General features: G+C 43.5%; 1 protein-coding gene across 1 annotated transcript; it reads left to right on the top strand.

Annotated features, from left to right (window-relative positions):
* Positions 1–31,826: 31,826 nt before the first annotated feature.
* On the top strand, positions 31,827–140,520 carry LOC309552295 (long-chain fatty acid transport protein 2-like). Its single transcript, XM_082253190.1, has 10 exons — positions 31,827–32,634; positions 38,516–38,725; positions 57,733–57,891; positions 65,524–65,648; positions 68,085–68,279; positions 80,417–80,507; positions 80,885–81,083; positions 129,235–129,332; positions 135,569–135,699; positions 140,153–140,520. The coding sequence occupies exons 1-10, from the start codon at positions 32,127–32,129 to the stop codon at positions 140,327–140,329; spliced, it is 1,893 nt and encodes a 630-aa protein (XP_082109316.1). The 5' UTR covers positions 31,827–32,126; the 3' UTR covers positions 140,330–140,520.
* Positions 140,521–144,179: the final 3,659 nt, after the last annotated feature.

The raw sequence follows: 144,179 nt of genomic DNA, 5'->3' as shown, positions 1-144,179 counted from the left end.
GATGCGCTGGGGAAGCCATGGGGCTCAGGAAATCTTGGCTCCTGTGGCGGTTGGATGATTCGTTGTTAGGTGATGATGCTCTGGGACGTCTGATTTGGAAGTCATCCCTCTCTGGGACTGCATCCATTGAAGTTGATCTTCGTAGCCTTTGGGTGTTGAGAGGTCTGTACCAATCAGGCAGGTCGATGTGCGGTATGCTCAGTGTGTTGCAAAAATGAACGAGTTCTTCTGGAGCCCTCAGGTTGGCGGTGCGACCGTTTGCCGAAGCGGATAGGCAGAACGGGAATTTCCAGCGGTACTGGGTATTTCTGGATCTTAGAGAGTCCAGTAAAGGCCGCAGGTCTCTTCTAAGCTGCAGGGTTATCGGAGAAAGATCCTGGAAGATTTTCATTTCCGTGCCATGGTATAGGAGGGAACGTCGATCTCTTGTCCTCCTCAGGACATCTTCATTCAGTCTAAAATTGACTACGCAGCAGATGATGTCCCTTGGGGGGTCTGTGTCCCTTGGTTTGGGTCTCAGGGCTCTGTGAAGACGTTCGAATTCGATAGGGGTTTCGAGAGGTCTTCCTAGGGCATCATTAAAGTGTAGTAGCTCTCGTGATTTGTGTTTGATCTACCGATTCGGGCAGGCCCCTTACCCTTAAGTTATGGCGCCGACCTCTGTTGTCAAGATTCTCAAGTTGTCTTTGCATGTCTCTAAATTGGGCATCATGAGAATGCATCGTGTCAGTCAGGGATTGAATGGAGTCTTCTTGCGCCGTAACTTTCTCTTCGACCTCTGTTACTCTCAGGTTGATAGAGGATATTTCTCCTTTCAATTCTATCACTGCCATGGCTAGTGAGGCCTTCAGCTCATCCGCAATGGAGCGAAGGTCCGGGAGGGTGACAGGCAGTGGTGGAGGAGGGGTATTCGCCGGTGCCAGGGTGTCCATGGCTGAGGGAAAGTTGCCTTGGGGTGCTGGAGCCGTGTGTTCTCTTGTATTGGAGAGAATGTGGGTTCCTCGGGCCGCGTCCGCGTAGGCCCGATTTGAAGCCGGGGCCTCGCGTAGTTGTTGCGGCTGGCGGAATAGGTCCGGTATGCTGCGGGTGCGACCGGGCGTCAGATCTCTCGGAGAGCGGGATCGGGAGGGAGAGGAGTTGGTGATGGATCTACTCATTCTTCCTGGGAGTGCAACAGGGGAAAGATCGCTCTTCTTATGGCTGATATTTCTCGAGCTGGCCGGGAGCTAGGAGATCAGGCGGCCATCCACGATCAGCGCCAAGCCACGCCCCGTCTCTGTCTAGTCTCTGGCTGGTCTCTGGCTGGTCACTGCCTGGTCTCTAGCTAGTCTCTGCCTGGTCTCTGCATGGTCTCTTGCTGGTCTCTGGCTGGTCTCTGGCTTGTCTGTGCCTGGTCTCTGCCTGGTCTCTGGCTGTCACTGCCTGGTCTCTGGCTGGTCTCTGGCTGGTCACTGCCTGGTCTCTGGCTGGTCTCTGCTTGGTCTCTGCCTGGTCTCTGGATGGTCTCTGCCTGGTCTCTGGCTGGTCTCTGCTTGGTCTCTGTCTGGTCTTTGGCTGGTCTCTGCCTGGTCTCTGCCTGGTCTCCGCCTGGTCTCTGCCTGGTCTCTGGCTGGTCTCCGTCTGGTCCCTGCCTGGTATCTGGCTCCTGTCCAACAGGGTTTGTGTGAATCGAGTTGCAGTCACACAGAGATCCTCTATCTGGAGCTGCTGTGGCAGTAGGGGCGGGTTCAGTATCGCTGGAGGGGGCGGGGCATGATATTAACTGGAGCCCGGGATAAAGGAAATCTGCCATGCTGCTCTGGCTGATGAGATGTGTGGGTTCTGTGAATTGGGGGGAGAGAGAGGACTGTGCAGATGTGACCATGACAGACTGATATGAAGTGGGCACAGCATAACCTCGGGGGGATAATAGTGGGCACAGCATAACCTGGGGGGAGAGGAATTATAGTGGGCATGGCATAACCTGGGGGGAGAGGAATTATAGTGGGCATGGCATAACCTGGGGGAAGGAATTATAGTGGGCACAGCATAACCTGGGGGGAGGAATTATAGTGGGCATGGCATAACCTGGGGGGAGAGGAATAATAGTGGGCACGGCATAACCTGGGGGGGGGGGGATTATAGTGTGCACAGCATAACCTGGGAGGGAATTATAGTGGGAACAGCTTAACCTGGGGGAGGGGGGGGGGATTGCAGTGGGCACGGCATAACCTGTAGGGGTGGGAGTGGAGGTGGAATTATAGTGGGCACGGCATAACCTGGGGGGGGGAGGAATTATAGTGGGCACAGCATAACCTGGAGGGAGAGAAATTATAGTGGGTACGGCATAACCTGGAGGGAGGAATTATAGTGTGCACAGCATAACCTGGGAGGGAATTATAGTGGGAACAGCTTAACCTGGGGGAGGGGGGATTGCAGTGGGCACAGCATAACTTGTAGGCATGGGAGTGGGGGAGGAATTATAGTGGGCACAGCATGACCTGGGAGGGGGAGGAATTATAGTGGGTACAGCCTAAACTGGGGGGGAATTATAGTGGGCACAGCATAACCTGGGGGGGGGGGGGGGTTGGGGGAGGAATTATAGTGGGTACAGCATAACCTGAGGGAGGAGGAAATATAGTGTGCACAGCGTAACCTGGGGGGGGGGGGGTTTATAGTGGGAACAGCGTAACCCAAAGGGGGGGATTGCAGTGGGCACGGCGTAACCTGTGGGGTTGGGGAGGAATTATAGTGGGAACAGCATAACCTGGGGGGGGGAATTATAGTAGGCACAGCTTAACCTGGGGGGGGGGGAATTACAGTGGGCACAGCATAACCTGGGGGGGGGTGAATTATAGTGGGCAAAGCATAACCTGGGTGGGTGGAATTATTGTAGGCACAGCATAACCTGGGGGGGGGGTGGAAGTGGGGGAGGAATTATAGTGGGCACAGCATAACCTGGGGGGAGGAATTAGAGTGGGAACAGCATAACCTGGGGGGGGAATTATAGTGGGCACAGCATAACCTGTAGGGGTGGGAGTGTCGGAGGAATTATAGTGGGCACAGCATGACCCGGTGGGGAGGAATTATAGTGGACACAGCATAACCTGGGGGGAGGAATTATAGTGGCCGCAGCATAACCTGGGGGGGGGGAGGAATTATAGTGGGCACAGCATAACCTGTAGGGGTGGGAGTGTCGGAGGAATTATAGTGGGCACAGCATGACCCGGGGGGAGGAATTATAGTGGACACAGCATAACCTGGGGGGAGGAATTATAGTGGCACAGCATAACCTGGGGGGGAGGAATCATAGTAGGCACAGCATTACCTGGGGGGGAGGAGTAGGGGAGGAACTATAATGGGCACATCATAACCGGGGGGGGGGGTTATATTGGTCTAAATTGATGAAGAAATTTGATTGTTTACATTTTTTTTGTGGATGTGTTTTATAGCAGAAAGTAAAAAAATATTGTTTTTTTTTCACATTTTCGCTCTTTTTTTTGTTTATAGCGCAAAAAATTAATACCGCAGAGGTTATCGAGTACCGCCAAAAGAAAGCTCTATTGGTGAGAAAAAAAGGACATCATTTTTATTTGGGTACAGCGTTGCACAACTGCGTAACTGTCAGTTAAAGTAATGCAGTGCCGGGTCGCATAAAACGCCCTCTTCATTAAGGGGGTAAAACCTTCGGGGGGTGTGAGAGTGGGCGTACTACTGGCAGGGGTGGAAAGGAACACTGAAACAGTGCTGAAGCAGCGGAGATGATGCAGTAGCGATGCTGGCTGTAGGAGCGGGAGCGATGCTGACAGGAGTCAGGAGGAAAACTGAGGTAGCTCTAGAATACTGGGCAGTGGAGAGGGAATCTTGCTGGCTGGTGGATGGGAAGACAATGGTGTTGGAGGCTGTTGGAGGGGCACATTGGAAGGTGAGAATACGTACCAGACAGAAGGATGTCTAAGTGTCGGCTATACTAGCTGAGGCAGCATTGAGAAGAAAATTGGCGCCACTCGGTTTAAACTTGACACGTGGATATTACCAAAGAGGTTGACAGATGTGGTGCGGGCTAAGTACCTGCTTGGAAGATATGGCAAGGATAATAGAGATATGTAAAAGAGGTATGTGACCTGATGGGGGAAGAGTTTAAACCGTATTGCAAGAGGAATTTTTTTTTTGGGGGGGGGGGGGGTGGGGGATGCAAGTAGCTGGTCTTTCCTAGGGCACAAAGTAGTCTGGCACCGGCCCTGATGTCTAGATCAGCATAAAAAGTAGGCAGGCCACCTCATGTGAAGCAGTGAGCAGTAGTAAAGTTTAATCTACCGAGTCCTGGAACCGTACTATCAGAGGGCATTTATGGTGGCGATGCAAGTCCTGGACCAACTGGGTATGCACTGTCCAAAAGGAAATGAGGATGGTATGGTAGGGGGGGGGGGGGGGTAGGGGAATAAAGGAGGGTTGCAGAATAATTATTATGGGAAGGGCAGTCCTTTGAAATGTTATTCTGCTGGCTATCATTGGGACCCCATAACAGTGTCTTTGCACCCAACAACAGTCCCAGTTAACCTGTATGCAGTATAGGTACAGTAAAGATTAGTCTTAGTCTCGGCACAGGTGCAAGGTAGATGTGGTTCAGATGCATTAAAGGTTTGGTAAATTGTGGTAAAGTGTTGCTATAGGTGCAGCCTAGGTTTGGAATTAGTGTGGTATAGAGTGCATGATGGGCACGGTGTGGATTTTTCTCTTTTTGGCTCAGTCTCTGCTAGCAGTATCAACAATGGGCGAACGTTCTTTCACCAGTGCCTGGGATGCAGAAGTGACCTCTCGATGTTGAAGGCGGGCCTCAGTTTTTCCCTGAACAGTTGTGGGAAGCAGAGGGTGAATGAGCACTCCAGCCTTCCTACTGCGGTGGTGCAGGAGCTGTGATGTGGCCAGTGTTGCACTGGCCTCAGATGTCCTCACTCCTAATCTTAGGATCAGATCTCAGCTGGTATGGTCTCCAGCTGGCAGACCACTATCCAGATTGTTGCAGAGAATCCTCCATACATTCTGGGAAAGCCTGTGCTGAAGAGCTAACTGGAGTGACTAATCAGAACTAGAAAGGTCCAGCATGAATCTACCAACAGCTGTTGATCAAAGAAAATATAACAAATCCTAGAACAGCAGTGCTAGAAAAAGTGTCCATTCACCTAGGACACTAAGTTAAAACTGAAGTACGCTGGATGTGGAAGGGGTTATATAGGCTATAGGTGGCTTGCAATTTTTTTTGCCTATTGTCCAGTTAGCCTGAGGGTTACATAACATACCAATGGCTACTGAAACAGAGTCCCTCAACAGACGATAGAGAAAAACAGTTTCTCTCTAAAGGAACAAAGTGGATGGAGAAAAAAAAGGAGGCTTGGGGGTAAATGCGGGTAATGCCTGGACATTCATTTTAAAATCACCATTTTGCCTTGCATACAAGTACTCAAACCTCTCTCTCCTTATAACCTCTAACCCTGTTAGGTACCCTGTGCTTGGCTGCATACCTCCCTCATGTCATAGTTGCATAGCTGGTAAGGTTGAATTAAAAACACCAGTCCATCCCGTTCAACCTTTGTGGCTGCGGGTGTATGTGCGCGTATGGATAGATGTATTTATGTCTCTAATATTTCTGAAATTAGGAGCTGGGGGAGCACCTTTGCTCTTTAACCCATTCATTTCCTGACTAGTCTGCTATTACCCAGTCTGCTGGGATACTCTAGCATGGGGCCAAGAAACTTCACAGCTTTCATGGCCTACCACAGGACACTCAGAGTGGCACCCAATCTGGCCTAATTAGCACCCCTGTGGCTGTACAGTACTGGACATTGAGCCCCAAAGCAGCCCACCGTGCGCCAGTCTATTTTAAGGAGACTTGCCTTCCTGTGCTAGTCATTAGCGATGGCCTTGCGGTTCGCGGCGAACTTTGCTTGTTCGCAGTCCGCCGATTTTGCGAACATATGGCGTTGTTCACGGCGGCCATATTAGTTTACATTGGGGAGAACTTTGACCCATGACACAGCCATCAGGTGGAACAGGACACCAAATTGAGACATTTCAGCACATGAACATACCCCCTACCTTATAAATAGACCTGACCTGGCGGCCATTTCACATTGTGCTTTTTGTCAGTGTAGGGAGAGGTTGGCTGTGTGCATCAGGGACAGATTGTCAGTGACACAAATCGCTCTGTTAAGGTCCACAAAAGTCCTTTTAAGGGCTGGTATTTGGTATAGGTGTACTATTCTTTGGTGTGCAGTGCACTATATAGGGGTGTAATACACTTATAATATACTTTCTAATATAGAAAGCATATTATAGTGGATTTGTATTGTGCACTGTGCAGCATTGTGACTGGTGTGGTGAGCGTTTTTGCAGCAAACTGGTGTGATAAACCAGTGGCCCCCCTAAACAACAGATTGAAGTGGGGTGTTATCTGAGTATACTTTTATAAGTGGATTTGTCTCCTGCATAAATATTGCATCTTTTGCTGCGTTAACTCTGCTACACACGGTGCCAAACTTACTGGCCAATTTTTTGTACAACTGGTGTGATAAACCAGTGGCCCCATAATACCACAGATTGAAGTGGGGTGTTATCTGAGTATACTTTTATAAGTGTATTTGTGTCCTGCAAAAATATTGCCTCTTTTGCTGCGTTAAATCTGCTACACACAGTGCCAAACTTACTGGCCAATTTTTTGTACAACTGGTGTGATAAACCAGTGGCCCCATAAAACCACAGATTGAAGTGGGGTGTTATCTGAGTATACTTTTATAAGTGTATTTGTGTCCTGCAAAAATATTGCCTCTTTTGCTGCGTTAAATCTGCTACACACAGTGCCAAACTTACTGGCCAATTTTTTATACAACTGGTGTGATAAACCAGTGGCCCCCCAATACCACAGATTGAAGTGGGGTGTTATCTGAGTATGCTTTTATAAGTGAATTTGCGTCCTGCAACAATATTGCCTCTTTTGCTGCGTTAACCACTTAAGCCCCGGAGGATTTGGCTGCTAAACGACCAGGGGGTATTTTGCGATTCGGCACTGCGTGACTTTAATGGACAATTGCGCGGTCGTGCGACGCTGTACCTAAACGAATTTGACGTCCTTTTTTTCCCACAAACAGAGCTTTCTTTTGGTGGTATTTGATCACCTGTGCACTTTTTACTTTTTGCGCTATAAACAAAAAAAGAGCGTAAATTTTGCAAAAATAACAATATTTTTCACATTTTTTTATATGAAATTCCCCCCAAAAAAATGTAAAAATCAAAATTTTTTAACATTTTCCGCCAATTTGTTTTATCCTACCTATGTTTGGTAAAAAAAATTGCAAAAAGCGTATTTTTATTGGTTTGCGCAAAAGTTATCGCGTTTACTAACAAAGGGAAAGATTTTTGTCATTTTTGTTGTTTTTTTTTTTTAATGCGTAATGGCGGCGATCTGCGATTTTTTTGCGGTACTGCGACATTGCGGCGGACAGATCGGACCTTTGACTGACATTTTTGACACTTTTGGGGTTACCAGTGACATTTCTACAGTAATCAGTGCTATACATATGCACTGTTACTGTAAAAATACACTGGTAGTGAAGGGGTTAACTTTATTTGGGAGGGAGGGGCTGTGTGTGTCCCTAGGGGCGTGATTCTAACTGTGATTGGCTGTGGCTTGAGCTGTAAGAACACTGATCAACGGTTCTACATAGTAGATCCGTCTGATCAGTGTTTTTACAGACGAGGAGAATGACAGGTGGCTTGTATACACAAGCCGCCTGACTTTCTCCCTCTCCCCCGACGATCGCCGAGTGACCGGCGGACATCGGGTCCGCCAGTCACATGCGTGGGGGGGTCCGTGACCGCGCGGGAGCGGGAGCGCGCCTCCGCGGGCGCGCGCTCGCTCCCCAGACCCTCCCAGGCTAGTGACGTTAATTAACGTCACTCTGCCTGGCCGGGGCTGACCGCCGCAGTAAATCTACTTGCGGCGGTCGGCAAGCGGATAACTCTGCTACACACAGTGCCAAACTTACTGGCCAATTTTTTTACAACTGGTGTGATAAACCAGTGGCCCCCTAATACCACAGATTGAAGTGGGGTGTTATCTGAGTATACTTTTATAAGTGTATTTGTGTCTTGCAACAATATTGTCTCTTTTGCTGCGTTAACTCTGCTACACACAGTGCCAAACTTACTGGCCAATTTTTTGTAACACTGGTGTGATAGACCAGTGGCCCCCCAATACCACAGATTGAAGTGGGGTGTTATCTGAGTATACTTTTATAAGTGTGCTTGTGTCCTGCAACAATATTGCCTCTTTTGCTGCGTTAACTCTGCTACACACAGTGCCAAGTTTACTGGCCAATTTTTTGTACAACTGGTGTGATAAACCAGTGGCCCCCTAATACCACAGATTGAAGTGGGGTGTTATCTGAGTATACTTTTATAAGTGTATTTGTGTCTTGCAACAATATTGCCTCTTTTGCTGCACTAACTCTGCTACACACAGTGCCAAACTTACTGGCCAATTTTTTGTACAACTGGTGTGATAGACCAGTGGCCCCCCAATACCACAGATTGAAGTGGGGTGTTATCTGAGTATACTTTTATAAGTGTATTTGCGTCCTGCAACAATATTGCCTCTTTTGCTGTGTTAACTCTGCTGCACACAGTGCCAAGCTTACTGGCCAATTTTTTGTACAACTGGTGTGATAAACCAGTGGCCCCCTAATACCACAGATTGCAGTGGGGTGTTATCTGAGTATACTTTTATAAGTGAATTTGTGTCTTGCAACAATATTGCCTCTTTTGCTGCGTTAACTCTGCTACACACAGTGCCAAACTTACTGGCCAATTTTTTGTACAACTGGTGTGATAGACCAGTGGCCCCCCAATACCACAGATTGAAGTGGGGTGTTATCTGAGTATACTTTTATAAGTGAATTTGTGTCTTGCAACAATATTGCCTCTTTTGCTGCGTTAACTCTGCTACACACAGTGCCAAACTTACTGGCCAATTTTTTGTACAACTGGTGTGATAGACCAGTGGCCCCCCAATACCACAGATTGAAGTGGGGTGTTATCTGAGTATACTTTTATAAGTGTATTTGCGTCCTGCAACAATATTGCCTCTTTTGCTGCGTTAACTCTGCTACACACAGTGCCAAACTTACTGGCCAATTTTTTATACAACTGGTGTGATAGACCAGTGGCCCTCCAATACCACAGATTGAAGTGGGATGTTATCTGAGTATACTTTTATAAGTGTATTTGTGTCCTGCAACAATATTGCCTCTTTTGCTGCATTAACTCTGCTATACACAGTGCCAAACTTACTGGCCAATTTTTTGTACAACTGGTGTGATAAACCAGTGGCCCCCTAATACCACAGATTGAAATGGGGTGTTATCTGAGTATACTTTTATAAGTGTGTTTGTGTCCTGCAACAATATTGCTTCTTTTGCTGCATTAACTCTGCTACACACAGTGCCAAACTTACTGGTCAATTTTTTGTACAACTGGTGTGATAAACCAGTAGCCCCATAATACCACAGATTGAAGTGGGGTGTTATCTGAGTATACATTTATAAGTGTATTTGTGTCCTGCAACAATATTGCCTCTTTTGCTGCATTAACTCTGCTACACACAGTGACAAACTTACTGGCCAATTTTTTGTACAACTGGTGTGATAGACCAGTGGCCCCCCAATACCACAGATTGAAGTGGGGTGTTATCTGAGTATACTTTTATAAGTGTATTTGTGTCCTGCAAAAATACTGCCTCTTTTGCTGTGTTAACTCTGCTGCACACAGTGCCAAGCTTACTGGCCAATTTTTTGTACAACTGGTGTGATAAACCAGTGGCCCCCTAATACCACAGATTGCAGTGGGGTGTTATCTGAGTATACTTTTATAAGTGAATTTGTGTCTTGCAACAATATTGCCTCTTTTGCTGCGTTAACTCTGCTACACACAGTGCCAAACTTACTGGCCAATTTTTTGTACAACTGGTGTGATAGACCAGTGGCCCCCCAATACCACAGATTGAAGTGGGGTGTTATCTGAGTATACTTTTATAAGTGAATTTGTGTCTTGCAACAATATTGCCTCTTTTGCTGCGTTAACTCTGCTACACACAGTGCCAAACTTACTGGCCAATTTTTTGTACAACTGGTGTGATAGACCAGTGGCCCCCCAATACCACAGATTGAAGTGGGGTGTTATCTGAGTATACTTTTATAAGTGTATTTGCGTCCTGCAACAATATTGCCTCTTTTGCTGCGTTAACTCTGCTACACACAGTGCCAAACTTACTGGCCAATTTTTTATACAACTGGTGTGATAGACCAGTGGCCCTCCAATACCACAGATTGAAGTGGGATGTTATCTGAGTATACTTTTATAAGTGTATTTGTGTCCTGCAACAATATTGCCTCTTTTGCTGCATTAACTCTGCTATACACAGTGCCAAACTTACTGGCCAATTTTTTGTACAACTGGTGTGATAAACCAGTGGCCCCCTAATACCACAGATTGAAATGGGGTGTTATCTGAGTATACTTTTATAAGTGTGTTTGTGTCCTGCAACAATATTGCTTCTTTTGCTGCATTAACTCTGCTACACACAGTGCCAAACTTACTGGTCATTTTTTTGTACAACTGGTGTGATAAACCAGTAGCCCCATAATACCACAGATTGAAGTGGGGTGTTATCTGAGTATACATTTATAAGTGTATTTGTGTCCTGCAAAAATATTGCCTCTTTTGCTGCATTAACTCTGCTACACACAGTGACAAACTTACTGGCCAATTTTTTGTACAACTGGTGTGATAGACCAGTGGCCCCCCAATACCACAGATTGAAGTGGGGTGTTATCTGAGTATACTTTTATAAGTGTATTTGTGTCCTGCAAAAATACTGCCTCTTTTGCTGCGTTAACTCTGCTACACACAGTGCCAAACTTACTGGCCAATTCTTTGTACAACTGGTGTGATAGACCAGTAGCCCCCCAATACCACAGATTGAAGTGGGGTGTTATCTGAGTATACTTTTATAAGTGTACTTGCGTCCTGCAACAATATTGCCTCTTTTGCTGCGTTAACTCTGCTACACACAGTGCCAAACTTACTGGCCAATTTTTTATACAACTGGTGTGATAGACCAGTGGCCCTCCAATACCACAGATTGAAGTGGGGTGTTATCTGAGTATACTTTTATAAGTGTATTTGTGTCCTGCAACAATATTGCCTCTTTTGCTGCGTTAACTCTGCTACACACAGTGCCAAACTTACTGGCCAATTTTTTGTACAACTGGTGTGATAAACCAGTGGCCCCCTAATACCACAGATTGAAATGGGGTGTTATCTGAGTATACTTTTATAAGTGTGTTTGTGTCCTGCAACAATATTGCTTCTTTTGCTGCATTAACTCTGCTACACACAGTGCCGAACTTACTGGTCAATTTTTTGTACAACTGGTGTGATAAACCAGTGGCCCCATAATACCACAGATTGAAGTGGGGTGTTATCTGAGTATACTTTTATAAGTGTATTTGTGTCCTGCAAAAATATTGCCTCTTTTGCTGCATTAACTCTGCTACACACAGTGACAAACTTACTGGCCAATTTTTTGTACAACTGGTGTGATAGACCAGTGGCCCCCAATACCACAGATTGAAGTGGGGTGTTATCTGAGTATACTTTTATAAGTGGATTTGCGTCCTGCAACAATATTGCCTCTTTTTCTGCGTTAACTCTACTACACACAGTGCCAAACTTACTGGCCAATTTTTTGTACAACTAGTGTGATAGACCAGTGGCCCCCCAATACCACAGATTGAAGTGGGGTGTAATCTGAGTATACTTTTATAAGTGTATTTGTGTCCTGCAACAATATTGCCTCTTTTGCTGTGTTAACTCTGCTACACACAGTGACAAACTTACTGGACAATTTTTTGTACAACTGGTGTGATAAACCAGTGGCCCACCAATGTCACAGATTGAAGTGGGGTGTTATGTGAGTATACTTTTATGAGTGTATTTGTGTCCTGCAACAATATTGCCTCTTTTGCTGCGTTAACTCTGCTACACAAACTTACTGGCCAATTTTTTGTACAACTGGTGTGATAGACCAGTGGCCCCCCAATACCACAGATTGAAGCGGCGTGTTATATACCTTGTTCCACATATACTGCGCTTCTCTAGAGACTTTTGTCACAGGGTAATTAAAAAAATGACAGGCAGAGGAAGAGGCAGGCCCTTACGCAGGGGTGGTAGGGGTAGGCAGGAGCAGTAGGCCGGAGACAAATTGTGAAGTTTCAGAAGGTGCATTCGATTACGTCAAAGGACGCACCAGACTTGGTTGAATGGCTCACTCAGCCTTCCTCTCCTGCACCCTTCTCATCCTCTCTATCTGCACCCTCTTCACTCTCTGCTGTGTGCACCCCCAAAGACCCCAACACCACCACTATATACCCTGAGTCACTGGAATTTTTTTTCCGATCTATCACAAGACATTTACGATGCGCAGCCATTCTTGGCAGCGGATCAGGAAGAGGAGGTAGCAACAGCCGCCACTCAGCAGTCTTACGACAGTACCCAGATCAGGCCAAGGAGGTTGGTCCCCGCTGTTGCTGCCTACTCCGAGATCTCTAATGTTAGTGGTGGGGAAGGTGACGTCGATGATGACGTGTCTGTGGACATCACGTGGATGGCCACAAGAGAGGAAGAGGAGGGGAGATCAGAGGGAGAGACGGACCAGCAGATAGGGAGGAGAAGCAGGCGGAAGTTAAATTGCACAGGAGGGACAAAGCAGACTGCTAATGTATCAGGAGCGAGCCATCAACCATGTACGGTCACATCTGGACGCCGGCACATGGCTCCGCAGTGTGGGCTTTCTTTAATGTGTCCGCTGCTGACAGTAGTGTTGCCATCTGCAGCCTTTGCAGTCAACGCATAAGTCGCGGTAAGCCCAACACTCACCTAGGGATGACCGCCTTAAGAAGGCACCTGGACTCCCATCACCGAGCCCAGTGGGAGCAATGCCGTCAGAACCCACAAAGCCACACTCCAGACTCTCACTGTCCAGCCTCTTCTCCTTCTCCTCTCTCCTCACAATTGTCCTCCACTCCACCTCCCATCATGCCGTCCTCACGTTGTTCTGGAAAAAGGCAGGCTTCCGTTGCCCAAATGTTGGAGCATAAAAAAATGATGACGCGGGATAACCCTCTTGCCCAACGGTTGACTGCTGGCTTGTCGGAACTGATAGCCCGCCAACTACTGCCATATCAACTGGTGGACTCGGAGGCCTATTGGAAATTTGTGGCCATTGGAACACCACAATGGAAGGTCCCAGGCAGGAAATATTTCTCGCAGAAGGGCATTCCAGAGCTGTATGGCCATGTTCATTTGCAAGTAAATGTTTCTCTGGCACACAGTGTCGGTGCCAAGATACATCTGACCACAGACACATGGTCTAGCAAACACGGGCAGGGAAGGTATATAACTTTTACTGCCCACTGGGTGAACCTTCTGACGGCGGTCAAGCATGTAACCCGTGGCACCCATGTAGATTTGGTTTTACCACCACGGATTGCATGCAGGCCTGCCTCTTCTTCTCCTCCTCCTACTCCATCCTCCCTCTCCTCCGCGGCTGACTCCTCCTTTTCCGCTGCTACTGTCTCTTCTGCTGTGCCGCATAAGATCCTCAGAACCTATTCCACATACCAGGTGAGACGTTGCAATGCTGTGCTGCGTCTGTTGTGCCTGGAAGCCAAGAGCCACACTGGTCCTGCACTCCTTTCAGCTTTGCGTTCACAGGCAGATCAGTGGCTGACACCGCTCAATTTGGCAGTTGGTAAAGTGGTGTGCGACAACGGTGCCAATCTGCTGGGCGCACTGAAACAGGGCAAAATTACACACGTACCATGCATGGCACACGTCCTGAACTTGGTCATGCAGCGATTCGTTGCCAAATACCCTGGGTTCCAGGACGTCTTGCGGCAGGCCAGGAAAATCTCGGGCCATTTCAGAAGATGTTACGCAGCCATGGCTAGCCTTGCTGACATTCATGGCGACACAACCTGCCTGTCAGGCATCTTATTTGTGACTGCCCGACACGATGGAACTCAACCTTGTATATGCTTGATAGGCTGCTCCAGTAGAAACGTGCAGTTAACGACTACCTGTACAAACTCTGCGGCAGGACAGGTTCTATGGAGCTTGGGTTTTTTTCACCTCGCCAGTGGTTGCTCATGCGCGATGCATGCAGACTTCTGTGGCCATTTGATGAGATCACCAAACTGGTCAGTCACAGCCAGGTCGCCATCAGTGACATCGTACCTTACGCCTTCTTTCTGGAGCGTGCATTGCGTCGTGTCATTGATCAAGCCATCGAGGAGCAGGAGCAGGAAGATGAGGAAGTCGCAATGTTGGATGAATTCCAAGGGGGTGCTACTCCTTCTGAGACAAGTCAACAACAGGAGTCTGAAGAGGAGTCAGAGGAGGATGGTGCCGGGGAGGATGAGGAGGAGCAAGAAGAGCATGCTTTAAACCTGTCTGGGATCCCTGGTGTTGTCCGTGGATGGGGGAGGAGAACGAGGACGACATTATCCTGGATGATGAGCTGGAGCCAGGCCACTACACCGCTTCCAGTTTAGTGCGAATGGGGGCCTTCATGCTCCAGTGTTTTAAGGGGGACCCCCGTATAAAAAGCATATAGGGCAAGGACCAGTACTGGGTGGCAACGTACTTAGATCCCCGGTACAAACAAAAAATGGCGGAAATGTTACCACCATCACAGAGGGCGGTCAGAATGCAGCACTTCCAGGCCTTGCTTAGATAAATGCTGCATTCTGATTTTGCGTGCACTGGCAGAGGAATTTCCACTCACAGAGAAGCAGTTGCGGGTAGCAATCCAACAGCGTCTGCAAGAAGAGGACGGTTTGAAGATGTGTTGGTCACTTCAGATATGAAATCATTCTTTCAGCCGACCCATCGACAGCTGTACTTCGGATCCAGCATCAGGGAATGCCTAGACCGACAGGTGTCCGACTATATCAGGTTAACGGCCGATGTGGACGATCTGAGGAGTGATGAACCCCTAGACTATTGGGTGGGCAGGCTTGACCGCTGGCCAGAGGTTGCACAATTTTAAATGGAATTGTTGGCTTGCCCCCCGTCCAGTGTCCTGTCCGAAAGGACATTCAGCACAGCAGGGGGGATTGTGACCGATAAGCACACTCGCCTAGCTCATGACAGTGTTGACTACCTCACATTTATAAAAATGAATGAGGCATGGATCTCTGAGGAATTCAACATATGTGAACAGTAGACCATGTTTGATTACAATTCCTCATGGCAAGCCACAAATATCCGCCAGACCGCCATCCACCCACAACAATTCATGGTCCTTGTCTTTGGTAAATACAGCAGCATAAAAGGCATTTCATGTCCATTGAATGCCTAATTTTTGGGGCCTTTCATGGCCGACAATTTTTTCTGTCAATGCCTAATGTACCTCCAGCCACAGAATACAACGTTCTTAGCTGTCAGGTAAACCCATGTGGACTAATTTTTGGGGCCTGTATTGGCCGACACTTACTTCTGTATCCGTATAGTAAGTCGCGCCAATTGAAAAATTGCAAAATCAAGTCCATAAAGTCCATAGATGGGATCACAATATTCAAACAGGCTCCCTATGGATGTACGCTTACCAGAGCTGATAAGACAAAAGGCAGGTTCTTTAAATTAATCACGTCCCCTTGATAGCAGACCGGAACTGGTATTCTCCCGTAGATTCGGCAGTGTTGGATAGAAAAATAAAAAACGCAATAGCGTAAAACCCAACACAAATAGAGCTGTTACACCACAGTGCGTGATAACTGATAGTGAATATGTGCAATATTGACAAAATAGTGGGATTAAAGTGAGATGAATTTCAGTGAATGGGACACCTACAGGTACCCCTTGCCAAATATTAGTGATAGTAGGTGCAGATCAAATAACTGAAGTATGATCCTCAGCCAGCAGGTGTCGCCTCTTACCAGAATGAAAAAGTGGAAACGCCAAAGTGAGTACAGAATCCTATATAGATATCCTGGTGTGTGTGAAACCTCCACCAATGATGGCTCGTCTCTTACCAGAAGATATTGAGATCAAGCCAAATAGCTGAAACCAAGGACACCAAACAAAGTGGCATGCCAGCCTTCACCGGAGAGATTGGCCTCTTACCCAAAGGGAGTACACAGATCGCCTGTAGCAATAATGGACCTCAAGGGAACTGTGGTGGAAACTTGTCCAGTAACTCCAGCCAGGCCAAAGGGATCACCATCAAATAAAAAAAGAGGCTAACATAGTGTAAAACCGCTTGATTTATTAAAACAGAAAGGAGTAAAACTTACAGTAACAACGGGAATGTGGAGCATGGATTGTAAGCCGCCGGCCGGACGGTCACCGCTCGTCCGCACTCCCAGGTCGCGATCAGATGACGTCAGGACACGGCGTACTGACGTCATCTGATCGCCACCTGGGAGTGCGGACGAGCGGTGACCGTCCGGCCGGCGGCTTACAATCCATGCTCCACATTCCCGTTGTTACTGTAAGTTTTACTCCTTTCTGTTTTAATAAATCAAGCGGGTTTTACACTATGTTAGCCTCTTTTTTTATTTGATGGTGATCCCTTTGGCCTGGCTGGAGTTACTGGACAAGTTTCCACCACAGTTCCCTTGAGGTCCATTATTGCTACAGGCGATCTGTGTACTCCCTTTGGGTAAGAGGCCAATCTCTCCGGTGAAGGCTGGCATGCCACTTTGTTTGGTGTCCTTGGTTTCAGCTATTTGTCTTGATCTCAATATCTTCTGGTAAGAGGCGAACCATCATTGGTGGAGGTTTCACACACACCAGGATATCTATATAGGATTCTGTACTCACTTTGGCGTTTCCACTTTTTCATTCTGGTAAGAGGCGACACCTGCTGGCTGAGGATCATACTTCAGTTATTTGATCTGCACCTACTATCACTAATATTTGGTAAGGGGTACCTATAGGTGTCCCATTCACTGAAATTCATCTCACTTTAATCCCACTATTTTGTCAATATTGCACATATTCACTATCAGTTATCACGCACCGTGGTGTAACAGCTCTATTTGTGTTGGGTTTTACGCTATTGCGTTTTTTATTTTTCTATCCAACACTGCCGAATCTACGGGAGAATACCAGTTCCGGTCTGCTATCAAGGGGACGTGATTAATTTAAAGAACCTGCCTTTTGTCTTATCAGCTCTGGTAAGCGTACATCCATAGGGAGCCTGTTTAAATATTGTGATCCCATCTATGGACTTTATGGACTTGATTTTCCAATTTTTCAATTAGCGCGACTTACTATACGGATTCTTTTGGGGGTGTGGTCACACTTGAAGTCGCTGCTTTGTGCTTCTTTCCATTAGCGCGGTTATTCACTTTTTTTAACTTACTTCTGTATCCTGTGAATGCCTAATGTACCTTCAGCCACAGACTACAACGTTCTTAGCTGTCAGGTAAACGCATGTGGGCTAATTTTTGGGGCGTGTACTGGCCGACACTTACTTCTGTATCCTGTGAATGCCTAATGTACCTTCAGCCACAGACTACAACGTTCTTAGCTGTCAGGTAAACGCATGTGGGCTAATTTTTGGGGCCTGTACTGGCCGACACTTACTTCTTTATCCTGTGAATGCCTAATTTTTCAGACTGGAATTGAAAATCAATGGGTCTGTAAACGTTCCGCTAAATTGTGGAAGGGATGCGGACCCATTTTACAGACATGTGAATGGACCCTATATGTATTTCACATGTATTTACCGGCTGCTGTCAGTTCTGACTGATTTAGGAAAAAAAATACATTTTTTTGCTGTAAAAACTTTTCCAATAGCAATACTTCTGTTATGACAGTGTCCATGTGGTGGGACTATTTGTGCACAGCCAGTAAGTATTTTGTGACTGCAAATATGACCTAAAGGTTTTTAAAGTTCGCCTCCCATTAAAGTCAAAGGGGCCCGCCGCTAACTTGTGGTTCGCAAACATTTGAGAAAGTTTGCGGCTAACGTTCGGGAACCGCCCCGGCCGATGTTCGTCCATTACTACTAGCCATATCTGAGAATCCAAATTCTCCTTCTGAGTAAGCTAGGTTATTACCTATGGCTGAAGCATTAATCCAGGGAACAGCAATAAAAGCACCAAAAATGCACAAGGGTGCTCCTTCTTGGGTGTGATAATTTGTGATCTTCCCACCCTGTCCCACAGCTATCAGCATCTGTTTCATCTCTATGAACAGAGCAGCACAGGTGGCAGTGAATATTTTATGTAGCTAGTTTTTGTCATTCCCTGCAGGATTTCAGTTCATGACAGAGACATGTGGAGGGCGCCGACCACTATCAGTTAGTCAGTTTTTTTTTTTTTTAATAATAAATATATTATACTTACCTACTCTGCGTAGTGGTTATGCACAGAGCTGCTCTAAACTTCTTATTTTTGGGTCCCCCGCTGGTGCGCCTGGCTCCTCCCCCTCGAGCAGTGCCCCAGAGAAAGCTGCTTGCCCCCAGGGGCACCGCTGCATGATTGCTCCTGAGCTGCAGCTCTATGCATCCATAAGACACACAGAGCCGTGGCTGCCCCCTTCCCCACTGCTCCCTCTGCACTTTCTCGCTGGCTGTGAATGACAGCAGTGGGAGCCAATGGGCTCCTGCTGCTGTCTCCGCCAATGAGGAGGGAGAGTTCCAGGACATCCGAGACTATCATGAACATTGCTGGATCTGAGGGAGCTCAGGTAAACAATGGGGGGGGGCGCTGCACACAGGTTTTTTTTTTTATCTTCCTGTATGAATGCATGGAGATAAAAAAAGCTTCAGTCTTTAGAACCACTTTAAGTCAGTTAATAAAACTTACAACAACTTTGAACTGAAGTTGCAGGGAAAAGTCAGATCAGATGTCGCGCGACTTTCATGTCGGAGCAGTTTGAACCTCGGCTAAGTTGAATCAAAGTTGAACGGAAGTTGCAGGGTGAAGTCGAATCGGAAGTCACACTACTTTCGTGTCGGAGCAGTGGGAATACAGCCTAAGAGTGTCTCAGAAGTGAATATGGGCAAAGGTTCGCCAATCTGTGAAAAGGTGCATCTATAAATTTCCAAACAATTTCAGAATAATGTCCCTCAAAGTAGAATTACAAAGACTTTAACGTGATATTAAGCTCACACTGTTTAATTTACAGTATCCCTATACTCCCAGATTTCCCATTACATAAGCTCCCTCAAGCGCAGCTGTGACATTACCACCTCCACCCATATGGAGTACTGATGGCGCACGATTGATATAAAAAAGGGCTATATATCCATGATCTATAACATATTACATGAAGATAAGACTAAACTTCCTTATATGTTGCGCTGGGAGGAGGATTTGGGTGAGGAACTAGACTGAACAGAATGGAACTCTCTAGCTCAGTTTAAACCCATACTTAATACGTCTTTAATAGAAGCTAGCTACAAAGTGTTTTTGCGGTGGCACATGGTCCCGGTCAGATTGGGGGCTGCGGTTCGGGACGCATCTCCCAACTGCTTCAGGGGATGTGAACAAGTGGGCACTGCCTTCCACACATGGTGGACCTGTGCAAAAGTCAGACGGTTCTGGATCCGCACATACAATTTTATATTTTCTCTAACACATATCAATCAGGTGAAATCTCCCCAACAGGCACTTCTGGGCAAACCCGTTGAGGGGATACCAAAACGCGCTAAACGCCTTATAGCCTTTATATTTACGGCTGCCAAAATTGCGATAACCCGCTCTTGGCGGACTCTGGTGGTGCCGATTGAGCTGCTAAATGCCAAGCTCACCTGGCTCATGATAAATGAGAGGATGGTGGCGATGCTTCATGAAAGAATGCACCTCTTTGAGAAAACTTGGGACCCTTGGGTGCGATATCTAGCTGGTCCTCCTTGAACAGAGGGGGAGCAGCTATCTACTGAAACCACATAACTTGCGAGTGAACCCCGATTCCGGGGACATGGGCCCGGACACTGACCCTTTCCCACCGCTACTATTCCCTTTCTACTATCTACTTCCTACTGTTCTTTCCGCATTTTCCATCCTCTCCCATGGCCATGGCCTGATTGCACTTTCGTACTATTGTGCTCTTTTCGTAAAACTCAATAAAAATATTGAAATCTAATTTACAGTATCCCTTCTCTTTCTGTATATGGATGATGACACTTTAATATTTTAATGAAAAGAAAAAAAGTAATTTTTTTTCTAATCAATATACAGTATATATAGCTGTCACGTGACCCAGCTCTCTCCCAGTCTGTCTGCTGGGAAACAGTGGCAGGAAGTGCTTCTAGTCCTCTGCTGTATGTCTTTTTGCTGATGATACAGAGGTGTGTAATAGCGTTAATATCCCTGGAAGTGTCTATAACATAGAACATGATTTGGCATTGCTGGAAGATTGGTCAAAGCAGTGCAATGTTTCTAAATGTAAAATATGGCACCTAGGGAAAAAGAATCCCCTGAGAGAGTACAACATTGGGGGTACAGTGTTAGCCAGCACTAAATAGGAAAAGTATTTTGGGCTTTGTCAGATGATTGTAAATGAGCAAACTGTGTGGCCAGGCAGCGGGAAAAGGGAATAGAATTCTAGGATCTATCACTAGAGGGGTCACCAGCAGGAGGAAGGAGGTCATGATTCCTCTATAGATCTTTAGAATACCTCATTTAGAATACTGTGTCCAGTTCTGGAGACCTCATTTACAAAAAAACATTGATAAATTAGAATGAGTCCTGAGATGGGTAACAAAAATAGTGAAAGCTTTGGGGGATAAAACATACCGAGAGTGACTTCAGGAACTTACTATATACAGTCTGGAGGAATGAAGGAAAAGGGGAAACATGAATTAAACATTTATCAAATGGATGAAAATGGTTCTAGAGGGCAGTTTTTTCAATATGAAACCAAAATCAAGAACACAGGGACACAACCTCAAACTAATTGGAGGAAAGTTCAAAACTAATCTTAGAAAGTATTATTTTCCCGCAAGAGTATTTGATGCTTGGAATAAACTTCCAGCAGAGGTTGTGAGCTAGTCAACAGTAAATGGCTTCAAACATGCTTGGGACAAACATATGTAGCACTACTCCCTTGGGAGCTGCTGGTTACGGGTTCCCCTGGGTTACCATTAGCAACAATATGACAGTTTGACATTTTCCTAAGTGTGTTAGCTCAGTCAGGAAACAGTCCAGTAGCTTTGGTTTTTGTATTTTTATTTGGAACTTGGATAGGAAAAGGGAATAAGTGGGATACTACAACATTTTACAACTATGCACAATTGGCTGGGACAACTTAAAAATGCTGAGTAATGCTAGTCACGGCTTGGCCGCTGCTTCAGTTTGCCCTTTGCTGTGAAGTATATGTGAATGAGCTTTCTGAAGTAATCTGTACTATACTGCTGAACAACTTCAGGGCCCTTCCTGGAACCCCCTTTGTTCCTAATCTTCAGGGTCAACTAGATGGCACCCCCTTTACTGATACACTTCATGTGTGAGCTAGCTCCTTGATCCCCTGACTTCTCTGGAGTGGTCCTCTCTCTCAGGCAGACCCCTAGGCAAATCCTCTGGTACTCACGAGACTGTTTTTCCCACAAGACTCTGCCAGCAGCTCCACTTGTGAGGACTCTGGATCCTCTGCAGCTCAGCTCCACCACCGGTTCACTAGATCAACCGCCTGAACCACCTTCCTCACACCTGCAGGAGGAGAGACAGCCGTCCACCTCCTCCTGGGACTTTGCTCCCGCCTAAAGTCGCCCTGTCACATGCTCCCTCCGGATTTATTGCCAATCCCAGGATGCATTGCAGCAATGCCCACCCACTGAGACAGCCATAAACCCTGATGTGCTACTGGTTAGATTTCCTCCACTGTCCAACAAGCTCCCTCATTGGACACAGTGGGGAAACTCCCCCAGACCCAGTAAATCCCACCTGGAAACATGTAACAGGCAAAACTAACAAATCTGGCTCCCCTGATAAGCAGAAGGAACCACTTTATGCTTTTTTCCTAGCACCTACTGAGGAGGGTGCTACACATAGATCTATACTCAAAAAAGACAAAAAAAGTTGACAAAAAAAAAAGTAGTCGAAAAACTACTCAGTCTTATTTTTTTGCTGTCACTTTTCTATGTTTCTCTTCTGCTGGTAACATGTTCATAAAAAATAAATAAATATTATCAATAAACTGTTTTAAATTGTTATACAAATAAATATTTAAAATCAAATCTTTATTATTTTGGCAATAGCCCAATGCAAGTTTATTTCTGCCAATCACAGGCTGTTTTACATCCCTCCAGCTTGTGTCTATGGTGTGTATGTGCTTATAATAAGAGGAAGGTGAAGCCCCCATCAATCGTGATGTAATAACCCGCCCTCATAGTGTAGAGCTGTTTAGTGGCCATGGTAGAGGAAGGAGGGAGTGGGCTGTAATTTTCCACTGTGTATACACCCACATGTCTGACTCTATAGTCACATGGGCTGCTTAGATGTAATCAAGGAGGTAGAAACACACTGCAAACTGAGCATGTGCACTAGCTGCCAACAGCTGCTCTGCAGAATCCCCAGCTGCAGTGGGGACATGGACAGAAGGAGGGGGGAAGAGAACAGCAGCATCAACTAGGTTTGTTGCAAAATACAGTGAGTATGGACAGCATGTAAAATAGCATTTATTGATTTGGTGATGGTGGGTTTAATGACACTTTAAATATTTTACCATCTACAGTACATAATATCATCAAAAGATTCAGAGACTCTGGAAAAATCTGTGTGCACAAGGGACAAGGCCAAAACGCAATTATGGATGCCCATGATCTTTGGGTCCCCAGATGGCATTGCATTAAAAACAGGCCTCTGTGCTGGACATCACTGCATGGGCTCAGAAATAATTCCAAAAATCACTGTCTGTGAGCAGTTTGCCGTGCCATCCAAAAATGCAAGGTAAAGCTCTATCATGCAAAGCCATATCTGAAAACAATTACGTGAGGTCAAAAGGGATGGTGCCACCAGGTGACCAAGCTGGGTGGCCCCGTCCCCTTGCCTATATAAGAACAGTCAAAGCTCAGAGCGGGCAGAGGGCGGGAGGCTTTCCAAGAGGCGAAGGCATTTTACATTTTATTTTATTTTTCAGGTCTGGCAGGCGTCGTGATTGACGATGGATTTACATCGAGGGACACTATTTTTTTATTTTTTAAAAAGGACTTGTAAAAAACAGTTTCTTGTAGTTATTACTTTTTGACACTTTTTTGGTGACTGGGTAGGGGTACGATGTACCCAATACACAATCACATGGGGGGGCGGGATCTGGGGGCCCCCTTGTTAAAAGCCCAGGGTTATCGGGAAGAGGCCCTTGTCCCCATCAACATGGGGACAATGTGCTTTGAAATGGGGGGCCTGACCCAAAGCACCCACTCTCCCATGTTGAGGGCATGTGACCTGGTATGGTTCAGGAGGGGGGTGCTGGCTTGTCCCCTCCTCTTTCCTGATCTGCAGGGCTGCATGCTCTGGTAAGAGTCTGGTATGGGTTTTGGGGTGGACCCCACGCAAGTTTTTTTAAATTTTGGCGTGGGGTTCCCCTTAAAATCCATACCAGACCCAAAGGACCTGGTATAGACTGGGAGAGACCCCATACCGTTTTTTTCTTTATTTTTTTTACCGCCACTTTTTTTTTTCAGCTGTCAGCCCATTGACAGCAAGTGACTTATTGGTTGTTAAGGACATCGCGGCCTGCCTACACTGCGCCCTGATTGGGCAAAGTTTTGTCCAATCAGGGCACAGAATACTGCGCTCAGTCCATTGCCGGGTTTTCATCGGGTCAAACAACTGGAAAACATCTGCACATTTGAATGTTCGGCGAACGGCTGAACAGGCAAATGTTTGGCCCAAACTCATGTTCGGCCCAAACTCATGTTCGGCCCAAACCATTTCCCCATCTCTAAAAGGAACCATCAATGCTGAAAGATATATCCAGGTTTTAGAGCACCATATGTTCCCATCCAGATGATATTTACTTCAGGGAATGCCTTGCTAAACCGCATACTTCATACTACTTTTTTTATATACAATAGTGTGTTTTAATTCGATAAATATTTTATTATTAAACACGAGGATATTATTTGGTGCACAACTAGTGGGTATGTGTGTACAAATTGGAACAAGTGGGTGTTTTTTTTTTTTTTTGTTTTTTTTTTCACAGAGGAATTGTTAGGTGATATAGGTATTTGGTATATGTGTATATATACCCTTAAATAAAATAAACTTAGTAGATAGAACACTCCCCCCCCCTTTTTTTTGGGGGGGGGGGGGAGAGAAAAAGGGGAAAGGAAAAGAAGGGTAAAACATAAGCTGAAGAAACCAAAAAATATATTTTTAAAGTTTTGTGTAAACCAATATCTTTCCATATTGTTATACTGTAATCTCTTTGTATTTTTAATGTATATTTGTTATATATGTGACGAAATGTAATAAAAAATATTTAAATAAAAATAAAATAAACTGCATACTTAATCTATGAGAACAGCATGGCTTCATAGTAGAAAAGTCTGGGTAATAAACCTTCCTGCAGTCCAGACCTTTCACCAATTAAAAATTAAGGGCATGTTAAAACAAAAAATACGACAAAGAATACTCAGGACTGTTGAGCAGTTAAAATCCTATATCAGGCAATAAAGGGGACAACATTCCACTCCCAAAACTCCAGTAACTGGTTAAAGGGGATGCTACACCTTGGAAAACATGGCCCTGTCCCCATTTTTTAGAGGCGTGACACTTCCATCAATTTCAAAATGACCTTATTCTTTTCTTAAAGTGATACATTTTCTCAGTTTAAACATTTGCAGATCATCTACAGATATCACAAAAATCTTCTCCTCCACTCCTCCCAAGTCATCTTGCTCTCTAGCTTCCTTGTTACCTTCTCCCATGCTCGTCAACAAGTCTTTTCCAGAACATCTCCCATCCTCTAGAACTCCCTACCCCAGTATGTCCAGTAAGCACCTATGGGCCTTTAGGCGATCTTTGAAAACTAATTTATTAAGGGAAGCCTACCCCTCCTCCACATAAAAACTGTACTTGAGTCATCTCCATCAGATCATCACCTCTGGCTATTACCTTTTCTACCACCTCCCCTCCCTTTAGATTGTAAGCTCCGTGAACAGGGTCCTCCTATTTCTCCAGTATTGAACTGCATTGTAATTGTACTGCACCCTTTTATATTGTAAAGCACTGCACTGTTGGCACTATATAAATCCTGTATAGTATTAATAATAACATGTAATATGTTTTCTATTGTGAATAAAATATGGGTATGAGATTTGCAAAACATTGTTTCTCTGTCGCTCATTGACAGACGCAGTCCTCTTGATTAATATCAAATTGGGTTATACTGCCCTCTACAGGAGTAGGACACTAGGCAGAAGAAAACGTTCTGACCACACCTTAGGGGCAGTCCCAGAGGGTATATCCTCTCTCTCTCTACTACAGGATGTCAGTTTTTTTCTGTCTAGTCAGGAGTAAGGACCTAAGTTCCTTGCTGGGATCTTTTGGTCCTGGCAAGATTTTTTTAGATAGATTCTTTTTAAGTTAGCTTTTTTTTTCTCCAGTTGTTCCTGTGAGATCTTCAAGCAATTATGCCGGATCTGGGCGACGGGCTGGATGTTGAGGTCCAGTGGTCACCCCAGCCGGCCTACAAGCGCGTGCAGATTCCAGCTCCGCGCTGGATCGGCCGCGACACATTTAAACAATTTTGCTGGAGCTGGGCGACGGGCTGGATGTTAAGATCCAGTGGTCACCCCAGTCAGCCTACGAGCGCGTGCAGGCCCTAGCTCCGCGCTGGGTCGGCCGCGACATAGTCCCACTGGACGGGGACTGGGCCCGCGAGTTAAACGTCTCGCCGGGACGCCGACGACCAGTCGGAAACTGAGTCGCGGTGTCCGTATTGGTCGACAGCCCCCCCACTTTGGTGGAGAGGGGTTCTGTTAGGAGTGGGTGCCCGTCGGTTCCGGTATGGTGAGTAGTATGTTCCCCCTCTCCCCTGTCAGGTTTTGGGAATGGACACGGGCCCCTCTATGGATGGTTGGACCCTCTTGATCCTGGGTCCCCCCTCGATCCTATGACATGTTTCACAGATCTCCCTCTTGAGTGTGATTTGGTGAATAAGAACCAGGAGGCTTGGTTTGGGAGCTGACTATCTAATAGTCACTGTAAAGAGTTGGCACTGTAAAAGGACCATGACGGAGGTCAGGGATGGAGACAGGGGCTGGCGCTACTATTTAAAATGGTCATGTAAGAGGGTGATATGATCATACCTTATGCATAGTAATGCAGTTACATGGACTACCGCCATCCGCCGCCGCCATCCTCCTGCAGGCCGCACGCCTCCCGCAGGCGCACGCCTCCCGTAGGCCGCACGGATCTTGCAGGCCGCTGCCATCCTCCCGCATAGCAGGCCGCCGCCATCTTTCCACAGGCCGCAGACCGCCGCCATCCTCCCGCAGGTCGCGCGGGGCCGCCATTTTGGCGTAGCCCGGTGTCTCCTGCATGGGGGCAGCCATTTTTGATATGCCCAGCTACCTCGAGGAGTAGCAGGGGCAGCCCCAGAAGGCGTGTAAAGGGGCAGAGCCGCCTCCTTTACCCGGGAAAACGATCCACAAGACTTCCTGTCTGTAAGGACAGCGCTGAGAGCAGTTGGAGAGAAGCTTCTGTGCATCAGGTGGTGAGCCCTTGGGGTCTCTCTCTCTCTCTCTCTCTGTGGGGGTCCGAAGCAGGTAACACTGAGGGGCGCTGTTGCGCTGGGGGATTACACACTAAAAAAAAAAAAAAGTTTTTTTTCTTTTGCAATTCTTGTTTGCTGGCAAGTGTTCTTGGATTAGTCATGGACCCTGCCACACATGTATCCCCACCTGATCCCCTCGAGGTGGCCGCAGGACCCTCCAGTTCCCCACTTACTATTGATGCATTGTCAGCGGTTTTGGAGTCTTTTGTATCCCGGGTGGAGGTGGCCTGTCAGGGACGGGGGGCAAGAAAGCGACCCCCGCCTACCCCGATTTCATCTGACACTTCAGAGACAGATTCTGAGCCTGTCACTGCAGCTGCAGGTCCCTCTTCTGGGGCTTGTGTCTCGGGTACGGTCTCCTCAGACAGTAAGGAGGACGTTTCTGCCTCCGCCATAGCACAAGAGGAAGCGTTGGTGGATGCACTAGTTGTGTCTGTCCGGGAAACCTTAAGTCTTGAGGTTACACCGGCAGAGGTAGCTGATACTGAAATTCCTTTTGGTACTAGCAAGCCTACCAAAATGGCGAAGGTGTTTCCCTTGCCCAAGTGTTTTGGTAATCTAATTAAAGAGGAATGGGGTCGTCCAAAACTAACCCCTGGTATTTCCAAACGCATTGCTAGGCGCTATCCGTTTGAGGAATCCCTCCTTAAAAAATGGACGGTACCACCATTGGTGGATTCACCGATTTCCCTGATAGGGTCAGCCTGTAGACCAGTGGTTGCCATTGGTTTAGTTTCACAAACATTGACAGAATGGACCAAGTTGTTACCCCGTGACCTAGAGGGGAGAAGTATCCCCCCGGCAGTATCGGATTTGCTGGAGCAGATGATACAAGGGCTACAGTTTGTCTGTGACGCCGCTCTGGACGCCACTCCATTGTTGGGGCGTGTATCAATTTCAGCAGTGGTCCTCAGGCGTGTATTGTGGTTAAGGTGCTGGTCGGCGGATCAAGGTTCCAAAAGAGCCTTGGCTAATCTTCCCTTTCAAGGGAATCGCCTGTTTGGGGCCACCTTGGATGAGATTATTAAGGATCTCACTGGGGGCAAGAGCACTTTTTTGCCACAGACTGCTAAGGGTAAAGGACCTCGTCACAGACGGGAACCTTCCTTTTCCGCTCATAAAAAGTTTTTTTGTTCCGCTGGGGCGGGCGATAAGGCGAAGCCCTCCAAAGCCCCTCCAGGGGGTTTCAAAGGGCGCTGGTCGGGTAAACAAAAGTCCAGCTCTCCCAGAGCTGAAGATAAAACCACTAAAGCCTGAAGGTGCGCCCCCACCATTCTCTGGGGTGGGGTGACGTCTTCACCGGTTCCCGGATCCATGGCTTTCTAGAATCCCGGACAAATGGGTTCGCGAGGTCATACGGTCGGGATACAAGATCGAGTTTCGATCACTTCCACCGGTGCGATTCTTCCCTTCCAATATTCGACTATCCCCGGATCACTTAAAAGCTTTGCAGGGAGCAGTGATGGACTTGATGCAACAAGGAGTGGTAGTCCCAGTTCCTTGGACAGAACGTTTTCAGGGGTTCTATTCGAACCTATTCACAATACCCAGAAAAGAGGACAAGGTGCGTCCAATTCTGGACTTAAGAGCACTCAATCATTTTGTCCGGGCACAAAAATTCAAGATGGAGTCCATGCGCACAGTAGTGGCCTCCCTACGGCAGGGGGATTTTCTGGCGTCCATAGACATCAAGGATGCCTATCTTCATATTCCCATCTTTGCAGGACATCAGCGTTTTCTTCGCTTTTCCATAGGAGAGAACCATTATCAGTTTGCGGCGTTACCCTTTGGTCTCGCCACTGCTCCTCGGGTCTTCACAAAGGTGTTGGCCCCAGTTTTGGCGCTGTTGCGACAGCGGGGCATATCGATTCTAGGTTACCTAGACGATCTTCTTCTTCATGCGGAATCTCCGCAGGCTCTGTTGCTAGATTTGGAGATCACTATGATCTCTTTGCAAGAGTTCGGGTGGCTGGTGAACCTGCAGAAGTCATCTCTGGTTCCCACCAGGAGGCTGGAATATCTGGGTCTAATTTTAGACACATCCCTAGCAAAAGTGTTTCTCCCTGCAGAGAAACTCCAGAAGATTCAGTCAACGATTCAGATGTTGCTGTCCGTCAATTGGCCTTCCCTTCGGACTTGCATGAGGGTCCTGGGACTGATGGTGGCCTCCTTCGAGGCAGTACCGTTTGCCCAGTCTCATACCCGAATCCTTCAAAAGGAGATTCTTCTCAAATGGAATCGGAATCCCAATTCCCTGGACAATCGGATCCGGCCGAGCGAGCGGACCAGGGAGTCTCTGGTCTGGTGGCTTCGGTCTCCGATGCTCAGCCAGGGGAAGTCATTTCTTCCGATATACTGGACGATTGTCACCACGGATGCCAGTCTATCCGGATGGGGAGGAATTCTCGGCAGATTATCTGCTCAGGGACTTTGGTCCCTGGAAGAATCCAGGTTACCGATAAATGTGTTGGAACTGAGAGCGATCAGACTTTGTCTGATTCACTGGACTGAGCAGCTCCGGGGCAGCCTGGTTCGGATCCAGTCGGACAATGCCACGGCCGTGGCTTACGTCAATCACCAAGGGGGCACCAAGAGTGCTCTGGCGGCCATAGAAGTGGCCAGCATTCTTCGTTGGGCGGAACGGTTTGCTCCAGCTCTCTCCGCGGTATTCATTCCGGGGGTGGAAAATTGGCAGGCAGATTATCTGAGCCGTCAGATTCTGGATCAAGGGGAATGGTCTCTTCATCCAGAGGTATTTCACCAACTGTGCCTTTGTTGGGGCACCCCGGATGTGGATCTGTTGGCATCTCGGCTCAACAGGAAGGTGCAGAGGTTTGTAGCTCGCTCCCGTGATCCTCTAGCAGACGCTGCAGACGCGCTGGTCGCCCCGTGGGGGCAGTATCAGCTACTGTATGCCTTCCCTCCTCTCAAGTTGCTGCCGAAACTTCTTCGCAGGATAGAGGTGGAGGGAATTCCAGTCATCCTGGTGGCTCAGGATTGGCCCCGTCGGGCCTGGTATGCCGACCTGGTCAGACTGATCGCGGACGTCCCTTGGCGACTTCCTCTCAGGGAGGATCTGCTGTCTCAGGGACCGATTTTCCATCCTGCTTTACGATCGCTGGCTTTAACGGCCTGGCTGTTGAGACCCAGGTGCTGAAGGACAAGGGTTTGTCAGCTTCAGTTATTCCTACTCTAATTAAAGCAAGGAAAGCGACTTCTAGAAAAGTCTATCATCGCACATGGAAGTCTTATATTGCGTGGTGTGAATCCCTTGGATTTCCTCCACGTGCCTATTCGGTGACCCGAATCTTGGCTTTTCTGCAACAGGGGGTTGAGCAGAAGCTGGCCTTGAGTACTATCAAGGGTCAGGTTTCAGCGTTAGCAATCTTCTTTCAGAAGCCTTTAGCTACTCATTCCTTGGTGCGGAATTTCATCCAGGGGGTGCGGCACCTGGCTCCGCCGGTGCACACACCCTTGCCGCCCTGGGATCTTAATTTGGTGTTGTCGGTTCTTCAGAAACCTCCCTTTGAAAATATTAGGGAGATTCCCTTGCTTACGTTATCCCAGAAGGTGGCCTTCTTGGTGGCCATCACTTCTGCACGCAGGGTGTCAGAACTGGCCGCATTATCTTGTCGTTCCCCATATCTGGTGGTTCATAGGGATAAGGTGGTTATTCGTCCGAATCCTTCCTTCCTAAAGTGGTTTCAGAGTTCCATCTGAATGAAGATATTGTGTTACCTTCCCTGTGTCCTAAGCCCAGTCATCCTCGGGAGTTTGCCTTACATTCCTTGGATGTGGTTCGGGCAATCAGGGTATATTTGAAAACTACGGACTCGTTTCGTAAGACGGATTCACTTTTTGTGATCACGGATGGCCCCAAAAAGGGGTTGCCTGCATCTGCCGCGACTATCTCCAGATGGATCAGACAGACGGTGGTACAGGCTTATTCTATTAAGGGTCGGGATCCTCCGTTCCCTGTTAAGGCGCACTCCACTCGGGCGCTTAGTGCTTCCTGGGCCTTCCGCCATCAGGCGTCAGTGGTTCAGGTTTGCAAGGCGGCTACCTGGTCGTCGGTTCATACCTTTACAAAAATGTATAAGGTTGATGTGATGGCATCGGCGGATTCCTCTTTTGGCCGCAAGGTTCTGCAGGCCGCAATTTGAGGAGACCGTTGGTCTACCTCGAGGGTTTTTTTCTGTTGGGTTTTCAGTTGAGTCTCATCTTTTTGTCTGATGAGCCTTTAAGACTTCTAGTCGGCACCGGTTGGGCCTTCTGGATTTGAATTTTGATTTCTGTTATCCCACCCCTCATTTGTGGCACTGCTTTGGGACGTCCCAATTTGATATTAATCAAGAGGACTGCGTCTGTCAATGAGCGACAGAGAAAAATGGCTTTTTGTAAGATCTTACCGTAAAATCCTTTTCTCTTAAGCTCATTGACAGACGCAGTACCCGCCCCTCTATCTTGAGTTGGGTTGGGTTAAATTCTCTGACACTGCTTTGTGACATAACTGACATCCTGTAGCAGAGAGAGAGAGAGGATATACCCTCTGGGTCTGCCCCTAAGGTGTGGTCAGAACGTTTTCTTCTGCCTAGTGTCCTACTCCTGTAGAGGGCAGTATAACCCAATTTGATATTAATCAAGAGGACTGCGTCTGTCAATGAGCTTAAGAGAAAAGGATTTTACGGTAAGATCTTACAAAAATCCATTTTTTCTTTTTTTTCATTTCGATTTTACCCAGCGTCACAACTTTTTTAGAATTGAGGTTGTATATTGTGTGTCTACTTTTTCATAAAAAAAAGCCCAATATTGTAACTGATTATTTTTAAATGAATAAATAAATATACTTTTATTGCACAATATTTAATTTGTTGCATGCTGTCGAAATATAATCTGCTGAGTTGTATAGAAAGAGTAGCATTTCTTTTTTTTTTTTAATGTATTATAAATACCATTGTTTGCTGTTCTAGTGACAATATATCTTAGCATTTTACAAACCAGAGAGAGATCTGAGGCATATTATTTGTGGCAACAAATTTATCAATGCGGATAAACTTTTATCCTGTCTTGCTATGGTGGCGCTCTTTACTAAGCCTTCCCCCAATACTGTGATAGCACCCTTACCGTGACCGTCTACACAAATTCACAACATTCCTTAGGGGGACAAAGTTACCAAGGCAGTTAAAAAGTGAAAGGTATGAAACTCGATCTTCTCACAGTTCATAGTACAGGTTGTCCTCGTTCAGCAGCATGCACACACCTTTGCGTACTTCATTGTTTGTAATCCATTGATCAACATGCAGGTGCAGTCAACGCTACTCTTCAGAAGGATGTCTGTTCCAAAGGCGCTGTTACTTGCCGTCCCTGTGCTATGGATGCTGAAGCGAATATTCCTGCCTTACCTGTGGCAAGACCTTAAGTTTTTCTACAGAGCTGCCAGCTATGCGAAGATGATAGATAAGGCACTCAAAAAATGCCCCTCCTTTGGCATGCTGGATATGTTTCAGAAACAAATTGCCACCAGACCTGATCAGCCATTCATTTTATACCAAGACCAGTCCTATACCTACAAGGAGATAGACCTTAAAAGCAATCAGGCAGCATGGGCTCTGAGGGAGCATGCAAAGCTGAAAACAGGAGACTGTGTTGCTCTCTTTCTTGGTAATGAACCTGCTTATATCTGGATTTGGCTAGCACTGGCCAAATTAGGCTGCCCCATGGCATGTTTAAACTACAATATACGGTCTAAGTCCTTCCTTCATTGCTTCAAGTGCAGCGGAGCTAAAGTGATCATCGCTGCCCCAGGTAAGAGATTAGTGTGCTTCTTTTAGCTTAACCACTTGAGCTCTTGAAGATTTTACCTCCTGAATGACCAAAGCATGTTTTACTATCCAACACTGCACTACTTTAACTGGCAATTGTTTGATCATGCATATGTAATTGACATCATTTTTTTCAAACAAATAGAGCTTTTTTTGGTGGTATTTGATTACCACTGGCCTGGGTTTTTTTATTATAAAATTAAAAAAAGACCGACAATTTTGAAAAAAACAAAACAATATTTTCTACTTTCTGTTAAACAAAATATCCAATAAAATCAAATTTTGCCATAAATTTAGGCCAAAATGTATTCTGCTACATGTCTTCGGTAAAAAAAATCTCAATAAGTGCATACTTACCCCTAGGCGCCAACGGAATGCAAATATGCAGCCTCTCAGCGGGTGGGCTTTGGCGCAGAGAGGCCACATATTTGCATACCAATTTGCAAACACAGCTGTCCATACCAATTTGCAGAAACAGCTGTTACCAGCGGCTAACGGAAATCTCCTGTTCACTTCTTGCGATCGGGGGCTTTTCGATTGTGTAACCGCAGTGACAGTCAATCACAGTCACAGTCACACCCTACCCTGCCTCTTGCCATCTGAAATCTCTTAAAGGGCTGGGAGGTGCCTGCGCAAAGGGGTTAATTGGTGTATAAGTTTACAAACTATGGTATAAATACGGGAATTTACGCAGCATTTACTTTTTGACTATCACATTTCTTGAGATGCTAAAATGGCAGGACAGTACAACCCCCCCCCTCCCCCAAATTACCCTTTTTTTGGAAAGTAGACACCCCAATGTATTTGCGAAGAGGCATGTTGAGCCCATGGAAGATTTTATTTTTTGCCAGTTTTTTTTTTTTTTTTTACACAAAGTTGTCAGTTTATTTAGATATTTCTCACACATGCCAAGGGTGTATGTGGAATTACACCCCAAAACACATTCTACTGCTTCTCCTGAGTATGGGGATACCACATGTGTGAGACTTTTTGGGAGCATATTGGGGCCCAAAACCAATGACCACCTTCGAGCCTTCAAAGAGTGTGATTTCCTTGTTTCACTTCCTGACATCTTATCATAGTTTTGGAGGCCCTGAAATGCCAGAATATTTACCCCTTTTCAGAAAGTAGACACCCCGATCTATTTGCTGAAAGGCATGTTAAATCCATGGAAGATTTTGGAAAAAGAAAAATAAGTTGTCACTTTAATGAGCTATTTCTCACACATGCCATGGTGATATGTGAAATTACACACCAAAACACATTCTGCTACTTCTCCTGAGTATGGAGTTACCACGTGAGAGACTTTTTGGCAGCCTAGCCATGTACAGGCCCCCAAACTTCGAAGACCACCTTCATGTTTTCAAAAGGCGTATTTCCTTATGTCGCTTCCTATCACAGTTTCGGAGCCCCTGAAATGCCATGATGGACATCCCAAGGATTTTGATAAGAGGCATGTGAGTATTTTGCAGATCTCATTGTTTGGCACGGTTTTGGCAAGGTTTTAAAAAATGAAGAAAGAAAAAAAAATACATACAGATCTGGAAAATGCCTCTCGGGGCAGGGAAATTTAAATGTAAGTGTGTAAGATTCCGGTACCTCCGGTACCCTTAATCACCACTTTCCTCTGTAATGCGTCCCACCTTTCTCTTCAGGTGGTACGCATATACCTTTAAGAACGACGATGTCACTGCTGAGCGCCGCAGAGCGGCTATTTCAACCGCCGGCGGTCTCACTCACACTGTTCGTTCAACCTGCCTTGATATCCACATGCTTTCAAGCCTGTCTCCCGATCGGAACATCCAGCTATTCCCTTTACCTGGAGCAGACCGGAACCTCGCTACTGATCCCTGTAACTCGCTACCGGACCATTCCTCATCTACTGGACCTCTCTAAACTACTAACATTACAAGTGATAAGTACCCCGCAGGGGAACCCTACATAACCTTATTGCACTATCTACCTATGCACATTAAGGACTGTTACTACCTATCCATACTATCCTATCATCTGCACTGTTACATAGATTGCTAGCTCTTGAGCCTACTACCATCTATCATCTGCACTGCTGCATAGATTGCTAGCTCTCCTGTCTACTACTATCTATCCTTGCACTGGGTTACTCTATCCTGTATTTGTCATCTGCTGTCCTCACCACCTATTAGCATACTCGATACTAACCTATCTGCATTCCTAAATACCATCTTGAACTCTCCTATACAAACCTATCAAGTGATTACCATCCTTGTCACTGTTCACACCTGTCCCTTCAGCACATCACCTTCATACTATCATATACATCCTATCACTCCAGGAACATCTCATTGAGTGTGTATATATCTGTATGTTGAAGCTGAAAGGCCCACGGTGATGAGTCCTGGAGAGTTGGATCTGGTATTCAACACATCTCTACATGACTACTGAGTGGAGATTTTGCAGCTGCAAATCCAGCCTATACTAAAAACGTAGGAGCGTTACAAAGTGCTGGCAGGTGTCGGGACTGGTCCTGCTACCGCAGCATTTTTGGGACACTATACTAAAGGGGACACTAGTATAGTTCTGTTGATGATCAATATATTAAGCCATACAGACACTAAACTAGCAATGGTGGTGATCAGCGACCTCTAGTGTGATTATGATAGCATGTGGGCAACCTAACACTAACTGACCCTGGCTGGAAGGGACACTAACTGATCCTGATGTTATCTGATGTCACAAGTGACACTAATACAGTGATCAGTGATAACATCTGTACATTGACACTGTACTAATGGCACTTGTTAAATGACAGGGGTGATTAAAGGGTTAACTGAGAGCGATCAAAGAGTTAAATGTGCCTAACTAAGGTGTGTAGGTGTACATTGGCCTCTTTTACTCACAGTGGTGTGTCTCTGGTGTGCGCACATGTGCATGCAGACCAAGTAGGAGTAGTGTACAGATACGTTGCTGTGCCTGTAGGAGCCTCATGTCCCAAGTACTTTACAGGCGGGCCGTCCTGAAGTGGTTAAAAAAGCTTTGAAGATGTCATTCAGCAAGCAATGAGAATTAACTGATTGGGCACCCTGATGTGCTGTCTGGGTTCTTCATTGGTGCTTTAACAAAATGCCTAAAAATTGCCCCAAATTGCCCAAAAATTCTGTGGGGTAGTGGCACAAAGGTGCTCAGGGTACTATAGTTCCTCAAACTTAAGATAGTCCCAAACTTTCCACTAGATGTCTCTATAGTTAGGGCTGGGAACCCTGAAATATAGGTAGTGTAGGTGTCTAGGTAGAGATCCCCAGAATAGTGAGTGGGGGATACCATAGATTGTAAGTCTGGCGGGTGTCCACTTGGAAGAGCTGGCCATTAGAAACAGTCCTAGGACCAAGGAAGCAAATATGTACTCTTTGAGATTTAGGCTTATGGAAGCTTCCAGTTAGGGGGAAGCAAGCAAGGAGAGATGTAGGACTTATGGGACTACTACCATCCCTTGGAATGTAGGACTCTGACAAAACCCCAAAGATGTAGGGTTGCTCCTCAGCTCTCTGTTCTGCTGTTATCTCTTGCAACTGAAGGATTGTGTCATCAGGTGCTCCCTCACTATCCCAGATAGTAGGCAATTGTGCTGCAAGTTTGAAAATAACTTTCTAAGCTATTGCTAGACTTGCCAGGCTTCACAATTGTGTTGCACAATTGCAGCAAATTCGCATTGCATGACTCCAGATCAATTTTCTTTGCAAACATTCTGCAAGTTCTGGTTCAGTTATGTTGTGCAAAAGTCATCTCTCCACAGGGGTCACCGTGACTTGCAGAACTCTTGCTGTAGACTCACCACTGTAACTGTGCTCTTGCTAAAGACTTGCCACGCAAATTTTCTACAAATTAGAAAAGTGTAAACTAGAACTTGTGCTTCAGGTGTTCTGCAAATGAACAACTTGCCAGTGAAAATGTGCAGCAGGATAACAAGACTTACACATATTTGTGGCAAGTTATCCTTGCTATCTGGGATGAGGCTGTACAAAAGGAGAGCATATATAGACCAGCTTGGCTTCAACACCATCCGACACAGAGGTTACAGGGTTGGACTACCAGGGGAATGGAGAGGTGGGAGGAGTGCACTGAAGGTGAGTATACGCAGGCAGCGGGACAGCTGATAACAGAATTTAGGTTCTTGTTTAGACTCTGGTTTAGGTAACCAGCAATTTCAGAAGAAGATCAACGATGGCCGTCTCCATATTTCTTTTAACACAGGTTCCAATACATGTGTTTCATCATGTAGCTCATACGGATGAGGTATTTCTTGTGAAATATAAGAAAATCATATTTACACATCCATTCCCCATCAAGGCCTATAATATATAAAACTTGTAGTGAGCCAGTATGGACGTCACTATTGTTATATAGTTACATAGGTAATCTGGTTGAAAAAAGACGCAAGTCCATCCAGTTCAACTTGTCCTTTGGAAAAAATTGTTTCTTAAGCCTCGTACACACGAACCGATTGTTGAAGAAAAAACACACGGAAAAAACACACGGAAAGTAAACCAGAATATGACATCACTTCTGCAGTTGGTTGTTGTTGGCCGACAAAATTTGTGTGCAGTCTAGAGCACATTTCAACCAACACAACAACACTGGACAAAAGACGGCCGATCGGTCGGCCAACAATCGGTGCGTGTGTACGAGGCTTCAGTTGTCATGCAAATCCAATGGCTTCAGTACTTTCTGAGTCAATGCTCTAGAACAGCATATGCAGATTAGTAGTCCTAACTTACTTGGACTTTCCTAATCTGCATGCTAGTTTTATATAAAACTTGTAGTGAGCCAGTATGGACGTCACTATTGTTATATAGTTACATAGGTAATCTGGTTGAAAAAAGACGCAAGTCCATCCAGTTCAACTTGTCCTTTGGAAAAAATTGTTTCTTAAGCCTCGTACACACGCACCTTTTGTTGGCCGTGAATTTTCGGCCAACGTCCTATCGGCCGATTGTCGGCTTGTTAGTACGATGCTTCCGACAACCGACTGCGACTTTTTCGGCCGAACAAAATCTGGTGTGCATGCTATAAAATTTTTGTTGGCCGTCAACAGAACGGCCGATTGTTCGTCAGTCAGTACAGATTTCGGCAGACAAAAATCAGATGAGCAAGTCTGGGCATGCTCAGAGAAGAAAAAACACACGGAAAGTAAACCAGAACATGACATCACTTCTGCAGTTGGTTGTTGTTGGCCGACAAAATTTGTGTGCAGTCTAGAGCACATTTCAACCAACACAACAACACTGGACAAAAGACGGCCGATCGGTCGGCCAACAATCGGTGCGTGTGTACGAGGCTTCAGTTGTCATGCAAATCCAATGGCTTCAGTACTTTCTGAGTCAATGCTCTAGAACAGCATATGCAGATTAGTAGTCCAAATTTACTTGGACTTTCCTAATCTGCATGCTAGTTTTAGGCTCCATTCAAACCTGAGCGTATTGTTTTCAGCCGTTTTTTGGGCTTTTTTTCAGACATTTTTTCAGGCATTCTTCAGGCGTTTTTTTGGGCTTTTTTCAGGCGTTTTTCGTAGGTGTTTGGAGTCAGGCATTGATATCTAACAAAAACACTTGTAATTTGCCAAATAAGAAGCTTGTGTACTTTTTTTGAGCTTCAGGCGTTTTGCTTCAGGCGACAAAACACTCATATGTGAAAAGGGGCCCATGAAATAAATGGGATTTTGCTTGTTGGGCGTTTTGAGACTTTAGAGATAAGTGTTTTACGAGCTGAAAAACGCTCAGGTGTGAACAGGGCCTTAGGTTAGTGATTCAAAAAGGAACCAGAGATAACCAGGCAACTAGCACATTGACATATATGACAACATCTGTTTGTTTGTTTTTTAAATCTAGAACTGAGGAATGCTGTGGAAGACGTTCTGCCGGCCCTGACAGAACAAGAGGTGCTGGTCTTTTATCTGAGCAGAGAATCGCCCACTGCAGGAGTATACACTCTGCTGGACAAAGTGGAAGCCGCCTCTCAGGAACCCGTCCCCAGCTCCTTCAGGTCAGGTCAGAATGCGAAGACCCCAGCTCTTTACATCTACACATCTGGAACAACAGGTATATCACACTATTTATTTCTCTTTATGACATCTACAGATTATCACACAGATGTAGAGCTCTGTGTCCTCTGGTGGCTGGTGCAGCCAATCTCCCAGAGGAAAAATACAACCTTTGGAAGGAATGAAACACTTCTGCTCTTAAAGCTGAACTCCAGGCAAATATGAAAGACAAATTAACAACAGATGCACACACTGCTCATGCCGACTAGGAAGGCTCCAAATAGCTGTGGGTGCTCTCCTAGGCTCATCACCACTGCCAAACTTGAAAATACCAATGCAAATGGCTGCACTCCAACAGATATAATGATGCTTCTTTATTGAACCAACGAACAGTCAATAAAGGATACAAAAATGTACACGCGTTTCACACATAAATTCGTGCTTGTTAACCATGGAACAAGCACGACTTTACATGTAAAACATGTCTACCTTTTTGAATTGTATTCTGTATTGACTGTGCGTTGGTTCAATAAAGAAGCATCATTATATCAGTTGGAATGCGGCCATTTTCGTTGGTATTTTCAAATATGAAAGACACACATGAAAATGTCTCTGTATTGATCAATACATCCTTAAAATTATTTTTTTAATGCAAGCAGTGTAAGCACATGGCTTGCTATCACCCTCTTGCAGTTCCTGTTGAGTAGTGCTCAAACTGGGGAAGTCAGAAGCAGCACACAAGAATTTCTTCAGTTGCACTGCATTGCAAGGAGCATGTTGGCAGGAGGAGAGAGCAGAGTGACAGAGAGATGAGCACATAGGACTGTTGGCTTTTCAGTCACAGGTTAGAGTGTGGTTAGAGACCAAGGAGTATAGCTGAACTACAGCAGAGGAAAAATCAGGTCTCTTGCCCTGCCAGACAGGGATTTGTTGTGTAACAGAGCTGGTAAATCTCAGAATTTGATGGACAGAAATATAAATCCTTTGGTAGGTAAAATAGTTCCCTTGTATGAATTATATCTGTATAATTACCTATCTGGTTGGAGTTTAGCTTTAAAATTGTTTTCTGTGCTAATAATTCACAAAATTGTGTGTGGAATAAACGTATGTTCAGGGATCAGTGATAGAACTAAAGCTGCTAAATGTCATTCTTACTTCATTTAATGTTTAACCTTTAGCCAGCACATATGTAAAGCACCTTTGGACTCTGTATTTACTATCTGGGCAACCTGTACTTACTTTTAGTTAACATTATGTTTTTCTGCTTCTGCAAAGTTAAACAAATATTTTATTTGCACAAATGGTTTAGGACACTCTGGTAACAGATTTTTTTAAAAGTACTGGAAGTAATAAATACATTAAAATACAAAATGTGGTTTGCTGCACCCTGTGAATCACCTCCATCCCCATGCGAACGTCATAGAAACACATAAATGTTCCCTTGGGACTTTATATGAGGTGCAGCACACCCAGTTGATAGATAAATAGTATGCAGATTTATGGGAACAATAATCATAAAATACCATTTTAACCACTTAAGCCCCAGAAGATTTTACCCCCTTCCTGACCAGGGGGTTTTTTGCGATTCGGCACTGCGTGACTTTAACGGAGAATTGCGCGGTTGTGCGACGCTGGACCTAAACAAATTTGGCGTCCTTTTTTTCCCACAAATAGAGCTTTCTTTTGGTGGTATTTGATCACCTGTGCGATTTTTTGATCATGCGCTATAATCAAAAAAAGAGCTACAATTTTGCAAAAATAACAATATTTTTCAAATTTTTTTATATGAAATTCCCCCAAAAAAATGTAAAAATCAAAATGTTTTTAAATTTTTTGCCAATTTGTTTTCTGCTACATATGCTTGGTAAAAAAAAAAATCACAAAAAGCGTATTTTGATTGGTTTGCGCAAAAGTTATTGTGTTTACTAACTAAGGGAAAGATTTTTGTCATTTTTGTTGTTTTTTTTTTAACGAGTAATGGCCGCGATCTGCGATTTTTTTTGCGGGACTGCGACATTGCGGCGGACAGATCGGACCCTTGACTGACATTGACACTTTTGGGGGTACCAGTGACATTACTACAGTAATCAGTGCTATACATATGTACTGTTACTGTAAAAATGACACTGGCAGGGAAGGGGTTAACTTTATTGGGGAAGGAGGGGTTAAGTGTTTCCCTAGGGGCGTGTTTCTAACTGTGATTGGACATGGCTACTGGTGTAAGAACAGAGATCAACGGTCCTGCATAGTAGAACCGTGTGATCTCCATTTTTACACAGGGGAGAATGACAGGCGGCTTTGTTTACATTAGCCGCCTGCCTTTCTCCCTTCACGGCGAACGATCGCGAGTGACTGGCGGACATCGGGTCCGCCGGTCACACGCACTGACTTGTTAGGGAACGAGCCGGGGCGGGCGCGCGCCTCCGCGGGCGCGCGCTTGCCCGCTATTGGCTCACAAGCAAGTGACAGGCTAGTGACGTACCCATACGTCACTTTGCCTGGCCGGGGCTGACCGCCGCAGTATATGTACTTGCGGCGGTAGGCAACCGGTTAAACAAATACCATGCTATCAGGCAAATTTGCAGTAATTAACATGATATATTCCATAACAGAACACAATATTCCAAAAATCAGTACATAATTGGTTTAAAAATGCATCTTTAGGACCCAAAAGATTGGTCCTAAAGGTGCATTTTTAAACCAATTATGTACTGATTTTTGGAATATTGTGTTCTGTTATGGAATATATCGTGTTAATTACTACAAAGCTGCCTGATACCATATTTGTTTGATATGCTATTTTACTATTATTGTACCCATCAATAAATCTGCATACTATGTATCCATCAACTAGGTGTGCTGCGCCTCATTTAAAGTCCTAAGGGCAAATGTATGTGTTTCTATGAAGTACTAAATCCATTCCTTGGTCTTAAAGCTCACCTTTAAGCAGGTATAAAGGCCAACATGCTATCCATTTATAGTTTAATTAAAAAGATGCATACAGTTATTTTTATATAGAACTAGATTGTACACTTAAAGAGGAAGTAAACCCTCCTCAGTAACTTTTACCTATAGGTAAGCCTATGATAAGGCTTACCTATAGGTACTGTAAATATCTCCTAAATTTGCACCGTTTAGGAGATATTTACATTTCATGCAGCCAGTGACGTCACTGGCGCATGCGCTCTGAAGGAACGGCCGATCGTGCCGTTCCTTCAGAGACCCGTGCCGTGACTGTCGGCTCCCGTGCGCGGGAGTGACGTCACCGCGGCTCCGGCCAATCAGATGGCCGGATGCCGCGATCCCGGAAGAACATGTCCAGTCGCTCGTCATACAGCTAAGGGGACGGCACGGCGGGGGCTCGTTCTAAGGTAAGTAGCTCATTATGTGTTTCTCTTGCAGGTTTCAAAAAAAAAAAAAAAAAAAACGTTTTGGGGGTTTACAACCTCTTTAAAGGAGAAGTATAGACAAAGCTATTTTGACTCTAATTCTCCTATGGATCACAAGAGTGCACTCCTGTATCCAGTTTTCAGCTGACAGCAGGTTAATGCCCGCTGTAGGCTGGGCTGGCGTCACTCAGGTGGTCCAGGATGAGGAAAGATTCTGACTTTACAGTTGGGATCCAACCAGATGCCTGGACCAGCAGCTGGCTCAGCCTCTCAGCAAGCCACTAGGAGACTGAGTCAGCTTACTACACAGCCCAGCGCTCCAGTGAGTGCTGGAGGGGCAGAGCAGAGAGCTGCTGACTGACAGTCATTGGCTCTCTGCAGACTGAAGACCAAGAACTGAGCAATCAGTGCTGTTTGATAACTCAGTTCTCGGGCTTAGAGCTAGCGGGGGACAGATGCAGCCGGGATCGATGCTGCATCCACTTAGGTGAGTATGAATGTTTGTTTTCTTAATTCCCAAACTTCTCTTTTAAAGTAATCCCAAAGTCTGATTGAAAGAAAGAACATTCTATTAAACTGGTCGTAAAGGCTAAAGGTTTTTACCTGCATGCATTCCATGAAAAACCTTCCGTGTGCTGCTCCCATGCAGCCCCCCCCATACTCATCTAAGCCCCGTCTTGATCCAGTGATATGCACGGGAGCCTTGGCTGACCCGGGTCTCTATCCCCTCATTGGCTGAGAAAGCAGCAGGAGCCATTGGCTCCCACTACTGTTAATCACAGCCAGTGAGCCAATGGGGAGAGAGTGGGGTCTGGGCCAAGCCACGACTCTATGTGTCCTATGGATGCATAGAGCAGGGCTCGGGAGCATACATGTACTAGTGCCGCCATAGCAAGCGGCTTGCTATTGGGGGCACTGTTCAAGGAGGTGGAGTCAGGAGCTCCAATAGGGGTCCCAAGAAGAAGAGGATCAGGGCTGCTCTGTGCAAAACCATTGCACAGAGCAGGTAATACAACCAGTGACATCTTAAGAGCATAATAGGCCCCCGGGCAATGCAGTGCACTGGGCCCCGCCAACACAATCACCCACGACAATATAAAAATGCAAATTAACGATAAGGCGATATTTATTGGTAAAGCAGTGCCAGGCTAATGACAGCTTCCAAGTTAAGTTCGGCGGCTAGGTATGATAAAGACACACACGGACGGGAGTCAGATCCGACTGTCCTGTGTGTGCTTGTTCCCGTCATGGCCCAAGTGGCCTGACAGCCGCGTAGGGCCGACAGGCGCTTGCCACCTGCTAAGTTCAGTGGCGGGATGCGCACGGGAATCGGGACTAATTCTTGGCTGGGGCTGGGTCACTGGGCAGGTGGCCCCCCGGGCAACTGCCCATCATGCCCCTTCAGTAAGATGGCCCTGAATACAACATGTTTGTTATTTAAAAAAAAAAAAAAAAAAAACTTTGAATATCATCGTTCTTTAGCTCTCATCCTCCTCCAAATGTCCAAATCCTTTTTTTTTTTTTTTTTTTTTTTTTGCTGCTGTGATTCAACTTCCTGTTAGAAGGTGGATACATTCTTTCTCCATATTCCCACTGCATGTAGGAACATAGCCACCCTCTCTTGCTTGCTCCAGGGATTGACTAGGGACTGTGGGATTTATAGTGTGCATAGAGCAGAGAACATCACCACAACTAATGTTCCAAACAAATGGAAGTGAAGGGAAAATGTAGGGGCTCGAGAGCTCATGGTGGATGTACAAAGTATATGAATATTTGTTTCACCAATAAGGATATCATTTAGTGTTACTTTCAATTTGCTTTAATAGTAGCAGTATTTATTAATAGCCCGCTGTAATTCCCTGCACATCGGCACACAAATTGGAAAATGAAAGGGCAGCATTGTATGCCAATCAAACGCTACTGATTTACACAGTTCTAATCATAGAAGAGCAATTTGAGAAGAGGGAACAGAATGGTAATTTTATCATTGTGCTGCTTCACTGCCCAATCACTGGGAAATCCTAGACCTGGTTGTATTGCTCACCTGCACTGTACTATCTGCAGAAGAGTCAGGGAGTGCAGGACCTGACTGTGCAGTCTGATTACAATACCATGAGGGAAAGGACAGAGATAAAAATATTATGCCTGGTAAAACAGGTTCCATCTATTTATTTCTGCTAGGTATCCTTTAGATTTCTATAGTATTATTAGGTACCCTTTAGTTTTTATAGTATTAACCACTTGACCTCCAGGCCTTTTCTGGCACTTTTTGTTTACATGTAACAATCAGTATTTTTTGCTAGAAAATTTCTTAAAACCACCAAACATTATATATTTTATTAAAGCAGAGGCACTAGAGAACAAATTTTATTTTAATGCACAAAAACACAATACATAACCCAATTTGTTGGTAAAATATAAAAGATAATGTTACATGAGTAAATAGATATAAAACATATCACACTTTAAAATTGCGTGCATCCGTGCATCGGTGACAGAGGTAAATTTTACTATTTATATGTGACACTTTAAAAGCCTTTATAGGTTACCACTTTAGATTTACACAGGAGGTCTGGTGCTAGAATTACTAGCCAGGATCTGACATTTGTGGTGATACCTCACATGTGTGGGATGATCACTGTTTTGAGTGCACGCAGGACCTATGCGTGTGTTAACCTTTGCATGCGAGCAAGGAGGCACTTTTTTTTTTACACTGTCGCTTTAAATTTTATTTTTTTTGGTCACTTTTGTTGCAGTCACAAGGAATGTAAACATCCCTTGTAACAGTAATCGGCATGTGATAGGTATTCTTCATAGAGAAATCTGGGGTCTATTAGACCCCAGATCCCCCCCTCTCCCCTAAAAGCGTTTGATCACACCAAGAACGGTGTGATCCTACACTTTTTAATTGTTAAAAATGGCACTGTTTCCATCTGGGTAAACTGAAAGTGATACAAGATCATAATTTCTGGATTACTAGATCATAGAGCCGAACATAGCTGATTCGGTCTTTGTTAATCTCTATTAACAGCCAGAAGAAATACAGGCTAGTCGATCAGGACTCCCGGTGAAACAAGAGATCCCAGTAAAGCCATGGAAGGCGGGGGACGTCCCCTTCCACTGCTTGTAAAAGCAATCCAGTGGCTACTTCGCCGCTTGTTTAGCTTTTACAAAAGAGCTGACTGTCGGCTCTAAAAAACAGTACTGAGATGATACCTGCAGCTGCAGGCTTCATCTGGGTATAACCACTGGAAGTCCAGCGACCTATGGGTACGTCACTGGTTGACAAGTGGTTAATTTATAATAATAACTACTTATAATAATGTTTTTTTATAAACCACGAATGTTCACAGCTTTGGATGCTATAGATTCTGACCTTTACTTGTATTTTCAATTACAGTATTGGTCTGTCTGCCCTAAACCAAGTCCATTGACCATTTTCTTTTATTTTTGCTACTGTTCTCTTTCAAGAGCTGAGGCCCATAGGGAGAATCTGAGATGTACACAGGTCAAGGGGGATATTTGGTTAGGACTAGAGACATTGTTATTATTATTAAGAATTTTATTTGACACAAGCAGTTTGTGCAGCGCTTTACAATATAGGGGTAGACAGTTACAAAACCATACAATAGGGATAGGAGAGCCCTGTTCATGTGAGCTTACAATCTAATAGGGTGGGGCAAGTGGTACAAAAGGTAATAACTATGAGGGAAAAGCTGATGGAAGAATTAAAAGTTCAGTTGTTAGGTGTAGGGGGTTTAGGCTTCCCTGGAGAGATGGATTTTCAGGGATCGCCTAAAGGTGGAAAGAGTAGAAGATAGCCAAACACATTGAAGTAGAGAGTTCCAGATGACGGGAGAGGATCTAGAGAAATCTTGTAGGCGAGCATGGGAGGAGGTTACAAGGGAGCTAGAGAGCAGGAGGTCAAATGAGAAGTGGAGAGAATAGTTTATGATATATTGAGACAAACTGGTGAGGTAGCTCGGGGTAGAGTTGTAAATGGTTTTGTAAGTTGTTAGTATTTTGAATTTTATTAATTAGGCAATCAGAAGCCAGTGGAGGGATTGGCAGAGAGGGGTATGGGAAACTGAGCAGTTTGCCAGGTGGATGAGTCTGGCAGCAGCAGCATCCATGATATACTGAAGAGGGGAGATAGACCTACGAGCAGAATATTGCAAAAGTCAAGACGAGAGATTACAAGGGAGTGAATTAGTTGCTTGGTAGTTCCAAAGGTTAAAAAGAAGCATATTGTAAGAATATTTAATAATATCGCTGTGCCTCCATTATGTCAGACTATTTATACTGCTCTGAATATAACAGTGTCTATTTATGGTTAATAAGCAAAGATCTGTGAGGAAGGAGAATCTCCACGTATTTCCACAAATCAATATGTAGCAAATTCTTTTATATTGATTAATTTATTTTTAAAAGCATATACCAATCTTAGTGAGTACAGTCTACAGTATGGAATATATAAAAATATTTATTCTCAAGACATGTATTCACTATAAATGATCAAAAAAGGAAATGACACAAAGAAACAACTTTACATAAAATACTAACTTCAAACAATCAATGCAATGTGATGTTTAGCTCAATAATGAAAGTGAAAGTGAAAGCAAGATTACCATTTCTCCAGGTATAGCATAAACCATAGGTCAGTGTTCTATATAAACAGACCACAATTGTCTGCGAATTGCATAGCCGAAAGTCACTTCACTGCAGATGGAGTGAGAATAAGCCATGCAAAACGGAAGACTTAAAATCGCAAATAATGCGCTAAATCTGATATTAATAAAAATGTATTAAAACAAAAATCAGCTTTTTAGAGAAAAATCTACTATGGTTTATACGGCTGGGATTGTAATCTTATTACCCTTAAATATGCAATATAAAACATATAAGGAAGTAAATAAACAATATTGAATAAACTCAAATAAACAGCAAAGTTATATTTACCACACTTAAGTTGGCAGCTAGCTTCAAATGGTCATTACCAGAGTCCTTAAGATGGATGCCTTTCTTAAGATGGTGGCTTCCCTCCAAGTTTCAGATAAAATGATGGAGCAAGATGGAGTATGTCTAGATGAGTCTATAGATGGATGTAGTAGTGTGTGTGTTGCAAGTGTAATGTATGTTGTCAGTAGTGATGTGTGTCCTCTCTCATCTCTGGGTTCTTCATTTTATATGGTATGAACAAAGGACTATTAAAATTACCATAAGTTAAACCCAGAGGGATGAAACATTATTCCCATTGGTTGGGATATTCTATCCATTAACTGGTGAGGTCATAGTCACACCTCTCCTAATAACTCAATACTTTGTATAATAAAATTAAAGGATGATTTCTCTATGTTCAAGATTAACTATAAAACACAACATAAAACTTTGTCCATACTCTCAGTACATACATAAATGTGCATCTAATCTCCATCATTCACCCTGGCAAGTAATGCCATTTCAATAATTATATTTTTAATACAATATAATATTTCTATATTGGAAATATCTAAATTACCCCAAGACTGCATTTGGTATTTTGTCCAAAGAGGGCAGTATTGTACCGTTCATTAGATTTTGTATTTAACAATAATTAGAATATATCCTTATCTGATGATCTTTGACCTGTCTGGCCAGTAAAGATCCATTAATTATTTGACCATGCCATAGGCTGTCGGACATGGCGTCTAGGATTGGAAGATCTATTACTTAGTCTATTCTAAAGCAACGCTTGTATAAACACTCCTACCACATGCCTTAAAATGAAGTATTTTAAGTGGAATTACTTTTACCTAAGTAAGATTTGTTATTTAGCAAAAATATAAACCCAACATATGGTAGACAAACGATTTCTAAATATATATGTATATGCCTTACATAATATAATGACATAATTATGGCTAATATCTTCTCACACATAATAATGTATCTTAAAAATATATATTCTAAATGAACCTATTGTTCATCTTTAAAATACAGGCAATTAAGGAGACATCACCTTAACATCTGGTATAGCGTCAGGCTGACTGAGTCTTATCTAAAAGAACGTCAGTTTTCCACTTATTTATGACAAAAGAAAACAGAAATATCTGCTGAAATTATAAGACCCTATTGTAAGAGAAATTTTGTTTAACAAGGACGTGTGAACTTTCATTCACCCTCCAAACGAGATGGAAGCTGCACTATTCAAAATCTTATATGCATAAGATGGAATATACATGGCTTTTTAAATCCATTTTTTTTTCTATTAGTTATTTTAATCACCCCAATACACCTGACAATATTATAGGGTTGTTACGGGGGTGAGGTCTACACGATTTGGACAGTGATTAAATTTGGGGCTGGAAGGACAGGTCAGAGTCCAGGATTAGACCTAGAACCCTGGCATGAGGGGTGGGACTGATAGTTGTATTGTTGATCTCGATGGGTTTCATAGTGTAGTATGTAAAATTAGTTTTATTAAAAGAATAGTATACACTCACAGTAAGGTATGTACAATCGCAGAACCGCCAATGCGGTGAATCCGATACTTCCGGTCTCGGCCGTAGACCAGGAAGTGACGTCATCTGGCTCCTCTCGACGCATTGCGTCACAACCTCGTGACTTTATCAAGGGATAGTTCTGCAAATTAACATTTATAAAATTAATGGTTCATTTGAAAACAAATGTAAATATTTATATCAGGTGCGGGATTATTGGCATTATTAACTATAAATGGCAATAATTGGCATTATATTAATTGGTCACAGTTATTGAATATGGTTCCAATCGACAATCCAAATGACCCATGTAGTAGGGCAGTTACATTACATGTCTTGAAAAGTTGACAATTAAAGTGACAATAAATGATATCCTAATTCTCTAAAAATAATCTATATACTATACATCCACTACTTAATGGGCCTTTAATCTGTGTAGCACTACCCCCTGCAAGGGCTGCTGATGGCTGGCTCCCCTACTCCTGCACAGCCGTGCAACACACAATCTTCGCTATCATCCAGACACAAGAAGTCAGTCCCTTGGCTTTGTTTTTGATGTTTTATTAGGAGTAACAACTTGGATGGGGTGAGGGGATTTATGGGATGCCCAACTTGAAGCAAAGAACAACAAAAAGTGGACAACTTTCCTTTTCTGTACAAAAGGATCCTGAATTGCTTTCTTCCTTTACTCATACAGTCCTTAGTAGAATAATAGAAAAAGTCCATTACAGACTAGGTCTCCATTCACACTGGTACGACTTGTCAGGCGACTTGGTCAGCCTGACAAGTCACGCACCGTCACGTCCCATAGTGTAGTACAGGACCGGTTCTAATAGGAGCGACACAAGTCGCTCCGACTTAGAAAAAGGGTGCTGTACTACTTCGGGGCGACCTGGAGCGACTTGCATAGACATTCATTTTATGAAGTCCGTGCAAGTCACGCCGAAGTCGCGCTGCAAGCGACTTCACAGGTCGCCCCCTAAGTCAGAGCGACGTAGTGTGAAACGAGCCTAGCAGTTCTTAGCCACTCTTGGAAAAAGCACAAAAAGATGAGGCAAACTGCATGCAGGAGTATATCCTCTAAAAGATAAATAAGATAACCGCGCTCAGTCTGAGAAATAGATGAAACACATAGGCTGCAAGCACCAAAGGATAAGATTGTAATCCGGATAAACAATAGAAAAATGGGGTGCAGCGCCAATAACACAATAATGATGATGAACAGTCACATGATCAATGATAATAATGTGAATTCAGGTAAGTCCACTCAGCACATTCCGTGAGATAGTTGTTGAAACCCCACGCCCAGGAGAGGTGATAAGTCCAAAAATCACTCCACCAAAGTGCTTGAGATAATTTAAACCGCTTACCAGACCTAATTGACCCTCAGATTATAGAGTGGTCAAATACAGCATGTAGTACAGATTCCTCCCAGGATCAGCAAACTGCAACCCATTTTTCTAAGGAGTATATCCTCTCCTTGTGTAAAGCTGCTTCCATCTACACTGCTTGCAGGCACTCCTGGCTTCTCTGAAGATCTGAAGGATAAAAGGGTTGAGCACAATGTTGTCCTTTAGAAAGCTTGCTACATGTGGCAGTCTCTCCCCTTAAAAAAACCCTGGGTGTGCTGATGTACTCATACTGTCCTCCATGCTCCCACTGCTCTCAGGCAAGATTCCAATTCAAACTGTTCTGCTGAATGGATGTTCCTGAGCCAGCCCGAGCCCAGCCTGGGACTGGGGTCTCCACTAGACCTATGAGACCCCTCATAGGCCACCAGCAACCTCCTCAGCATTCCATCTTCCACCGACTCCCCTGCTAGACCTGTAGAATAAAAAGGTGTTCCTGATTTTAACACCCTGCGATCTTTGCGCAAATGTATCAAAACATTTGCGATTTGGGTGTGTTTATTCGTTAAAAATTCTCTATATTCATTTTTAGCAGATATAAACACAGTAAATGTCACAGAATTCCTGCTAAATTCCTACTAACTGTAAAAGCTTAACCTGTATTAAGTTAATAAATAACAAATATTTGTCATTTTTAAGTTACACCTTTTTGCAAAATGGTGAAAACTGAACGTACGCAAAAATGTAAAGAACAACATTTCTCTAAAAATCTGAAGGTTTTCATTGTTCCCTTACAGCTTTCAGAGTTTGTTAAAGACCCCCCAAACCATTTATTTTCTGAAAGCATAAGCCCAGTAGAATAAAAGGAAGGTGCTACTGATTTTTAAGGTCCCACGATATTTGCGCAAATGTTTACCAAATCAATATTTTTGTTAAAAATACACTAAAATCATTTATAGCAGATACAAACACAGCAAGTTTTACACAATTCCTGCTAAAGTCCTACCAAATATAAAAGCTTAACCTGTATTGAGTTAATAAATGACAAATATTTGTAAATGTTTAATTGCACCTTTTTGCGAAATGGTGAAAACTGAACGTACACAAAACTGTAAATAACCAAATTTCTCAAAAATCTGGAGGTTTTCATTTTTCACTTTCAGCTTTCAGAGTGTTTAACCACTTAAGCCCCGGAGGATTTTCCTGCTAAAAGACCAGGGGGTATTTTGCGATTCGGCACTGCGTGACTTTAACGGACATTTGCGCGGTCGTGCGACGCTGTACCTAAACGAATTTGACGTCCTTTTTTTCCCACAAACAGAGCTTTCTTTTGGTGGTATTTGATCACCTGTGCGATTTTTTGATCACGCGCTATAAACAAAAAAAGAGCGACAATTTTGCAAAAATAGCAATATTTTTCACATTTTTTTATATGAAATTCCCCCCAAAAAAAATGTAAAAATCAAAATTTTTTAAAATTTTTGGCCAACTTGTTTTATCCTACCTATGTTTGGTAAAAAAAATCGCAAAAAGCGTATTTTGATTGGTTTGCGCAAAAGTTATCGCGTTTACTAACAAAGGGAAAGATTTTTGTCATTTTTGTTGTTTTTTTTTTAACGCGTAATGGCGGCGATTTGCGATTTTTTTTGTGGTACTGCGACATTGCGGCGGACAGATCGGACCCTTGACTGACATTTTTGACACTTTTGGGGTTACCAGTGACATTTCTACAGTAATCAGTGCTATACATATGCACTGTTACTGTAAAAATACACTGGCAGTGAAGGGGTTAACTTTATTTGGGAGGGAGGGGCTGTGTGTGTCCCTAGGGGCGTGGTTTCTACTGTGATTGGCTGTGGCTCTAGCTGTAAGGACACTGATCAACGGATCTACATACTAGATCCGAGTGATCAGTGTCTTTACAGCGAGGAGAATGACAGGCAGCTTGTTTACACAAGCTGCCTGACATTCTCCCTCTCCCCCGACGATCGCCGAGTGGCCGGCGGACATCGGGTCCGCTGGTCACACGCGCGGGGGGGTCCGTGACCGCGCGGGAGCGCGCCTCCGCGGGCGCGCGCTCGCTCCCCAGACCCTCCCAGGCTAGTGACGTTAATTAACGTCACTCTGCCTGGCAGGGGCTGACCGCCGCAGTAAATCTACTTGGTCGGTTAAAAGACCCCCCATACTATACATTTTCTGAAAGCAAAGGGCCAGTAGAATAAATGAAAGGTGCTACTGATTTTTAAGGCCCAGCGATATTTGCCTAAACAATATTTTCGCTAAAAATGCACTAAAATCATTATTAGCCGATACAAACACAGCAGATTTTACAAAATCCCTGCTAAATTCCTTCTAAATATAAAAGTTAAACCTGTATTGAGTTAATAAATAACAAATATTTGTACACTAGGGCTCTTTCACACGGGCGGTCCGATCAGATCCGCCTGTCAGTTTTTTAGGCGGATCTGATCGGATCCTCCATGCAGCTCTATGGGGCAGCGGGTGTCAGCGGAGACACCTCCGCTGACACCCGCTGCCATCCGCATCCGATTCTGTGCTGAAATCTGGACGGATGGAAACCCTATTTTTCCATCCGTTCAGTAATCGGAGCGGAGCGGATCTGATGAGAGCGGACAAGCGGTCCGCTCTCATCCGATCCCCCATAGAGGGCAGCGGGGGCTGAGATACCTCCCTCTCCGCTCTGCAAGCGGAGACGGAGCTGTCATCCGCCGGCTCAGCGGGGATCGCGGATCAATCCCCGCTGAGCAACACGGATCCGCCTACGGAGGCGGACCATGTGAAAGAGCCCTTAAATTGCACCTTTTTGAGAAATAGTGAAAATCGGACGTACGCAAAAATTTCTCTACAAATCTGGAGATTTTCCCTTTTCACTTACAGCTTTCGGTTTATAAAAGACACCCCAAATCATATATTTTATGAACGCACATGGCCAGTAGAATAAAAAGGTGCTACTGATTTTTAAGGCACCGCGATATTTGCGCAAATGTTTATCAAACCAATATTGTCGCTAAAAATACACTAAAATCATTATAGTGGATTCATACATGGCAAAATGTACAAAATTCCTACTAAATATAAAAGTTAAAACTGTATTGCGTTAATAAATAAATATTTGTACATTTTACCTTTTTGCTGAAGGTGAAAACTGAATGTACGCAAAACTGTAAATAAAAACAATTTACTCTAAAAATCAGGAGGTTACCATTTTTCACTTACAGCTTTCAGAGTTTAAAAAGTCCCCTCAGGCTCGGTTCACACTGATGCGATGTGGGAAACCCTGCAAATCCAGTGCGGGTTCCCGCATCGCTCCTAAATCACTGGCAGTTCACACTGTCCTCTGCGAGCCGCTGAGGGTGTCAATACAAAGTTAATGACACCCCCAGATCAGTTTGCAGATCGCAGTGCAAAACTGTGATTTCGGGCAGGAATCGAATCGCATGGGTTTTCACATCAGATTCTGCTGCGGACAAAAGAAAGGGTCCTGCATAAGTTTGGTCCGAATGCGATGCTAATTCAGCCATACAGCCAAGCAGGCAGATCTGCTTGACAGACACCGCTCCATTTTTAAAAAAAATGTATGTATTTCTTTTACTTTTTTACAATTTTATATATATATATTTTATTTTATTTTTATTTTATTTTTTTTATTTTTTTTTTTGGGGGGGGGTCTTTGGTGAGATATAAGAGGACTAAACAGACCTCCGTATCTCTTTTTTTGAGACAGAGGAAGAGACTTAAGGAAGTCCCTTTCTCTGCAGCACTTTACTTGAGTGAATAAGGAGTCTGTATAGAGACCTTATCTATGCATAAGCTGACAGTCTGACATAGTAAACTCTCGGTTTACTATGTGATCAGCTGATCAGCTGAGCTGTCAGTGGACACAGGAGCATTTTAGGTTAGTAATTCTGATCAGCGAATTGTAATCCGCTGATCAGAGTTATATTCTAGAATTGTTCAGCAGAGTCTGCTGAATAATTCTTTTATAAGTTAATGGTCATTGAAGTGACCATGAGCTTATAGCAGGGGGAGAAATTAGGTCCATACGGGGTACGGACCTGACCAGCTGCAAGAAGTGCTGCATGTCCATACGCCATATGGAGCGGTCAGTGAAAGGGTTGAGGGCTGGCCTAGCCACCCTGCTAGGACAGTAGGCCTGGGGATTGGCTAGGTTCCCCTAAATGTCCACCGCCCACTAACTTCTAGAAGTTCCTCCAAACTTCCATAATCAGGGGGAAGGCACCAGAGACCTGCCTGTATGAGTCATCCAACCTCACCTGCAAAAAGCCCTTCCCCAGATTCCAGACTCACACTTACCATGAGTCAAATAAATTTGACTGTACTTCACTACTAGCACACTAGAGGTCGCTAGATCTGTTTTTTATTGTTCGCAGTCATGTGCACTGCTCTATGCACAATACAAATCCCATAGTCTATAGTGTTTAGTCCATCTCAGGAGAAAGCAAGAAAGGGTGGCTACATTCCTACATACAGAGGGACCATGGAGAATGAATGTAGCCACCCACTAGCAGGAAGTCAGATTACAGAGGCAACAAAAAAAATAAAACATTTGAGATTTGGAGGAGGCTAAGCCCCCGTTCACACTGGGGTGACCTGTCAGGCGACCTGGTCGCCTGACAGGTCGCCATAGGTCGCCTTCCATAGAGAAGCTGCGGACCCGTTCTAATAGGAGCGACACAAGAAAAAGGGTCCGGAGCTTCTTTGGGGCGACCTGGAGCGACCTGCATAGACTTCAATGTTATGAAGTCCGTGCCGGCCGCTACGAGGTCGCGGTGCGAGCAGCGCGCCGCGACCTACGAGGTCGCCCGGCAAAGTAGCGTCGCCCCAGTGTGAATGGGGCCTGAGAGGGCAATAAAAGGTACTTTTTGTATTTAAAAATAACTACTTGAATAGAATGTTTTAAGTTCAAGTATGAGTTCAGTGTCACTTTAATTAAAGGATAAGTTCATCTTTTGCAACACGTCACATGTTACACCTATATTGTGGATGTAACATAGTACAAATGAACTGAACATATTACAAACTAAAAAAAATATTGCTCTGCCTGCCCAGCAGCATCATTCATTCACAGTATTCTGTGAATGGGAATACTACAAGTCTCGACACCTTTTGCAGCTGTCAGCTTGTATTATTCAATGAACTACCAGAGTACTGTTGATTGCCCTTGGTGGCTCTCTGAGCTTCCTGTCAGAATGTAACTGCCGACAGTCTGCAGGACTGTGGCATTAAACCCACGATCTACTGATATGTCTGATCATGATCTGCATAAGTGCATATTTTTTTACCTGCAATAAAAAAGTGCACTGATTTTTTATGGTCAAAGTTAACTTATCCTTTAAAACAGAGTAGCAGTGAGATTTTGCAGCAGGGGCCCCTGAGGACGTCCTATTGGAAGAAACGCATAGGAAGGAGTATATGCGCTGACATCACACCACTGCATCGAGTCTAGAGGAGTGGCACCTTATATGAGTTTTCCTAGCGCTTTTTTTACTGTATGCTGATTTTTTTTTTTTTATTACCTACTGTATTGGCGAATATTATAATAAAAATGACAACAATATGGCCACAGTTTGCCTGCTCCATTTGTGAGCATCATTGATATAGCGTATGCTGGTTTCCAATCCTTATATGAGGGGAGGTTAAAGATGGCCTTATATGTCAGATAATTGTGGCTTGGATGATAAGGAGGATGTATTCCTCTCAGAGCACTCAAGATGTGATTGATGCACATTGGGCAGTCCGTATTTCTGGTGAGTGTGCAATTCACTAGGTGGTGGCGTGTGGCCATACACTGGAAGATCTGTGCCAGACTGAATTCAGTGGTGGATTGCATAGTAGTTTTATTTTTTCAACACTAAAGGCCCGTACACTCGATAAGAAAATCTGTAGGGAAAATTAGTCCGACGACCGATCTGTCGATTTTCGGATTGTTAGTATGGTGCCTTCGACAGCCGACTCCGACTTTTCGGCTGACAAAATCCTGATGTGCAGGCTATATAATTTTTGTCGTCCATCAAAACAACGTCAGATTTTCGTCTCATTAGTACAGATTTCGACAGAAAAAAATCTTAAGAGCAAGACTAGGCATGCTTAGAGACAAAAGAACACATACAAAACAATCCAACACATGACATCACTTCTGAAGTAGAATTCTGTCGTACGGGAAAATTCTTATGAAAATAACCTCTTTACTTTCCACATCAGACTAGCATGCCACAAAAAACGGACGACCGATCGTTCGATAATCTGATCGTGTGTACGGGGCTTTAGATAGACTTTATTACAGAGACTTTTTTTTGTTTATTATCACTTTAATATGTTTATACAATTTGATTAATATGTGCGTGTTTATGTAGTTATTGGCTTAAAATTTCCAATTGCACTTTATTAGATGTATTTGTTCATATGCACTGTGAATTTTTTAATTTGTTCACTATAATTTGCTATTTTCTGGCACTGCAAACACATGCTAATATGGTTATTTCAGGGTCTGTATGCCAACCCTTATTAATGCAGCTATCACATTTAGGCTCCATTTACACTATGACGCTCCAGATCGCAGCTGGAATCGCTGTGATTCTGCCCGCAATATTGAATCATCTCAAATCGCGGTACGCCCTTATGATCCCTGTTATTTTCAATGGCACTGAAATTGCAGTGCAATTTTGCTGCAATTGTCGCCTGATGGATCACAGTAAAATCACGCAAACAGAATAGCGGTATGCCTGTCGCCCAAAATAAGTTTCAGTGGCGATTCGGATTTGTGGAAAAAACTCCAGCAATTTGTCTCGCGATCCGGTACACCATAGTGTGAACAGAACCTTATGGATTGGTAAGTTGCAATATGGTAAATTTCTGTTTTTGGGTTTAATAAGGCTTATTTAACACTGTAGCTATTTTTGAGCAACATTTTCTGAAACTATTGTTTTTCTTATAAATAAAACTGCCGGAGGTAGGAAATTTTTTCATTTCTGCTTAGTACATATTCTCTGTTGTACTGACTCTGCATCCTGTTCCTGTTCTGACATCCCTTTTGTGATACTAAGGCCTCATGCACACATTGTGTTTCCTCAGCTCCCCTAAACGCCTTTTCTCCTGGCAGCAAAAAAACCCTAAAGCTGCGTTTTGCACACGAGTTCAGGCAGTGGCACGTCAAGCGTTTAAGCGGTAATGGATTCCATTGGTCAGAATATGAATTTACTCTGACTATTGGAATGAATGAATGCCCAGCGCTAAACGGGCCTAGCATTTAAGTGTGCTTAGACGCGTTTATGTACGTCAAGTGTTTTTTTTTTTTTTTTATGCTCAAACCTCCTCTGCTGGATGCGTTGGTAATGTTTTTTTTTTTTTTTTTTCAGCCTGTAAATGCATACGTGTGCATAGACACATTGGGGTTGATTTACTAAAACTGGAGCGTGAAAAATCTTGGTCAGCTCTGCACAGAAACCAATCAGCTTCCAGGTTCTTTTGTCATAGGTTAATTGAACAAGCTGAAGTTAGAAGCTGATTGGCTACCATGTACATCTGCACCAGATTCTGCACTCCAGGTTTGGTAAATCAACCCCATAGGCTAACCAAAGGTGGTTTACCGGCAGGAAAAAAAAGAAAAAAACACCAAGCAGCTGTAAAAGCCTTGTGTGCATAAGGTCTTACTGTTGTTAAACCTATGTGAAAGCCTAATAAAATTATAGTAAAAGGAATCTTTTCTGCAACTAGGCAAACCAACCAGTGGTAATCAAATAGAAATATTCAAATGAGAATTGACCACAATTAATAATCTATACAATGCTAAACTTCTCTTCCTAAAAGGTCTCCCCAAGGCTGCTGTTATAAATCAAGGGCGTTTGCTGATCAGCTCATCTGTGAGTACACTGTCTGGAATTACATGCAAGGATACACTGTATATTCCCCTGCCGCTCTATCACAGTGCTGGACTTATGATTGGGATCCGTGGATGCATTCAGCATGGTATGATATTCCATTCTAGCTATTCAGTACTAATCAATATAGGATTAAGCTAAATTTAGCCGTGCCTCTCTTTTGTCTTCTAAGACTCTCTATTGGTCAGTAAGGCCACCTATAATAAAGGACCTATGAAATAGCAAAGGAGGGGACTGGGGAGGTAAGCTTAATAGTTTGTTCAAAGTGGTTGTAAACTCTTACATATACCCAGTGAAGTGATTGGCCTCAGGTAATACACAGAGATGAAACAAATCCTCCAACATAAGTTGTACCTGCTTATCTGCAGCACTCTCTCCTCTACCATCTTCTAAAACACACAGATCAAAGGCTTTTTCTCAGCTCCAGAAGACACACACACACTCACTGAATAAAAAGCGGATCTGTATTATCTGAGACCTGAGTGGAAATAATATAAACACCCCCTTCTATACTCACACATAGGGAAACATGCACAGCTGAGGCTGCCAATTACCTGCTGGGGGTGGGGCTATCTACCGGGATTGTCTGATGTGAAGTTAATCTGTCACAAGTGATTCATACAGATAGCAGGAGGATGAGAAATCAGATAGGAACCACATTGGTGTTTTGGATCAATCCAGGTACACATGATAGAAGAATATGCTTTGTTCATTTTTAATTTCAGAGGTTTACAACCACTTTAGGGAAAAGGTGGAATTTACATATAATGTCAATTAACTATTGCGATGGGCCTACAGATTGTGCCGACATTGTTATCAACAATTGTTAATTTCCTTTAAAAAAAAAAAACTTTTTGTGTATAGCTTGTATATTTAAATACATGAGGGCAGCTACAGTGCCTTGCGAAAGTATTCGGCCCCCTTGAACTTTGTGACCTTTTGCCACATTTCAGGCTTCAAACATAAAGATATAAAACTTTAATTTTTTTGTGAAGAATCAACAACAAGTGGGACACAATCATGAAGTCGAACGAAATTTATTGGATATTTCAAACTTTGTTAGCAAATAAAAAACTGAAAAATTGGGCGTGCAAATTTATTCAGCCCCCTTAAGTTAATACTTTGTAGCGCCACCTTTTGCTGCGATTACAGCTGTAAGTCGCTTGGGGTATGTCTCTATCAGTTTTGCATATCGAGAGACTGAAATTTTTGCCCATTCCTCCTTGCAAAACAGCTTGAGCTCAGTGAGGTTGGATGGAGAGCGTTTGTGAACAGCAGTTTTTAGTTCTTTCCACAGATTCTCGATTGGATTCAGGTCTGGACTTTGACTTGGCCATTCTAACACCTGGATATGTTTATTTGTGAACCATTCCATTGTAGATTTTGCTTTATGTTTTGGATCATTGTCTTGTTGGAAGACAAATCTCCGTCCCAGTCTCAGGTCTTTTGCAGACTCTATCAGGTTTTCTTCCAGAATGGTCCTGTTTTTGGCTCCATCCATCTTCCCATCAATTTTAACCATCTTCCCTGTCCCTGCTGAAGAAAAGCAGCGCCAAACCATGATGCTGCCACCACCATGTTTGACAGTGGGGATGGTGTGTTCAGGGTGATGAGCTGTGTTGCTTTTACGCAAAACATAACGTTTTGCATTGTTGCCAAAAAGTTTGATTTTGATTTCATCTGACCAGAGCACCTTCTTCCACATGTTTGGTGTGTCTCCCAGGTGGCTTGTGGCAAACTTTAAATGACACTTTTTATGGATATCTTTAAGAAATGGCTTTCTTCTTGCCACTCTTCCATAAAGGCCAGATTTGTGCAGTATACGACTGATTGTTGTCCTATGGACAGAGTCTCCCACCTCAGCTGTAGTTCATCCAGAGTGATCATGGGCCTCTTGGCTGCATCTCTGATCAGTCTTCTCCTTGTATGAGCTGAAAGTTTAGAGGGACGGCCAGGTCTTTGTAGATTTGCAGTGGTCTGATACTCCTTCCATTTCAATATTATCGCTTGCACAGTGCTCCTTGGGATGTTTAAAGCTTGGGAAATCTTTTTGTATCCAAATCCGGCTTTAAACTTCTCCAAAACAGTATCTCGGACCTGCCTGGTGTGTTCCTTGTTCTTCATGATGCTTTCTGCGCTTTAAACTGACCTCTGAGACTATCACAGTGCAGGTGCATTTATACGGAGACTTGATTACACACAGGTGGATTCTATTTATCATCATTAGTCATTTAGGTCAACATTGGATCATTCAGAGATCCTCACTGAACTTCTGGAGAGAGTTTGCTGCACTGAAAGTAAAGGGGCTGAATAATTTTGCACGCCCAATTTTTCAGTTTTTTATTTGTTAACAAAGTTTGAAATATCCAATAAATTTTGCTCCACTTCATGATTGTGTTCCACTTGCTGTTGATTCTTCACAAAAAATTACAGCTTTATATCTTTATGTTTGTAGCCTGAAATGTGGCAAAAGGTCGCAAAGTTCAAGGGGGCCGAATACTTTCGCAAGGCACTGTATATCTGTTAATGCAACCTCTGCTTATTTTATTGTAGCATTAAATATTGAGAGCTCTTTACTGCTTCCTAACCACAATACAATGGGTTTGTTCTAACCTGACTAAAACAATATAAGAGTTAATCTGCTTATTAAACGGGGATTCTACTCCTATTCCATAATATTCAAATGACATATGGGACTATCAAAGTAAGGTTTGGGGGGAAACCCATGATGGGGAAGGTGAGGACAGAGGGAGCGAAGAAAGGGACAAGCATGAGGAGTAGGGTGACCACACATTTCCAAACTGCGCTCTGCACACTGCACTCTGCATCTTGATTGGGCAAAGCTTTGCCCAATCAGGGCGCAGTAAAAGCTGGTTGTTAAGGAGTGGGAAGCCAGCCGCAGCATCCTTGACAACTAAGGAGTCATCAGCTGTCGATGGGCTTTCCTGCTGACAGCTGAATAATAAAAAATAAATAAATAAATAAAAATGGCGTGGTATGGATTTTAGGGGAACCCACACCAAAATTGAATACAAAAAAACATTGTGGCCCCACAAAATCCATAGCAGACCCTTATCGGAGCATGCAACCCCACAGATCAGGGAAGGGGGGATGGCAAACGCTGGGGACAAGGGTCTCATCTCCACAACCCTGGGTGGAGGTTGTTGGAGTATGAGGGCAGGGGGCTTATCAGAATCTGTCCCTCAGATCCTGCCCCCCTTATATGAATGGAGCACATAGTACCCCTACCTATTCACCAAAAAAAGTATCCAAAGGTTATAAAAACACAGAGACAGTTTTTGGCAATTCCTTTATAAAAAAAAAAAAAACAGTGTCCCTCAACTGCCAACCCAAAAAAAAAAAAAATGCTCCTGCTGTCCATGAAGGCTGGCCTCCTACTGCAGGCTCCGTCTTTACCGGTTCTTAAATAGGTAAGGGGCAGGCCACTTGGCGACATCACCTGGTGGCACTGCCAACTTGTGATGTCACGGACCCAGCATGCACCGGTTTGTGACATCACTAGTGGGCAGTGATGTCACCAGGTGCCCCCGCCCCTTACCTACATAAGAACTGTCAAACGGTGGAGCCTGCAGTAGGCGGCCAGCCTTCATGGATGGTGGGAGTATTTTTTTTTTCTTTTTTGGGTTGGCAGTGCAGCAGGTGGCGTTATTGATGATGGATTTACTTTGGGGGACACTATTTTCATCCTTGTGTTTTTATTACTTTTTGACACTCTTTTGGTGAATGGGTAGGGGTACTATTTACCCCATACTCATTCACATGGAGGGGGGGTGGGATCTGGGGGCCCTCTTATTAAAGGGGGCTTCCAGATTCTGATAAACCCCCCCACCCGCAAACCCCCACAACCAACGACCAGGGTTGTGGGATGAGGCCCTTGTCTCCATCATCATGGGGACGAGGTGCTTTGGGGATGCTCAGATAAGGATCTGGTATGGACTAGGGGGGGGGGGATGTTTTTTTTTAACCAGCAATTTTTTTTTAATTATTATTATTATTCAGCTGTCAGCAGGGAAGTCCTTTGACAGCTGATAACTCGTTGGTTGTTAAGGACGCCGCAGCCAGTTTTTTGCCCCGCTTCTTAAAGTGAAGTTCCAGCCTCAAAACGAAAATTTGACATCCGCTTGCTCTAAGTAACCTGAAAAAGAATTGGATAATCACAATTTTATTTTTTGCTTTACTTACCTTGTTTTTGAAGAAAATATACTTACCTTCGTTCCACTTCCTCCCTCTGCGGACACGGCCTGCGCCATGACTTCCTGCTTGCATTGATCTGAACGTCATCGCTCCCAGGAGTCAATGCGCCTGCACCGGCCCCGCTCATCTCTTCTGGTGCAGGCGCATCATTCCCTGCTAAACAGCTTCTGGGCATGCCCAGAAGCTGTGCAGGGATGACGCGCCTGCACCGGAAGTGACGAGCAGGGCCGATGCAGGGCATTCTGGGACTCCGACGTCACCGAAGAGGACGCCAAAGAGGACGCTCTGGCTTCAGCTGCCCACACCTGAGATGGCAGTGCTGGACAAGACATTTTCAAGGTAAGTATTTCTTCTAAAAGATAAATAAACCCGGGGACAGTTCAGACGCTACCATTGCTGAAATGCACTAGCCCTGACTGTCCCGGGGGTATTTTTAGAAAAAAAATTTTAAGGCTGGAATTCCGCGTTAAAAAAAAAAAGCTTTTACTGAGCCTTGATTGGGCAAAGCTTTGCACAATCAGGGCTCCGAATGCACTGTGCAAGGTGGCTGTGTTCATTTCATTCTGGGACACTGTATTGTTTTGGAATGAAGGTGCCCGGGACCTGGGACAGACCTGCAAAATCATGCATCTAAAACACGTGGTCACCCTAATGAGAAGTAAACTGGGTTGGCAAAAGATAAAGGAAAAACAGAAGAGGGAGGGAATAACAAAACAAATACAAGTGGAACTAAGGGGCCTCCAGGGAAGGCCTTTTGAAAGTGGCTATTTGTCATCTCTGGAAGCCCTGTCCCTTCAGGGCCAGCTGAGTTTTAGGGTGTGGTTTAAAATGTGTGAGCTCCAGCACCAGGCTTTGGTTACACAGAGCATGATTACATCTGGGAACTCCTGAGTGGATTTATAATGTGTCCAGCATGCCCATGTCTATTATAATTGTTTAGTCTATCCCAGGCAGAAAGTTCTTTCATCTCTGCTACTCTATATGCAATGAAATGATAACACGTCACCAGCACTCTTTTGCACCCCCCTTGTGGTAGGGACACTGCGTGGCCCTAAAACATTGGCTTAACTTGAATAATGTGACATTTCACTAATAAAATAATGTATATGTTTGTAATGGAGTAGTGGTGACGTCACACCGTTTCACTGGGGTTTGCATGGCACCACCCGCTACAGTCATTAAGTGCCCCTTGTCCTCGTATTCTAATTCAAGCTACACTATCTAGTCTTTTGTTTTTTAACATGGCTGTGTAGATGGCTCTGAAATGTGTTTGACTACAAAGCTTTCATTAATTTATTTTGATGTTCAGATTTGTTTGCCTTATATTAAATGCAGTTGTCTGTGTTCACAGAGCTATGCGCGTTGAATGCATTATTTGCACAGGTCTCAAGTGAAACAGGACCTAATCCTCTTAGATCTGAACCCAAAATGAATAACATTTATTATTTTACAGCAATGTATATCATAAAAAGCCCATGTGGTATTTCATAATATACCTGTACTATTTTCATGCTTTTTTGCTTTTTTTGCATCTTGGCAGTACTGATCTCCTCCAGACTTTTTCACTACTTTAGCCCCGTACACACGTAGCGATTGTCGGCCGTAAATATTCGGCCGACGACCGATCGGTCGATTGTAGGCTTGTTAGTATGATACAGCCGACAGCGCATTTTTGGCTGAACAGAATCTGTCGTGCAGACTTTAAAATTTTTGTTGTCCGTCACCAGAACGGCCGATTGTTCGCCAGTCAGTACAGATTTCGGCCGACAGACAGCAGATTAGCAAGACTGGGCATGCTCAGAAAAGAAAAAAGACAAGGAAAGTTAACCATCACATGACATCACTTCTGCAGTCGGCTGTTGTTGGCCGACAAAATTTGTGTGCAGTCTTTTGCAGTTTTCAACAGACACGACAGCCCTGGACAAAAGACGGCCGATCGGTACGTGTGTACGGGGCTTTAGTCAGGAAGCAAACCCTTGCTACAGACCAATCTACTGATAGGGACAACAGTGGACCTTGTCCATGCAATGTGTATCAGCTGAGCCGACCAGAGGAACATGGAACAGGAGGACAACAAAGAAAAATATTATACCTGAATTTTCCAGCATTTTTAAGAGCCAGTTAGCCAAAAACAAAAAATAAATACATTCTATACGGCTTCAACAGTTTTTTAAAAAAAAAAAACAGATTTTTGCTGCATACTTTTGCAAATATATGATGAAGCCGCACTACCTCATAAAGGTAACTCTAGTCTAACAGAACTCCCATCTTGGTAAATACTGTGTAAATAGCAATAAATAAAGGGTAGGTATGCCTGGAGCAAGCTCATTCCTCCTTAAGGGCACAGAGACACACCAGAAGCCTAGCACATCTCAGTGGCAGCTAAAGTCCTTCAATGTGTCCCTGCACCAAATTCAGCAAATACAATAAAAATGGAAACTGCTTCAATTAATTTATAATTAGCCAGCAAAAAATAATCTCACGCTGCCTCATCAAGACCTCTCTGTGAAGTGTTCTACTTAACCCTAGCCTAACAGGGATCCCAACTTGAAAGATAAATAGCAATTCATAAATTGGGGAGTCTGCTAGAGTGGGGAGATAGGGCTATACTGCCTGTTCCTCTACCTCCCAGAAATAGTGAGCATTTAATGCTTGTAATCCAGGGGGAGCACAGTTGTTCTGTTTCAAATGCCACTTTATGCATTAACATACCTCATTAGAGCCAGTCTGTCTGGACACTATGGTCACTTTCAGACTCTGTACCATTCATAGACAGATAACTCTTCAATAAGACACAGAAGTTAAATCCAGCACAATTTTACTTTGGATAATTGCAGTACAGAGGATGTTTTTGCAGCCTTTTTAAGTTTAATAAGACAATGACTTTAATAAGCCCTGTCTCTGCAAAATACTAACACTAACTGAACAAGAACAAGAAGGCCGGGTCTAGCTGAGACTGAAATAACTAGCACTAACTAGCAATAAACAGGAGGAGAGTACAGAAGATACCAGTTACCAGAAGTTATAGCAGCTCAAAACTTCCACTAGATGTCAGCATACTACAGAACAATAATAGCCTAATGCAGTTTAATTTAACATGTAAAAGATACATGTAAGTGGTAATACATTTCCTTGCTTTACTGATCTTAAACCAGCTCTAGAATTGGCCATAGATATTAGAGGATGGTCAGACATGTATGCCTGATCCATTACACTCAAGATGTCACCTAGGCTAGTTTTTCCTCAAAGTAAGTTCACTTGAAATGCGCAGGTACTCCTATTTAGAAAAATAAAGAAAGGAAGGAGGCTTGCATGTTGCAGGAAATTTGAAGAACCAGGAAAAACGGTGATTGATTTTGGTCTCTAAGAGCAATCGGTGTGTTGACACTAAAAAAAAAAAAAATCTTTGGGCCTCTTCAGCTTTTCCTCAGTTCAGCTCTTGTGCCTATGTAGCCTGTAACTTGTAAGTGAAGTTTAATTAATGTTTTTTTTTTTTCTAAATCAGGAGCCACCTGTGTAATAAGGAATAAATTCTCAGCGAGCCAGTTCTGGGATGACTGCAGAAAGTACAATGTCACTGCCTTCCAGTACATTGGAGAAATTCTACGATACTTATGCAACACTCCAAAGGTACCAATAAAACTGTAACCTGTGAAATAAAAATGGTAGCTAAGAGCTTAGCCACACCAATCACTTTGTGTTCCTTAAATCAATAAAACTCAGGCTGCAGCGTAAGGAGGCGTTAGGATAGGTTCACAATTCCGCCACTAATTCCGCCATATATATATATATATATATATATTGTGTGTGTGTGTGTGTGTGTGTATATATATATATATATATATATATATATACACACAAACAGTATCTCACAAAAGTGAGTACATCCCTAACATTTCTGAAAATATTTTATTATATCTTTTCATGTGACAACATTGAATAAATTACACTTTGCTACAATGTAAAGTAGTGAGTATACAGCTTGTATAACAGTGTAAATTTGCTGTCCCCTCAAAATAACTCAACACACGGTCATTAATGTCTAAACCGCTGGCAACCCCCAAGTTAAAATGTCCAAATTGCCCCAGACCATGACACTCCCACCACCATGCTTGACTGTAGGCAAAATACACTTGTCTTTGTACTCCTCACCTAGTTGCCACCACACACCCTTGACACCATCTGAACCAAATAAGTTTATCTTGGTCTCATCAGATCACAGGACATGGTTCCAGTAATCAATGTACTTAGTCTGCTTGTCTTCAGCAAACTATTTGCAGGCTTTCTTGTGCATCATCTTTAGAAGAGGCTTCTTTCTGGGATGACAGCCATGCAGACGAATTTGATGCAGTGTGCGGCGTATGGTCTGAGCACTGACAGGCTGACCCCCCACCCCTTCAACCTCTGCAGAAATGCTGGCAGCACTCATACATCTATTTCCCAAAGACAACCTCTGGATATGACGCTGAGCACGTGCACTCAACTTCTTTGGTCGACCATGGTGAGGCCTGTTCTGAGTGGAACCTGTCCTGTTAAACCGCTGTATGGTCTTGGCCACTGTGCTGCAGCTCATTTTCAGGGTCTTGGCAATCTTCTTTTAGCCTAGGCCATCTTTATGTAGAGCAACAATTCTTTTTTTCAGATCCTCAGAGAGTTCTTTGCCATGAGGTGCCATTTCGAACTTCCAGTGACCAGTATGAGAGAGTGAGAGCGATAACATCAAATTTACCACACCTGCTCCCCATTCACACCTGAGACCTTGTAACTCTAACAAGTCACATGACACCGGGAGGGAAAATGGCTAATTGGGCCCAATCTGGACATTTTCACTTAGGGGTGTACTTACTTTTGTTGCCAGCAGTTTAGACATTAATGACTGTGTGTTGAGTTATTTTGAGGGAACAGCAAATTTACACTGTTATACAAGCTGTACACTCACTACTTTACATTGTAGCAAAGTGTAATTTCTTCAGTGTTGTCACATGAAAAAATATTTACAAAAATGTGAGGGGCGTACCCACTTTTGTGAGATACTGTGTGTATGTATATATGTATATGTATGTGTGTATATATATATATATATATATATATATATATATATATATATATAATATAGCTGTTTAGAGATAAACCGCTCATTCAGACGGAAAGGTAGAGAAGAGGAGAAGGACAAATTAAGTCTGGCCCTCATGGATGCTATGTAGCCCTTGAAGCAAGTGATGTTCCCCAGTTGGGGAATGTGTGGGGGTCCTGATTTCCTTAGTTAGGCTTGGTATTGGGGACAGGACGAAGGTCGCCAGTAATGGAGCAGTTCTGACAGCCGCCTCTGAAGGAGAATAAGGCTTAGGACTGTAAAGAGTTGGAAGCACGTATGGATCTTTTCTTATTATGGGTGGCCGATTCCTGAGCTGGTGCCTGGCTTATCTAGTAAGGGAAGCAAAGTGAAGTATTGTATCCAGGTTCACATGGACTCATCACCTTCAGGGAGCAGGGCCCACACTAACGAATCTATAGGCAGGAAGTAAGTTAGTGGGACCCAGTAATGCAATCGATAACCAACATCTTCTCGGCCCTGCCTACATTAGTGCTTTGATAAAAGTTAGAATCAGTAACTGGTAAACATACATCATAACTTATGTTTAATAATACGTTGTCAGTTCAGATCATAACTTTGTGCATTCGAGGATGTGAGTACCAGCAGTGCTTTCAAAAATTCCATCCTACAAAATTAAATTTTACACTTAGCTTGGAATCTGAAATATGTCCAGAGAACCTGTAACCAACTTTTCTTTCCAACCTGTACTAAAAAAATGACAGTTCTGGTCTGCTTAGTGTCAAGCTACCCTTCCCTGTTTTCTTTTGTAACAGCCTCCATGTCCTTTCTTTCTTTAATATCAATAAATAAACTGCCAGATTTAATGACAACTTACATTTTAAATTGTTAACATGAATTTGGTGGAGCTGCTCCTGAAAGGTTGAACCCTAAGGAAGAAACATGTAAAAATTATTATACCCACCCAGGAAGAACCATTTCTTTTGAAATAACCAATTTTTTTTTCTTTTTAGAAAGACAATGACAAGGATCACCGCGTCCGAACTGCTGTGGGGAATGGTGTCAGGGCCGATGTCTGGAAAGAGTTCATCAATCGTTTTGGTCCCATCAAAATATGTGAATTCTACGCAGCAACAGAGGGCAATGGTTTCTTTTTCAACTACACGGGGAAAATAGGAGCAGCTGGAAGAAGCAATCGCTTCTTAAAGGTGAGAAAGAGAAGAGAAAACATTTTCTAGGCACTCTTCCCAGTCAACCTCAGCATTTCTAATATGATTAATACCCTAGTAAGACAGGAAAATAACAAACCCTGCAATGTATTATGTTATACCTATATTGCTACTCTAATCACTTCAGCTTCAGACCTTTTATCTATTATTTATATTTATTTTTACCCCCCTTTATGACTAGGCCATTTTTTCGATACGGCACTGCAATACTTTAACTGACAACTGCGTGGTCATGCGACACTGTACTCAAATAAAATGTATGTCCTTTATTTTCACATAAATAGAGCTTTCTTTTGGTGGTATTTGATCACCTCTGCATTTTTTTGATTTTTGCACTATAAACAAAAAAAGATTGTCAATTTAAAAAAAAAAAAATATATATATATATATATATATATATATATATATATAAATATATATTTTTTTTTACTTTCTCCTATAAAACACATCCAACAATTTCGAAAAAAAGAAAAAAAAAATATGTGTATGTATGTATATGTGTATGTATGTATATATATATATATATATATATATATATATATATATATATATATATTTATTTATTTTATTTATTTTATTTTTTTTTACTTTCTCCTATAAAACACATCCAATAATAAAATGTATAAAAATCTAATTTCTTCATCAATTTAGGCCAATATGTATTCTGCTACATATTTTTGGTAAAAAAATCCCAGTAAGCGTATATTGATTTGTTTGCACAAAAGTTATAGTGTCTACAAACTATGGGATAAATTTATGGAGTATTTATTTATTTTATTTTTTTTACTAATAATAGCGGCAATCAGCAACTTATATCAAGACTGTGATATCGCAGGGAACAAATTGGACACTAACTGACACTTTTGACACTTTTTTGGGAACTTGTGACACTAATACAGTGATCAGTGCTAAAAAATATGCACTGTCACTGCACTAATGACACTGGCTGGGAAGGGGGTAACATCAGGGGCGATCAAATGATTAACTGTGTGCCTAGCCTGTGTTTGTGCACTGTGTGGGATGTGCTTTTACTAAGGGAAGACATGGATCCTTGTCCCTGCTTTGCAGAACACAGGATCCATGGCTTCCCTACTGACAGAACAGCAATCTTCTATGTTTACATAGGCAGACCGCCACTCTGCCTCTGTAACGAATGATCAGTGGTTGCCGGCGGACATCGGATCTGCAGTACCTGCTGATCTGCTCCCGCTGTGCATAATCATGGCGTGAGCAAGTCTACCTGGAAGTGCAGTTTCCTGTATATATACGTGATCCGGTGCACAACGACTGCCTTGTAGCAGTAAAACTGTTATAGGGTAGTCATGAAGTGGTTAAGCCAGTGTTTTTCAGCTGAAGTCCTCAATCAACCCACCACAGATTATGTTTTTTGATATTTCCCTAACAGGAACCTGGGGGTTCACTTTAACTACTTCAGTAACAGCCTGCGTTACCAGGCCATTTCCCATTTTTTTTATCGATATAATAGATTGACTGTCAAATACTCATGCAACACTGTACAAAATGAGTTTTATACAATTTTTAAAACAGATCTTTTTTTTGCTGGTATTTAATAACTGCTGTTTTTATTTTTAACTGTAAAAAGAAAAAAAGACCAACATTTAAAAAAAAAAAAAAAGTTTCCCTTACTCTCTGTTAAAAATAAAAATGTCACAATAGCACAAAAATCCCCTGTTTTTGGATAATAGACACCTCAAAGTTATCCCCCTCTTTTTTGCCACGTTTTTGTGGAATTAAAAAAATGCTGGTACTGAGGGGTTAAAGATTCAAAATAGTGCATTAGATACATTAATGTACAGGTCATCGACATAGGAAGGAAGAGGAGAAGGGGTTAATGTACTGGTAACCTACATTGACAGGATGGAGATGAAAGGGTTAATATTCAGATAAGCAGTAGGGAGGGATCAATGCTGTAAACAGTGCCATGTGATTGCTGTGAAAACCAGTCAGAGTGATCACATGGTACCCAGACCCTCAGATCAGCTGGGTACAGTGTCTCTGTGTACCGAAGTCTAATGACCGCTCAGTACACAGTTATTAACTGGCGGATCAGCCACCCAATGGCTGTTTATCCAGCACTATTTATGAATGGCAATGGGTAAATAGGGCCATCGATCTGATGTTGAAAGAGGTATCCTGGTAGAGGGGTTAAAGTAGCAGAAGGTTTTTTTGCCTTAATGCATTTTATGCATTAAGGCAAAAAAAACGTTTGCAAACAACTTCCCCTCCAGCCCCCCCTTAAACTTCCACTCTCGATCCAGCAAAGTGCACCAAATGCAGCGGCTCTCTCAGCCATCCCCCTACTTATTGGCTCAGAGAAAGCAGTGAAAGCAATTGGCTCCGGCTGCTGTCAATCACAGCCAGTGAGGATGAAGTGGGGGGTGGGGCTGAGCCCTGCTCTGTGTGTCTTATCAACGCACAGAGTGGTTTGGGAGCGGGCATGCATGGATGCCCCCATAGCAAGCGTGTAGGCAGGTTGAACTGTGTTTGGTTGTAGCCAGCTAGCAGTTGGCCCAGGCTGGGGGAAAGATTAACGGTTATAAATTAAGTTCCCAGGATTTTTGGTCTTAGTCGGTCTACCTGTGCTAAAAAGGGGGGGGGGGCTAAGGTTCAAGAATCATCAGCTTTGGTTTCAGGACATGGGGACATCCAAACCAAGGACTATGCCATAATGGACTATCACTGTGCAGAGGTATGCCTGGGCAGCCACATAACTATAGTTAGGGTTAGGTGAAGGACATTGTTCATATTGAACTGTTACAACAGACTCCTTCAGTAAAGTATGTTAACCGTTCTGAACCTGGTCTGAAGTTATTCAACAGGTTGCATGTTGGTTCCTGTAATGTCCAACAGGGTATGACGTAACATCACTACAAAAGGGTTAACTCAGAAAAACAAGAAGAGGACTGTGGTTTGTAAGAGTAACAAAGCACAAGTTCAAGGCACCAAGCAACCAGTCATTAGGCATGGTACTTGGTAAGATGACAGGTCCTCCGATAGTGAGAGGGATACAAGGTCCAACTCGCGGCACAGAGCAGCCTATGGACCCAGCCTGTATTCACAGAAAATGAATAGTGGAGAATAAGCACGAGATATGTGCAGAGGTGAGCTTCCTGGAATGCAAGTGTAATTTACAGACCACTGTCACTGGGATGAGGTGACAGGTAATTGGGCTGGTGGAGACCGGTGCAAGCTCTGCGGCACTAACTCAAAAATGCTGTACAGAAGAGAGAAGTGTTATGGGGAATTGGTAACCATGGTGTATAGAGTATAAGGAGTTAGGGTCCCGTTCACACCTAAGTGACATTGTGGTGTTGCTTTTTTGGGGCTTTTTTAGTTTATTTTTGGAGTGGCACTATTCATTTGAATGGGCCTCCCTCCATTCCAAAAATGCACCAAAGAAGCTCATGCACCAAATTTCGGACATGCGCCAAGCGCATCTTGCACTGTGCGTTTTTGTGCATTTTCCACGCTGCAAAATGCGAGACTGCTGCCTCCATTTGGGATGCCATTAGGAAATAATCACATCACGCGTTTCAACGCACTTTTTGTGCATTTCTGCTACTCCAATGTGTGAAGGGCCCTTAAGAATTGGGAGTGAGAAGTGCTACTTTTACGGAGAGCGTTGCCCTGACTTCAACTCTGTGTTTCAGCATATGCCTCTGTCAGCCCTAGGGGCACTAGTGAGCACTCTCTCCCTATCCCCATATGGACACTGCCCACATACTGGCAAGAGCAGCAGGTAAAAAAAAAAAAAAAAACAGAAAATTGTATACTCACCTTTCTGTAATTTACCTTTCCTGGTGCATCTTCATGGCAACATACAATAGGTTGATTCTCCGCCCCACAACTGATTAACTATAAATCAAAGACAGATCCGGCTCACAGCATTCTCTGTAACTCTCAACATTTTGGACGAAAATCTGTATGCTGCAATGAAGATGCACCAGGAAAGGAAAATTACAGAAAGGTGAGTATCTAATTTTCTGTTTTCCTGGCCCAGCATACAGTGGGAACTAACTCGCCATGTGGGAGGGTGCAAGAAAAATTTTGTAATGGTCAGTAGCGTAAGTATGCACAAGGAATTTTCTAAACTTTACTGTCTTGAGCTGAGCCGGGTTCACCTAATAGGCGTAATGGAGGTGTCCTGGGAGGACTATATTGCTAACTTGCAAATAGCCTCAGGAGACACTCGCCACTGCTTTGTCCACAGAGCTGGTACTGCCCAGGTTGAATGTGCTCCTAAGTCTTCCAGAACAGAAAGTTCTTGTGAAGAGTAGGCTCTTTTAATTGTCTTCACAATCTGTGAGGTGACTGTACGTGTTGATGCTGACTGACCCTGCCTTAGGCCATGCCAGAACCAAGCACAGATTTCAGCTTTCCTGAATGAAATGGTAGCTGCCAAGCAGGCCATCAGAGTTAGATCAACATCCAGGGGATGTGGTTCTCCTGCTTCACCAAAGAAAGATGGCAAATTGACTTCCTTGGTAAAGTGTAAGGAGAAAGACACCTTAGGGATAAAAGTGTTCTAATGGTTTTAGAACTATTCTGTCCGTATAGAATGTTTTGTGAGGCTCCTTGAGTACAAAGCCTGCAGCTCTGTCACCCTTATCACAAAGCTTGTAGCAACCAGAAATACGGCCTTCAGGGTTAGATTGCAGAGTGTAGCCAATTTTGAAGGATAGAAATGAGGCCTTGATAGAGCCAAGGACCATAAGCAAGTCCCACTAAGGGAACAATGGTTTCCTAGCAGGTCTATAACTTCATGCAAGCCTTTTAAGAATTGCATCACTAAAGGGTTTAGGGCTTCTTAAACCCCTGTAAGTGTGGACAAGGCTGAAGTTTGAACTTTAAACATATTAGAACCTATGTCTCTGTCCAGCCCCAGTTGTAAGAACTGCAGAACCTTGGCTGGTTTTGGTGATAAAGGATTCAAGGATTTTGCTGCGTGAGATCTGCTAAATTTTACCCATATTCTCTGGTAAGCCTTATTTATGGAGACCTCTCTGGCTTGACACAAGGTAGCCACTAACTGCACTGAGTGCCCTTGACTTTGTAGCCTCAGCCTCAACTTCCGTGCCATCAAAAGTAGTCTCTTGGGGCTGGATGGACCAACTGGCCATAAGAGCACAGAATCGTCATCAGTGGCAAAGGCAGCGGTGACTTGAATGCTAAACTGTAGGAAAGACAGACACCAGAGCCCTCTCAGCCAAAATGGTATAATTGCAATTATCGATACTGGAAGTTTCCCTGACAGCCTAATAATTCTACGATTCCACTGCTGTCTAGGAATATTACTCTTGTTCCCCTTTAAAAGAAGTGAATGACAGAAGGGCTTTGAACACTGCACTAAGTTCGAGAGCATTCAATACTAGACCTCGTAAGCGGAACATCCCATGACCTTAAGCAGCCTGCTCTTTAAAATACGTCGCCCAACCTTTCTGGCTGGGGTCTGATGTGATAATGTTCCATTCGAAAACAATTGGCCAAGTAAGAGGAACCAAGGATACTCAGGCACTGTTCTACTGGAAGATACTTTGCTCCCAAAGCACCTTTGACTTTCTCTTTCAGAGGATTGATCTTCCCTCTTGGAAGTTCTACTGAATTGTTCTGTGTATCCAAAAATGTCCCCAAGAACCTTATTCTTTGGGCTGGGCAGAGGAGTTTCTTCTTCCAATTATTTAGCTATCAAAATTTTGTAGATTGGGTAGCAGAGCATACCGATGCTGGATAAGCATCTCCCAATTGCTGGCTAGAAGAAGGATGCCGTCCAAGTAGTGGTGTATCTCCCAGGTTTATCAATATAATTAATTGGAGGTTCTCTATCTTGCATGACTCCAACTTTCTGTGCTTGTTGAGTTGTTTCAAGTTTAGCACTGGGAACAGATTGCCTGATTTAGATTTTTTTTTACTAGGAACAGAACCATATCCTCATCTCCTTTGGGTACTTGGAAACTTCACGATTGCTCATTTTTTATTTAATTCGGCTACAAACTGTACCAGAATTTTTCATTTTTCTATCAAATACAGCAGCCTGGCTGGCTGGAAGAGATGGGATGGTGGACATCCCTTAAACTTCCACCAATGTCACACCAATATAGCTGATATGGCCCACTGATCCTAAATATTTTCCATCCAGGTGTGTGCGCAAAGCTTCATCTGGCTCCCACAGGAAACCCCTGGATGAGCGCACCTGTAAAAGGACTTCTGCTGTTCTCCCAAGACAGATGCCTTAGATTTTTAAGGCTTCAACAATTGATGATTTGGGACTTCTCCAGTTCCTTTAGTAATCTTTTTCTGGTCCGTAGGATTTTGCCTCCTGGTATCTACCTGAGAGTGGCCGCCTGTATGCTGGACCTTTCTGATTTTTCTGTTTTTTGTCAGATGATAGCTGCCCTGACCTGTCAGTGGTCACCCTTGAGATTGCTGCATTCTATCTACTCCCAAATAGATTGGATCAGTTGTCTGGTATCTTGCACCAGTTTTATTTTTAAGGCAGGATCTGCTCACCATGGCTTTAGCCATAATGCCCTCCCATGCATGACCGCAGGCAACATCGCTCTTAAAAAATAACATCAATTGACATCCACAGACGCCTCTGCCACCAATTTCAGCTCTTACAAAGCTGTTACCACCTTGTCTCTTTCCACTTCCTCCAGAAGGGCTTCTTTAATATTAACCATCCAACTTGATATTGCTTTGCCTGCCATTGCAAATGTTATTGCTAATCTGCAGGCACCTGCAAATGCTACAGTATGTAGGAGCACTTCAGATCTGTATCTAATTTTTGGACTTGAGCACCCTTGAACATAACCCGCAAGGTTAAATGTCTTGCCAGTGGCTTTATTGATGCATCCACTATCAGAGGAGAACTCAACAGGTTGACCTTTGGCTCTTTTAGGGGATACGGTTTTGAAAACATGTTGTTTATACAGGCCTTTTTCTCTGGCACCTGCGGTTCTTTTAGGTAATTCCTCCAGTCGATTAATGAAGGGAAAGGAGTACTTTCTAAACTTGTGGAAAGTTTCCTCCACTTCACTACAGGCAATTGGGTCCTTAATTGCCCTTACAAAATGCACTTTTCGGCAATTGTCAAAGCCTGTGGCCCCTTTAATGTCTTCGTCCTCCGACAAGCTTTGCAATTTGGACACCACCTACTGACTCTGGTTGGAAATGCTAGGCAATTCAGCCGCCGACCGAGTACAGGCTTCATGCATCCACTCAGTGGTCGATTCTTTAATAGAGGCCGCTACTTTCCTGACATTTCCTTCTTTGTCCGTTGCCACTTCCTCGAAGCGGACTCGACATACTAGCTTGTCAGGCAATGACTTTCCACCACAAACACAGCAACCATTAAGGCTGGTAAGCTGTGGTGTCTGTAGGCGAGGAGCAATAATATTATGAGGCGAAGTGGTGACCTTGATTAACATTGACTGTATGTCTGCGCCTAAATGGCAACTGTTCTGGCCTTTAGAGGGCTTCCTCCATCTTGAGGTCCTTCTGGGACTGTATGCTGCTTGCTCTGGGCAGACTTGACATACTAGCTTGTCAGGCAATGACTTTCCACCACAAATGCAGCAACAATTAGGGCTGGAAACCTGTGATGTTTGTAGAGGGGGAGCAATGATAATGAGAGGTGAGCTGAAGACCTTGATCATTATTGCCTAGATATATCCACACCAGATGGAGACTTGTCTTGACCTTTAGAGGGCTCCCTCCATCTTGGGGTCCTTACAGGGGTGTAAATATTGCAACAGTATTGGCTCTCTTTTTCTCAATATCCTCACTACTAATCTAATCTATTTACCTTAAAAGCAATGAGTGGTCTGACTGAGCAGCGTTCCTCATAGAAACAGAGAAAAGCAGCAGACTGAAATGAAAAACAGCATGACAAAGTGATCCCACAGCAAGCATTGAGAAAGAGAGAGGAAGAGGCAAGGTGAATGCCATAAAGAGCACAGTGATCCCAGAGCATCATTGAGAAGGAGATAGGAAAAGCCAGTGAATGCCATAAAAAGAGAAAACATACCTGCAAACAATGAGTAGAGAACTCCATGTGTTGCCCAAAAATGCCTTAAAACCATTTCAAACTGGCACCCTTGGGCATTAGTGATGATATCAGTGCCTGAGCATGCTCAAATCGCCATCTTGGAAAAGGGCAAGCCAGGAAACTGGCCACAGCAGCTGCATCATTTCCTGCCTTTGATGCTCAGAGAGTACTTGCACTGCTGTAGCTACCTTGGAAAGGGAAAACACCCACAACACAGACAGGTGCAGGAAAGCACTGACAGAGAAAAGAAGTGAAAAGCATATGGAAAGCATATGGAAAGCATAGGGAAAATGCCGCCAATAACGCCAAAGCTTATTTAAGGCTTTCTTTGACAGGCCTGGCCTGCACCACCAAAATGGTGCTCCACCCAGGAGAGGCTGAAATATGCCCCCCAGATCACCAGAATGAGGCTTCAACCATATAGCTCATTTAGAGGCTGTACAGAAAGGATTTCCACTTAGGAAAGTCTGAATCTGGCTAGGGCAGCAAACAGTAAGGGTTACCTCACGATTCCAGTTTTGATCAGGTGAGAACAAAAAGGACAATGCTGCAAGTTAGGTCTGTCCTTGATTTATAGTTAACCAGTCCAATCAGATTGTGTGAGTGGAGCCACAACCCATTGTGTGCTGCCATGATGCGCCAGGAAAAACTGTTACAGCGATAACCCATCTTATGTATAATTTATATTTTGGCCATAGATACACTTTGAATACCACACTACACTGTGCAACAAAATCATTAGTGCAGAACATATGTGAGGCAATACAACTGACCTAATAGTTTAGAAAGGAGTTAACAGGTTTGCATAATCATTGTCGAAAATTGCCATGGTTCCTTTGTTTTATTCTCTTTCAGTAGTGATGTCGCAAACATAAAATTCGCCGTTCGCGAACGGCGAACGCGAACATCGGCGTATGTTCGCGAACCGGCGAACATTGCGAACCGCCATAGACTTTAATAGGCAGGCGAATTTTAAAACCCACAGGGACTCTTTCTGGCCACAATAGTAATGGAAAAGTTGTTTCAAGGGGACAAACACCTGGACTGTGGCATGCCGGAGGGGGTTCCATGGCAAAACTCCCATGGAAAATTACGTAGTTGACGCAGAGTCGGGTTTTATTCCATAAAGGGCATAAATCACCTAACATTCCTAAATTGTTTGGAATAACGTGCTTTAAAACATCCAGTGTGTGTATACGATCAGGTATGATGTTGTATCGATCAGGTAGTGTAAGGGTTACGCCCGCTTCACAGTGACAGACCAAACTCTGACAGACCAAACTCCCCGTTTAACGCACCGCAAACAACCGCAAACAGACCAGAACCGACCAAAATGGGACAGGAACTGGGCTTTAAGGGTTAGGGTTAGGTTTAGTGTTAGGGGCTAGGGTTAGGGTTACGGTGAGATACTTAGGGTTAGAGTTAGTAACCCTACCCCTATGCCTCTAACCCTAACCGTCTAACCCTAAGCACTAAAAATAACCCTAACCCTAAACCTAACCCTAGCCCTAGCCCTAAGCCTAACCCTAGCCCTAACCCTAATTCGTAATTTTTTCTGGTTCCGGACATGCTACAGAGCTGAAACTTCACAGGTACACTTTTTAGACCCCCAGACACTGAATCACACAAAAAAAAGTTCTTAAAAATTGTAATTTTTTGATAGAGAGCCAATTATTGGAAAAATAAAAAAAAAAAATAATTAAAAAAAAAATTCTTTGGATTTAGCGTCTGGGGGGTCTAAAAAGTGTACCTGTGAAGTTTCAGCTCTGTAGCATGCCCGGAACCAGAAAAAATTACGAATTAGGGTTAGGGCTAGGGTTAGGGTTAGGTTTAGGGTTAGGGTTAGGGTTAGGGTTATTTTTATGGCTAGGCTTAGAGGGTTAGGGTTAAGATTAGAGGGTTAGGGTTATGGTTAGAGGGTTAGGGTTAGTGTTAGGGGCTAGGGTTAGGGTTACGGTGAGATACTTAGGGTTAGAGTTAGTAGCCCTACCCCTACCCCTCTAACTCTAACCCTCTAACCCTAAGCACTAAAAATAACCCTAACCTTAGCCCTGACCCTAACCCTAGCCCTAACCCTAACCCTAGCCCTAACCCTAATTCTATTTTTTTTCTGGTTCTGGACATGCTACAGAGCTGAAACTTCACAGGTACACTTTTTAGACCCCCCAGACAATAAATCCAAAGAATTTTTTTTTTTTTAAGTTTTTTTTTTTTTTTTTCCAATAATTGGCTCTCTATCAAAAATGAAAATTTTTAAGAACTTTTTTTGTGATTTAGTGTCTAGGGGGTCTAAAAAGTGTACCTGTGAAGTTTCAGCTCTGTAGCATGTCCAGAACCAGAAAAAAAGATAATTTTTCAGTAGAGCAGGGATGGTGGGAACCCCTTTTACACCTATATGATCTTTTTTTTTCTGGTTCTGGACATGCTACATTGCTGAAACTTCACAGGTATGCTTTTTAGACCCCCCCAGACACTAATCCAAAAAAAGTCATGCCTGCCACCGTATATATCAGTGGTGGGTGGGCAGTGGCACTGCAGTGGGCACATTACACTCTGTGGACCTGACAGTCACTGGCAGCCCAGGCAACTGCAATAATAAAAAAAAATTTTTTCTTCAATTTGCAACAAGATGCTGTGCCACCGTATATATATCAGTGGTGGGCAGTGCACTGCAGAAAGTACAGTACGCTCTGTGGACCTGACACAGCACTCACTGCAATTATGACAGAGGAAAAGAAAAAATATTTTTTAAAATGCAAGGTACTGTGCCTGTGCCACCCGAAATGAGTGTGGTGTGCACACAGTACAGTCTGTGGTGGGTCTGTGGCCTCTCACACACAGCGGGCAGGTAACTGCAGTGCACAATAGATATATATATATATATATATATATATATATATTTATATATATATATATATATATATATAATACTCAAATACCAGCCCTCAAAAGGGCTTTTGGGGACAATAGATATATATATATATATATATCACAGAACAAAAAAAATTACACAAATACAAGCCCTCAAAAGGGCTTTTTGGGGACAATAGATATATATATATATATCCAAAAAAAACTCAAATACCAGCCCTAGGAAGGGCTTTTTGGGGTGCTGTCCTTACAGCAGGAGTGTACCAAGAACACTGGCTAACAACAAGACCGGGAACACTGACTAACTGTCCCTAGCTATAACAGCAGCAGCAGCAGCACTTTCCCTGCTCTCAGTAACACAGAAATGATCTAAGATGGATGCTGCCCTTGCTTATTTATAGGAGGTGGGAGGGTGTGGGAGGGAGGTATGCCGATTGGCCTGGAATGTGTCTGCTGACTGTGAGATTCAGGGTCAAAGTTTGCCTTAATGATGATGTATAGGAGGCGGACCGAACATCGCATATGTTCGCCCGCAGCGGCGAACGCGAACATGCGAAGTTCGGGACATCTCTATCTTTCAGTACATTGCCATTCATGTTCAGTATAATCATTTACTGAAGTTCATGCACTCATCAGGTTTTGAGCTAATAATATAAATAAATTATATGATTTTCTTGTCCTCCTATACTTTTACTGTCAATTACTACTTATATGCAAATAATGGAGTATTTTCAGCATTGTATTTTTTTTTACAGTTAGTACCGAGTTATAAGAAAAGAATTAAATATGTGATGCTATTGATTCAGGCTAAATTCACACTTCAGTTATCTGGTGAGATGCACTCTTTGTGAATGAGCTTCCAATGAACCACAAAGGGTCAAAAAACAGACATGACCCTATTCAACAATGCAGCACACCACAATTCATGGTATATGTGTTGTGGTACATTGTGTTCTACTGAACAGTGCATTGGAGTACCATTCACAAAGAGCAGGTGCATTGTGGAAACCCGCAGCCTAAGTGTGAGTGGGCCTTGATTTTCCTAACAAATATCATTAGATAAAACATTTCTGATCAAATTTTCCATCTCTTAATATTTGCTAAAAATCATGAAGCATGTATAAATGACATTCTTCATCATTAAATTCTGTAGACTGCTGTCTTCGCTGTCTTCTAGGCTATGAGGCCCTTTGAAATGATCAAGTATGATGTGGAAAAAGATGAACCAGTAAGAGATGCTTCAGGACGATGCGTTAGAGTAGCTAAAGGTAATTTTGAATTATTGATCTTGCATTAAACATATCTTAAGCCAAAACATTTTCTCATTTTGGCTAGAGTAGGGTTGGGTTGAAACTGCTCCGTTTTTGTTTTTTTCCCATCTGTGTCTAATTGGGAAGATGTCTCTTTACTTCCGGTTATGTAGACTTAACAAGAAGGTATAGAATATTTTTCCAGTGTGAGGGAAACAGAATTGTAATGGGAACCAGGGTCCCTACCCTACTATAAGATTTTTCCTCTATTCCTGCTCTGATGGCAAGTGCTCTAGTAGAAATCCCTTTGCACTGGCCTTCCCAGATGTGCTATATTTGAAGAGTGTTATTTCTATGATTAACTTCTGTTAACTTCTGTTATTGTTTTATCCCAGGAGAAAGTGGACTGCTAATTTCAAAAATTACCGCTATGAACCCATTCACTGGGTACGCAGGGGATGCTTCTCTGACTGAGAAGAAGAGACTTCACAATGTGTTTCAAAAGGGAGATTTATACTTTAACACTGGAGATCTGATAATGGAGGATAGAGAAGGCTTTTTGTTCTTTCATGATCGTGTAGGAGACACATTTCGGTAAGAAATCAGTGTGAATTTTCATTTTCAGTGAGCACATATTTTTAGGAATTATTGCAATATTTACCTTAAAGCACTTGTAAGCAGGGTAGGGGTGAAGACAACCTTTCCTCCATGTTTTCCTATTAACTCACTGGTGCCAAGTTTGGGTCACAGGAGAGGACTACCCCCAGGGTGGGTTCTGCTGGGCTACACAAGACACTTAGGATAGAGTCACTGCATTATACATGGGATAGCTTTGCTCTGTGCCCTTTCCATCAATCCCTGGGACAAGGATGTGGCCGCCGTGGGGGAAAACTTGCCCTTAAGGTGGGCCTCTACTTTTAGAGAGGAACATACACCATGTACGCCACTCTCCAGTTAACTCCCAGGTCCCTGTGACAATGTACGCCTTCTCTGTAACTTGCATTTAGGATGAAAACATTGAGCCTTGTCCACATCCACCTGTCCAGTGTATCACTGCCACCTCACTCCCAATAACAGTATGGGGTCACTGTACCTAGGGTGGACTCCACGCATGCATTTGACTTCCTTTAACTCTTCCATACCTGTTTACAGGCTGGGGACCTCTCCGGCATGAGCCAGCTCCTATTGCTATGGGAGACAGAATGCTCATGGAGAGAGTGCCAACAGCAACTCCCTCCAAGGCTATCCCACCTGCCCCAGGCACACGCTTCATGGCCGCCTGCTTGGTAAATCTCCATTACTCTAGGTAACCATCTGTATCTGTGCACTACATCAACTTTAGTACTGACATCTTCATAGCCCAAAGTACCTCAGTGACCCGAACTGTAGAAAGTAGGGATGGGCTGAACACCCCCCTGTTCAGTTCGCACCAGAACATCTCGAACAGGGAAAAAGTGTATGGGGACCCGGGCACTGCCCTGGCGGACATGTATCAATGAAAAAAAAAAAAAAAATGTTTAAACCAATTGTTTTTAAAGGAGCAGTGATTTTCATGATGCTTAAAGTGAAACAATAAAAATGAAAAATTCCTTTAAATATCGTGCCTAGGGGGTCTCCTTAATGTGCCTGTAAAGTGGCGCATCTGTAGGATGTGTGGAACCTGCTGCAGCAATACTGACATTTCTAAAGGAAAAAATTTCATTTAAACTTGCTCGCGGCTGTAATGTATTGTCGGCTCCAGGCAATACAGATAAAAAAATGAAAAAAAACAGCATAGGGTCCCCCCCAAAATCCATACCAGACCCTTATCCAAGCATGCAGCCTGGCAGGTCAGGAAAGGGGGGGGGGAACGATCAAGCTCCCCCCCTCCTGAGCTATACCAGGCCACATGCCCTCAACTTGGGGAAGTGGGTTCTTTGGGGAATCTTGTCCCCATGTTGATGGGGAAAAGGGCCTCTTCCCGACAACCCTGGGCTGTGGTTGTCAGGGTCTGCAGGTGGGGGGCTTATCAGAATCTGGAAGCCCCCTTTACTAAAGGGGGCCCTCAGATCCCAGCCCCTCTATGTGAAAGGGTACCGGGTACATCGTACCCCTACCCATTCACCAAAAAAGTGTAAAAAAAAAGTAAAAACCACAGGAAATTTTTTTTGACAAGTCCTTTGTTCAAAAGAAAAAAATAGTGTCCCTCAAAGTAAATACATCATCAATCACGACACCCGTCGGACCCGAAAAATAGAAAAATTTAAAAAACACTTCTTAAGAGGCTACCCGCCGTATGCCCGATCTTCAGCTTTGACAGTTCTTTTATAGGTAAGGGCCGGGGTCACCCGGTGGCACAGTCCCCTTCTGACATCACGTGTAACAAATTTTGGCATGGAGTTCCCCTTAAAATCTATACCAGACCCAAAGGGCCTGGATATAGATTTGGGGGGGACCCCATGGTGTTTTTTTTTTTTTTAATTTTAGTGTGCAGTTTCCCCTAAAATCTATACCAGACCCAAAGGGCCTAGTATAAATTTTTGGGGTGACCCCACGCCAGTTTTTTTTTAAAACTGTCATAGGGTTTCCCTTAACCACTTGAATACAGGGCACTTTCTCCACCCTCCTGTCCAGACCAATTTTCAGATTTCAGTGCGCTTTGGAATCTATGGGAAATCTTTGTCAGCTTGACATGGCACTGCTCCTGAACCATAAGTGACAGGGACACCAAACTTAGGGAGCACCGAGAGGGGACCCAGGACTACAACATATTAATACATTTTAGAAGTGGAGTATGCCTGTACACTACACTGACTGCACTAAACTGAGTGAACTCACTATCCACTAACTACCTGCCACATCTCTATTGTCATGCACCAAGCACAGCTGCTGTGTAAGCAGCAGCCTCATATAGTGTGGGGCGTGGACTCTGCCTTTGGCCAATCATGGCTCTCACAGAACATTGTGCTGTGATTGGCCAAAGCATACAGGTCAGGTGCATGCTTTGGCCAATCATCAGCAATGCACTGCAACAGCGCAGTGCATTATGGGGCACTCATTTGCGGGCGAACACACGAACAGCTTACGTTAGACTCGAACACAGAGCCCATCCCTAGTAGAAAGGAGCTAACCACCTGCCCTCTGGATCATGTTCCCTTGCAAATGCTAAGTTCAAACTCTGGCTGTATTCTACACCCCTTAACTCACATCTTCAATCTCTCCCTCTCTTCTGGCATCTTCCCCAACTCTCTAAAACATGCACTAGTCACCCCCATGCTTAAAAAGCCACACCTGTACATCACCAACAAGCTATGCCCCATCTCCTTGCTTCCCTTTTTATCCAAACTCTTTAAATATCTGGTCTACAACTGACTGAGCGACCACCTCGCCAACAATAACCTTCCTAAACTCCTTCAGTCTGGATTTTGCCCTCAAAACTCCACAGAAACTGCTCTCCTAAAACTAACAAACGAATCGATCTACTAACAGCCAAAACCAATGGAAATTATTTTGTACCCTTACTCCTGGACATTTCTGCTGCCCTTGATATGGTTGACCACCCCCTCCTTCTCAAAAAACTCCACGCCTTTGGTCTCCGTGACTATACTCTTTACTGGTTCTCTTTCTACTTAGCCAACCGCACCATTAGCGTTACACACAATTCTACTTCCTCCTCTCTTCTTCCTTTCTCTGTTGAGATCCCCCAAAGTTCTTTCTTGGACCTCTCCTATTTTCGATCTACACCTCCTCCCTGGCTCAGCTGATAGCCTCACATGGCTTTCAATACCATCTCTACACTGACGACACCCAAATTTATCTCTCTACCCCTAAGCTCACTCCCTCAGTATCATATCACGTATCACTTTTTTCCTAACAGACATATCAGTCTGGCTGTCACACCACTATCAGCCTATCCCCGCATGCCAAGGTTCTAGTTGTAATCCTGGACTCTCATCTATTTTTTAGGCCCCATGTCCAATGACTGTCCAAATCTTGCTGTCTCAACCTCCGCAACGTCTCCAAAATATGCCCCTTTCTAACAAATGACAACACAAAGCTCCTAGTTCACTCCCTGGTCATCTCTCGCCTTGACTACTGCAACGCCCTTCTCATTGGCTTACCTTTACACAGGCTTTTCCACATTCAGTCCATCATAATTGCTGCTGCCAAGCTCATCCACCTTACCAACTGCTTTGTTTCTGCCACTCCTCTCTGTTAATCTCTCCATTGGCTTCCACTCACCCAACAAATTAAATAAAAAAAAAAAAAAAAACAACTTACAAAGCCATTCACAACCCCCTGCAACATCACAAGCCGTGTCTCAAAATACCAACCAAATCGTTTTCTTCCTTCCTCCCAATACCTCCTGCTCTCTAGCTCCCTCGTCACCTCCTCCCATGCTCGCCTCCAGGACTTTTCCAGAGCCTCTCCCAACATATGGAACTCCCCACCCCAATCTGTCCAATTATCTCCTACTCTGTTTGCTTTTAGACAATCCCTGAAAACTCTCCTTGTCAGAGAAGCCTATCCTGCCCCCCCCCCCCCTTACAACTTTATTTTGACTTTCTCCATCAGCTCATCCCCCACAGTTATTACCATTTGTATCACTTTACCCTCCCTCCTAGATTCTAAGCTCTAATGAGCAGGGCCCTCTGATTCCTCCTGTATTGAATTGTAATGTAATTGTACTGTCTTGCCCTCATGTTGTAAAGTGCTGCCCAAACTGTTGACGCTATATAAATCCTGTATTATAATAATAATAATAATAATATTGTAGCCAGAGGTGCTTTTTATTATTTTAAACAGTGGCTAGGGCATCTTAACAAGAAATGTGCCCAGGGTTGAGCGTACTGATAGTCTGATTCTTAAGGCCCCATACGGTCCGTTCAGTTCATCAGATCAGTCACGTCAAATGTATCAGTTTTCCATCCGTTTTAATCCATTTTTCATCCTCCTTTCGTCAGTTGTCATCCATTTTTCATCCATTTTTTTATCCTTTTTTTCGTCAGTTGTCATCTGTTTTTCATCAGGTTTTTGTCAGTTGTCATACGTTTTTCATCAGTTGTTATCCGTTTTTCTTCCGTTGTCATCCGTTTTTCATCCGTTGTCATCCGTTTTTTGACGGATGAAAATAGGGCATTCATCCATTCAAAAAAACGGACATTGACAGAAGCGGATGAAAACGGATGTTAATGGATGATCATCCGTTGTCATCCATTTTTATATAGAGATACATTGATGTCCGTTTGAAAAACGGAAAAAACGGACAGCATGTGTTAAAGGGGCCTAATGGTGAGATTCTGTACAGCTGTATTGCAATTTGCATATAGCAGTCTCTAGTTACCTAATGTGAAACAGTCTGTGAGATTGCAGGCAGGCTTTACACTAAAATGGATAGTCACCATGGCTCAAATGCACCAATACAGACTATAGGACTTGTGAGGATGTCAGCCAGAGCCTGTGGGATGCTATGAAAGAAAAATGTCAGAAAGGATATTATAATTGGATTTTTAATACATACTTACCTGTAAAATCCATTTCGTGAAGTACATCAAGATAATAGTGCTCAAAGCTAATTTCATATCTACCTCTGCTTGAAGGAAAGCTAGAATCCTCCCGACGACATATTTGCGGGGATGCCATTTCCTGGCTTCACACCAGGCAATGTAGGATTTCCAGACCCTGTAATAAATATTTCTAAAGACTGGTTTCCTGGCATTTATCAGGGTATAAACTCCAGGGCCAGATACACCCCGCTCCTTCAAGATTAAGGCTTCAATAGCCAAGCCATCAAATTTAGAGACTTTACAGCAGCGTGGAAAATCAGACCTTGACAGAGTAGGTCCGGACGCAGTGGAAGGGCCCAAGTCTTTGTCACTGCCAACCTTTAGATTTGTGCATACCAAACCCTCCTCGGCCATGCTGGAACTACCAGGATTACTGGTTTCCCCTCAAGCTGAATCCTGCACAACAGACGCGGTAACAGCTGCATGAATCAAGGAATACTCCTTCCAAGGAGTCACTAAAGCATTTACTCCGAATGCGAGTGGATCCCTGGTGCTAGACAGAAATCTCTTCAACTTGTTGTTGACCTAGTATGCCTACAGATCTACGTCTGGGACCCCCCAGCATAGGCAGATTGATTGAAAAATCTCGGGATGTAAAGGCCAATTCCCCCAGAAACATCCACCTGCCAGTTCTCTATTCCTGGAATAAAAACTGCTATCAGGCATGGCACAAACTTCTCTGCCCAAGACATGATGATATCCACCTCTTTCTGGGCTGACTGACTCCTTGTACCTCCTTGATGATTGATATAAGCCACAGCCGTGGCATTGTCTGATTGCACCCTGACAGGGTGACCCCGAAGTCTTGGTGTCCAGTATTTCAAAGCCTGACTGACTGCTCGGATTTGCAGAATATTGATGGAGAGACCACTCTCTACCCAAGACTATTTCCCCCTGGACAATGGCTTCCTCCAGAACTGCTCCCCAGCCAGAGAGACTGGCACCTGTAGTCACCACCCTGCAGGTTACTGGAAGAAAGGATTTCCTCTTCTCCAGATTTCTGGTCAGCAACCACTAATTCAGACTCTGACGTACTCTTGGTACCAGAGACATGGACCAGTCCAGAGACTGAACCCTTCCGGTCCATGTAGACAGAATGTTATTTTGCAAGGGTCTGGCATAGAATTGAGCATAGGGATTTGCCTCGAATGCGGACACCATCTTCCCCAATGACTTCATGCAAAGACGTACAGAAGGATATCTCAGCCTTACTTGACCAAACCCAATTCTTCAGGTCTGTGACCTTTCTTGTTGGCAAGAATACCTTTGCCTGTACTGTGTCCACAAGAAAACCCAGATATTCCAGACACTGGACCAGCTGTAATGCTGACTTTGCCAAGTTCAGCATCCAACTCAGACATTCTAGGAACTGTACTGTCTGGAGGACAATTCGGCTTAGAGCCGAAGCTGATCGATTTATAAGTGATAGATTATCCAGATGTCCTATTACAGATATCCCTTGGGACCTTAGAACGGCCAATGCTGGAGCTAGAATCTTTGTGAACACTCTTGGAGCCGTGGCTAACTCGAAGGGCAGGGCCATAAACTAAAAATGATGGTTTTCTACTGAATATCGTAGAAGCCTGGAATATAGGCACGAGAAGATATGCATCCTTGGTGTCTATGGATGCTAGAAATTCTTCTCCCTGCAGGGAGGCCACGACTGAATAAGTTGACTCCATATGGAAAGTACGAACGTTCAGAAACTGGTTTAGAGCTTTGAGATCCAGATAAGGTCTTACATCCCCATTTCGTTTGGGGATTATGAACAGGTTTGAGTAAAAACCCAAAAACCTTTTGTTCTCCGGAACCTCCGTTATCACTCTTTGGGCCCTCAGCTGGTCCAGTGCCAAAAAGAGAGATCTTCTTTTTAGGGGATCTGTCTGTATACTTGACTTTACAAACCGAGGATGCGGGAACACCCGAAATTCCAGTTTGTACCCCTGCAAGATAGTTGAGATAACCCAGTTGTCTTGGATCGTTTCCACCCAAACCTTCAGGGACCGAAGCAGCCTTCCCCCCCCCCCACCCAAGTGAGTTGGGGCGCCCCTTCACAGAGTAGGCTTAGAGAAAGACTTGGCTGATCTCTGGGCCCAGGGCTTTTTCTGACCCTGCCCTGAAGGCTTGGTTCCGGACCCAGATGGCTGAGGCCGTCGCCACCGTCTGGAATTAGAAGCACTGGTAGTGTGAGTGCTGGGGATCTTAAAAGAAGGACGCTTGCTCTTCCTTTTTACAGGTAGCAACAGACTCTTCCCCCACTCCCCCCCCCCCCCCCGCCACCCCCAGATCTTTTGTATATACTTATCCAGATCGTCCCCAAAAAGGCGTTCTCCCTGAAAAGGGAAGCCAGCCAGCCATTTTTTACATGGCAATCCTGCAGACCAGCTCTTTAACCAAAGGATTCTGCGCATCTGCACTGTCATCAGAGCAAACCGTGACATTTGCCTTATGGAGTCCGTAAGAGCATCCACTGTGAAACAAAGTGCGAGGTAGATCTGACAGATCTTCCATAGACCTTCCTCGAGAAGGAACTGTCTACTGCTGGTTGTATAGAAGATCCTGCAATGGCAAAGGAGGCTTTCAATAAAGATTCCAACATTTTATCTGCTGGATCTTTAAAAACCTGGGCATTATCCACAGGGTAAGGAAAACTCTTGTTAACTAAAGAAATGGCAGCATCCATAGCGGGATATATTCCATTTCTTAGTAAACTTTTCCTCCATAGGATACAATAGTGAATTTTAGGAGGAACAAAAAACAGGATGATCCCATTCATTATACATTTTTTGCTCCAAGAGCAGATATATGGGAAACTTCGAGGACTATTAGGAGGGTGCAATGAGCCTAGAGAGGAAAAAGGGACTTCAGCCATCTCTAAGGGAGGACATTTGTATCCAGACCGGACCATTTTTAGTAAGAGACTGAACCAACAATCTCTCGATTTGAGAGCCTGATAAAGACTCCTCTGACCCTAACTACCCAAAGTGGAAACCTCAGCTTGGCCATCCATAGGGTCATCGTCAGCTACTTCTTCCACATCCTATGCCAAATCCTGAACTGATTCAGGGGGTGGCTGAAGTGAGGGGGATCTACCACATTTCCTCCTTACTTGAGATGCTACAATAATGCCAGAAATCTTACCCTCAAGGCTGGCTAATGCCGATGCCAAATCGTCCTTAGTGACGTAGGTTGTGGCAGAAGCACCTGGAGTAGCTACTATGCCTGACAACCGTAATGGCTCAGATAGGCTAGTCACCTCTGGCTCTTCAGGGGGAGTAGACACAGAGGAAGCACGGCTAGGACCTTCAAGGTCTGAAGATGGCATCACAGTGCCCCTTCCAACTGTGCCTCCCCCAGCGCTTTTTCGGGCAGACATTGCTTTATAGCAAGACAAACTTGAGGTACTAACTTCAGTGTACTCAAGGCTTGTGCCAAGCGTATACAGCTTATCACACACAGCACTGGCGTATAAGACGACTGGGCGTATAAGACGACCCCCCTAATTTTCATCTACCGGTAATACTTATACTTAGGTTACCTTGGAGATATTATACTCGGCGTATAAGACGACCTCCCATTTTTGGGGGATTTTTTTGAGGTTCAAAAGTAGTCTTATACGCCAGAAAATACAGTATTTATGCTGCATTGCGCATGTGTGGTGTGCTACGTGGCAGCCATGTGCACCCCAATTGCATTCAAATGCCCTCCATGCGGGGTACGTCTGTTTTAACCACTTTAGCCCCAGAAGATTTGTGATTCGGCACTGTGTGACTTTAACGGACAATTGCGCAGTCGTGCGATGCTGTACCCAAACGAAATTGATGTCCTTTTTTTCCCACAAACAGAGCTTTCTTTTGGTGGTATTTGATCACCTGTGCGATTTTTATTTTCTGCGCTATAAACAAAAAGAGCGACAATTTTCAAAATATAACAATATTTTTCAAATTTTTTATATGAAATTCTCCAAAAAAAATGTAAAAATCAAAATTTTTTAACATTTTAGGCCAGTTTGTTTTCTGCTACATATTTTTGGTAAAAAAAATGCAATAAGCATATTTTGATTGGTTTGCGCAAAAGTTATTGCGTTTACTAACTACGGGAAAGATTTATGTAATTTTTATTGCTTTTTTTTAACTAGTAATGGCGGCGATCTGCGTTTTTTTTTTTTTTTGCGGGACTGCGACATTGTGGCGGACAGATTGGACCCCTGACTGACATTTTTGAAACTTTTGGGAGTACCAGTGACATTACTACAGTAATCAGTGCTATAAATATGCACTGTTACTGTAAAAATGACACTGGCAGGGAAGGGGTTAACTTTACTGGTGATCAAGGGGTTAAGTGTGTCCCTAGGGGCATGATTCTAACTGTGGAGGGGCGTGGCTTGTGATGTATTCACAGAGACATGCGATCCTACATAGCAGGATCGCATGGCCTCTGTGATTACTTTAGTGAGAATGACAGACGGCTGTGTTTACATCAGCCGCCTGTCCTTCTCTCACTGCAGAGGGAGATCGTGAGTGGCCGGCAGCCATCAGAGTCGCCGGGCACACGCACTGACTCCCCAGCCGACGAGCTCCTCTCAGGCTAGCGCCGTACATGTACAGCACTTTGCCTGGGAGCGCCAGACTGCCGCCGTACAACTGCGGCAGGCAGTCGGCAAGTGGTTAAAAGGCGAAGATTCGCGCACGTGGATCAAGGGAGAAGACGAACACGCGGGGGCTTATGCGCCAAGGCAAAAACGGCAAAATGTGGTGAGAGCAGCTTAGGCTGAATCCTGTTTGTCACAGCTGATACCGTTCAGGTGATCAGCCCAGGGTAAAAACAGTGTGTCACACAATAAGCAAAGAAATAATGTTTAAACAAACTTTGCATCAATCCCACAACTGCACGAGCTCATATAATCACAATTGATAAAAGTGGCACATTTAATCCCTGAGGAGAGCTTTTACCAAAATGTATTTTATTTTGCATAGCTTAACACCCATTGTCTCATGCACACATTGGTTTGTCACAGCTGATACCTTTCAGGTGATCAGCACAGGGTGAAAACAATGTATCAAACAAACAAGCAAAGAAATAATGCTTAACAAGATGTATTTTGCATTGCTTAACATCCATAGTCTCATGCAGAGACTCACATGGCTCTCGGTCTCTGTTATCTTTTAAGCTAACAGTGCATAAAATATTTACATTTATTGAATGTGTAAATATTTTAAATTGGACCTACCAGTCCTGCCGCAGGATTCTGTTTGAATCAGGAATCCAATCTTCACCCATCACGGCGAGCTTTGTCTTGGCGACCTTCAAGGACTGGGTCCCTTGTTTTAGAGAGGCCATGGCCTTGGACCTGTAGAGCACCCTGCACGGAGCGCCATTGGGGTTTGGTATTCCAAGGGTCCAGATCCCAGGGTTAAGCACCTAAAAAGGACAGCATTACAGGCAAAACCTCGTATCTGCTTCCCGAGGCTCAGTCACCATCTTTTTAGTCCACTGACTTTTTTTAAATGGATCTGATAGCTAACACCTAAGATTTAGTGATCTTTGATTGGGGTATATAGCATAATCTTCTTTCTTCTTTGAAGAAAATGTGGAGAGACTCTCCACCGTGATCATCACCTTTAGACACTGGCAGAAAAAATGGAGGTACTTTCTGTGTTTGAGGGGTTATATAGGGGGACATCCTTTCTGATTGGTTGCCAGTGTCCTTCACCTGTAGGTGGCTAAATAACCCATATGTTATGATTTTTGGCTCTGTGTCCCGTGATGTACGTAAAGAAAACTCTTTTTTTTAAGATCTAGGGTAAACCAAACACTATGCTAGGTTTGATAATTGACTAGCAAAGTATGCACTTTGAACTGAGTGAAAACAGGTAATGAATAAAGTGTTACAACTGCTGAGTAACTGAAGAAGTAACATAAAAGAGCTGACGGGCAGCATAGGTTAGTTGGAATGAACAAAAGGGACTTCTGGATGTGCATCTTAAAGATCACAACATTCAGGGTTATGGGAAATGAATACGTCACTGACACACACACACACCTAATGGACTGTTGTCTTTATTCAACCTCAACTACTATGTAACTATGAGAAGCATGTGTGTCAGGGAGACATCAGAGAGAAGCATGTGCAGCTTACATCTTTTATCCATCTGTTCACAACACAATGACTGCAGGAAGGATCATAATTGGTACATATCCCTTTATTGTCAAAAACAAAAGCCCAATTCTGTATTACTGATCAGCAATCGGAAGTGTGAATGCCTCTGAAAGTCAACACAGCAGAATGACGTAAAAACATGAAAATATTTATTACACATGATCCTCCCCGTCACCAGTTTCTTGTACATACCATATGATTAAATCTGTTTTATGCTTTCGCCTCCCTTCCATTTCAGTTTAACAATAACAATTGACCTATGGCTGTCTGGCATTACTGACATTTTGGAGCCAAAGCGGCTTTTAGCTGCAGCTGCCATATTTCCAAGTGTCACCCAAAGTGGACCTCAAATCACGGTTCAGGTTGTGGGGCAAAAGGGAGGGGACACCCTATGGTCCCATTCACACTCACAGATAAGGCTGGTCTGGAAATTCCTGCAACAAGAACCAACAGATTCTTATGGCTGGAATAATCATATGGTGGTTGCGGATAGCTGCAGCTCAGAAGCCTGCATTAAGCAATGACAGGCTGACAGGAGCTGTAGCTGTTTGTTGCTGTCAGCATGTAACCACACAGACAGCAATAACATGCAATTAGGGACAGATGATTGGCCCTGGGCAAAAACTGTCCATGAACGGGGCCCCGGCCTATCACTGCACAAGTCAGAGGATGGAAGAAACCACATTCCAACTACAGTAAACCCCCGCTCCATCGCGGTTCAGTTTTTGCGGTCCCGGTATATTGTGTTTTTTTTTGTAATGTTATTTTACTATATAAATCATTAAAAATAAAATATTTTTGTGTTTTCCATAGCTCTTGCTATGTCTCTCAGTATCTTTTATGTGTTTAAATGAGTTTCTATTGTTTTAAAAGTGTGTTTAAAGACCTTATTTCGCGGATTTTCACTTTTCGCGGCTGGGTCCGGAACGTAACCCCTGCAATGGAGGGGGGTTTACTGTACCTACATTTGACCTTTAATATATTCTTTCATTAAACTTTTCATTTCTTAATGTCTACTTGTACATACATGTTCATTGATAGGAACATGTGGGAAAGGAATTTCTTAAAGTAGGACTATGCCCTCTCATTAAAACTGCACTCACTGTTTTCCCTTCACGCTTTTCGCAAAAATACATCATGATCCTGCTAGTGAAATCCACTTTAGGCAGCGTCCTATGATGGGAAACAATGCTGCTGCACCGCTCAAGGATTCAGAGCAGTATTGTCACCATGATGAAGGTTCTGCCTGCTTGCACAACAGGGGGATAAGAAGACATTGCAGGGGGCTAAGCTATCAGCATTGTCATTGCCAATTTACAAGCCTGTAGATTGTCAATCAGCAGCTGGCTACATCTAGTCCTGCCCACTGTTTTCTGGACTGATAGCACTGCCATTGTTGCCTAAATCCTTCTTATTGAGAGCTGGTGGGGACAAGCAGGTGAAGTTCAAATAAAAGGTGATATGGTTTACTTGGGGACCCATACAAAGAGCATACAACTTGATGTTCCTACTCCATTCTTCCAAGCACATACAGAAACATTTTAGGGGGCGATTTTAGTCTGCCACTAGTTGCATTACCCGGATTTTTTTGGATTGTTGAAAAAAATGCAAATAATCTAGAGAAAACTCAAAAAAAGCATCGGAAGAATACACAAACTCCATGCATATAGGGCCCCTTAATAGAATTCAAACCAAGGATCATATGCTGTGAGGCAAGAATACTAAACACTGAGCCGCCCTGTTGCATACTAAACTACACTCTTTGCTAGACAATATAAAATTTGATAGAATCCTAGGAACAAAGAACAAAGAGGAAAAATGGGAGTGCTTAAAGAACATATTAAATGAAGGGATTGGCCAGTGCATTCCAATGGGGAATAAGTTTAAAAGAGCTAAAAATTAAAGAAAAGGCCTTCAAAAAATATAAGGCTGAGGGGTCATTGGCAGCATTCCAACATTACAAAGAATGCAATAATAAATGTAAGAGCACAGTTAAGGCGACTAAAATAGAACAAGAAAGGCACATAGTGGAATAGAGTAAAAAAAAAACATGAAAGTGAGGCCAGAACACATTGGCCCCCTAAAGAACGAATCTGGCTACAAAGGACAGAGAGCAGGCAAAGGGGCTAAATAAATTCTTCTCCTCAGTCTTCACAGGAGAATTGTAGGGCTACAGTAACACAGCTTGTAGTGTTAAAGTTAATAACACGTCACAGGAAGCACCCTCATGGTTAACAGAAGACAGACTCAGAAATAGACTTGAAAAACTTTACATAAATAAGTCACCGGGACTAGATGGCTTAGACCCGAGGGTCCCTAAAGAACTCAGCCAGGTGATAGCTAGACCATTATGTTTAAAAGTGGTGGTGCGCTTTTCTTAAATGTGAAAAATCATATATTGAACAATATATAATAAAAATAGGAAAAAAAACCCAATCAAAATCACAGTGATAGGTGAGTAGGTGTAAAATGAACAAACAAAATTGTCAAATAACACTCAATGTGACTATACAAATAAACATTGAAATAAAAGTCCATTGAATAATGTGATCCAAAATGTGAAAAAATGGTGAAGAAAGTCCAATTAAAAATCAAGGTGATGATGTAGTGTTCCCTCCACCGGGTGAAATGCCTCCTTACCTGGCGGAAAGAAGGTAAGTGCCTGATAATAATATTCTAATATGGAAACCAGTGTTCTATTTCCACCTGCACACGTGCAAGGTCACCCAGGTGATAAATAAATACAAGACTCTTACCAGATGTAAGAGACAATCAAGCCTCTAAATATCCTGATCATGAGGATGCTTCTTTAACACCATGGATGGATGAAATCATTCACACTTTCTTCCCTCTGTATAAACCAACGTGTGTCTCCTATCCTTTTGGGGTGATAGACTCCCCGCGATGTTCCAAAGTACATAAAAGAATGGATGGGACTAATAGTGCATTACCTTTTATATGCAATTTATTGATATACAGATTTGCACTTACAGTTAGGTTGAAAGTTCGGGCAGAAAATCGTATATTGACAGGCTGAGGATCTCTAGGTGCATCGGGTCCGGCTGCAGCACGGACTGCCGATGACGCAATGACGGCACGCCTCCCTACTGACGCGTTTCCTCCAATAGGGCTTCAACTTGAGATGGGAGATAGGCGCGCGCCGTCATTTCCGCCAATTTATACAGGTTAGTGTTGTCCTCCCCTTCCGGTGTCTGCAGAGAATGTCCCGAGCGCCGGAAGTGTCTCTTTTATTTCACGGATAGTATATATACTATAAAGATCACTTATATTTTCACTCTTACAGTATTTTACAAGGGATGTTTGTAATTAAAGTGATATTTGGCGCTTGGACTTCAATTTTCCTGCATTTATAAGGGGATGTGACACCGGAGGAGGGTATCAACTACTTCCTTTTTACATTTCATTAAACCTTTTCTATAATTAACAAATTAATGAGTATGTATAAGAATTCAAACATCTTAGTATGCATAATTATAAACGGTCACAAATATTCAGTGAATAATGTTTAAAATCAATGTCAGTAAAATTAAAAATAAAATTAAATATTTAATACTGAATTATGTGCCTAAAAAGATGAAAACCTTTATTAAAATGTGTACTAAAGATTTAAAATGTTAAAATTTAGTAAAATTTCATAAAAATCATTTTATTTAGTTAAATTCTTAAAATCATGTCATTTGATAATAAAAAGGTGGGTATGAAAGTTTTGGAGCTTCGGGAATTTATATTAGCTGTTGTTAATGTGGGCATTAATATCCCATTCTATGTTATGTCCTCTAGGTTGGAAACATTTTAATTCAAAAATCCAAAAAGTTTCCCTCTTTGAAATCGTCCTTTTTAGATTACTCCCCCTCCAATGTGGGGTGTATTTTTCTATAACGGTGATCTTCATTTTTTTAGGATTTTTACGGTGGCATTGGGCATAATGTTTTGAAACACTGTGTCCTGGGAAGGCTTTGTAAATATTAGTCAAGTGTTCTCCTATCCTAATACTAGCTGTGCGAATGGTTCTTCCTACGTACTGTTTGTTACACTCACACTGTAACAAATAGATGACTCCTTTAGTATGACACGATATGAAATCCTTAATCGGATATTCTTTTCCAGTCACACAGGATGAAAATTTCTTTGTTCTGACCGTATTGGCTTCTTTGCATATCCTGCATTTGCCACATGGGTAAAACCCATTCATGTCTGGGAAGATTTTCGTTATTGTTGGTTTCTCCACAGGATTTTGGGCTACTAAATTCTTTATGTTCGCCGCTTTTTTAAAGATGATTTTCGGTTTTTGGGGTATCACAGGTCCTAGGACCTTTTCATTCTGTAGTACTCCCCAATATTTTCGAAATACATGATTGAGCCATTTATAACCTGAAGAAAACTTCGTGACGAAGGCGAACTCGTGAGCTTTCGAGAGGAAATGTCTCTTAACATTTAATTTCCTCACGAATTTGTGGATATCCACAAAGGTTTGGAACTTATTCAAGGCTTGTTTTGGGGCGTATTTGAGTCCCTTACTTAAAGTATGTTCTTCGGACTTCGTTAATTCAATGCCACTCAAATTAAATATGCCCTGTGTGTTGATAGGACTTTTATTCTTTTTGGAGCCACCCCTATTCCCTCTCTTGTTTATTTTCTTTTTTTGCCTTTCTTGTGGCCTTGTCCTAAAAAATTCTTCTTATTCTTAATGGGTTTTTCACTTCGTGGGGTATCAAAAATATCTTCTCTGGTTTCATACCTTTCATTCCTCAGAGGTTCAAACCTGTTCTGAGAATTTTGAGGGTAGAACCTGGGAGTGTGTGGAGAATCGGAATAATTTCCCATATAGTCCATCGGGACCCTTTTGGGGATCTAGATCGAGATCGTCTAGGTTGTCTCTCTCTGGAATAATATCCATGTTCTTGTTCTCTCCTATGTGGTTCTGGACCCCCCGAACGGGAGCTGTCCCTTTTCTTTTCTGCTTTCTTCTTCCCTTTGTTATTGGATGGGTTCTCCTTTAAAGGTTTAAATTTTTGGGGATAATTCGAAGTCTTAACTTCTGTGGCACTTTTGGAAGTGGAAGCTTCTTGATTATCCACTTTTTTGATTTTGGTTGCCCCTTTGATTTCCCTAAAACCCAAAGGGACAGTGCTTTTTTCCACCGTATTATCATTCGTAGCACTTTCCATTTCCTCTGTTTCTTCTTCAGTTTCAATATTGAGTTGCCATTTGAAGACTCTACCCGCTTGGTAGTCTTCTAGGTCTCTGAAATATTTTTTCCTTTTCTTCTTCTTTTGTTCTTCTTCTTCAATTGCTAATATTTCCCGAAGTTCATGATTGTATATTTTGTATGCCTCTTCTTGTACAAAAGATGAGAGTTTTTCTTTCATTTCCAAGATTTCTTTGTTTAATTTTAAAACTTTCTTCCTCCTTTTGTCTATGAGGAAGTTCAAGAGGCTCATGCCTGCCCCGTTAAAAAATTGAAACCACTCCATAACGTCTGGGTCGCCCTGGTCAGGGGCGATGTTCCACCTCAGACTTCTGGGTACCAATTTATCTTGGACATATTTTTCTAAAAACACTATATCCCAGGATGCATGTAGCTCCGCTACCATGATATTTTTTAGTCTCATAAATATGCCTCTTAAATCCGTGGGTTCAAAAAGTGTTTTTTCAAAGATGTCTTCTACTATAAGCTTGCGAGTACTATGGTACTCGAAGACATCCATGTTAATCTGCTGCTACCCTGGTTGTTATAAATGCAAATATTGAAAAGAAAGGGGTGCGCTGATTAGGTGAAAGGCTGCAACCAGATGATAGGACGTGTATATGTTTAAAAGTGGTGGTGCGCTTTTCTTAAATGTGAAAAATCATATATTGAACAATATATAATAAAAATAGGAAAAAAAACCCAATCAAAATCACAGTGATAGGTGAGTAGGTGTAAAACGGGCGTTGCAATGGGGGCCAAGTTTGCTCCAAGCTTGGCCAACTTGTTTATGGCCTTATGGGAAGATCGCAATATTTTTTCAGAAAAAGTGAAGGAACTAGTGATATGGAGAAGATATATTGACGACACACTGTTAATATGGCGGGGGGATGAAGAATCCCTTGAGAAGTTTATGAAGAACCTCAACTGTAACAGCTGGGGAATCCGATTCTCATATCAATACAGTAAAAGTTCCATTAATTTTTTAGATCTAACCATTTTTAGAAAAGGTAACAGATTCGCCACCCGTTCTTATTTTAAACCGACAGATAAAAATGGCTTCATTGCCCTAGACAGTTGCCACCACCCTACATGGCTCAATGCAGTCCCTAAAGGGCAATTCAGACGTATAAGAAGGAATTGCACAGAAAAAACAGACTTTCAGGAACAAGCATTGATTTTAAAAGGAAGATTCGTGGAAAAAGGGTATGACCCACAAGAGATGGATGAGGAAATACAGAAAATGAGCCTCATTGAACAATCTGCATTGACAGAACCAGTTAAGAAAACAAAACTAGAAGAAACTCGGTCCCATCACGAGTTCGCCTTCGTCACGAAGTTTTCTTCAGGTTATAAATGGCTCAATCATGTATTTCGAAAATATTGGGGAGTACTACAGAATGACAAGGTCCTAGGACCTGTGATACCCCAAAAACCGAAAATCATCTTTAAAAAAGCGGCGAACATAAAGAATTTAGTAGCCCAAAATCCTGTGGAGAAACCAACAATAACGAAAATCTTCCCAGACATGAATGGGTTTTACCCATGTGGCAAATGCAGGATATGCAAAGAAGCCAATACGGTCAGAACAAAGAAATTTTCATCCTGTGTGACTGGAAAAGAATATCCGATTAAGGATTTCATATCGTGTCATACTAAAGGAGTCATCTATTTGTTACAGTGTGAGTGTAACAAACAGTACGTAGGAAGAACCATTCGCACAGCTAGTATTAGGATAGGAGAACACTTGACTAATATTTACAAAGCCTTCCCAGGACACAGTGTTTCAAAACATTATGCCCAATGCCACCGTAAAAATCCTAAAAAAATGAAGATCACCGTTATAGAAAAATACACCCCACATTGGAGGGGGAGTAATCTAAAAAGGACGATTTCAAAGAGGGAAACTTTTTGGATTTTTGAATTAAAATGTTTCCAACCTAGAGGACATAACATAGAATGGGATATTAATGCCCACATTAACAACAGCTAATATAAATTCCCGAAGCTCCAAAACGTTCATACCCACCTTTTTATTATCAAATGACATGATTTTAAGAATTTAACTAAATAAAATGATTTTTATGAAATTTTACTAAATTTTAACATTTTAAATCTTTAGTACACATTTTAATAAAGGTTTTCATCTTTTTAGGCACATAATTCAGTATTAAATATTTAATTTTATTTTTAATTTTACTGACATTGATTTTAAACATTATTCACTGAATATTTGTGACCGTTTATAATTATGCATACTAAGATGTTTGAATTCTTATACATACTCATTAATTTGTTAATTATAGAAAAGGTTTAATGAAATGTAAACAGGAAGTAGTTGATACCCTCCTCCGGTGTCACATCCCCTTATAAATGCAGGAAAATTGAAGTCCAAGCGCCAAATATCACTTTAATTACAAACATCCCTTGTAAAATACTGTAAGAGTGAAAATATAAGTGATCTTTATAGTATATATACTATCCGTGAAATAAAAGAGACACTTCCGGCGCTCGGGACATTCTCTGCAGACACCGGAAGGGGAGGACAACACTAACCTGTATAAATTGGCGGAAATGACGGCGCGCGCCTATCTCCCATCTCAAGTTGAAGCCCTATTGGAGGAAACGCGTCAGCAGGGAGGCGTGCCGTCATTGCGTCATCGGCGGTCCGTGCTGCAGCCGGACCCGATGCACCTAGAGATCCTCAGCCTGTCAATATATGATTTTCTGCCCGAACTTTCAACCTAACTGTAAGTGCAAATCTGTATATCAATAAATTGCATATAAAAGGTAATGCACTATTAGTCCCATCCATTCTTTTATGTACTTTGGAACATTGCGGGGAGTCTATCACCCCAAAAGGATAGGAGACACACGTTGGTTTATACAGAGGGAAGAAAGTGTGAATGATTTCATCCATCCATGGTGTTAAAGAAGCATCCTCATGATCAGGATATTTAGAGGCTTGATTGTCTCTTACATCTGGTAAGAGGCTTGTATTTATTTATCACCTGGGTGACCTTGCACGTGTGCAGGTGGAAATAGAACACTGGTTTCCATATTAGAATATTATTATCAGGCACTTACCTTCTTTCCGCCAGGTAAGGAGGCATTTCACCCGGTGGAGGGAACACTACATCATCACCTTGATTTTTAATTGGACTTTCTTCACCATTTTTTCACATTTTGGATCACATTATTCAATGGACTTTTATTTCAATGTTTATTTGTATAGTCACATTGAGTGTTATTTGACAATTTTGTTTGTTCATTTTACACCTACTCACCTATCACTGTGATTTTGATTGGGTTTTTTTTCCTATTTTTATTATATATTGTTCAATATATGATTTTTCACATTTAAGAAAAGCGCACCACCACTTTTAAACATATACACGTCCTATCATCTGGTTGCAGCCTTTCACCTAATCAGCGCACCCCTTTCTTTTCAATAAATGATAGCTAGACCATTGTTCCTAATTTTTATGGATAGTCTACTGATGGGAACGATAACAACTGATTGGAAAAAAGCTAATGTGGTACAAGTATTTAAAAAAGGACCGAGATATATCCCTGGGAATTAAAGGCCAGTTGGCCTAACATCAATAGTCTGTAAGATATAGGAGGGGATGATAAGCAACTACGGCCTTTTGCTAAAATTAGAAGATAAGCAGTTTAACCTTAAACTGCGTAAAGGGTTCTATACCGTCAGAGCAGTAAGGATGTAGAATTTTCTTCCACAAGCAGTGGTATCAGCAGGGAGCATCGATAGTTTAAAAAAAACTATTAGATGGGCACCTTAACGACCACAACATACAGGGGTATACAATTGTAGCACTGCCCCCTAGAGGACTGCTAAAGAATGACACTTTTGGATTCCCCTGGGTTACCCGTAGCAACTGGTTGCAGAAACTTATCACTTTAAGTTCTTGGCTCAGTCAAAGATCAGTCCAGGGGATGTTGTTTTTGTGGTTTTATTGTAATTGGGAGATGGGAGAAGGGATGAGTGGGATACCCCAACTGTTAACTATTCACAATGCTGAGGACGCTGCTTCATACCGCCACTTAAATGAAGATGAGGTAAGTGATTCCATTAATATTTCTCTTCGGGGCACTTCCCTAGTACCCCCTTTCTAACTGGCCTAGCTGACACCCGTCCACTGACTCTACACTCCGGAGTGGTCCCCTTCCTAGGCAGACCACTGGGCAAGTTCCTCTGTACTCACGGACACTGTTTTTTTCGATTCTGCTGTGCCCCAACTCCTGTAATCAGCTTCTCCTGGACCTCTGGGTTCAGTCTCATGCCCCTGGTACACCAGGCTGACTGCAGGTGACCACCGCCAACTGCTGCAGAAGAGGAGGAAGCCGCCACCCTCCTTCTGAGACCTGGCTTCCCGCCCAAAGACCTCTACCTCATGTGCCCATGGCTTTTTATACCCTGTCCCATAATGCACCACTGTCTGTGCCAACCCACTGGGACAATACCAAAAGCCTGTGAACCCTTGGTCAGGTTTCATCCAGCATCCAACGTACCTCCCCATTGGATCTGTTGGGGACACTCCCTGAGGCCAGATGAATACACACTGGGCACACTGAGCAGACCTAACTACCAATCCTTCTCCATGATAAGCAGAGTGCAATAGGTTTTGCCTGTTGCTCTTCTGATAAGCAGACAGATCCAAAACTACTCTTTCTACCTAGCACCTGACTAGGAGGGTGCTACACAATGTACTATTGACATAAACCCCTATTATACACACACTCATCATAGGTTGAACTGGATGGACTGGTGTCTTTTTTCAACCTCACCAACTATGTAACTATTATATACTACAGTAGGTAAAACAGCATGTTTAGTACAAAAACAGAAGTAAAGCTTTTCCTGCTAACCCAAGGTTTTCCACTATTGCAAAATATTCGTGCAGGGTACGTTTTGCCATAGACTGGCATAAATCAACCTGTGAGCAATAGATGGGATGATATCTGCCCATCATTCCTCAACCACAAATCTGATGCCAACAAGAGCTATTTGAGGTAACACTTGTTCTCCACTAAATTAGGGGTTAGCCTTTAACTTATGTTCACTTTTAATACCAGCCTTGAAGAGGGGAATTTTTTTAAATTCCATTTTTGCTAGAATAGGATTAGTTATTTCAAGGGATCCCAGAGATATTTATCAAAGGGTAACTCCTCATTTCTTTAGCTTCTTTCATGTAACAACCTTATTTCTGTTGTAACATGAAGCACGGTCAGAGTCTGCAGCCCCCCGCCTTTAAACCGCCACTCTTCTTGCAGACTTTGGGAGGTTGATCTCCCAGCCATCTCCTGTGTATTTTGAAATCAGTGTGACTGTGCTTGGCTCTACTCTCTAAGCTGCGTCATTCATTCACAGGAATCTGTGAAAGAAAAAATGAAGACTCCTGTCTGCCACCACAGCTAGGGGACTTGTAGTTCTCAGTAGAGAACAAGTGTGGTGAGATCACCTAACTCACTAAAACGGCATGAAAATTGATGTAAACTTGTGCCTCTGCAAGTGAAATCTGCATGGTTTTCCCATCAGTTTTTATACACATATGGTGTGAGCCCAAGGCCTTGTTCACACCATGGTGCAGAAACAACAGGTTTTTATGCACACATTCTGTAAGGGCATAAAAAAAACAAAAAAAACAAATGTTCTCCATGTGCCCGTTCACACCACAACACTGCTATCATGTGTGGATCTTTTCTTTGCAGGAATCTGCAAATTGCATAATTTGCACAGGAAAAAGACTGACATGACATCAACATTGTGGTGTGAAAAGGGCACATAACTGACGCGCATGAATACTGATGTCAATGTGCAGTGGTGTATTTTGGTTTTGTGCTGCCCTAGGCAAGACTAAAATCAGGCAACCCCCACCCATCTAACTTTGTCCCACCCCAGCAGCGATATACTATTCTTGTCTCAGAGTCTAAAGAGGAAACGGCAGCCATTCACAATAAACAGCGGTGGCTTCCTCATCATACCCTGAGATATGATTCGTCCAAGTGCCATATATGTGGTCAATGGAGCAGAGGATGGGGTCAGAGGAACATAGGACAGGGTCGGCAGGGCAAAGGACGAGGCAGCACTGGTGGGCGCTGATGAAGAGGCACTGATTGGCAGCACTGATTGGTACCGATAGGCACTGTTTTGACTGCATTGATTATCAGGACACTGATGATCAATGCCTTGATTTTCATTGTAGATGTTCCCATTTACACTAGCCAGTTCCCGGCTCTCTCCTCATCCTGTGACAGGGCGAGGAAAGGAATGCCAATAACCGGCTTGTGTTTAGATCGTGATCAGCTGTGATTGGACACAGCTGATCACGTGGTAAAGAGCCAAGGTAATTGTCCAAAGGGGATTGTCCAAAGGACACAGGGATCACAGATAACGGCAGGTGTGCGATGCAGGAGGTGTGTAGGGGGGGGGGGTGGGGCTTGTTCTGGACAGAACAGAACTGGATGACCGCACTGTAGCCGTCATTCAGCTATAGCGCAGTCATCTGGGGGGGGGGGGGCAATGCCGCCCCCCATGAAAAATGCCGTCCAAGGCCAACGCCTTGTTAGCCTTATGGCAGATATGACCTGTCAATGTGCATAAAAACTCACTGAAACAAGAACTGATGTAAACTGATGTGAAACTGATGTCTCTGCACATAAAATCTGCATGGGTTTCCCATCAGTTGTCATGCACGTATGGTGTGAACACGCCCTATATTTCTTAAAGCCTAGAAGCTTCATACTTGACAGATCATCCATGTTTTAATAAGAAAACAACTTAATTATTTTCTGACTTACACCAGTTACTCATTGTCATTTCATCCACTATTACTTTACAAAACAAGCCTTTTCCAACAGATTTCTGTAAGTTGAGATGAAGCACAAGGTGTATTTGTGTTTCAGCTCTCTGCTCCCTGAATTAATACGATAGGGACTTTATTGTACAGCGTGTTTACTTTGAGCCAAGTGCCATGGTGGACCTATTGTCAATGGAAACTGTAGCGTAAGTAACACACTGCACCTGTGCCATGTCCCTGCAGAATAAAGAACACAAAGCTTGCGCAGGTTGGGAAATTCGGGTCTTATTAAAATCATTGCTTCACATCTACTTCTTTTCTTTTAAAAAACATTTAAAAATGAGGAACATAAAGAAACAAGTAGTAGAGACTGTTCACTTAGCAATGTTTACTACGAAAAGCATTTGTTCACTTGAACAGTGATAGATGGTAAAAATGCCAAAGGCTAAGTCCACCTTTTAAAATAATAAATGCAGATATCTCTGTGAATGAATGACACAGTTCTTCATAGCTCCATGCAAAAGTGAGAACCCCTGCACACTGTCATTGGGGGTCCCATTTGCACCATGGAACATGCTACAACCTAAATGCAATTATAACATGCAACACGGTGCAAAAGGTGGAGTCAGCCTTTAACCTATGTTCACTGTTAATAGCAGTCACTTCCGAGGGAGATTTTCAAAAATAAAATTGCATTTTTTTTAGCATATGATCAGTTATTTGAAGGAATCACAGGGTTTTTTTTTTTTTTAAGGCCAACTCCACATTTATTAGCTTGTTTCATGTAACAACTCTATTTATGTTGTAGCATAAAGCAGCCCCCATCATCAAACCGCCACTCCTCTAGCAGATTTTGGGTGGTTCTTATAATTTGAAATCAGCGTCGCTGTGCATGGCACAGCCCTCATAACTGAGCCATTCATTCATAGGAATCAGTGAATGAGCAAACTATGAGTCCTGCCTCTGCCACCACACTTGTAATTTATTGACATACTGTAACCCAAGGTCCAGTCCTAGGTACAGACCAGTGGCTGCTGGGTCATAACATTATACCAGCAATTGCAATGCTTTCCAAGCTGCCATGCAAAAAAAATGCACGTCTTTTGTTTTTTAATTATTATGGGTGCATTTATTTATTTTTGCAAAAGGTGAACTTAGCCTTTAAGCTCAGTGAATGCTCACATTGCTAAAAAAAAAAGTAAATTAACCCCATTGTTTATTAACCACTTTACCACCGGAGGATTTTGCTGTCTTACGTCCAGGCCACTTTTTGCGATTCGGCACTGTGCGACTTTAACTGACAATTTACGTCCCTTTTTTCCCACAAACAGAGCTTTCTTTTGTTGGTATTTGATCATCTCTGCAATTTTTATTTTTTGCGATATTAATAAAAAAATGCGACAATTTTGAAAAAATAACAATATTTTTCTACTTTGACAGTTAAAAAATATCCAATATATTCAATTTTTGTCATATATTTAGGCCAAAATGTATTTAGCTACATGTCTTTGACAAAAATATTCTCAATGAGCGTATTTTTAACCGCTTTAAGACCGGAAGATTTTACCCCATTCCTGACCAGGCCATATTTTGTGATTCGGCACTGCGTTAATTTAACAGACAATTGCGCAGTCGTGCGACGCTGTACCCAAATTAAATTTATGTCCTTTTTTTCCCCACAAATAGAGCTTTCTTTTGGTGGTATTTGATCACCTGTGCAATTTTTACTTTTTGCGCTATAAACAAAAAAAGAGCGATAATTTTGAAAAAATAACAATATTTTTCACATTTTTTTATATGAAATTCCCCCCAAAAAAATTTAAAAATCAAAATTTTTTAACATTTTAGGCCAATTTGTTTTCTGCTACATATTTTTGGTAAAAAAAAATCGCAATAATCGTATTTTGATTGGTTTGCGCAAAAGTTATTGCGTTTACTAACTAAGGGAAAGATTTGTCATTTTTGGTGTTTTTTTTTTTAACGAGTAATGGCGGCGATCTGCGATTTTTTTTGCGGGACTGCCACATTGCGGTGGACGGATCGGACCCTTGACTGACATTTTAGACACTTTTGGGGGTACCAGTGACATTACTACAGTAATCAGTGCAATACATATGCACTGTTACTGTAAAAATGACACTGGCAGGGAAGGGCTATGCTGAACCCTGCAATCTGACCCTGCCTGTCACTTAGGAGATCCGCCCGCTTTGTTTACACAAGCGGGCGGATTTCCACACTCGATCCCAGACGATCGGGGAAGAGCAGCGGTGATCACCGCCGCTCCTCCCCTGGCCCGACTCCCGCTGTAACTGAATACAGCGGGAGCGAGCCTCCGGCGGCGCGCGCGCGCTGCTGAGAGAGGGGAATGTCTGGTGACGTAGGTCTACGTCGCCAGACGATAACGAGCCACTGTGCCGCAGTAGCAGCACAGTGAGCAGACGTAAAGTGGTTAAAGTGGAACTTCACTCTCCCAGTCAATGTTGATTATTTTTAATCCTCATGCTGCTAACAATAGTAAATAAATAGGAAAGTAGATCATATATATATTTTTTTTTTTGTTAAGTTACTTCCTGTTTCCGTGCCTAGGCAAATGATGTCATACAGCCCAGGAGTCTTCAGGAGAGTCATCAACTGGATTATTGTTTAAAGCCTCGTACACACGTACCGATTGTCGGCCGTAAATATTCGGCCGGCGACCGATCGGCCGATTGTAGGCTTGTTAGTATGATGCTTCCGACAGCCGACAGCGCATTTTCAGCCGAACAGAATCTGTCGTGCAGGCATTAAAATTTTTGTTGGCTAACACCAGAACGGCCGATTGTTCGCCAGTCAGTACAGATTTCGGCCGACAGACAGCAGATTAGCAAGACTGGGCATGCTCAGAAAAGGAAAGTTAACCATCACATGACATCACTTCTGCAGTCGGCTGTTGTTGGTCGACAAAATTCGTGTGCAGTCTTTTGCAGTTTTCAACAGACACGACAGCCCTGGACAAAAGACGGCCGATCGTTCGGCCGACGATCAGTATGTGTGTACGGGGCTTTAGTAACCAAGGAGTCCTCAGGAGGATAGGGGGAGTTTTCTCAGCTAAGCACACCTTCCTGCATGCATGCTGGAGCTAAGGGCAGATGGATTTCAAGAAGTAAATGCTACATGAATAGAGTTGAGCGGACACCTGGATGTTCGTGTTCGACGGGTTCGGCCGAACTTTAAAAAAAAGTCCGGGTCCGTGTCCCGGACTTTTGCCGAACTTTTCCCGGACACCGAACCCCATTGAAGTCAATAGGGACCCGAACTTTCAGGCACTAAAATGGCTCTAAAACACCAAAGGAAAGGGCTAGAGTGCTGCAAATGACAGCAAAACGTAATTAAGAGCATGGCAAGTGCTCTGCAAACAAATGTGGATAGGGAAATAACTTAAAACAACAAAAAAAAAACAGAAAAATAAAACAATGTTCTTCATCTCTGAAGGACGAGGCCCATATGGAGTAGGAGGGAGGTTGAGGTGGTGGTGGATGTGGCGGTGTCATAGGCGTGCGCACAGGGTGTGCCGGGTGTGCCTGGGCACACCCTAATCACCTAGGGCACATAGCATTATCACTCTGTTTGCCAGTGAGGAGATGGGAAAGATCTCCCTCGGACCTGCTCTGCTCTATTTCTCTTTGCCAGCAGGGAGAGTAATGTATCGGGGCCATGTACATGTAGGCAAACACATGCATGTGTATTTAAACTTTGGGGTGCACACCCTAATGCAATAGGCTGCGCACACCTATGGGCGGTGTAGGTGGAAGCGGCGGTGGAGGAGGACCAGGGCCAGATTAAGAGCATCATGGGCTTGGTGCTGAGGATTTTGAAGGGCCTTAAGGGCCGTGCCTGGGGCATGCACCCAGAGGAGGAAGGGTGCAGCCATGCATGCCTAATTCAACATGGGATGCTGTCTCTGAAGCCCATAAACTCATCCATGCATCGGCAACTGTCCCTCCTTGTCCGGCCTTCGCGCTGTGTGGGGAGGTTCTGAGGGTGCTGCCTGGGGAAGCGAGCATAGAAGCCAGACTTCTGTGTTTACAAGTGACAGAAGAGCGGTAACAGTGAATATGGCCAACCCGGGGCCTATATAAAAGGTAGGGGCCTGGAGCTGCAGCTCCAATAGCCCCTACGTTAATCTGGCCCTGAGGAGGACGAGGTAGCCAACACTGCTTCTTTTCACAAATTTTAAATGAGGGTACACCCCAAAAGAGTGAGAAAGAGCAAAAATGGAACAATGGGTGGGTAAGGTCGGTATCCATTGCTATTCTGCACAAGGTACGGAAAAGTCCCGTGGGATCCATGCCTGGTTCATTTTAATGAACGTGAGCTTGTCCACATTGTCTCTGGACAGGCGGCTGCGCTTGTCTGTGATAACGCCCCCAGCCATGCTAAATACCCGTTCAGATAATACACTGGCTGCAGGGCACGCCAGCACCTCCAAGGCGTAAAGGGCAAGCTCAGGCTATGTGCCCAATTTGGAGACCCAGAAGTTGAAGGGGGCAGACCCGTCATTCAGTACGTCTAGGCGTGTGCACACATACTGCTCCACCATGTTGGTAAAATGCTGCCTCCTGCTAAGACGTTCCATCTGAGCTGCTGGTGCTGCTGTTTGTTGTGGCGTGCTGACAAAGCTTTTCCACATTTCGGCCATGCTAACCCTGCCTTCTGAGGTGCTGGCGGTGCCCTGGTTGCGTTGGCGACCTCCTCCTCCTCCTCTTCCTCCTCCTCTGCCTTGTGCTTCCACTGTGGCCCCGCTGTCAGATGGGAATGCCAGCAGCATCGCGTCTACCAGCGTGCGCTTGTACTCCCGCATCTTGCGATCGCGCTCCAGTGAGTGAATTAAGGACGGTACGTTGTCCTTGTAACAGGGATCCAGCAGCGTGGCCACCCAGTAATCAGCACAAGTTAGGATGTGGGCAACTCGGCGGTCGTTGTGGAGACACTGCAGCATGTAATCGCTCATGTGTGCCAGGCTGCCCAGAGGCAACGAAAGGCTGTCCTCTGTGGGAGGTGTATCTTCCGTGTCCTCTGTATCCCCCCAGCCACGCACCAGTGATGGCCATGAGCTGGCCTGGGTGCCCCCCTGCTGTGAACATGGTTCCATCTCCTCCTCCAGCTCCTCCTCCTCCTCCAGCTCCTCATCCTCCAGAACTGTGCCCCTGCTGGACAATTGTGTCCCTGGCGTTTGTGTGTGCAGGAACCCACCCTCGGAGCCCCTTGCGAATGACTGCCCTGAAAGCCTTGGAAATGTTACCTCTTCATCCTCCTCCTCCTCCTCCTCATCCTGTGACACATCCTCTTCCATCATCGCCCGAATTGTTTTTTCAAGGAGGCATAGAAGTGGGATAGTTAAGCTGAGAACGGCGTCATCGCCACTGGCCATGTTGGTGGAGTACTCAAAACAGCACAACAAGGCACACAGGTCTCGCATGGAGGCCCAGTTATTGGTGGTGAAGTGGTGCTGTTCCGCAGAGCGACTCACGCGTGCGTGCTGCAGCTGAAACTCCACTATGGCCTGCTGCTGCTCGCACAGTCTTTGCAGCATGTGCAAGGTGGAGTTCCACCTTGTGGGCACATCACATATGAGGCGGTGAGCGGGAAGGCCGAAGTTACGCTGCAGCGCTGACAGGCGAGCAGCAGCAGGGTGAGAACGCCGAAAGTGCGCACAGACGGCCCGCTCTTTCTGCAGCAGCTCTGACATATCGGGGTTAGACATATGCCGGTTTTCGGTAATTCGATATATCGCGGTATTGCATAGCCACGGTATTGTTATTGTGGCATTTTTAAAATACAGAGTTTCTCTGCTCCTGGGTCTGACTTGTGAATTGATACATTTCAGTGAGCTGGATGACTCATTCACTCACACAGCTAACGCCTATCAGCATTGAGACCCGGTTCACACTTCTGCGTGTGCCGGGTTCGCATGTCATGTCGGAGCGCACTGCTCCGACATGACATGCGATCAGCTGTGCGGTGCGAGTTTAGCCATACAGTTTGTATGGCTAAATTCGCACCGCACCCGCAGCAAAGACGCACAGGAGGCATTTTTGCTGCCGCATCAGGATCGGATCGCACAGCGGTTCACACTTGTGCGATCCGATCCTGTGCGAACTGCACGATCGCACTGCGATATGCGATCAAACTGGGGGTGTCGTTAAGATTACATTGACACCCCCAGCGGATCGCATATGGCAGTGTGAACTGCCGGGGGTGCGTGTGCGATGCGGGAACAGGCTGCGAATTCGCAGCCTTCCCGCATCGCAATAGTGTGAACCGAGCCTCAGTCTCCCAGTAACTATAAACAAAAATGATTACATTGTATCTTTTCCTTCCCTCTGCCAGGGAGAAAGGAAGTTTAACCTCTTAAAGACTGGACCTTTTTCTGACACTTGTTGCTTGCAAGTTAAAATCAGTTTTTTTTTTTGCTAGAAAAGTACTTAGAACCCCCAAACATTTTATATATTTTTTTAGCAGAGACCCTACAGAAAAAAATGGCGATTGTTGTAATATTTTATGTCACACTGTATTTGCGCAGCAGTCTTTCAAACGCAATTAATAGACTTTAATGAATAATAAAAAAAAAAAAAAAAAACGTAACAGTAAAGTTATCCCAATTTTTTTTTTTGTTACACAGAGAATCGTGAGAGAATCGTGATCTTTATTCCAAGCTAAAAAATCGTGATTCTCATTTTGGCCATAATCGTGCAGCTCTTATATATATATATATATATATATATATATATATATATACACACACACACACACACGCATAGCAGCCCACATTACATTATTATATAGCCATCAAGCAGTGTCTGGCCTACCTGGTGATGACTGGTCCTGGCGCTCTGATCCGATGGCCTGGTCTTTAAAGGGGCAAATCCTTGCGGTCCAGAAGTGGTTAAACCTGCAGGAGGACCGGTGTTTTTATCTATTAATGACTTTACTATTGCTTTAGGCCTGGTTCACATGTATGCGGGTTGGTGGTTCACATGTATGCGGGTTGGTGGTTCACATGTATGCGGGTTGGCGGTTCACATGTATGCGGGTTGGCGGCCCACATTTGCACAGGCATAGCAGCCCATTGATTTGAACGGGCTGCTATGCCCTCATTTTCCGCAGAAAAAAGGTGCATGCAGCATTTTTTTAAAATTCAGTGGCCTTGAAATCCATCCTGCTTTTGCACCATGCGACTAACCTGCAGTTCCTGCTCTGGCAAGCTTTCTGCATTTTTTGTATACGTGGGCACGGCATTTAAAAACAGTTTGCGTGTGCAGCAACGGCAGGTAAGTCGCATGGTGCAAAAGAAGGATGGATTTCATGGCCACTGCATTTTTTTAAATTCTGCATGCACCTTTTTTCAGCTGAAAACGCAGGCAAAGCAGCTCAAGCCCATTCACATCAATGGGCTGCTATGCCTGTGCAAATGTGGGCACCCAACCCGCATACATGTGAACCAGGCCTAAAGCAATAGTAAAGTCATTAATAGATAAAAACACCGGTCCTCCTGCAGGTTTAACCAATTAATGACTTTACTATTGCTTTAGGCCTGGTTCACATGTATGCGGGTTGGGGGCCCACATTTGCACAGGCATAGCAGCCCATTGATGTGAATGGGCTTGAGCTGCTATGCCTGCGTTTTCAGCTGAAAAAAGGTGCATGCAGAATTTAAAAAAATGCAGTGGCCATGAAATCCATCCTTCTTTTGCACCATGCGACTTACCTGCCGTTGCTGCACACGCAAACTGTTTTTAAATGCCGTGCCCACGTATACAAAAAATGCAGAAAGCTTGCCAGAGCAGGAACTGCAGGTTAGTCGCATGGTGCAAAAGCAGGATGGATTTCAAGGCCACTGAATTTTAAAAAAATGCTGCATGCACCTTTTTTCTGCGGAAAATGAGGGCATAGCAGCCCGTTCAAATCAATGGGCTGCTATGCCTGTGCAAATGTGGGCCGCCAACCCGCATACATGTGAACCGCCAACCCGCATACATGTGAACCGCCAACCCGCATACATGTGAACCGCCAACCCGCATATATGTGAACCAGGCCTAAAGCAATAGTAAAGTCATTTATAAACAACACCTCCTTCAGGTTTAACCACTTCTTGACCACAAGGATTTGCCCTCTTAATGACCAGGCCATCGGATCAGAGCCGAGCGCAAGGACCAGTTATCACCAGTTAGGCCAGACACTGCTTGATGACCTATTTTAGGCCTGGTTCACAGAGTCTGTACTGACTGACTATATAATAATGTGCATAAGTGAACCAAAGCCCCTAAATTCAGCAATGAAATTGAAGTGAGGTGGAAATTTAATAATTTTAATTTAATAATAGAATACCGTGATAATACCGTATACCGTGGCAAAACCTTAATCAATTAATCGCAGCATGAAAATCTGATACCGTCACAAGCCTAATCGGGGTAGTTTTTAAGGAACCTCTGCACCACCAAATTCAGCACATGCACCAGGCAAGGGATGTGCGTCAAACCGGCTAGGCCCAGAGCTGCTATGAGATTTCGCCCGTTATCGCACACCACCAGGCCGGGCTTGAGGCTCGCTGGCAGCAACCACTCATTTGTCTGCTGTTCCATGCTCCTCCACAACTCCTGCGCGGTGTGTGGTTTGTCCCCCAAACAGGCAAGTTGTAAAACTGCCTTCTGTCGTTTACCCCTGGCCGTGCTGAAGTTGGTGGTGAAGGTGTTACGCTGTCCGGATGAGGAGGCGGTAGAGGATGAGGAGGCGGTAGAGGATGAGGAAGCGGAGTAGGAGGAGTTAGGAACAAGAGGCAAACTGAAGCGCCCTGCAATCCTCGGTGGTGGAAGGACATGCGCCAAATTGCTATCCGCCTCAGGCCCATCCGCCACTGCATTTACCCAGTGTGCCGTTAGGGAGATATAACGCCCCTGACCGTGCTTACTGGTCCACGTATCGGTAGTAAGGTGGACCTTGGCACAGATGGCGTTGCGCAGTGCACACCTGATTTTTTCCCCCACTTGGTTGTGCAGGGAAGGGATGGCTTGCCTGGAAAAGTATTGGCGGCTGGGCACGACGTACTGTGGGACAGCCACCGACATAAGGTTTTTAAAACTGTGCGTCTCCACCAGACGGAATGACAGCATTTCAAAGGCCAATAATTTTGAAATGCTGGCATTCAGGGCCAGGGATCGCGGGTGGGTAGGGGGGTACTTCCTCTTCCTCTCAAGTGTTTGGGAGATGGAAAGCTGAACGCTTCCACGGGACATTGTGGAGATGGTTGTTGGTGACCCAGGTGGTGGTGTTGCTGACAGATCGTCTGTTTGCGGGGTGGCAGGTGCCGGTATCACTACAGATGTGGCTGGAGCGGCCGAGACTGCAGCAGAAGAGGAAGCAGGATGAGCCAGAGACGTTTCTTGGTTTTGAAGGTGTGTACTCCACTGCAGCTCGTGCTTTGCACTTAGATGCCTGATCATGCAGGTTGTGCTCAGGTTGAGAAGGTTTATGCCTCGCTTCAGGCTCTGATTGCACAGGGTGCAAACCACTCGTGTCCTGTCATCAGCACATTTTCTAAAGAACTTCCACGCTAGAGAACTCCTTTGAGCTGAATTTGGTGCGCTCGTTCCCTTGCTGCGTTGGGCAGTAGCAGGCGTAGTGTCTAGGGCACGGCCGCTCCGCTTCTGCACCCTGCTCCCTCTTCTGCTGTGCTGGTGGCTCTGTGCGACCACCGCCTATTCCTCCAAACTACTCAGGTCACCTGCATGACATTCATTCCATGTGGGGTCGAGGACCTCATTGTCCTCCACATCATCTTCCACCCAGTCTTCACCCCTGCCCTCCTTGTCGGTCTCCACAATGCTGAATGCCGCAGCAGTTGGCACCTGCGTTTCGTCATCATCTGAGACGTGCTGCGATGGTCCTTGCATGTACTCATCTTGAGAAATAAGTGGTTGGGCATCGCTGCACTCAATCTCTTCCACTTCTGGGGCAGGGCTAGGTGGATGGCCCTGGGAAACCCTGCTGACAGAGTCATCAAAAAGAAGAAGAGACTGCTGTATGGCTTGGGGTTTAGACTGCTTGCCTGATTTGCAAGGGGGTGAGGTGAAAGACGGTTGGACATCGGCTGCAGGTGCCAACTCTGACCTTTCTGCAGTAGACTGGGTGGGAGACAATGTGAAGGAACTGGAGGCACTGTCAGCAGCAAACCAATCTACTATCACCTCTCTGTGTTCTGGCCTCATCACTTCTAGAGGCGTATGATGCCCTACCAAATACTGATGCAGGTTCTGTCGCCTACTCACACTTGAGGAAGGTGTTTCACTTGTGCGTGTAGCTGGCACAGATCGACCACGTCCTCTCCTTGCAACAGGAGCTCTACCAGCAGCACCACGACCCAGGCCACGGCCCTTATTTGACGGTCTCCTCATATTTCTGTAATTTAAGATCTTGCCCTAGAAAGGTGTTTATTGAATAGCGGAACAAAACAACAACAGTATCGCACGGGTGTATCTCACAGTCAAATATGCAAACTATGCCGCAATTTAATGTTTTTTACACCAAAAGGGTGTATATTGAATAGCGGAATAGGATAAAAAACTGTGTATCTCACACGTACAAACACAGACTAGGCCCGATTAAATTTTTTTCTACCCTAAAGGGAGGATGAGGAAGAGGAGTAGGAGGAGTTGGGAACAGGAGGAAAACTGAAGCGCCCTGCAATCCTTGGCGGGGGAAGGAGATGCGCCAAACTAATTTAAAAGGTGCATCTCACACGTACCGATACAGACTATGCCGTAATTTAATTTTTTACACTCCAAAAGGGTGTATATTGAATAGCGGAATAGGAAAAATTTTATAATACGGTGTATCTCACACGTACAAACACAGACTAGGCCCCGATTACAATTTTTTGTACCCTAAAGGCAGGATGAGGAAGAGGAGTAGGAGGAGTTGGGAACAGGAGGCAAACTGAAGCGCCCTGCAATCCTTGGCGGGGGAAGGAGATGCGCCAAACAAATTTAAAAGGTGTATCTCACACGTACCGATACAGACTATGCCGTAATTTAATTTTTTACACTCCAAAAGGGTGTCTATTGAATAGCGGAATAGGAAAAATGTTATAATACGGTGTATCTCACACGTACAAACACAGACTAGGCCCCGCCGATTACAATTTTTTGTACCCTAAAGGCAGGATGAGGAAGAGGAGTAGGAGGAGCAGGCAGGAGGCAGACTGAAGCGCCCCAAAAATTGGAAAGGTGTATCTCACACGTACCGACACAGACTATCACGCAATTTAATTGTTTATACCCAAAGGTTTTGATTAAATAGCGGAATAGAAAATATGATCAAAAAAAAAGTGTATGTATATCACACGTACAGAAGCACACTGAGCCCCAATTACTACTGTTTGTACCCCTAAAGGCAGGATGAGGAGTAGGAGGAGTATGGAACAGGCAGCACCCTCAAATCTTTAGAAGTATGAGATGAACCTCAAAAACTTGGAAAGGTGGATCTCACACGTACCAACACAGACTATCCCGCAATTTAATTGATCCCCAAAGGTTTTTATTGAATAGCGGAATAGGAAATATGATCAAAAAAAGTGTATGTATCTCACACGTACACAACCACTCTAGGCCCCAATTACTATTGTTTGTACCCCTAAAAGGATGGATGAGGAGTAGGAGGAGTATGGAACAGGCAGCACCCTCAAATCTTCAGAAGTATGAGATGAACTCCAAAAACTTGGAAAGGTTGATCTCACACGTACCGACACAGACTATCCCGCAATTTAATTGATCTCCAAAGGTTTTTATTGAATAGCGGAATAGGAAATATGATCCAAAAAAGTGTATGTATCTCACACGTACACAACCACACTAGGCCCCAATTACTATTGTTTGTACCCCTAAAAGGATGGATGAGGAGTATGGAACCGGCAGCACCCTCAAATCTTCAGAAGTATGAGATGAACCCCAAAAACTTGGAAAGGTTGATCTCACACGTACCGACACAGACTATCCCGCAATTTAATTGATCCCCAAAGGTTTTTATTGAATAGCAGAATAGGAAATATGATCAAAAAAAGTGTATGTATCTCACACGTACACAACCACACTAGGCCCCAATTACTATTGTTTGTACCCCTAAAAGGATGGATGAGGAGTAGGAGGAGTATGGAACAGGCAGCACCCTCAAATCTTCAGAAGTATGAGATGAACCCCAAAAACTTGGAAAGGTTGATCTCACACGTACCGACACAGACTATCCCGCAATTTAGTTGATCCCCAAAGGTTTTTATTGAATAGCGGAATAGGAAATATGATCAAAAAAAGTGTATGTATCTCACACGTACACAACCACACTAGGCCCCAATTACTATTGTTTGTACCCCTAAAAGGATGGATGAGGAGTAGGAGGAGTATGGAACAGGCAGCACCCTCAAATCTTCAGAAGTATGAGATGAACCCCAAAAACTTTGAAAGGTTGATCTCACACGTACCGACACAGACTATCCCGCAATTTAATTGATCCCCAAAGGTTTTTATTGAATAGCGGAATAGGAAATATGATCCAAAAAAGTGTATGTATCTCACACGTACACAACCACACTAGGCCCCAATTACTATTGTTTGTACCCCTAAAAGGATGGATGAGGAGTAGGAGGAGTATGGAACAGGCAGCACCCTCAAATCTTCAGAAGTATGAGATGAACCCCAAAAACTTGGAAAGATTGATCTCACACGTACCGACACAGACTATCCCGCAATTTAATTGATCCCCAAAGGTTTTTATTGAATAGCGGAATAGGAAATATGATCAAAAAAAGTGTATGTATCTCACACGTACACAACCACACTAGGCCCCAATTACTATTGTTTGTACCCCTAAAAGGATGGATGAGGAGTAGGAGGAGTATGGAACAGGCAGCACCCTCAAATCTTCAGAAGTATGAGATGAACTCCAAAAACTTGGAAAGGTTGATCTCACACGTACCGACACAGACTATCCCGCAATTTAATTGATCCCCAAAGGTTTTTATTGAATAGCGGAATAGGAAATATGATCCAAAAAAGTGTATGTATCTCACACGTACACAACCACACTAGGCCCCAATTACTATTGTTTGTACCCCTAAAAGGATGGATGAGGAGTAGGAGGAGTATGGAACAGGCAGCACCCTCAAATCTTCAGAAGTATGAGATGAACCCCAAAAACTTGGAAAGGTTGATCTCACAAGTACCGACACAGACTATCCCGCAATTTAATTGATCCCCAAAGGTTTTTATTGAATAGCGGAATACGAAATATGATCAAAAAAAGTGTATGTATCTCACACGTACACAACCACACTAGGCCCCAATTACTATTGTTTGTACCCCTAAAAGGATGGATGAGGAGTAGGAGGAGTATGGAACCGGCAGCACCCTCAAATCTTCAGAAGTATGAGATGAACCCCAAAAACTTGGAAAGGTTGATCTCACACGTACCGACACAGACTATCCTGCAATTTAATTGATCCCCAAAGGTTTTTATTGAATAGCGGAATAGGAAATATGATCCAAAAAAGTGTATGTATCTCACACGTACACAACCATACTAGGCCCCAATTACTATTGTTTGTACCCCTAAAAGGATGGATGAGGAGTAGGAGGAGTATGGAACAGGCAGCACCCTCAAATCTTCAGAAGTATGAGATGAACCCCAAAAACTTGGAAAGGTTGATCTCACACGTACCGACACAGACTATCCCGCAATTTAATTGATCCCCAAAGGTTTTTATTGAATAGCGGAATAGGAAATATGATCCAAAAAAGTGTATGTATCTCACACGTACACAACCACACTAGGCCCCAATTACTATTGTTTGTACCCCTAAAAGGATGGATGAGGAGTAGGAGGAGTATGGAACAGGCAGCACCCTCAAATCTTCAGAAGTATGAGATGAACCCCAAAAACTTGGAAAGGTTGATCTCACACGTACCGACACAGACTATCCCGCAATTTAATTGATCCCCAAAGGTTTTTATTGAATAGCGGAATAGGAAATATGATCCAAAAAAGTGTATGTATCTTACACGTACACAACCACACTAGGCCCCAATTACTATTGTTTGTACCCCCTAAAAGGATGGATGAGGAGTAGGAGTATGGAACAGGCAGCACCCTCAAATCTTCAGAAGTATGAGATGAACCTCAAAAACTTGGAAAGGTTGATCTCACACGTACCGACACAGACTATCCCGCAATTTAATTGATCCCCAAAGGTTTTTATTGAATAGCGGAATAGGAAATATGATCAAAAAAAGTGTATGTATCTCACACGTACACAACCACACTAGGCCCCAATTACTATTGTTTGTACCCCTAAAAGGATGGATGAGGAATAGGAGTATGGAACAGGCAGCACCCTCAAATCTTCAGAAGTATGAGATGAACCTCAAAAACTTGGAAAGGTTGATCTCACACATACCGACACAGACTATCCCGCAATTTAATTGATCCCCAAAGGTTTTTATTGAATAGCGGAATAGGAAATATGATCAAAAAAAGTGTATGTATCTCACACGTACACAACCACACTAGGCCCCAATTACTATTGTTTGTACCCCTAAAAGGATGGATGAGGAGTAGGAGGAGTATGGAACAGGCAGCACCCTCAAATCTTCAGAAGTATGATATTGTGTTCACTGTACCCCACAAAGATTGTGTTCACTGCACCCCAAAAAGATTGTGTTCACTGCACCCCACAAAGATTGTGTTCACTGTACCCCAAAAAGATTGTGTTCACTGCACCCCACAAAGATTGTGTTCACTGCACCCCAAAAGGATTATGTTCACTGCATCCCACAAAGATTGTGTTCACTGCACCCCACAAAGATTGTGTTCACTGCACCACAAAAGGATTGTGTTCACTGCACCCCAAAAGGATTGTGTTCACTGCACCCCAAAAAGATTGTGTTCACTGCACCCCACAAAAATTGTGTTCACTGCAACCCACAAAGATTGTGTTCACTGCACCCCAAAAGGATTTTGTTCACCGCACCCCACAAAGATTGTGTTCACTGTACCCCAAAAAGATTGTGTTCACTGCACCCCACAAAGATTGTGTTCACTGCACCCCAAAAGGATTGTGTTCACTGCACCCCACAAAGATTGTGTTCACTGCACCCCAAAAGGATTTTGTTCACTGCACCCCACAAAGATTGTGTTCACTGCACCCCAAAAGGATTTTGTTCACTGCACCCCAAAAAGATTGTGTTCACTGCACCCCACAAAGATTGTGTTCACTGCACAAAAGGATTTTGTTCACTGCACCCCAAAAAGATTGTGTTCACTGCACCCCAAAAGGATTTTGTTCACTGCACACCAAAAAGATTGTGTTCACTGCACCCCAAAAGGATTGTGTTCACTTCACCCCACAAAGATTGTGTTCACTGCACCCCAAAAGGATTTTGTTCACTGCACCCCACAAAGATTGTGTTCACTGCACCCCAAAAGGATTTTGTTCACTGCACCCCAAAAAGATTGTGTTCACTGCACCCCAAAAGGATTTTGTTCACTGCACCCCAAAAGGATTTTGTTCACTGCACCCCAAAAAGATTGTGTTCACTGCACCCCACAAAGATTGTGTTCACTGCACCCCAAAAGGATTTCGTTCACTGCACACCAAAAAGATTGTGTTCACTGCACCCCACAAAGATTGTGTTCACTGCACCCCAAAAGGATTTTGTTCACTGCACCCCACAAAGATTGTGTTCACTGCACCCCACAAAGATTGTGTTCACTGCACCCCAAAAGGATTTTGTTCACTGCACCCCAAAAAGATTGTGTTCACTGCACCCCACAAAGATTGTGTTCACTGCACCCCAAAAGGATTTTGTTCACTGCACACCAAAAAGATTGTGTTCACTGCACCAAGATTGTGTTCACTGCACCCCTCAAAGATTGTGTTCACTGCACCCCAAAAAGATTGTGTTCACTGCAGCCCACACACAGCAAAATGGATGTGGATCACTGACACCTGCCTATCTCCTATCCCACACCACACAGCAATATCGATTGTAGTTTGTAGAACACACTTTCCCTAAAAATCAGCAGACTCTATCCCTAACAGGATTGATAAGAGATCGTAGATCGGGACTGAGTGCAGACCCCACCCCACACAGCAATATCGATTGTAGTTTGTAGAACACACTTTCCCTAAAAATCAGCAGACTCTATCCCTAACAGGATTGATAAGAGATCGTAGATCGGGACTAAGTGCAGACCCCACCCCACACAGCAATGTCGATTGTAGTTTGTAGAACACACTTTCCCTAAAAATCAGCAGACTCTATCCCTAAAATGCCTACAACTCGCCCTGCCTAAAACACTCCGACCTGTCCCTCAATTCTATCCGGACACAAATGTTTTTTTCCTGCCTGTCTGTCCCTAATTAGCAGCCAGCACGTTGATGTGTGCTCTCTCCCTGATCTAAGCAGCAGAATGATGCCGCTGCGGCGCTGCCTCGAACTTATAAAGACTTGGTCACATGCTTCAGACGGCCAATCACAGCTACTGATACATTTGCAGGCATGGCTGGGATGGCTTAGGCTCACCAGTTAAACGCTTGTTGATTGGCTGTTGAAAGCCCGCCATGAAAAGCGCGCCAAAGCATGCAAAACCCGGAAATAAAACGACCGAACACGGATTTTTACCGGAATATACAGTAAAGTGTCCGTGTCCGTGTTCGGGTAACAAAAATCCAATTATTCGGTACGAACACGAATAATACAGTCCGTGTTCGCTCAACCCTATACATGAATCATTTGCCTTCACCAAAGATGGCTGCAGCCAGAAATGCTAGGGGGGTGTTTTTCAAAGTTATTTCTCAACAAAACAAAGCACGGAGACACGGATGGAAGGGGGGGGGGGTGCTTTGAACATTAAAAATGAATTAAATAGCGTTTTTGGTTTGTGGTGCTCAGGTGCAGTGAAGATCTGCTTTAAACCTCCACAGGTGTAAATGGGGACTAAATAATTAATCAACAAAGTGCAGCGCAACCACATATATATATATATATATATATATATATATATATATTAATACATAGGACTGCTAATACTTATCTTACTTATCTGCATCAGTGTAAACAAATGATTATATGCAAAAACAAATATGAATGGTAACTTCATATATATTATTAACCACTTAAGCCCCGGAAGATTTTACCCCCATTCCGACCAGGGGGTATTTTGCGATTCGGCACTGTGTGACTTTAACGGACAATTGCGTGGTCGTGCGACGCTGTACCTAAACGAATTTGGCGTCCTTTTTTTCCCACAAACAGAGCTTTCTTTTGGTGGTATTTGATCACCTGTGCGATTTTTTGATCACGCGCTATAAACAAAAAAAGAGCGTCAATTTTGCAAAAATAACAATATTTTTCACATTTTTTTATATGAAATTCCCCCAAAAAAAATGTAAAAATCAAAATTTTTTAACATTTTCGGCCAATTTGTTTTATGCTACCTATGTGAAGAGGATATTAGGGTAATTGGTGCTGCCAAATAATAAGGTAAAATATAGAAGTGTGTCTCATAGATCTAGGTGTATTAAAGTGTTCTGAAGAAGTTATTGCTGTAAGTAATGGTCCCTATAATATAGCCAATGGTCTTGATGATAAGCCACAATAAATATTTAAAGATATCAATAAATTAATAATAAAATTAACCATTCATCAATTAATATCACAAATAAATACTTGATAACAATGCACTAATAAGGCAACCCAATAGATAAAAGCAGTTAAGTGTCTCAAAATTCAAAGTGTGGTGACTCTTAAAACAATTGGTGTAAACACTAGGGGCAGTGTTGATCAAAGTTAAGTAGAGATATCTAAGTGACTAAAAAGTGCCAAGTGCTATAATTAAGTCAAAATCTAAATGAAGTGCAAAAAATGGGTATCCAAGTGAAATTAAATAAATATAGAAACAAGCCAAGTAGTATAAAAATGCATATGATGTGCCAAGTGAATAATAAAAAACAAATAAATAGGTGAATTTCTGGTGGTTAAATAAATATGAATGTAAAAAATATAATAATAAATTAGTCCATATTAAAAGTGACAAAAAATCCAAAGCAAAATATATGCTCAATATAATAGTCCAACAACGTGCAGTATGGTGATAGGACGTGCCAAAGAAAATCGCATGGATAGAGGGGGTGTCTCCTGGTGTGGATCAGGATGTGGGTGCTGGGTGAGGGAATTCCGTGCTCCCCTTCCTAAATAGCCCGCACTCACCAGAGAGCGGCACCCCTACAGGGGTAACCAGCGTTGGGTAATTGGGGTAAAACCCCGATGAACCTCGGTGAGCCTCTCCTCTCCTGGTGGGACCAGTGCTCACCGAGGTTCATCGGGGTTTTACCCCAATTACCCAACGCTGGTTACCCCTGTAGGGGTGCCGCTCTCTGGTGAGTGCGGGCTATTTAGGAAGGGGAGCACGGAATTCCCTCACCCAGCACCCACATCCTGATCCACACCAGGAGACACCCCCTCTATCCATGCGATTTTCTTTGGCACGTCCTATCACCATACTGCACGTTGTTGGACTATTATATTGAGCATATATTTTGCTTTGGATTTTTTGTCACTTTTAATATGGACTAATTTATTATTATATTTTTTACATTCATATTTATTTAACCACCAGAAATTCACCTATTTATTTGTTTTTTATTATTCACTTGGCACATCATATGCATTTTTATACTACTTGGCTTGTTTCTATATTTATTTAATTTCACTTGGATACCCATTTTTTGCACTTCATTTAGATTTTGACTTAATTATAGCACTTGGCACTTTTTAGTCACTTAGATATCTCTACTTAACTTTGATCAACACTGCCCCTAGTGTTTACACCAATTGTTTTAAGAGTCACCACACTTTGAATTTTGAGACACTTAACTGCTTTTATCTATTGGGTTGCCTTATTAGTGCATTGTTATCAAGTATTTATTTGTGATATTAATTGATGAATGGTTAATTTTATTATTAATTTATTGATATCTTTAAATATTTATTGTGGCTTATCATCAAGACCATTGGCTATATTATAGGGACCATTACTTACAGCAATAACTTCTTCAGAACACTTTAATACACCTAGATCTATGAGACACACTTCTATATTTTACCTTATTATTTGGCAGCGCCAATTACCCTAATATCCTCTTCACTTTCAGATATAGTTTTACTATATTTTTGGGGTAGGCTGCAGCCAACCACACAATTAGATCCATTAGCGCGGAATTCTTTCTTCACTTTATGCTACCTATGTTTGGTAAAAAAAAATCGCAAAAAGCGTATTTTGATTGGTTTGCACAAAAGTTATCGCGTTTACTAACAAAGGGAAAGATTTTTGTCATTTTTGTTGTTTTTTTTTTTAACGCGTAATGGCGGCGATCTGCGATTTTTTTTGCGGTACTGCCACATTGCGGCGGACAGATCGGACCCTTGACTGACATTTTTGACACTTTTGGGGTTACCAGTGACATTTCTACAGTAATCAGTGCTATATATATGCACTGTTACTGTAAAAATACACTGATAGTGAAGGGGTTAACTTTATTTGGGAGGGAGGGGCTGTGTGTGTCCCTAGGGGCGTGCTTTCTACTGTGATTGGCTGTGGCTTCAGCTGTAAGGACACTGATCAACGGATCTACATAGTAGATCCATGTGATCAGTGTCTTTGCAGCGAGGAGAATGACAGGCAGCTTGTTTACACAAGCTGCCTGACATTCTCCCTCTCCCCCGCCGATCGCCGAGTGGCCGGCGGACATCGGGTCCGCTGGTCACACGCGCGGGGGGGTCCGTGACCACGCGGGAGCAGGAGCGTGCCTCCGGGGGCGCGCGCTCGCTCCCTAGACCCTCACAAGCAAGCAACGTAGCCCTACGTTAGTTTGCCTGTGAGGGGCTGACCGCCGACGTAGATAGTCGTGCGGCGGTCGGCAAGTGGTTAAGTGGTCACATGTATATGAAGTTACCATTTGTATGTGTTTTTGTATATAATCATTTACTTACACTGATACAAATAAGTATTAGTAGTCCTATGTATTAATATACTGTATATGTAGTTGCATTGCACTTTGTTGAAGAATTTGTCATTGTTTAGTGGTTGAACACACTATAGTGATTTACTATTGGTTGTTTTTTGTGTTTTGTTAGGGGACTAAATAATGCAGTTTATGTATTCTGTGAAAAATGACATCCAATTGTAAAAGCAACTAGGTTTAACCACTTCTGGACTGGAAGATTTTCCCCCTTAATGACCAGGCCATATTTTGCGATTCGGCACTGCGTTATTTTAAGGGACAATTGCGCCGCCGTGTGACGCTGTACCCAAATAAAATTAATGTCTTTTTTTTCCCACAAATAGAGCTTTCTTTTGTTGATATTTTACCACCTCTGCGATTTTTATATTTTTGCGCTAAAAAAAAAAAAAAAAAGAGGGACAATTCTAAAAAAAAAAACAATATTTTTCACTTTCTGCTATATAACATTCTCAAAAAAAAAAAATGTAAAAACAAAATTTTTTAACATTTTAGGCCAATTTGTTTTCTGCTACATATTTTTGGTAAAAAAAGTCCCCACAAATAGAGCTTTCTTTTGGTGGTATTTGATCACCTGTGCGGTTTTTAATTTTTTAAAAAAAGAGCGACAATTTTGAAAAAACACAATATTTTTCACATTCTGATATATAACATTCCCCCAAAAAAATTTATAAATGAAAATTTTTTAACATTTTAGGCCAATTTGTTTTCTACTACATATTTTTGGTAAAAAAAAAAAAAAAAATCTCAACAAGCTTATTTTGATTGGTTTGCGCAAAAGTTGTTGTGTCTACTAACTATGGGAAATATTTATGCCATTTTTATTATTACTATTTTTTTTACTAGTAATGGCGGCGATCTGCAATTTTTTGCAGGACTGCGACATTGCGGCGGACAGATCGGACCCCTAACTAACATTTTTTACACTTTTGGGGGGACCAATGACATTACTACAGTAATCAGTGCTAAAAATATGCACTGTTACTGTAATAATGACACTGGCAGGGAAGGGGTTAACACTGTGGGTGATCAAGGGGTTAAATGTGAGCCTAGGGGAGTGATTCTAATTGTGGGGGGCGTGGCTTGTGAAGTGATCACAGAGACATGTGATCCTATATAGAAGGATCACAGGCGCTCTGTGATCATTTCAGGGAGAAGAACGGTTAAGCTGTGTGTACAACAGCCGACCGTTCTTCTCTCTCAGTGGGAAACGATTGTGGGTGTCAGGAGGCAATCGGAGCCACCTGCCCCATGCATCGGAGTCCCCTAGCTGCAGGCGTGCGACCGACGTAGGTCTACGTCGGTTTGCCCAGGAGAGCCGCACTGCCGAAGTAAATCGGCAGGGGGCGGTCGGGAACAGGTTAAAGGGGTTGCAAAGGCAGAAGGTTTTTTATCTTAATGCATTCTATGCATTAAGATAAAAAGCCTTCTGTGTTCAGGATCCCCCTTCAGCCCCTCTAATACTTACCTGAGGTCCCTCTAAATCCAGCGATGTTGCAGGAGTGTCTCCACTGCCCGGGACTCCCCTCCTCATTGGCTGAGACAGCAACAGGCACCATTGGCTCCTGTTGCAGGAAATCAAAGTCAGTGAGCCAATGATGAGGGAAAGGGGGCGGGGGGCGGCTCTGTGTCTGAACGGACACATGGAGCTGTGGCTGGGCTCGAGTGCCCCCATAGCAAGCGGATTGCTGTGGGGGCTCTCAACAGAAAGGATGGGCCAGGAGCAGGTAAGTAGGACATGTTTGTTATTTTTAACTAAAAAAAAATGAGACTTAAGTATCACTTTAAGTTATACAAAAGTCTGTTTGTTTGTTGTTGTTTTTTTTTAAATGAAATTACAGGTGCATCTCATAAAATTAGAATATCATCAAAAAGTTATTTTTTTCAGTAATTAAATTTAAAAAGTGAAACTCATATAATTTATATAGATGCGTTACACACAGTGTGATATATTTCAAGCATTTATTTATTTTAATTTTGATGATTTTGGCTTACAGCTAGTGAAAACCCAAGATTCATTATCTCAGAAAATTAGAATATTATATAAGACCAATAAAAACAAAAAAGGATTTAAATACAGAAATGTTGGCTTACTGAAAAGTATGTCCATGTACAGTATAGTATACCCTCAATACTTGGTCAGGGCTCCTTTTGCATGAACAACTGCATCACTGCGGCGTGGCATGGAGGCGATCAGCCTATGGCACTGCTGAGGTGTTATGGAAGCCCAGGTTGCTTTGATAGCAGCTTTAAACTCATCTGCATTGTTGTCTCTCATGTACCTTTTAAAAATGCCCCACAGATTCTCTGTAGGTTTATGTCAGGCGAGTTTGCTGGCCAATCAAGCACAGAAATACTATGATCATTAAACCAGGTATTGGTACTTTTGGCAGTGTGGGCAGGGGCCAAGTCCTGCTGGAGAATGAAATCAGCATCTCCATAAAGCTGGTCAGCAGAGGGAAGCATGAAGTGCTTGATAAAGCACAGTGGACCAACACCAGCAGATGACTTGGCTCCCTAAATCCTCATGGACTGTGGAGAAATTTAGCATTTCATTTGGAAATCAAGGTTCCAGAGTCTTGAGGTGGAGAGGCACAGAATCCAAGTTGCATGAGGTCCAGTGTGAAGTTTTCAGTCAGTGATAATTTGGGGAGCCATGTAAACTACTGGTGTTGGTCCACTGTGTTTTATCAAGTCCAAAAATCATGCTTCCCTCTGCTGACCAGCTTTATGGAGATACTGATTTCATTTTCCAGCAGGACTTGGCACCTGCCCACACTGCCAAAAGTACCAACACCTGGTTTCATTATCATGGTATCACTGTGCTGCTTGATTGGCAAGCCAACTCTCCTGACCTAAACCCCATGGAGAAACTGTGGGGTTTTGTCAAGAGGAAGATGAGAGACACCAGCCCCAACAATGCAGACAAGGTAAAGTGCGCTATCAAAGCAACATGGGTTCCAATAATACCTCAGCAGTGCCACAGACTGATCGCCTCCATGCCACGTCGCATTTATGCAGTAATTCTTGCAAAAGGAGCCCCGACCAAGTATTGAGTGTATACTATACTGTACGTAAACACGTTTTTCACTAAGCCAACATTTCTATATTAAAAATCCTTTTTTTATTGTTCCTATGTAATATTCAAATTTTCTGAGATACTGAAATTTGGGGTTTCACTAGCTGTAAGCCAAATTCATCAACATTAAAAGAATGAAATGCCTAAAATATATCACTCTGTGTGTAATACATCTATATAAATTGAGTTTTACTTTTTGAATCAAATTACTGAAATATTAGAAATATATCAATCTGTGTGTAACGCATCTATATAAAATATATGATTTTCACTTTTTAAATTGAATTACTGAAATAAATTAACTTTTTGATGATATTCTAATTTATGAGATGCACCTGTATACTTACCTGCTCTATTGCACAGAAAGCTCACTCCCCTGCTTTTTTGGCAGTCCCCCACTGCCCTGTCCTATTCTCAGGGGTGCCTTCTTAGCACCCATGTGTGCATATTCCTGAACTGGCTGTGTGCATCCATTAACACACACGGTGCTAGTAGGCTACGCCCCTGCTCCCTCCTCACAAGAGTTTGACTGACAGCAACAGGAGCCAATGGCTGCACTGCCCTCAGTGTCTCCTATGCAGGCAAGAAGTGAGGGGAGCAGAGTTGTTGCAGCCAGAGACGGCGCTGGAGCGGTGAGATGGAGCCAGTTAAGACATAAGGATATAGAGCAAGATAAGTGTTTAGGCATGGGGGGGGGGGGGGGGGGTAGGACAGGTAGTGGGTTATTTTTTACCTTCATGCAGAGAATGCATTAAAAACGTCTAGACTTTAGAACCATTTTAAGTAGCTGAATTTGTCTTATCACTAGGCTCCTGCAATTTCTTACACAACAGTATACAGTAAGGAGAGGGAGGAGCCAGTACCATCAGCCAGTCAGGCAGAGTGACTTACTGCATCTATGAGGTGCTGATCCACCACTGCCCAGTCGTTGTGTTCTTTAGCACATAAACAATTCTTGAGCAAGCTGCGCTGCTGCTACAGGGGAGGTCAAGAACTAGGCTGTGCTGTGTGGCTTTAAGATGTCTGGAATAGAAGACTGGGTGAACAAATGTATAAATTCAGTGGCATGTAAAACAGTCCCATCTAGTTCCGTCTGCTCATTCAACTCATAACAGCCACTAAACAAACCATTGCTAAAGCCTTGAAATCTCCAACCTTGGTTGTGGCTGAAACTAAACACAGGATGAATAAGGCCTTAATTCATGCTAGGATGGAAGCCATCAAAAATGCCAAGCTTCGAAAATACGGGAAAAGCTGGCAACCTTGGGTTAAGAATGCTTACCTCTGGATTTCAATGATGCCGTATTAATGGCTTGGTAATCCTCTCTGTTTTTCTTTGTCTTTAGATGTCTCGAAAACAGAATCGTGCTACCTCTCCGAGAGAGATACCCCACATTTTCTTTTTTTTTTTGTGCCCTTTTTTCCTCCCTCCACGCCTGTTACCATTCTTGGTACTTATACTGGTTTCTGTTTGTTTTATATGCAACAACCTGTAACAGCTTCTTCGGTGCATGTCTGTTGTGTCAGATCTGAAGTACTAGTTCATTTATTTAAACTTATAGGCGGCCATTTTCGATTTTTCTTCTCAATTTCTAATGGTTATGACTGGGTGCCTCCTTATCTTTCTTTTTACTGATGTACTAGTTGTTATTGTGCATCGTATAATTTCTGTTTAAAACCAATAAAGATCTTTGACAAGAAAACAGTTCCTACCACCTATGTACAGTATATTTGCCTGCCTGTTTCTTACACTTTATACCTATGGTTAGCTGTATGATGGGACAAGGAGGTGATTGATATCATACCCATCTGCTCTTTTCTTTCAGTTGGAAAGGTGAAAATGTGGCGACTACAGAAGTGGCAGATGTTGTAGGAATGACGGAATTCATTGAGGAGGCCAATGTATATGGAGTTCCGGTGCCTTGTAAGTTGTCAACAGTTCTTGAAGCAGCCATTTCAAATTGAGAGGGCTCTGTTTTTTTTAATCTAAGATAAAAAAATATTAATTTCTTGTAGTTGCTTACCAGGTTTACAAACATCTCAGGAGGGATTTTGGTCCACTCTTCATCCTTAAGGTTTCTTGGCTGTCGCTTGGAAACTCGAAGTTTCAGCTCCCTCCATAAATTTGCTATATTTGCTATAGGATTAAGGTCTGGAGACTGGCTAGGCCACTCCATAACCTTAATGTGCTTCTTTTTGAGCCACTCCTTTGTTGCCTTGGTGGTATGTTTTGGGTCATTGTCATGCTGGAAGACCCATCCACAACCCATCTTCAGTGGTTATTCTGGCTGAGGGAAGAAGATTCTCATCCAAGATTTTACAATACATGGCCCCGTCCATTGGCCCCTCATTGCGGCAAAGTCAGCTTGTACCTTTAGCAGAGAAAGACCCCCCAAAGCATAATCTTTCCACCTCCGTCCTTGACTGAAGGGATGGTGTTCTTAGGGTCATAGTTAGCATTTTTCTTCCTCTAAACACAGCAAGTTGAGGGAAAGTTGAGATCTCTCTGCCTCATAACTAACCTCCATGGTAACCTATGGGTCCATGCACCCAATAGGCATTTATAGGAGTTTAAAAAAAATGTACTTGTGCGTTCAAGAGAGGAACGTTTTGGCAGAAAAAAAAAACACACCTTATGCGCCTTAACATTTCTTTAAAAAGCATTAATGCTAGCCTCTTTTAGCACTTGAGTATTTTTTTCATTTCAGTTGCCAGAATAAATTAGTATTCTAGCAAATTAAATTAATAAACACCAAGTCCTAGACGCGCCTAAAGGCATTTGAAAAACCACGGCTTAAGAGCATTTCTGCAGCTGCCAGGAGAAAAGCATTTAGAAGAGCCTCAGTGTGCATGAAGCCCTACTCCGCTCTCCTCCACTTCAATGATCGATCCACAGTTTAGCAACATATGCCATTTATTAGGATTTAAAAAAAAAATCCTCATTGTTTAATATATTATATACACACACACATATATATATATATATATATATATATATATATAAACTTCCTGAGGATGCCATATCCGGTGAAATGCATAGAGATTAACCCTGCGGCATCACTTCTGATTGCGTGATGTTCGGTTAAGGTGATTCACAATTTGGAACACACGCTATGCGAGCGGCGTTTCCTGATACTGTTACAGGTGAACCAAAGTCAGTGCTACTCCAAAGCACCACCGAATGTGAGTTTATATGCTTTTATCTGTACTGTGAATTCAGTTAGAAATAGATATGTCTGCGCAATGAGAGCTTTTATGTGCTTATCCTCGAGTTACCAGTATATATTATGTGGTGAAACTGATCCAAAGGAGCCTGATTTGACCATCTCAAGGATTCAGATTTAAACAGGTTACATCTCAGCCTTATAGGTCCTGGGGGCCTGAATAGCTCTGGTGAGTTGCTTGCACTAATTAAGGTTGAAGAGCACGGACCACTCACCAAAAGCACAACTTGTTTTAAAGAGCACGGATCACTTTTAAAAGGGAAAGAGAAGTCATTCACATCATTGATTGATCATTCACCTCCTGCTCTCTAGCTCACTCATCACTTCCTCCCATGCTCGCCTCCAGGACTTTTCCAGAGCCTCTCCAATCCTATGGAACTCCTTACCCTTATCTAAATACAATTCCAGTCTCCACACTGCCAAACAGACCTATTTTATCACTCTCATTAACAGCCTGTCATCACGCCCCCGGCAACTCTTCGCTACCTTTAACTCTCTACTCCGTCCTCCACTACCCCCTCCCACCGACTCACTCACTGCCCAGGAGATTGCCAACCACTTCAAACAGAAGATTGACACAATTCGTAAGGAGATCGTTGCTGTTCAGATACCTTCCTCCATGCCTTATGCTTCACGCCCACAAGTGCGATCATTACTTCCCTCATTCAACCCCGCCACTACAGACGAGGTTGCTAAACTACTTGCTAACGTCCACATAACAACCTGCCCTCTGGATCCTGTTCCCTCGCAAATGCTACGTTCACCTTCTGGCCCTATTCTACACTCTCTAACCCACATCTTCAATCTCTCTCTCTCTTCTGGCATCTTCCCAAACTCTCTAAAACATGCACTAGTCAGCCCCATACTTAAAAAGCCCTCACTGGACCCAACCGATCTGAACAACCTACGCCCTATTTCCTTGCTCCCCTTTTCATCCAAACTCCTTGAACGTCTAGTCTACAACCGACTGTGCGACCACCTTGCTGAGAATAGCCTCCTTGATCCCCTTCAGTCTGGATTTCGGCCTCAACACTCCACTGAAACTGCACTCCTAAAGCTGACAAACGATCTGCTAACGGCCAAAACCAATGGACAGTATTCTGTACTCCTACTTCTGGACCTTTCTGCTGCCTTTGATACGGTTGACCATCCCCTCCTCCTCAAAAAACTCCATGCCTTTGGTCTCCGTGACTGTACTCTTAACTGGTTATCTTCCTACTTATCTAACCGCACCTTTAGCGTTACCTACAATTCTACTTCCTCCTCTCCTCTTCCCTTCTCTGTTGGAGTTCCCCAAGGCTCTGTTCTTGGACCCCTCCTATTTTCAATCTACACCTCCTCTCTAGGTCAGTTGATAGCCTCCCACGGCTTCCAATACCACCTCTACGCTGACGATACCCAAATCTACCTATCCACTCCTCAGCTCTCTCCCTCAGTGTCCTCACGTATCACTAATTTACTATCAGATATATCGGTCTGGATGTCTCACCACTTCCTCAAACTCAATCCATCCAAAACCGAGCTTATAATTTTTCCTCCACCTCATGCCCCTTCCCCTGATTTCTCCGTCAATATCAATGGCATTACCATCAGCCCATCCCCACATGCCAAGGTCTTATGTGTTGTCCTGGACTCTGAACTCTCCTTCAAACCCCACATCCAATCGCTGTCCAAATCTTGCCGCCTCAGCCTCCGCAACATCTCCAAAATACGCCCCTTTCTAACCAAAGACGCAACAAAACTCCTAGTTCACTCCCTGGTCATCTCGCGCTTCGACTACTGCAATTTCCTTCTCATTGGCTTACCTTTACACAGGCTATCCCCCCTTCAATCCATCATGAATGCTGCCGCCAGACTCATCCACCTCACCAATCGCTCAGTGTCCGCTGCTCCTCTCTGTCAAGCCCTCCACTGGCTTCCGCTCACCCAACGAATTAAATTCAAAATACTTACAACATCTTACAAAGCAATCCACAGCCTAGCCCCCAGCTACATCACCAGCCTCATCTCAAAATACCAACCTAATCGCTCTCTTCGTTCCTCTCAAAACCTCCTGCTCTCTAGCTCACTCATCACCTCCTCCCATGCTCGCCTCCAGGACTTTTCCAGAGCCTCTCCAATCCTATGGAACTCCTTACCCTTATCTGTCCGATTATCCCCCACTCTATTAGCTTTTAGGCGATCTCTGAAAACCCTCCTTTTCAGAGAAGCCTATCCTACCAACCCCTAACAAATGTACCTCCTTTTTCTCCATCAACCCATCCCCCACGGTTATTGCCTTTTGTTTCACTTGACCCTCCCTTCTAGATTGTAAGCTCTAACGAACAGGGCCCTCTAGTTCCTCCTGTTTTGAACTGTATTGTAACTGTATTGTCTTCCTTCACATTGTAAAGCGCTGCGCAAACTGTTGGCGCTATATAAATCCTGTATAATAATAATAATAATAATTGATTGCATATTTATTTATTTATGGACTATTTTTATCATATTATATTGCACCTATTATAAATTCAACTTTTATTGCTACTTTTTTTATTTACCTATACAAAAAATTATATTGCACACTTTTTTGAATATATTGCACCTTGTCACTCGAGCATTCAGAATTTACTGCATCTTTGCACCTATAAATGCACAATATATTGTAATATATATGATTTTATGCACATATCCACTTTAACTGAACATTTGAGTAACATATAATAATTTTTTTGAACATTATATGCACTTTGGGATCCATTAATTTATTACACATTTTTTGCACATTCTTTGATTGCACTTGAGATTGCACAATTGTACTTTAAATATTGATTATTTTTACTCATCAATCAGTGTAAAATAAGGGTAATAGCCCCTCACTATACTCCATGTCTATGGGAACGTTTGACCATTCTTCCAGAAGCTCATTTGTGAGGTCAGGCACTGATGTTGGACAGGAAGGCCTGGCTCACAGTCTTTACTCTAATTCCTCCCAAAAGTGTTCTATCGAGTTGAGGTCAGGATTCTGTGCAGGCCAGTTAAGTTCCTCCACCCCATATTTATTCAACCATGTCTTTATGGACCTTGCTTTGGGCACTGGTCCAAATCATTTGGTGGAGGGGGGATTATGATTTGGGGCTGTTCTTCAGGAGTTGAGCTTGGCCCTTTAGTTCCAGTAAAGGGAACTCGTAAGGCGTCAGCATACCAAGACATTTTGGACAATTTCATGCTCCCAACTTTGTGGAAACAGTTTGGGAATGGCCCCTTCCTGTTTCAACATGACTGCGCACCAGCGCACAAACAACGTCCATAAAGACATGGATGAGTGAGTTTGGGATGAAGGAACTGGACTGGCCTGCCTAGAGTCCTGAAGAATGGTCAAACATTCCCATAGACACACTCCCCCAAACCTTTTAGACAGCCTTCCCAGAAGAGTTGAAGCTGTTATAGCTACAAAGGGTGGGCCAACTCACTATTAAACCCTACGGACGAAGACTGGGATGCCAATAAAGTAAATAAAATGTGTATGTAAAGGCAGACATCCCAATACTTTTGGTAATATAGTGTATATATATATATATATATATATAGCAATTTCTTAAAATCCAAAAAGATATGCACTCATATTTAAACTACTTGCTAGGTATTGCTTTCAAAATCATGTACTCGCTGCTATTAACATCAGATTAGGTACTCTTAAGTGTGTAAGCATCCCATATAGCCCCACTCTTAACACCTTTTGATCAATAGACGTCCTCAGAAAGTTGTGTCCTAAGGAGGTCTATTGGACAAAATGTGACAGGGTTATGTGTGAAAAAAATGAAGATAATAGTGAAAATGCATATCTGACCTTTATAAATTGAGGTCCATGCTGGTGGACAATACAATTAAAGCACATCTGATGTGGTGTGGTTGATAAGTTACCTGGTTAAAGCGGAGTTCCGGCCGCAAAATCGTTACTTTACATTTTGTGGCATCCGCTTCCTTATTGTAACCTGAAAAAGAATTGGATATTCCCGAATTTTTTTTTTTTTTACTTACCTTATTTCAGAAGAAAATATACTCACCTTTCCTTCCACTTCCTCCCTGTGTTGCTGCGGCCCACGCCGTCACTTCCTGTCCCGCAATGCGTCCTGGGAGCTTTTACTCATCACTCCCAGAAGGCAATGGGCAGTGACGTAGGCGGCCGGCCACTCCTCTCATCGCGTTATTTGCAAAAAGGAAATGACGCGATGATATGGAAACGAATCGCATAGTACTGCTAATGCGCGAGATTTCGCGCCGCTTTCTGCATACACAACCAGGAAGAAGGGAAGACATCTATACACTGCGGCTTCGTATAACCCCAGTAAAGATGGCCATGCTCAGCAAAGGATTTTAAAAGTAAGAATTTCTGATAAATAATATAAAGGGCTAAGGATCACTATTTGGGCAGTATTTTTATCAAAAAAACGTTTCTGAGGCCGGAACTCTGCTTTAAAGGTGATGGATCAACTCTTTGTGCGGTTAATGAAACACAGTTACAATAATGTTGGACTTTGCAACATTGCATTTTTTATTTTCTTTATACTCACCCAGTCCTCCACACCAGGACAAATGCCCCCCCCCCCCCCCATGATCCAGCAGTGGACTGTTCCTGACATACTAATGTCCAGAGCAAGTCTAGGGGCATGATGATGTCAGGAACAGTCGACTGCACAAGACCACTAGACTGCAGGCGGGCAGAAGCCACAGAGATCAGTCTTGTGCGGGAAGGATCAGAGAATTAGGTCAATATATCTCTGATCTCCAATCCAATAGAGAAAAATTTGAGAAAAACTAGCAGTTGACCCATAGAAACTGTTTTTTTGCCCGGGGCTGAGCTTTAAGTACACTTTTGAATAAAACATACATTTCATTTTGCATGCTTCCATTTGAAAGAAAAAGAAAACCCTAAACATATGGTATCATTGTACAGATCACGAAGGGAGGATTGGAATGGCAGCAATTAAACTTAAGGAAAGCCAGCTATTTGATGGAGAAAAACTATATGCCAAAGTGGTGGATTATTTACCGAATTATGCCAGACCTCGTTTTGTGAGAATACAGGTAAGGCAATGTCATATATACTTTGTCCAGGCCATTACCTGACCAGCAATAGTGTAGAGGGATTCTGTGTGTGCCAACCACGCCCTGCTAAAAACGTAGGACCTGAATGTAGCTTCTTCTGAACAATCACAAGTATGTAAAATTCTACATTTATTCACATACAATACCATCGCCAACTATAATAAATATCTTAAGGGCTCTTTCACACGGTCCGCCTCCGCAGGCGGATCCGTGTTGCTCAGCGGGGATCGATCCGCGATCCCCGCTGAGCCGGGCGGATGACAGCTCCGTCTCCGCTTGCAGAGCGGAGAGGGAGGTGTCTCAGCACCCGCTGCCCTCTATGGGGGATCGGAGGAGAGCGGACCGCTCATCAGATCCGCTCCGCTCCGATTACTGAACGGATGGAAAAATAGGGTTTCCATCCGTCCAGATTTCAGCACAGGATCGGATGCGGATGGCAGCGGGTGTCAGCGGAGGTGTCTCCGCTGACACCCGCTGCCCCATAGAGCTGCATGGAGGATCCGATCAGATCCGCCTAAAAAACTGACAGGCGGATCTGATCGGACTGCCCGTGTGAAAGAGCCCTTACTATGCTTATTTCCACACTAAGTGCCGGTTCACACTTATGCGATGCGGGAAGGCTGCGAATTCGCAGCCTGTTCCCGCATCGCAAACGCACCCCCTGGCAGTTCACACTGCCATATGCGATACGCTGGGGGTGTCAATGAAATGTTAACGACACCCCCTGTTTGATCGCATATCGCAGTGCGATCTTTACAGTTCGCACAGGATCGGATCGCACAAGTGTGAACCACTGTGCGATCCGATCCTGATGCTGCTGCAAAAAAGGGTCCTGTGCGTCTTTGCTGTGGGTGCAGTGCGAATTTAGCCATACAAAGTGTATGGCTGAACTCGCACCGCACAGCCGATCGCATGTAATGAAGGTTCAGTGCGCTCCGACATTACATGCGATCGCCGCAGCCGCACATATGTGAACCGGCACTAAGCAATTGTATTATTTTGTATAAATTGTATGTATTAGTACCAGAACTAAAAAATATATTAAACATTTTTTGTCAGGTACATCTGAATTATTTTTATTTTTATCCTCATAACAGCAAATTGAGGTCTAGACTTCTGTTCAGGAGGTTGTAAGACTAGTCTTATACAACTTGCTAAAAAGCTGTGTTGTTTAAATGCCCAATAGCTGGCCACTCACTAAAACTTGAGGAAAGGCGGTTTAACCTTAAAGTGCGTAAGGGGTTCTTCACTGTAAGAGCGGTAAGGATGTGGAATTCTCTTCCACAAGCAGTCGTATCAGCGGGGAGCATTGATAGTTTCAAAAAACTATTGGATGGACACCTTAAAGACCACAACATACAGGGGTATACAATGTACGGTTAAAAGCAAACACACACACACATCATAGGTTGAACTGGATGGACTTGTGTCTTTTTTCAGCCTCACTAACTATGTAACTATGTAACTTTGTAACTATGTAAGCTCAAGCTCTTTTTTACATACACTTCTGAATTAGTTACAGCAGTGACTCACAGCCCTCCCTCCGAATTCCTGACTTGTTCAAACAAGTGGAATTCCAATCTGAAACAGAAACTCACTGCTATGCACTCCTCTAGAAAACCCATAATGCCCTGAGATCTTGCATGGGTGCACCCTGCATTAAATGTTTATTCATAAAATTTTGATTTTTGTTTTACCTGTAAAATCCTTTTCTTGGGAGTAAAACACATTTTTTTTAACTATTCCTCCTCCTTGGGGTACTTCTAAGCAAAACATTTAGGTGGTGAAAACACCTTTTCCAGGTGGGCCCAATTGGCTACATCACTTCCTGCAAGTGGGAGTGTCGTGCCCAATCTACCCCTTTTTCACCCCACTAGGGCGGTGTGTCACTCCAATGCTGCACAGTGACTAGCATAACTACCTAAAGCATCAGGAACACAGGGAGAACTGCCACATACTCTACAAACAACAGCACCCACCATTCCTGCAGCAGATGCAATCTTAACCTCTCAGGGCAGGCCTTCGGGTATTTCACTGCCCTAATGGAATCCTGGGCCTCTAGAGTACCCTGCCAGCCAGATCACAAAATACTGAGAACCCTGGAGATCACTCCCTGCAGGATCCAGTACTGATTGGCAATATTAGAGGCTGTCCCTGCTTCTAGATATGGTGTCCAGGTACTCTTGGCCTCCAAGCCATAGGTGACCGATCCAGGATGAAGTATTTTCTTTTCCCAACAGGGGTGTGCGGAATAGCCCTTGAAATTGGGGAGTAAAAAATGAAAAGAAATCTTCAGAGAGACCTCTGCAGTTCCATCAATCACCAGACACTATTCAAAAAACTGGGAGCTTACAGAGAAGCTCCAGTCTCCTGTGTAAAAATTAAAAGTCAGCCGATAAAAAAAAATGTAGATGTGGACTAATAATAAACAGCCACTCACCTGTCCCATGATCCAGCGATGGGCTCACCCCAGCCTTTCTCCTCTTCTGTTGTCTGTCCCCAGTGACAGCATGGTAACTGTGGGCACCCGGCTTTGACAGCTTGCAGCTTCACAGCCAGGTGCCCAATGCACATGCGCGAGCGGTGCTGCGCCTTGTGAATGGTCCCGTAGTCTTCTGGGACCTGTTACGTGTCCCAGAAGACTGCAGGGAGGGAGGGGGAGGAGAACCTCTTCACCAGGAGTGGGGGAGGAGGCCTTAAAGCTTCCCCCTTTTTGGTTGAGCTCCGCTTTAAAGAGGTTGTAAACTCGTATAAATTTTTTTTTTTTTTTTTACACCCTGCAAAAGAAAGACATAATGAGCTAGTATGCATCGCATATTAGCTCATTATGCAATACTTACCTCAGAACGAGCCCCCGCCGTGCCGCTCACTCACCTCTATGATGGGCGACATGTCTAGTCGCCCGTCTTCCGGGATCGCGGCATCCGGCCATCTGATTGGCCGGAGCCGCGGTGACGTCACTCCCGCACACGCGCGCGGGAGCCGACAGTCACGGCACGGGGCTCTGAAGGAACGGCACGATCGGCCGTTCCTTCAGAGCGCATGCGCCAGTGACGTCACTGGCGACATGTAAGGTAAATATCTCCTAAACGGTACATGTTTAGGAGATATTTACAGTACCTATAGGTAAGCCTTATCATAGGCTTGCCTATAGGTACAAGTTGTAGAGGAGGGTTTACTTCCTCTTTAACTGAACTGGGAGAGGTTATGCCTGGGTATGGTGTCCTACCTTTTTTGCCCAGTGTTCATTACCCAGAAGTTGGTAGCATAACCCAAGTAGTCATGAAAATGTAGTACCTAGTGTCCAAGCATGTACTGAAGGCCTAACTCCAGGCAGTAGTCCCCCAACAAGAATTTAGAATAAAAATGCTGCTTTAAATGCAATACTTATCCTCCCTCCCATGCTGTTACCCCCAGTAATTTCTTTGCAACATTAGATGTCTTTACTCTTTCCAGCTGAATGATGTCCATTATCTTTCAACCTGGAAGATCAAGAACATCTTGTGAGTGCAGAGTGTCATGTGTTCATGGTGTCCTGCGCTTGCATTCAATAGTGCAAAGAATGGTGCAGATGGCATCACATCAGAACTACTCTCTACAATGATAAGGACTGCCCACTGCTCGAGAAGATCTGAAGTGAAAGAGAATCCTTCATGTCAAGTGACCTAATATTTCTGGGAAAGGCCAGCAGAGGGTGGGGTGAAGAACCATGGTAAGGGAGGTCCTGGAGTTAGGATTTAAATAATATTGACCAATATACAGGTAATTTGTCTTAAAATGATAAGTTCACCTTTTGTAACATGATACACCCATATTCAGGCGGTAACATGTAACAGATGCACCAAGCCTCTACATCCCCCCCCCCCCCCCCCCCACACCGATCCCCTGTTTTGATAGCGGATCCTTTCCTTCCCACTCGCTGTTATAATCTAACAGTGTTTTTTATATGTGAAAACTACAAGTACCGACAGCTTTTGGGGCTGTCGGCTTGTAGTTCTCAATGAACTACCAGGGAGCTGTTGAGCGTGCTAAGTAGTTAATTAAGTTTCCTGTCATTCAGTAACTGCCTGTCCGTATTGGAGGTATGGGCAGATAGCTACACAAACAGACTACAGGACTGTGGAATTACACCCATGATCTGCTGATCATGGGTGCATTGCTTTAAAGAAGCAGTCTCCAAACTGTGGTCCGGGGGGCCAGATGTGACCCTTTGCTTGCCTTCATCCGGCCCTTGAGGCATTATTCCTGCTACAGACACCAACAACAGGGCACTATTCCTCCCACAGACTACAATGGGACATAATTCCTTCCAATGGCACCAACAATCTGGCACTATTCCTTACATGGTTTAGTGTAGTATCAGTTCAATAAATGTACTGTAATAACTCTGCATGCTTTACAAACATAGAATAAAAATTGCTTCCCTTTACAGGACACCATTGATGTTACTGGTACCTACAAGCAACGCAAGGTGGAACTGGTCAAAGAAGGCTTCAACCCGCTCATCATAAAAGACTCGTTGTACTTCTTGGATGAAACAAATAAAATATACACACCAATGACCCAACAGATCTACAATGCCATCTTGGAAAGAACGCTAAAATTATAATATCTGTGGTTTGCAGTGCAAATCTTGATTTGAGCATTATTACAGCTCACCACAATAGGAAAGGACTGTATTTGTGTTTCACTGGCTTTTGGTATTTTATCTGAACAATCAGCCCACGTCAATAAAAAAATAACTAGAATTACTGAGGAGTAACAAAAATCCTGTTCAAACCAAGCTACAGCCATAAATATGTCATTATGCATTAATTTTGTTAATACTGAACTGACCAAATATTATTGAACTTAAATATAATGTGCTTCTATCGTAAATGTTGTCTTGAAAATTATTCTTCTGATATTTTTTGTTGTTGTGCAATTATTAGCTTCCACATCTACCCACATAATCTTAATTCTCAGTATAAATACAGCTGGTTGGAGATGAATTATACAGTAATGTGGTGGGCATCCATGAAGAGGAACACCCCCCCCCCCCCCCAATCAAAGAAAAATTGAAAAAGGCACCTTAAAAAAAAGTTTAGTAATGGCAATCTGCGTACACATACTTATAAATAAGGGCACATGAATCCCTCTCCCTTTACTTTCTGGAATTCTGCCTAGAACTCTGGGCCTGCCTCCTGGAACCAGTGTTAATTTTGGAAGCAATTTCGAGTTCATTAGTCTTAAGGCCCGTACACACGTAGCGATTGTCGGCCGCCGAACGATCGGCCGATTGTCGGCTTGTTAGTATGATGCTTCCGACAACCGACAGCGACTTTTCGGCCGAACAGAATCGGGTGTGCAAGCTATAAAATTTTTGTTGGCCGTCACCAGAACGGCCGATTGTTCGCAAGTCAGTACAGAATTAGGCCGACAAACAGCAGATTAGCAAGACTGGGCATGCTCTGAGAAAAAAAAAGACACGGAATGTTAACCATCACATGACATCACTTCTGCAGTCGGCTGTTGTTGGCCGACAAAATTCGTGTGCAGTGTTTAGCACTTTTCAGCCGACAGGACAGCACCGGACAAAAGACGGCCGATCGTTCGGCCGACATTCGGTACGTGTTTACGGGGCTTTAGTCTCTTGACTAATATGCCATTTTAGTTTTAGTCAAATTTTAGTCATTGTTTTAGTTTTAGTCGTATTTAGTCAACTAAATTTTCAGTACATTTTAGTCAACTAAAATGGAATGTGTTTAGTTATATTGTAATGCATTATTTAAGCATTTCTCCAGAATTTCCAAATGTATTCATTATATACTCCTAGAGTAAAATATTCAAATATGTTATTATTTATGGTATTAAGGATTGAACAAACTCACAGATACAGATTTAGCCTCACTTGATGGTCTAAGGAAGCCTGTAATGTTGCACAGTGCTTTGGATGGTGGTCTGAGGAGGCCTGTAATGCACACAGTGGTCTGGATGGTGGTCTTGGAGGGCTGTAATGCTGCATAGTGCTCTGGATGGTGGTATGAGAGGCCCGTAATGCTGCACATTGCTCTGGATGGTGGTATGAGAGGCCCGTAATGCTGCACATTGCTCTGGATGGTGGTATGAGAGGCCTGTAATGCTGCACAGTGCTCTGGATAGTGGTATGAGAGGCCCGTAATGCTGCACATTGCTCTGGATGGTGGTATGAGAGGCCTGTAATGCTGCACATTGCTCTGGATGGTGGTATGAGAGGCCCGTAATGCTGCACATTGCTCTGGATGGTGGTATGAGAGGCCTGTAATGCTGCACAGTGCTCTGGATAATGGTATGAGAGGACTGTAATGCTGCACATTGCTCTGGATGGAGGTATGAGAGGCCCGTAATGCTGTACAGTGCTCTGGATGGTGGTATGAGAGGCCTGTAATGCTGCACATTGCTCTGGACGGTAGTATGAGAGGCCTGTAATGCTGCACAGTGCTCTGGATGGTGGTATGAGAGGCCTGTAATGCTGCACATTGCTCTGGATGGTGGTATGAGAGGCCCGTAATGCTGTACAGTGCTCTGGATGGTGGTATGAGAGGCCTGTAATGCTGCACATTGCTCTGGATGGTGGTATGAGAGGCCCGTAATGCTGTACAGTGCTCTGGATGGTGGTATGAGAGGCCTGTAATGCTGCACATTGCTCTGGATGGTGGTATGAGAGGCCCGTAATGCTGTACAGTGCTCTGGATGGTGGTATGAGAGGCCTGTAATGTTGCATATTGCTCTGGATGGTAGTCTGAGGGGAGGCCTGTAATGCACAGTGCTCCGGATGTCGTTGGTAAAAAGAGGCCTGTAATGCACACAGTGCTCCAGACGGTGGTCTGAGGGGAGGCCTCACATTTTATTTTCATTTTCGTTCGTTAACTAAAAAGGATATGATTTTCCTCATAGTTTTTTGTCAGTGGACAAAAACGTGTACTTTTCATTTAGTTTTCGTCACAGTAAAGGGGCTGCTGAAGAAAACTTTGATGAAAATGTTTTAGTTAACTAAATTAACCCTGCCTGTATCATATGATAGGAACATCCCAGGATGCAACTGTAAGGCAAGAGTGACATCACCAGTGCCTAAAGAAACCAGCAAGTAGAAATACAGTAAGCTTAGGTTCACACGAATGCAGTGCGGGAAAGCAGAAATCTCTGTGCGTTTCCCACACCACATTCTATTCGCACTGCCCTTGCGATCTGCTGCAGGTGTCAATACAAAGTTACCGGCCAATACCCCAAACACAGGTCGCAAACGCAGTGCCTTTGTCTGCATTGGATTGCATGGAACAAAATGACCACAAAATGTGTCTGGTGCAATGCGGTGCACTGCCCTGAATTTATTATGTATTGCACAGAAATGCGGTGCAGTTCCTGTGCAATTCACACTGAAAAGATGCTTGGGCTCGGTTCAAACTGCTGCGATATGATTTTGATCTGACTTTCAGTGCGATTATGTAGTGCTACTTGGATGCAAGTTGTATATTCTATGGCGTCAAAATCACACTGGAATAGCACCAAAGTAATACAGCAACCTTTTCCAAAATCGCTCCATAGTGAGTCGCATTGATATGAACAGTCACAGTTGAAAACTATGCAATTGTCCCTCTAATGCGATTCTGTGAGATTCAAGTCACAGCTGAAACTGCACCAGTGTGATCCAGGTCGAATTGTAAGTAAAAGAAATAAAAAATGTTTATTTAAACTGATAAATGTAAGAGGATTTCATATCAGCATGTAGAGCTGTATGCTGCTGTGATTTTCGCTGAAAGGTGCACTTAAAAAATGCTGGGTTGTGTCCGTGCAGGGTTCACAGACCCGCAATCACATATTCTAATAAAAGGAAGGCAGACTTAAAGTGTTTTGCAAAAAAAAAAAAAAAACACTGCATGGTCCCTTTCAATTAATTCAATGTGATTTCTCCTGTATGCATTGTATTTCCCACTGCCACTGCTGTTATATACCTGGTTGATCTGCCTGTGCCGCTCCTCCTACAAGTAAACTGACCACAGTAGCATGGCAGCCGATGCAAGCTACCATGGTCAGTTTACGTCTTGGGTCTTCCAACAAAGATACAAACGTGCTGTGCTTCCATGAAAGCATAGAAGCTTGGCAGCAATGTCACTTTCGGTTCTCACGTAATGCCCCGACACACACCAGCAGGTCCACGCATCTCTGTGCAGCTGACATCTATCATATGACCTGCAGTTTAAAGCTGCACAGCAGAGGCAAATATTTTTAATCACTTCAGCACTGGAAGGTTTTACCCCCTTAATGACCAGGCCATTTTTTGCGATTTGGCACTGCGAAAAAATTGCGCAGTCATGCGACGCTGTACCCAAATACAATTGATGTCCTTTTAATAGTAATGGAGATCAGGGACTTATAGTGGGACTGTGATATTGCGGTGGAAATTCAGAAACTAGCTGACACTTTTTGGGAATCAGTGACAC

The sequence above is a fragment of the Pelophylax lessonae genome (genome assembly GCF_965119305.1).
Source record: "Pelophylax lessonae genome assembly, chromosome: 4".
Taxonomy (NCBI): Eukaryota; Metazoa; Chordata; class Amphibia; order Anura; family Ranidae; genus Pelophylax; species Pelophylax lessonae.
The sequence above is the reverse complement of the archived record's forward strand: the minus strand, read 5'-3'. Positions and strand labels throughout refer to the sequence as shown.

Coding starts and splice junctions, on each gene's coding strand:
- LOC309552295 (XM_082253190.1), top strand. CDS start 32,127: ATGCAGGTGCAGTCAACGCTACTCTTCAGAAGGATGTCTGTTCCAAAG. Junction 32,635..38,515: donor AGTGATCATCGCTGCCCCAG/GTAAGAGATTAG, acceptor TTTTAAATCTAG/AACTGAGGAATGCTGTGGAA. Junction 80,508..80,884: donor ATGCGTTAGAGTAGCTAAAG/GTAATTTTGAAT, acceptor GTTTTATCCCAG/GAGAAAGTGGACTGCTAATT.